At 40.2% G+C, this 144,179-nt stretch overlaps 3 protein-coding genes across 11 annotated transcripts in view; all 3 read right to left on the bottom strand.

The window, feature by feature from the left end:
• The window catches only part of smap1 (small ArfGAP 1), a 130,756-nt gene extending 74,544 nt beyond the window's left edge, over nt 1-56,212 (bottom strand). The window contains exons 1-6 of one of the 7 annotated variants that reach the window (XM_055018343.1): nt 55,919-56,212; nt 34,521-34,654; nt 32,665-32,750; nt 26,573-26,648; nt 7,118-7,186; nt 3,600-3,677 (exon numbers count right to left, since the gene is read on the bottom strand). In XM_055018343.1, coding sequence (XP_054874318.1) covers nt 3,600-3,677; nt 7,118-7,186; nt 26,573-26,648; nt 32,665-32,750; nt 34,521-34,654; nt 55,919-56,036 — 561 coding nt within the window. In that variant the 5' untranslated portion in view covers nt 56,037-56,212. The remainder of the gene's footprint in view (nt 1-3,599; nt 3,678-7,117; nt 7,187-26,572; nt 26,649-32,664; nt 32,751-34,520; nt 34,655-55,918) is intronic. The other 6 variants (XM_055018341.1, XM_055018340.1, XM_055018342.1 and 3 more) reach the window with 6 other exon arrangements.
• A 1,142-nt stretch (nt 56,213-57,354) lies between these two features.
• On the bottom strand, nt 57,355-77,429 carry slc1a4 (solute carrier family 1 member 4). The gene is made up of 8 exons (XM_023279385.3): nt 76,795-77,429; nt 71,392-71,434; nt 69,557-69,622; nt 63,022-63,188; nt 62,568-62,801; nt 61,682-61,876; nt 61,454-61,588; nt 57,355-60,890 (listed from the first exon to the last, which is right to left on the bottom strand). The coding sequence occupies exons 1-8, from the start codon at nt 77,307-77,309 to the stop codon at nt 60,659-60,661; spliced, it is 1,587 nt and encodes a 528-aa protein (XP_023135153.1). The 5' UTR covers nt 77,310-77,429; the 3' UTR covers nt 57,355-60,658.
• A 6,225-nt stretch (nt 77,430-83,654) lies between these two features.
• sertad2b (SERTA domain containing 2b) lies at nt 83,655-137,888 on the bottom strand. Of its 3 annotated transcripts, none has more exons than XM_023279404.3 (2): nt 137,693-137,888; nt 83,655-87,929 (listed from the first exon to the last, which is right to left on the bottom strand). In XM_023279404.3, the coding sequence occupies exon 2, from the start codon at nt 87,923-87,925 to the stop codon at nt 86,648-86,650; it is 1,278 nt and encodes a 425-aa protein (XP_023135172.2). In that variant the 5' UTR covers nt 87,926-87,929; nt 137,693-137,888; the 3' UTR covers nt 83,655-86,647. The 3 variants fall into 3 exon arrangements, with proteins under 3 accessions (XP_023135172.2, XP_054874677.1, XP_023135171.2); XM_055018702.1 differs by lacking the exon at nt 137,693-137,888 and adding an exon at nt 104,419-104,505; XM_023279403.3 differs by lacking the exon at nt 137,693-137,888 and adding an exon at nt 98,528-98,686.
• Nucleotides 137,889-144,179: the final 6,291 nt, after the last annotated feature.

Here is a 144,179-nt window from a genome sequence, read left to right as displayed (position 1 = left end):
TACCAAACAATGTGCATACAGCATGACCATTTTCATTGGACTGTAAGTTCACTTACAGGTCAGTTTTTATAGTTAACCGAATTTAAGGGACATTAAAGACAAAAACACAAGCCAATGCTGAAAACTGTATACAACCATAAATGTGACTCTTGTGTGCTTACCTCTATTCAGGTAAGCACACAACAGTGGGCTCAACAGAAAAGCATGTTTGTGACTAAAACACTCCCATTTCTGCTTAATAATTTCAATATATATTTTAACTCTCTATGGCATGAAAACTGAAATCTAATCTCAGTGCTTTAAATTCTGGCACCAAAGAAAAACGAGAAAAAAAATTAATAACAAGTTGGCTGGATTTCTGGTACTGGAGTCTAAGCATTAGTGTAAGCTTGGGGCAGTTTCTATCGTTCGTTAAAAAAGAATTGATCAAAGACATGACAGTCACATCAGCAGGCACACAACATTTGACACTTGTAGTACACAGCTGACTTTTTACCCCTCACCAGAACAATCCTGAAATACATAATCTCATTATCAGAAGACAGCATAGCCGTATGTGTGCATCAGATCAAAACACAATAACTGCCAACCTCATCTACCATGAGAAATGTGTCAAACTGCATATGTCTGTGCAAAATTTCTGTCATATTTACTGCTTCTGACCCTGTTAAACATTTGCTAAAATGAAAAATATTATCTACAGGATTGATTCATATGACATGATGCTTCAGGGAATTGAAAATTAAATTGGATTACTGCAGGTCTTTGTATGTATTAACACAGGTGCTAAATAAATCAAACAGATTTAGCATGTGGGGTGTTACCAAAAAGCTGTGTAATTAACTGCTGTGAAAAAGTCCTCAGTTAGAAATATTGTTGCTATTGCAATAGTTGCATATAGCTTCATTTTGTTGTGTGCAGTGTTTACTGGAGCCAAAGTAGCCCACACAACTGACACAGCTTCTTTTTCTGGACCAGCTCTTCCTTCTGTGCACCCACAGCTACTTCTCTGTCTCAGCTGGCTCACCTTCATTGTCCTCATTGTCCCTCATAGTTGAGTTACATTGGTTAAAAATGCTAGCTGCCAGCTAGGAAGGAGGATGCCAACTGCATCCCTGTGCAGGACCATATAGACAACATGCTAACAACAGGCTAACTGACAATGATTGGTTGTTTGTCGATTAGGCCTTACTTACTAGTTGGTGAGATTCATTGAGCATTCATTGGCCATATGAACCTGGATCAGTGAAAATAGTCACACTGTGGATTAATCCATTTATTTAAAGTCCACTGTACAGTATGTATGACCTGGTTGATTGTCAAATCAGTATTTTTCTGATTATGGCAATTGTTATTGTTTAAAAAAGATCCCACTAAAATTAAAATGTGCTATTTTGAATCTGATAGAATTGCCTCTCAATCTCTCAAGCAATGTCCCGCCCACAGTGCTATCTGACTGGCCACACATTACAAGTAATAGCCTATCATCACTACAGGATACATCTTGAAAAGTTCTTTTTCAATTAAACATAAATTAAAACAAAAATACAGAAATTCATTTAAACTGTGTCAAAATTTAGAATAACATAAAGTTAATGATTTATAGTTTTACTGCAAATGCATATCTGTTCCAAACATCCGTTATCATCCTCCTTCAACACTATTGATGGTATTGTCTTAGAAAAAAAAAACCTATTGATTGATCCCTAAATTAAACCCGCAACTACCTGACTTCAGGGTGATGTGGCAGCACACAGCGCTGCGTACTACAATCGCTGTACAGTTTGTGTATGCAGTAGAGGCCTTCACAGGTCCACTGATTTCCAAAGGCAGACTGGGTCCCAGTAATACTCGTTTTAATTGAACTAGATAAGGTCTCGTTTTACTGCTTTGGGCCTCAGGTCTGTGTGTCAGTATTTCTAATCCTCAAATGACTCCAGATGGATCCACAAGTACTCACTATCAGCTCTGATTACACGTGTTGCAAAAGCAGCGTAGCTACTTTACATCTTGCCCAGGAGAGACGAAGTAACAGTATGGCTGAGCTTGGACCAGGTATGTGCTGATGATAGGAGCAGAGCATAGTTAGCAGTAAAACTGTGTATGTAGCAGTGAATGAACAGTTTGAGCTACATATTGACAGTAAATACTTGTAACAGCTCCCCAGCCAAGTTCTGTATCTTGCTTGCCAAGTGGTGAGCAGTGCAGTGCAGTGCAGAGGGTTGACCCCACTGTTAGCAACAAATTCAGCCCCAGAGCAAAAAACAAAGTCCCCTCAGTGCTTTTGGAAGCTAACACATATATCAGAAGCCTGGCAAGAGAAAACATTTTTGGAAATCAGTATCTATACTACAAATGTATGCTATTAAATGATAAATACTTACCCAAATTTTGCTAATTTATGAGAAAATAAATTAGTCTTTGATGCATTTCTAGAATTATTTTCTATGTTGTAATTTGTTAGTATAAAACTTCTGTTGATCTTTTCACAGACTTGTTAACTGATGGTACATCACAGCACTGCAGCACTGCAGCTCAGTGTTCTAGTCGGTGCGTGAGTCTGTTCAGGTTGAATGCATTCAGATCGGGATTACCTGAGATCTATTTGGGTCGTGTCTCACTGCTCTCAAGTCTCCTCCGGACTGAGTCTCTCTTTTTTTATTAAATAAATTCATTCATGTCAACCTCAGGTATGTTCTCCACAGGTCTGTTTTGGATCATGTAGTTGGACATGGCTGTCTATCTCTCTATGTTGGTCCTGCGATGAACTGGAAGCCTGTCCAGAGTTTACCCACTTCTTGTCATGTCTGCTACAGTAGGCTCCAGCCTGTTGTGACCCTCTACAAGATGAAGTGAGTATAGCTAATGGATGGATGATTTAATCAGGTCCAACATTATGGGCCTGTGACTGTATGGGATATTTGTAGTGCGAGAGCTGCATCACCTATGGAAGCTGAAAAGGCCAATATGTTATCAAACACACATCAAGTTCAAGTTTGGTTTTAGCATCTTTGAGCATTCTGTTTTGATTGAACAAAGTGTGTTTTTGCTTAAAAAAATACTGCAGATGGTGAAAGAAAGGCAAAAGAGCAGGTTCAAACATGCTAAATAAGAGTTGCGTAACAGTACAGTGTAGTGATAGTGAATTAAGCTCTTCCACCTGCAGCTTTAACTAATTTCATTTATCTTAAGATGACAGTAATTCTGAGTTTTACTATGTTTCACTCACAAATCAAACCTACAGTATACCAGTTTAACAGCATCCATCCATTATCAATACACTGCTCACTCCTCAATAGGGTCATGGGGGGTCTGGAGTCTATCCCAGCTGACTTAGGGTGAAGACAGGGGACAACCTGGACAGGTCACCAGTCTGTCACAGGGCTACACATAGAGACAAGCAATCACACTACATTCACATCTACAGACAATTTAGAATTACCAATTATCCTCAGCATTTTTTTTGGACTGTGGGAGGAAGCCGGAGCACTACAGCACTCACCACTGAGCCACTGTGCAGCTCAGTTAAAAATCAACATCAATAAATGAGTTGTCTTTCAGGTTACAGGTAATCCATTATTGATGAGTGCTGTTTGTACCTTTGTGTTGTTGTGTCTGTCCACTTTGTCGGAGTCCTTCTCTTTCTTCTTCTCCTCTTTCTTCTTTTCACGCTCCTTCTGTAGACAAATAAAGAGGAGATGGTGTAAGACAGTGGCAGGTTTGTTTGAGCTTAAACTTATCCACTAAAGTCACATTCGCACAATAAATACCCCTCCTGGAGTTGGGGCCCTTTTTTAAGGCTTGGATAGGTATGATATTCTCCTGGGTAAATTATCAGTACAAAATACTAGGAAGCTAAAGATTATGCTGAAAAAGTTTAAATATTATAATTTGGGGTCAGTTTTGGTGGATTTGAGTAACAGTTCTGATTGACAGTTCTGGCTGGATTCTCCTCCACAGAAAGGCAGCTGAGGCTAATGGGTACTACAGGATTTAGACAAGTGATTTCTCAGAAACAAACTTAGTGAAACTGCTGTTGCTAACATGTAACTATAGTATATGGTTAGAATTAGTTTCAATTCAAAGCAGAATATTGCTGATAAAAATAAATGAAATGGGAACACAGTATTATAGTGTACAGTAGAGAAACCCACTTACACAGTCAACTGTCCTTCACCTACAAATTCTGTCCATGACTCTCACAGTGTACATTTTACTACACATGAAAATTGATTTTAAGAAATTAATTTTTTTACTCCTGAATGTTCTGTGCTCAGCAGGGTGGAGAGCCTCCGATACATTATTTACATCAATAGAATTAAAAACCTTCTCAAAAATTAAGGGTAACATCACCAATGAAAATGCATATTCATACACAGCGGACTCGACTAAATTTGAACATGACATGCATTATTTTTTAATGTATTTTTGTCTCTACAGTCAACTATATAAATGCTACTCTATAAGTCACCTCTGAAACGGAATATCAGACTGATACATTGAACTGACACATTTGCTGTCATGTCATAGTGTAAACTGCATAAGACAAGAAGAAAGAAGGCACTTTTCTTCATTAAACCACCATTTAGTGCCCATTATATCCTTATTTAGGAGGAAGCATGAGTCCTAGTGGTAAAGATTTGCAGCACCTCATAGTAGGTTGAAGACAATTAGATCCCTTTCCTTAATGTGATTTTAATGCACTTACAATGCAGATTTAATGTGCAGACATTATTAGTGTGCAGAGAGTTGATGTAGTGTTTTCAGGTTAATGCTTCTGTCTTGCTTTGTTATATGTAAATGAGGCGGCGCTGATGCCAAAAGGCTTTAGCTAATGACTGTCAGGATGCCAAAGAGAAAAGCTTTAGAACAGCGAGTGAAGCCTACATTCCTGCCAATATGGTACCAATAATAGTCTGTTTCTCTGTGTCTCTACTCTCAATGCAGTTCTCTTACTGGCTGTTCATCTGTGTATGCGCTGAAGGACATTTGTCTTGAGAATGTGACAAAAAGTTGCACATAATCATCGATATTTACAATGATGCAAATCAGAATGAACATTGAGGGCATCCACTGTTATTCTACAGTTGGTATTGTTTTGACTTTAGACTGGTGGAAAGAAATATTAAAAAAGAAAATACAGCACATTATGAAAACTGTGACACAGACCAGGCCTGGGTCAAAGGTCAACCTTGTCATAGAGGAAGAATTTTTCATTTTTATTTTTTTTACTTGAATTTGAATTTCTGATGATTTCTCAGGGGGACATTATTAACAATGTCTGCTGTTTACATATTAACAGTACAACAGAAGCTGGCCTCTGTTCTGTATAAATTGACTAATAATCTTGGCCGTTCATTTTACAGCACATATGCTTCATTTTGCATGCATTTTTGTTGACATATCCATCAGCAAGTTAGACCATGTTATCTCTGAGGCTCTGGCAGGCGCCAACTCTCTGACTCTATTAACTATGAGCTAATGAGGCTAGCATTGCCCAATTTGCTTCAGCAGCATTAGCAGGTTATCATACTCCCATCTGATCGTCACTAATGAAACACAGCAAATTACAGCTGGGATCCTCCTCCACGTATTACGTTGGCTATGGTTCCAGCTTGGATTATTTAATCAGTTCCTGTCTGGTTGGCCAGTGGAACTCAAAGGAACACTGACCCTGCGTACAGGTGCAAAGAATTATGGTTGGTGGAGCTTGTCTGAAATGACTCCCTATCCAAACTCCAAGCGTGAAACTTGTGCTCTGGATAGAAAAAAACCTCAACAATGGAACAATAAAACTAGTAACAATATTAGATCACTACTCACTATAGAGTAAACTAGTGCGTGTTCGGAATAGAGAATAAGTAAAAGAGGGAGTGATTTCTGTCTGCATTCAAACACAAGGAAATATATCTGCTCTGGCATCTGTTAGCTTACCTTGAGACAATACCAATATGAATGGAAGAATTATTCATAATACAAAGTTGCAATCTAAAAATGATAAATGTTAACATTTGGTTATTCTCTGCATCATGCATGAAACCAAATGGTAAGCAAATAGCTCTTCAATTATTTGAGAAAGTCCAGTGTCATGATTCCTTAGACATCTTAGATTGTCGAAATGCTCACCAGAACATTATGTGTTTTCATGGCAAGTCTAAATAAAGGCTTGAAACAGCGGGTTAAGCTGAGCCCTTAGGCAGCTTGGTTTCCATCCAAAAGTGGAAGAAATTTTAGTCAAATTTTGAGAAAATGGGCAAAAGAAAAAGTGAATTAATATTTGTTAGCGTTGCAAATATTGGAGTTGGTTGATTGAAATAAACAGCTTGTGGTGCCAGTTTTCCAGCGTTTTTGTTTGCTTCATGGATAAAGTCAAGAAAATTTCCTCCTTGCTCCACTCAGACATTATGTTTTGCTCTGCCACTATTTCATGTCTCTCCAGTAGAGAGGAAGCTGCAGTGGATGCTGAAGTTGCACGCTTCGTGTACGTCATCCTTTAATCACTACATCTGTCTCCATGGCACCGTGTTTCATTTTGCTTTAATTGATAGAGCAGCTTTTCCACCTCAGGCAAGAGTAAAAATAGATTTGCAATATTGTGAATTTTGGGGGGATTTTCAGCATTTCCATTAAGGGAGTTTTATCTGAAAAATGCAAAAATAGGTGGACAGAGAAGCACCCAGTGCCGGGAGGGGATCTCTTGATTTCTTTTTGATTTCTGTTTCACTATTAACCCCTGTGTAATTCTGTATATTCCACTAAGCTTTGTTTATTGTATTGTACTCTGGCAAAACAATTTCCTCCTGGATTAATGAAGTTGATCTTATCTTATTTTATCTCAAAGTGTAAAACATGTCTGACATAATTTATATGGTCAAATAATCTGAGGCCACACTGAAAAAATGGTCAGGCATTGTCCCAATTGGTGTTTGCTAATTATCATGCAAAGAAATGTATAAGCTTAGTCAGTCTATTGTTGCCTGAATCAGCCGTCCCAACAAAACACTGACAGAGGACAAGATGACAACACCACACTGAATCTACAAGACTACAAGGCAAGAGAACAAGCATAGCACAGCAGCAGCAGCACCACACCACAGAGCATAGAGGAGACCCACACCTCATGTCTAGTCCTGTCAGCCTGGGAGGACGGCGAGCTGGAGGGAGGAGCAGCTTCACATGACTTCTGCTGGAAGACAGAGGATTTCAGGCCGAGGGTTAGACATGGAGACGAGGAGCAGGAAAATGAAGAGAGACAGAGAGAACCATGAGAGCACAGTATGAAGAGAGAGCATGGCAGGAGGAGAAAAGTGAAGCGGAGAGAGAACTGAGTTAATTAGTGGGAATGAAGGAGGATTTTCTCTGCTACAGCAGAGTACTCTTCGCTTCAGTAGATGCTGTGTAGTCCAAGGTTATATTCAGCCCCACAGCTGCACACAGTGAATGGTGTCTAAACAGGGTCGCACATTCCCACAAACACACAATAATAGAGTGTAGGCATGACCTCTATTAACCTGCTGTTGACCTTTGAGACAGACTAAGAGCAGGGCTTGAATTGAACTCTGCAGTCTCCCAGCAACAGTGTCTGGTTGTTTTCACAAGCCTTTTTTTAAAAAAAATTTCTCAGTTCACCAGTATTTTGTAGAGAAGGAAACAACGGATCAGATAGCCTGACAGCAACCGTACGGCTGTCTGACCCTACGACTGTGGAAAAGTTAAAAGAAGGGTTATTTCGATTGTCCACGATCAGCTGTCCCACAGAAATGATCACAGACAACAGACTCTCATGAGCATCATTATGTCTTGAGTTTATTTTTCTAGTTTGTAAATGCAATGAAAACCTATTATCTCAATAGGATTTTTGTTAAAATTGATAAACAACAACACAAAAAAAGCAACTAAAAAAGTAATTTCAAAATTCTACTATTTATCAACGCCTAAGGAAGAAAGAATCATTGGATTTTCAACTTTCAACGATGCTTGAACAACTCATCTGTGGCGTTGCATTGAAAACTTTATAGCTTATAATTGCGATATTAATCAAAATTACTACATTCTATATATCTCATTTCAAAAATTAAAAAAAAAAGAACTGTGTTTGCACCAGATTAAAATAACAAAAATTCTGCACTACTTGGCTCAACCAGGAAGTTATTAGTGACTAAAGTTTAGAGACTTTTTAGGCTGAACTGTGTTGAACAGATAAGAGACAATGGAAACAAATGGAAAATGAAAGAAGTAAAATATCTTTTTTTCAGAACTGGTAACACCTGTGGGCACTGTACAAATTGATTCAAAATTCTTTTAGTTCTTATAAAATAAATACTCAAAGAAATTATATTTTTGTTGTTTCTTTTTTTTATGATTTATGGCATTACAACTTTATGATACTGCAGAAAAGACTGTTTCCATAGAGGTTCAGGACTGTCATGGGTAAAAAAGTGACAGTAGCAAAAAATGCCCACAGATCAATATAAAAAGCAACAATAGGCCTTACAGATAAACAACAACTAGGGTTGTTATTCATACTTTATTTTTAAATGCTGCTTATTCAGTCAATAGAAATTACTATTACAGAAAAAGATAGATTATAAGCACATTTTAGGCACATTAAAGATCCCATATCATTACAAAACCATTTGTATTGTGGCGTGGGTTGTTAAAAACTTGGATGTGCAACATAAAGGCTGTTTAAGATACAAGTGCACTTAAAATAGTTCTTGGCCTCACCCTGAGAAAAGGGTTGTAACTTCCATTCTAGAGAATAGCTGTATACCACACAAAGCCTTGTATCACCATCCACAAACACTTAAATGTTTGAAGTGATCACAGAGACAAAGAGAGGAAAGCTTTTAGTTGGTTGTCGATGCTTGAAAATGTGCCCGTCCCTACAGCACAGGGGACAAAAAGAGCAAAATGTGGCTTTGAACTGCAGTCCCATGCACCTTACTCACCCAAGACTGATTTGAAACCAGTAAACAGGAACTGTGTGGGCTACTGTGTTTTCTTGTTGCTTGTTGTGCTTCAATGCAGCCTAAACTGAATGGTTGCTTACATTTGTTTGCATCTCCTTTGCTCTCTGTGCATACATGAACCACATTTTATTATAGTTGAATTCCCAATAAAGCTGTTCTCATTAACATATTTTTCAGTTTCTTTTGGAACAACTATAAAACAGTGACTGACATGCAGCTCATTAACACTACAGCAGTCACTTCAGAGTCATTTTTAAGCTGCTCTGCACTGCTAAACTACTGATTAGATGAACTTTGCATCATCTGACAAACTCACTATAAATAAAAACAAAGTGCTGCGAATTCTGTGATATTTTGCTGTATAATGACTGCTCAGAGAAAGTGTTAGAAGTGGTAGAAAGACTAAGTGTCAGTAGTTGGGCAGTCAACTTGTTTGCTTCAGGCTTTCAATTACAGATGGAGAAAGTTTTCTTCCTGAAGGGAGCGTGGACAGCAGCTCATTGGTTTTCAGGGCAAAACAGCCTGTTTAGAACAGCCCTATAGCCAGGGTTTATTCAGTCATGGTACAACCCTCTTTGCAGTATTTTAAGATGAAAGACACACTCGTTACTTTTCTGAACAGAAGTACAATAAGGAACATTTAAAGCTGAAGTTTTTTGAATAGTTTCTTTTGTTTTTAGTAACTTGGAGGTGGCATAAGAGGCTCCAAAGTTCATATGGTGAACATGTTAGCTAAAAGCTACCTGCTCACACATCCACAGAACAACATCAGCATTTAGCTTTCCCGGTCACACACATTTAAAAGAATCACATCTTTCCACTCTGAACTATTTTTATAACTACAACCAGGTGGCATTAAAATAAGCTTAAAGACTGGAAGGAAAAGGAAAACACTAACTTGGTTTTGTCTACATTTCAAAAACACCTTGTTAGTTATATGGACCTCATATGTTAAATAGAAATAATTCTTGATTTTATTCTGCCTGAACCTGCAACTTGTCTCTTCACACTGTACTGGTCAATCTACCAGCCACCATGTGGAGCTCACAAGGAACATAAGCCTGAAGCCCTTTGTCAACTTTTCTGGTAGCAAGTCCAATAATGTTTATTCAAGCATGAAGGCTGGTAACAAAAAGAGGAAAAGGCAGCAATACTTTGTCAACTCTACAAGCTGAAATTGTATTGGTGGCAAAAGTAATGGTTAATTTTAATCTACTGTAGGAAAAAATGACCAAACAGTGTTGAAAACCAAAATGCGCATCAAAATAACACTGATGAGTCCAACAGCATGTCCGTCTGTGCATCAAGTGCACAGAAATGTAAGGCAGTCAATCTCACTATGTAGTTCTCCACAAATAGAAATTATGGCAATGCCAGGCAGACAAAGAAATACAGAGGAATGGATGGAGAATGAAGAGAAAGTCAAGAAAGGTTCAATTCCATTAGTACATTTGCATGCATGGCCTTTCATGTTCAGGACACTCAAGAGAATTCAAATGAAGTAAGGGAAAAGCTTTGCCTTCCACTGCTTGGTGCACACAAAATCCAGCATGAATGCAGGCAAGCACCAAGAAATGAAAACGTGATTTCTACAGTAATTACTGCCATTTTCAATTTGTCTTCAAAGTCCATACCAGTCCAATTCCATCAGCCACTTCAACACAGAACTTCCTAAAGCTTTTCAGTCTGTAATAAGACACGTCAGTTAACAGATTTAACTAAGCAGTTCTGAAGCTACCTTGCCCTCATCTTTATCCCTTCCTTGTTTATTCTTTGCCATCTGGCTGTTCACTGCCTTCTACATGCACTACAGCTTCAGCTACCTCCCTGAAGATCTGTGCCTTGTCTCCACGTACTGCCTCGCCACACAACAGCTGAACAGATTAATTATTCCAAAAGGAAGGGAAAGTAATCAGGTCATTAAAACACTAAAAATATATATGTTTTTTGCAGTCTATTGAGGGGGTAAAAAGGACAGAGTGCATCCACAGAGCACTGAGCCATATGAAGCAACAGTGAGGCGTTAAATAAGATTATTCTCTGAATCAGAATGAAGGAAAATTGGAAAAAAAAAGAACTCTAAAATGATTGGAATATACTTTCATGACAAAACTGAATTCACACACTGGTGGAATGTGGAAAATTCAACTATCTAATCCAGTGGTTCAAGACAACAAACCAGCAATCTTATTTTCATCCGTTGCAAAAACTATAGAAATATGTAAATTTTTTTTTTTTTTACTCAGATGACAAGAAGCAACTTTTGCTGAAGGCCTGAATGTGTGAATTTGAGGTTCATCTTATGCTACACTGCTTGTCTAAATGGCTACACGCCGTCTTGAGAAGTCTATCTGTATACTGCCTTTACTCACACCTCGCTGTTCACTCACCTGCTGATTCTACAGCAAACCTCACTCAGTACTTTATTGTTTTTTGGTATCCCATCACTATAGAACTTATGATCAAGCCTATAGCAGTAGCATGGGGAGCAGCCTTGGATGGAACAAACTGCAAAGCATTCTGGTTGTAGTTTATAGGGAGTGCTTTCTGTTTTCTGTGATCAAAGACCACCAATTTCAGAAAAAAAATCGCACGTTTCCACCAAATACATGACCTAGTTTTGTGACATAATTCGTCTCCTTTATTAAGTCAGGACACCTTTACCGACCAACATGGCTGTAATGACACAAAAAGCATCCTTCCAGCCTAAAGGAAAACTATAATGTAACACAACATGAGTTTTTTTTGTTGTCAATATAGCTGCAAAAAGTTCCAAAGGCAGGAAAAACGCGCAAAGCCAAATGTTCAGACAGAAAACATTACATGTCCACAGGTACAGCAAGTGTGGCAGGTCAAAGCTGAACCAGTCAGTTTACAACAGTTTGTATTGTAAATGTGCAGTGTGTTTCCATTTCCAAACAGCAGCAGGTGTGTGGTACAGACAAGGTACAGGTACGTAAGCAAGCAGGGCAGTCCAAAGCATCCCATTCATCAAGAGAGACAGAGTAGGACACAGCAAGAAGAACTTCATCATTTGTTCTGATAAGAATGCATCATTTTCAGATTCTGAGCATCGAAACTCAGGATGGACACGTGACAGAATCTCACAGTTCAAGTATTTTCTCTACCTCAACCAGCACGGTAGGCATGAATAGCATTTGCAAGGTCACACTTCTAATAAAACTTATATTTGTAAGAATTGACACATTTTTTTGGGAAGGTTTTACTTAGTGTCCAAGTTACGCAAGCCTCCAGTACAGAAAGACCCTTAAAATATGTTTTAATAAAGGTTAAGGCCCCTACTTTCCTCAAGGATTATGTTGAGGACTATACCATCTTATCAGTATAGTATCAAGAATCACGCTGACTTGCATCAGGTATAGTGTAATGTTTAGCTAAGTTCTGCTATTTGTGATCCACGTTTAGCTCATATAATTAATTATTTCTTAGCTCTTGGTCTAAGTTCTTCAGTAATGGGGGCTTATTATCGAACATGGGGCTTCAAATGCTTTTACTGACTCATAAAGAATGAGCCACACTAACTAATACAAGTGGTTAAGTTTAACTCAGCTCCTGGTTTGAGCGTACTTTAACGAGCTGAAGGTAAACACATTAAAAACTGATGCTTGTGAAACTAACAACTTTACAGAAAAATGTCAAATTATATCCTTTTGTCAGGTGGATCAGAGACACAATTACCAATCACACAGAGGAGAGGAGGAAATGTTGGAGATTCTTCCACAGATAGCAGAGTAGCCTACTACGAGAGAGACAAAGCCATCTCAAGCAATCAACTGAGATGGGAAAAACAGCAGATGTGTCCATAAGACGACAGCGTGATTAGCACATTAGGTGAGGGATTTTTGAAGGGGCACTGTGCATTTCAATAAAGATATATTGGATTAGTTGGTAATTATTAATATCAGTGAAAACCTTCCATTTTAATATAGACACCTGTATTAAGAGGGGTTTGTTTTTAATCATTTCATTGATGTGAGAAGCCTAGAAGATGAGACAACTGACAGCTTTGTTGTTGCCACCAAGAGACGTTACGAATTCAGGACAGATGTGCAGCAGTGATGATGTTGTGAGCTTATTGTTCAATCTGGTAGATTGTGTGAAACGTCCACTGTCAGCCGTTACTTAACACCAGCCAGGTCAAGCTTCTTTGTACAGTCCCGACCAACAGTTACAGACTCAACAGGTTTTATAGGCCCACATTTAACAAAGGAAACAGAATTATACCTACAGATATATGTGTCAGATATATGGCTACCTTCAGGCAGTTACTTCAGACTAAATAAATAGGAATCTTTCAATGTTGAACACCCCAACAAATGAATCCTTCCCAGGACACAAAGTTACAGTTCTGCCGGAGTGGACCTCTTACAGGCTGCACATACTATCATGATCACTTGAGGATGATAAATTGCCCGATTTATAATAAACTGAATTCTGTCCCATATGTCCTAGTTAATCTCTGAAGGACAATGCATAAGCTCAGATCATGCAGCTGCTGGTTGGTGAAAATGAGGAGTAGGCAGAAATATACATAAATCCTTGTCTTATTGCCTACAGTATTAAATGATAATTCTGGTTTATGTTAATCTGATGTATTTCTTATTAATGTGGTAACTGTGGCTAAGTTCCATGCTAACTTTGTACTCTTCACCTCTGTTGCAGATATTTGAGAAACAGCATTTAGCAGGTAATTAGCCTGAACTTCTGCAACCTTTCAAAGAATGTGAGTTTTAACATCACTCATTTTAAACATCTGTTGTCAAGTCTGACTGAAAGTAAACTGTTTGTTTGGAACAGGTGTTTTAGTAACTGCATTCACTTTTATGGACCATATGGAGAGCTGAGTGTTCAGTCAGGCTGGTCTGGGTCTTTCCTTCCAGCTAATTTTTGGGAGATGAAACATCATATCCAGGACAGCAATGTTTTTCAAATCAGCAGATTCATTAGTTGTAGTTCTCATCCATGGACACATGGACAATTTCTCAGTCTGGCATCAAATGGTCTGACTCTTTGCTGCAACACTTTTCTTCTGTGAAAGTCAACCTTCCACACATGAATAAACCATCATGTGCCGCTGTATATGCTGGTGATTTGGTCAGTCAGTAAGTCTTCCCGGATTGAGTGAGATCCCTAATGCAGTTAGTAAATTTCCATTCCCAGTGGCAATTTTTGTTTAACTTCGGTCAGACTCAAAAATAAACTTTTAAAATGATTCATGTAAAAATTGCAGGAAACTCATGCCAACTGCCCCTCTGTACACCATTCACAAGCTGTTTTGTGCAGCTTTAACAAATATGATACTTTGTTGGGAAATACATCACACTGAAATAACCAGAATTGCCATTTAACTGCATAAGGCATTTTTCAATTTTTTAAAAAATTATTTCAGCAAAGATAATCTAAAGCCAACTCTCTGGTTTCACTCTGTTTCTAATGTCAGCTCTGAATGTAAGGGGAGCACCTGGTTGCATCTTCATGAATATCAATAAATGGACCAGTACCGCAGACATTCCTATATGACAGATGCTCAGGTTCTTCTTTGAAAAACGTAGAAAGACTAAGTGCTATACAGAATGATGATCAAACTGAATTAAATATTTTGTAAGTGCCATTATGTCCAGGCAAAACAGAGGTGTGGATTTCAATCAAAAGCTATATAAGCAAGCTACAAAGTTCTAGCAGTTGAGTATGTTATGCCTCCACACACACCGCTGCAGCTAGAAAGGCTGTGAATTTGAAATAGGATGGTATGCAAGTCCTGCTCAGGACTGCTGAAAGGATACACCAAGCACCGCTTACCATTTTACTAGTAAAAGCAGCCATGAATTTGCAGAAAGCGATTACATCATGACCATCAACCCACCTCTTTTCCTTCCTCACTGCCATCATCTCCCCCTCCTTTGCTCTCTAAACCACCTTGGGGTGGAAACTAACGCTGACTACAGTATGTCTTTCTAAGGGCAGAACAGAGAAATGTTTTCTCCATTTTTCATCTTTTCCCATTTCTATCCTTCTCCCTCCCCCTTCAGCTGCTCCTGTTGCCTGTGGTGGTGAAACGAGTGCAGCTGAGATGTGAATTTAGAGCATTTTCTACCCCGCTACTTATTCTGTTGATGTCTTTTAAGGGTTTTTTTTCTCTCTCTCTCAAAACTTCCTCCTCTTTCGACTTTGATGCTGCTGGAGATGTCGACACAGCACTAAACAGGCACAGATGGGCTGATGATGAAGATAAAGAGAAAGGAGGCTGGAGGGTAAGGTGGGGGGAGCGAAAGGGATACAGAGGGACGGGAGGGGGGATAAAAAGAGGATAGATAACAAGAGGAGTGGTGAGAGCCGGGTGAAAGAGGATGAGCAGAGGTTGAATGGATATTAGGACTTGGAGATAGAAGCGTATGGCTCTCTGCTGTGGCGAGTGCTGATAGTGTGAAAGAGGGACGGTTAACATCTTAACTGAAATTTGTCTGCTGGGTAGGCCTTTAACAGCTTCATTTGTACTCTTACAGAGGACACTCGCTGAGGCAAAGTGGAATAGTTATACAGAGACTAATAAAAAAAGAATTATGGAGGGTGGGAGATGGTTTTAGATGTTTGAGCTGTAATATAATCCCACTGCGATCTCACAGAGTATTGAGTCATGGTCAACTGAATGACCTTGAGCTATGTGTTGTGGCTCAGTTGTGGTGATGAATCATGAATTAGGGAGGACTTCTCATAAAGCTGAATACACTTGGGAAGAAAGAAAAGATATACACAACATTAGAGCCAAACCTTTACAGTCTGATAAGGTCATCTTTGGCTCCATTCCAGCTTGTGGTAGCATCAAACAGATGTTGCAGGCTCAAATAACTGATGGCATTCCTTGTCTATGCTCAGAAGGTGCACATATTGAATCACATATTTATAGGAGGGATACATGGAGACTGAAACATCTTGCTAAATTTGACACAAAGGTAACACCAGCAGCATCTGAAATCCCGTCTGTTGGTGGATACGCTTGCAGAGACGATGTGAATCTGAATTGATCGTTTACTTACAGAGAAAGCAACAAAAAACAACAACATTCAGAAGTGTCTAATGGTCCATAATGATTAGTTAGCACATTTAAATGCTGCATATTGTCAATAAGAGAGCTAAAATAGTCGATTAAGACAAGTAGATCATATTCATAAAATGCTTACATGAACCATTTAAGTCATCGGTGCAGTTTCAGCTTGAGAACTGCACAAAGTAATCAAATAAGACACAGGGGTCTTATTTGAATAAGCTTCACTGAAATTGTCACTGGAGAAAGTGAGCTGGGGCTACATTCAGCATGAGCTCTACATGACAATCCGTTAATTGACTCATACAGCGTGAGCAGAAACTTAAACAGAGCTGATTAAAAGGCGTAGGGTGAGTTAAGACATCCTGCAAGATTCACAAAAATCAATCAGCGCCAACCAGGTTTAAAGGCTAAGCCAAAGAGAATACCATAGCTGATCACATTTTGGCAGTGGTCCAGTGACACTTTTGTTCCTGAAGAGTGAATGGACTTCAGACAGAAACAGTTTGGACCACAGAGCACCGATCTGAAATTCTATACCAAAACAAATATCCTGTACCAATTCGTGTAGGATGAAGTCATGTCTTTGCCCAAGAAAGAGAGATCGATTTAAGTAGTGAAGAGTAAGAAAGCAAACTGAGGAAAACAACTGCTTACTAACCTCCGTCCAAAGGAAGGAGAGGTCCACTCACACAATTTAACAATGACTTAAACTCTGCAGGTGTTTAAATTGAAGGCAGTCAGCCAGGAATGTAGCTTAGAGCATATTTGCCTTGCATAACATGAATTAATCAGAATCATAAATTAATTAGCATCATAACTCCAATGTCATATGACATTATATCTACAGAATCATGTAGCAAAGCTTACCATCATCAAACACATGGACCTCAGCTTCAGAAACAGCCACAGTAAAGAAAAGCAGCTCACTCATTCATCACTGAGGACATAAGACAAGGTGAGCTCATTAAGTGGATACTAAAAGTTAATACAAGCAGTTATTTGACATTGACGTGTTGCAGAGCTCACAGTAAAGACAGCTCAAATCTGGGGTGATATTTAGCAGTGTGTGCAGTAAACTACTGTGGCATGTTTAGTATCGACATATTCATTGCATTCTCAAGATTCATATGCTAACACACTGGCTTGACTAACTTAAAAAGTAAGCTCACAACGGACTTCAAAAGGCAGTCGTGTTAATTCCAGATGATACAGCATCATTCAGAGGGTTAAAAGTATGTCAAGTAAACCAAGAACTGAAGAGGAGAATAATTGCAGTTTTGAGATCATGGTCATCAGTGAGGCAGAGTCTAAAATATAAGCCATGGTCCTATTTCAGTGTTTAAATCATGCTAAAAATAGGCCTGTTGGAGGGCTGCTATTCAAACAAGACATTTTCCAATGAAGGACACCAGCTTCCCTTTGACCTTTCACTTGTCTTTAGTTACACAATAAACATTTTCTCAATGAGGAAAAACTAAGATGGTACTTTGTAGCTTAGTCTTATTCACTGAATATGATAAATACTGGTAGAAAATCATTTTGTTAGTTGATCAGTGACTACCATACTACCGCTATAGACTCATGTGTACAGTTGTTTGCTGAATTATTTGTAAAACATTTTCAAAAGATTTGTGAGACATAGATCAAGAGAGAACGGGGGCCCACAGCGACTGCTTATGTATGGGGGCCAGAATTAGGAGCTACACCCCTGAGAGTAAGGGACTGATGCAACAATCGCTGCAAATTTTCAAAAGAAAGAGCTTCAGAAAGATGATCCAACCCTCCACACAGCTGGCCAACCACTGCTTGGAGAGGCTGCGATCATGAATTGTCGGTTTCAAAAAACTGCCTCCTGTTTGTCAGCATGCTAAAGCATACAGCCATCTACAATCATCAAGCCTCTTCAAATAAAAAACAACTGACAAATGAAAAATGAAATCAGTAATAATGTGAAGGTCAATTTGTGTCAGTCATGGTCTCCAATGTAACTTAACCATTCAGTTCCACTAAAACTGACAAAGAAATCTGTGCTGTTCTGCTCAACCAAACAACAAACGTGACCTCAGCCAGATTCTCTCTGTAGCTCTTCTACCATCTACTGACGTCACAAGACAATATGTCAGGGGATGGCAGAAGTTAAGTGGGTAGCCACAGCTGGCTACAGGAACACACACAACACTGGTAAGTGTTTTGGACATAGCAGACAGAACATCCCTATGACTAACACTGGCAAATTAGGTTGAAAATCAGCAAAGTCTCCCTGCAGGGCGACTGTGCTGTTCTCTTGTGACATTTTTAGGCCAATCACTGGGCTCATCACAGAGTGTTTGCAAGATGCACTCTGATGTCTTGTTGATTCAAGTAACATTGAAATAATTTGCAGTGCATATACACGCACAGACACACACCTACTAATTCACTCATGATAGAACAATGAGCTCAGGCTGGATGGGCAGTCGAAAGAGAGAGCACTCAAGCACTTAAGTAAAAAAAGATCACCGCTCTCTATCACGACCTTTCTCTTCATCGGTCTCAAACATGTACACAAATACAATCCAGCAATTCAAATTCTTAGAAACACTAGAACTTTCAGTCCATATCTACACCAGCAAAGATTTTTGAATGCCATTTATTTGGTTTCACGACACAAACATATGTTCCTAAATTTCAGAAGCGAAATGCTAAGAAATACGTGGAAGAGGACTGTGGGTATCACTTGAAATTTTTCAATATCAGTGCCAATAAAACACCTGAGTATTGATACCAAACAAGTACTTTTTTCACACTTCTGAGTGTAAACCTCTCATTTTCAGTTACTGTACTGGATCAATTTGATGACTTTATGACTCTTCACATTTTGGCACATAATTAGGCTACTATAATTGTTCCATTTAAGCAAACCAAGTCACCTAAGTCGATTTTGGACACATACCTTCGCTAATGTCTCATGAGTTAGTCTTGTATTCTAAAACTAATCCAAAAGCACACTGTGCAGTTATATTGAGGTGAAGACAGTATCAGCCTATAAATATAGCCTTAGCATAATGAAAATGGAACTGTTTGGGTCCCAGAACATGATGTCAGTAGCATTATACACATGGAATAACTAGTGCACTAGCTAATGGTAGACTGCATGGAATTAACCCAACAGTTCTGTGATCTACTTTGATGTCAAAACACTGAATTTCAAATGGCAAGGAATTTGCATGTCTGATCACAGCACTGACACATCTCAGAACAGGTGTGTGGCAGCACTTCAAGTTCTACACCTTAGACTGAAGAAATGACCTTTGCTAATTTTTTTTGAAAAGACAGCATACCTCGCAAAAAATGTGAAAACTCACGTGCTTTGTTACTAGTCAAATGAGGCAGCAGAGGCACCAGAAAAAAACTGCAACAACATCAGCTACGTTTAGCTCTGCTTAGCTTCAAGACCTCTGCCAAAGATGAACTTAGATTTGTCTGGAGGAAAACAACAGGAATTTGTACTTTGTCTTTACAGCTCGCCGCACAGCCCATGTCCACGACCAAAAGATAATTTCAAGAGATTGCTTGCAAGTAAAACTCAATGTGTCAATCATTTTTGTTCAAAGTTACAAAAGTTGAGTAATTTCACTTAATTGACCCAAAACTTTTTGCCATGTTAGTCAAACTTCTTATAGGTCTTGGTAGGTCTACGTGATGAAAACAATAGCAATATGTACCAGCAATAGATACTCCATCAACAGCCATAAGAAAATTACTTCATAGAATGTTTACTAGTTCCACTTAAATACATTTCATGCAAACTGTCATGAAATTACATAATAAAAACACAAGGTTTGGTTGCATGAACAAACCCCCAAGTGTTCTCCCTGAATCATAAAGAGGCCGTTCCATCTGTTGATATTGTAGCCTCTATGCCTTCTGTCTCCCTCCCTGTGGTTTCCATACAGGTCTCCCGAGGCATGCTAGTCAGTGGACCTTCCTCTGTGGAGGTCGTAAATGGTGGGAACCAATAAGACAGGCTTCGCCATCTGAAAACCTTCACCCAAGCAACACCCTCCCAGTGGCTTGCTCCAAGGGCTGATGGACTTGATGTTGGGTGCAGGCGGAGGCCAGCACAGTTTCCATGTCAACTTGTACTCAGTCCAGGTTAGCCACCACAATCGAAAATTCAGTGCAGCATGGCTGCTTCATTCTGGTCACCATTTACATGCCTCCAGGTTTTACTTGTGTACCAAGGTGAGATGACTCCTTTGACTTTATTTACTCACATTGTTTTCAATGAGACAATGATCAATGGCCTGAAGTGGTTCAATTCAAAGTGAAGTTGTAAAATCAACTTAAACCTGTTTTCTCTATGCCTCTATTAAAAATTGTTCATCACAAATTATTAATACTTATACACAAGAATCAGACCTAACAGGTGCCATCTTGCAGTGTTAGTCAATTTTGATGTTTACTGTAAAACGTCTCATTAAATTGTTATTCAGAACAATCATGGTGAAATGTGGAATACAAAATTATGTCTCATTATCATCAATTCAGAGTAAATGCCTTTTCCTTGAACAACCAGAATAGAAATGACATTTCTCCAAGACATACTGTAGCATCCATCATCTCACAATATGAATACTGACCCTTTCCAGTTCTCAGATAACTGCAAATACCATCCAAACATGCTGGTAAACAACTACAATCCAGTATGATGTAACTGCAGTGAGGCATGCAGAGACACAAACAGTTTCTTTTTTGTAAGTGTTCAACAAATAAATCAAGCCAGCATATTCCACACTCTCATTCCAGCACACACACACACACACACACACACACACACACACACTCGTGCATACACAAACTATAGCTCAGGGTTACTGTAGACCGCCCTCTCCTCTTCTTTCTCCATCTGCGTGAAACTGCTTAAAGTGATAATGAGTTGTTTTTAATAATTAATTTGCATATAAAAGCCAAGCCGTCTGTGTGGGTGGCAGAAACAGATCCTAGATCACAGTCTGGCTGCTGGCAATGCTTCAGAGAAAGCCAGAAAAAAACAGAGAGAGAGAGGCAGGAGAGGAGAGCAAAAAATAAAAAGACAAGCAGAGAAACAGAGAGAAGAAGAAAATGAGGGAAACTAAAAGATAGTGAAGTGAAATAAAGACGCACCCGAGAAAGACTGCTGTGGACAAGACAGTTCGCATCAATGTAACAGTGTTTGGTGTTTTTGTTTGAGAGTGTTTCCATTTCCCTGAAACTTTATGCTGTTCAGTTCACCTTCCAGTCAGTTTGGATGTAAGGATGGGATTTGGCATGCTGTTATTAGTTTTCAGTAATGTCTGAAAGTCTTTGACAGCAGCTGTGTTATACAGAACTCTGATACCTTACATCGAGAATTTCTAAGAGTGTAATTATTAGGGATGTCCCAAACGAGGTATTTTGCTTCCGATCCCTAAAAACTTGGCATCTGTCGATAACCAACACCATTCTCATAGATTACATACACTACAAGTATACAAGTATTGTAGATGAGCTATAGTGCCTGGTTGCACAACCAGGTGAAGCCTCTTAATGATTCATACTATAGTGAGCCGAGGAGGTGGGCAGGTCTGGCAAGCAGAGACCATTGCGGTGGGTTTAGCTAGTAATGGGACACCATGAAAAAGTCTTTTGTGAGGCTTACTGACCTCCAACAAGTGCACATGTGTAAAATCCTGTATCCTGGTGGCATATGTGATAGCCACCTTTTATATCATGTGTCTGTGATTTAAAATAACAATATCAGCAAAGCACAAATGTCCAGCATGTTCAAGCTGTATAAATAAATCAATTATAGATTGATAATGATGCATTTATCAAGAAAATTATTCAAATTACGACACCTTGGTGAAAGCAGACATGAACAAAGTATTGGGCTCAGGTTAATGCCAATACTGATTAGTTAAAAAGTGCCTTGATCAGCCTCAGGACACCCCTAGTGATTTTTGATCAAATTATAAGAGCACCAGCTTATACTCAGATATAACTCTCTCTTTAGCTGTAAATGGTGAGAAATGTTAGAATGACTGTCACTGCAACATTAACTATAGCTAATTTTTCATTAATTAGTCAGCAAAACTATGCAAACATTACTTGGTTGAGAAAAAACCCACTCCGATCATTCAGATTTTTGAGAGAGTAGGTAGAAAAAAATCCTGTGTGATGTGTCTTTCTCTATATAACAATCTTGCTGATAATTTTTAGACAAGTTGTGCCAAATTTATTTACACACATTGTCTCATGTTTAACGTGTTGCAAATTTGCCAAAAACTTGCCAACTTGATGATGTCATGATGTTCCCATCTGTACTGAAGACCCTCTCTAAAGAGACACTTGAGGGGGGGTTAATAGGTATTTCCTCACAAATCATTTAGTTTTGGGAAGTTGGTTTCATGCAGTTTCCACTACTGAAGTGTGTCTGTGTCTGGGTCTGTGTCAGGGGACAAGGACGCTAACAGTTCAGCTCTGATTTTGTCTTCCTCAGAAGTCTGGAAGGCAGCTGTCACAGACTTCTTGAAGAAGCTCTCTAGTGTTTTCATCCTCTTTGTCACTGGCTCAGCGTATCTAAGACATCTTTTCCAGAGACTCACACTGAACATCAGGATCCTCTTGATGTACACTCACAGCTGTGCATGGCTCAGGGGGACACATGACAGCCATCAGGAACAGCAGTAACAGGCCAGTCTTGTACTTTCTGCATCAGAAAGTACCCAAAGGTAACCCAGAGTCCGCTAGGGTGCATGTGACGTAAATTTCGTCTGTTTTCTCGCCAGATCTGTGAGAGTCCACACATTGCCCTCTGCAGACATCTATGTGTAGCCTAAGATTTGTTTCTGTGTGGCAACTACACTGCAAGGGAAGTGTTGACATCTGTATTGACAGTAGTGTGCATGCAAGGAACATGTAGATATGACCTACTGTGGAACAGAGTCTTCCAAGTGGTTGAGAAAGTAGCAACAATAATATACAACCACAAGTCCATGGTGTTGACCTAGTGAAGTATCATCAAGATTACAGCTTCTTCCATACATCTGTCCACCTTGTCATGTACTTTGTAAGCTGTCTGGAATTGGGGATCGAAGCAATTGAACCAGGACTTAAACTGTAGCAGGATCGCTATTTTTGTGTTTAGACACTCCAGTATGTTGCTTTTAATTTTCTTTGTGAGCTCAGAGTAACCTTCATCAGGGTTCAGGAGACTGTTTGAACAGGTGGAACATTGGTTTGAGTACAGAGATGCTTGCGTATATTTCACCAGATAATGTATCTGTGAAGTCGTTCAGAAGCTTTATGGTACTGTTCACTTATTCCAGCACATTATTGTCTTGCAGGTGAGTACCAAGTGGCATATTTTTTTTTGAGCCTAACACTCGTTCAGTGGCTTCCTTTTCATGTATCCGTTCAACTAACTGTTGTCCTGAACTCCACCCAATTGGACAGAGATAAGCTGATGTGCAGGTAGACCAAGATCAGTTAGTTCCAGCACCATATGTCTTTAAAGGAGAAAGCAGGGTCGTGGTCTCTGGAAAGGACAATGGCAAATTCTATCTGAATGTCGTCCACAGAATTCTCCAGTATTAATATCTATTAATGTCTATCTAAGTCTTTAATCCCTTGAGCTATTACGTCCCCAATACAGTTTTTGAAAAAGCAGGACGTCTAGGGACAGACGCTGTTCAGTCCCCAGTCCTTGTCAATGAAATGATCAGTCAGGCTCATAAAGCTGCATGGTTCTGCTAGTTCAGAGACTTGTTGTTGGAGAGTCAAATTACACTTTCTACAACTGCACCGCAACCTCCTCTCATGTGTTGTTGTACAAATGTGACAACGCTAGTTCCACAAAATATTTGCAGGTCATTGTTTAATGCTTGGAATTCACTTTGTTCAACATCGAGACAAACCCAGGATTATGGATCATGTAAACGTAAGCATTTACAGGATGAAATGCCAACACTTCTGTAAATCCCCCCTCTAGCACCCTGTCTTGTCAGACAGGGTGACACTAAGAAATGAAGCAGCTATAAGCAAGTAAGTTCGGGTTTTGGAACAGCATCAGGATCGTGAAAAGACAGTCATTACTGCTTTTGCACTGCATACTTTTGTTCCAGGTGCTGGAACATGTTTGGCATGCTGCTACTTTTCAGTTTAACAGACTTTTTTCCTAAATTTACATCAAGTCGGACCTTGCAAGGCAAAATCATCTTCATATCGCAAATGTAGTATTGGTATTAGTCCGCCATCTTAAGCAACTGTGGCTGCCATTAATCAAGCTTGTTGTTCACAGCAAAGCCCAGACATGCAGGTATCTTTAAGAAAACAATGCGTTGATCACAGGCGAATGCCGTCTTTCACAACATGTGTGCTGTCATTGATAAGGGACCAAGCTCCAGAAACATCCATCCATCCATTATCCATATACTGCTTAATCCTCATTAGAGCTGCGGGGGGAAGGGGACACCCTGGACAGGTCGCCAGTCTGTCGCAAGGCTACATACACAGACAAACTATCACACTCGCATTCACACCTACGGGAAATTTAGAATAATCAATTACCCTCAGCATATTTTTGGACTGTGGGAGGAAGCTGGAGTACCCAGAGAAAGCCCACGCATGCACAGAGAGAACATGCAAACTCCATGCAGAAAGAACCCGGGAAGGCCGGGACATGAACCGGAGATCTTCTAGCTGCACGGCAAAAGTGCTAACCACCAAGCCAATGTGCAGCCCGCTCCAGAAACAAAAACTGAAAAAAACAGTCCTATAAAAAAAAGTGCCATAAAAAATCTGAACTTTTTCATACATGGAAGCATACAAGTTAGTTTTTTTTTATACGACAGTTCATTGATAGTTTTTATTTCCCACATCATCCAAACACAGCAGCAGATGTGACACGCAACAAAGTTCTGATCACATTCAACTTCTTCACATTCACACTGTAGTAGAAGCTTGGATGGAGTAACTTTTTGGGGCTGAATGGATCGAAAGACCATTGTTCTGACCACATGACAAGTCACAGCCATAGCAAGAGAAAATGGGGTGTTTCTGAGTGGAAATAGTGCTTTTAATAATTTGTGTGTAAACAAATTATTTTGGTGTTATGACAACTATTATTATGATCATCTGTTGCCAAATATGTCACAACTGGGTAAAAATTGAGTAAATTTGCTTATTCTTTTTTTGAAAAAGGTGCAATAAAACCGTGTTTTACATATTTCAGTGCACATACACATACAGACTACATCACACATGTTTTGCAGAAGTTTCACACCATCCTGTTTAGCTCCCAAAAGAGTCAACCCACTCACTGAAACACACAGAAACACACACCTCTCACACAGATAATCTCTCTGGAAACAAGACAAGGAGATGTGCACCCACCCACCCACAAACACACCTACACAATCATGTTCTTTCTCTTCCTTCACCCACGCAGCAAAGAGCAAGGAGCTTTAGTCTTGACACAAACACATACACAGACATCGCTACTTACAGATAAAGACCTGTATCAGAAGATAACAGGGTTTTTGAAAGGTTATTCTCTAACGGTGTGCAGCAACTCTGGTATCAGATCCAATAAGACAGTTGTTTGGGCTGCAGTCAGGGTTGAAAGGGATTTCACTGCCTGTCCACACATTTGAGCTTAGCTCTCATCACCAGTGTGATAGATTAAAGTGCAGAAAAGGTCAGCTACAGTAAAAAATACTGATTTTACAGGGTTGTTGAGTGAAAGACAATGATACTGGAAGCCAACAAGGCTTTGGCACAGGAAAATCAGTACTGGAACTCATTCAAAAAACCCTGTGCAAAGAGAAGATGCCAAATATAATAAGTAGCACATTTCAACTTTTAGCACAACAGCTGCCAAATCCATGCAAACTCTCTTTGTTGCAGTTTGTGGTCTTTCAGCATTCAGTTCCAGTTTCTTATCAAAAGGTGAGTGATGGGAAATCATTCACATTTGATTAATAATGAGAAGTTTCATTTTCAAAGATGAGTCAGACAGACTTTGACATATTTATAGATGCTAAGACGCGAAAGCTGAAGGAGCAGAAAAACTTTTACATTGATGGTGTTTTCTGTTTTAAAGGTGGAGTCTGGGATTCTGGAAAAAAGATTACTGATATTTGGCTAGTTGGTAAATTTAGTTAGTTAGCATGTATAAGATTTACCATCCTTTATGCTCCCGCTTCCCCTCATCTTCCCTTCCTTCCCTGTTGTTCAGTGTATGAGCACCAATGTGCACAGGACACACTGGAATAGTTTAGATCGGTCAAGGACACTTTGTTTCTCCATTTTAGGCACACACAAAATAGGCAGCTAGCCAACTGTGGTGACATCGTTGCTCAATTCACATTGTCGAGGCCACCTTGAAGCACAAGTTGACATGAAACAGTTAACAAGCAACCACTGGCACGCAGGTTACATAAAAAGGCCTCCAATCACGGCAGCTCTGTACACAATAACAACAATAAAATAAACTGACAAAATGCAAAATACAAGATGTGTTGGTGATACTCACTGGAGCTGTGGCAGCAGCCTCTTTGTCGTAGTACTTTTTCCTCTCGTATTTGTCCCGGATGAAGACTTCCACTGCTCTGAAGGTTAGCGATAAGGACTGAAAGCATGTACAAAGTCATCCAAATACACAACATCTACACACACAACATTAAAGTCACCAACATACTGTAGTTCTCAGGCAGGAAAATTTGTCTTTCCAATCTGAATTCCTGGATATTAGAAATGTAAGTGGAAATAATATGTGAGAAAATTGACTGTTCAAAAGCATGTTATCGTTAAAAGACAAATACCTCTAGAGGCTGCTACAATTACTGATCTGCCAGAAGCAAAGGCAGAGGCAACATGATGCTGATTTAGAGCCTTGAAAAAAGATTGAGTGGATGGAGGGTCAAAGTGAGCAGTTAAAAATGATTTTCTATACAAGAAAAAAGAAAAGACTTAGGCCTATCTTATCTCATTTCCTATCTCATGTGATCCCCAAGCAGGATTGGGACCTAAACTGGCCAAACATTAAGCATAGTGGCAAAGATTGGGAAATCGTTAGATGAATAAGGTGAAAAACAACTTTTCTTTTTTTTGCTTCTTTTGTAATTAAGATTTAATGTTATTGTTTTATGTTTTAGATAATATAAAATGTTCTGTTATATTTACATGTAAACCTGGAAATGATCTGAAAAGTTTGAGGATTCAAAGACATTTAAAAATTTACGAAATTGTGACAGAAAATAAAGAAGAAATATTTCAATCTCTGCTCTACTTGTAGATCAGCAGTCAAATCAAAGCAGATTAGTGGCTGTGACCATGTCAGCTTTATACAAACTCAGACTGCCTTGCGTTGTATCCTTTCATTCAGCCAGCATCTGGATGACACTCAGGTTTGTGTTAATCAGCTCATCAGAAGCTTGTTCAACCAGAACAAACTGCAGCCGTTGTTCACTTGTTTCAAATTTCCATAGCTCATTGGTCACTCTGGAGCATTGCTATAGTGGGAAACAGAACAGAAGTGAAATTGCTATTCTAAGCAAAGAGGAGCTTTCTCAGAGTCAAATCACTCTAAAGCTCTTTGAGGAAACTGGATCAGTTGTATCCAAAGAAGGATCAGGATCAGAAGATCAATACGTCAAGCTTTTTTCACTGAGAGATAGAAAAGCAACTTCATCACAGATTAAAAATTCACTAAGTTGTGTGTTCTCACACAAGACTTCAATCAGCAAAAGTTCTGTCAAAAGAAGGTTGTCTAGTGTCTCCAAACCACCTCTCTGGAGGGGAAGCAAGGTTAAACACTTGGGGTTGGCAAAGATACCGCAGCACTTCACAGTGGACGATGAAGGGAAAAAAAAGCAGCACTGCATTCCTTAGAATGCTCCACCTACTGGTTTGTATCTTTGTGGGAAAGGATTCATACTGCAGCAGGATGATAAACACACCTTAAAGTTTCGACTTGTAGACTAAAGAGGATCAAGGAGTGCTGAATGCCATGTCCTGTCCTCCAGTCACTTGTCCTAAACCCCACTGAACATTTATGGACACTTGAAGACTGAAAATAACAAACATTCCTGACACGGCAAGAAGCTCTTTGGAACATTGTCAAATCATGCTGAGAGAACAAGGATTATCAAGGTTGGACAACTTTCTGAAGTCCATGCAGTTTGAGGGCTGCTGTCAATAAAGCAAACCTCAGACAAACACTGAGATATTCAACTTCTCAGTCCAACTGTTAAACTCAAAACGTCAGATTGCATCACTTGCTAAACTGTGAGTCACTGATAAATTCATTGATGTTTAAGCCTATGATTTTGGGGTTTAATTGTAGAACTGTTAACTTTCCCAATTCAATTCAACAACATGGCAACAGATTTAGTTCAAATGCTGAAACCCATGTGAAAATGTTAAGAAACAAAAATATGAGACATTCTTTTCAGTTTCTTGACATTCTTGGAGATCAATCAAACTCTACGATGTTTCTTGCATGCAATGCTTCTCTCCACAGTTCATGATTAGTGAGGTTCCTCATAAAAGACATTAGATCAAGACATGGATGTTGTCTCTCAGTAAAATAACTCATACTGTTCAGTCAAAGTGATGGACCAGTAAACTTTTACAGTTATTTTTAAAAGATGGTGTATGAGGGACCATGATGTTTACATTAGAAAACCTGCCTTTGTCAGAATACCATAACAGATATGCAAGCACATGCACACTCTCAACCTCACACTCTTCCAAACATGCGGCACTATCACAACCAGTCACTACATCAGGCCAAATCCCGACGCTCTTATCTCCCCATTTCAGCAGCGACGCTTCTGTCGGATCGAGTAATAGACTTCAAAAGATTGAAAAATGATGACCACCCGCACGAGTGGAGCTTGGAGATAGGCTAGAAGCGGCAGGATGCTGGAGCTGCATCTCAAACATGCAGCTTATTTATTACTGTTGACGAGAAACCGCAGAGCAGATAGGAGGCTACACTAAGATACACAGCTCCAAGCCTGTGGTGGGTAAATGTGAGTTAAATGACAGTGGTGATGTATGCATGCCCACAAAGGAGTGTTAGATGAAGACGGATGCTACAGCGACTAAGGAACCAGGAAGACCTTTGACATGAGCCATATGTGGTCCAGGCAGAGTTGTCCAGCTTTGATGAGATGTCTTACAGCTGAACTGATTTCAAACTGATGAACATTTTCTGAGTATGAACAGAAAGACCCAAACCAATTAAACTAATCTGAAAATACATGTGCTTAATTTTTCCTATTGTGGTTCTGCTCCTCAGCTGCCATGTCACTGAGAAGAGAATAAACTATTCTTGGTTCTGCAAACATGTACATAGATCACAGTCAGTACAGCAATGTGGACTACACTGACAATCGGTGATCAGTCATTTAAAATCTGCCACTACCTGTGCACCTGAAAGCCTATTTTACACATCACCATCCTATTATAAGACTATTGAATGTATATTTAAAGCCTCACGCAACACACAAAATTACTACAGATTACACTAATATTTGCTGTATTCTGCTCTCATCTGAAAATGCAACTTTTCAATGGGACATGCAACACCAAGAGTAGGTTCACCCAAAGTAGGTAGAATTCCAAAAACTCAATTTGTTTGGGACCATGTGGTATTTCACCATCTCCTACAGTCAGATTATATATGGCAATGGATGTTTGCCATCTTGCACTGTACTTTTCTAGACATCCTCTGAGTGACATCTACTTATTTGATGTTGGAATTGAAAGTGTAACTTCTAAACATATACTGGTAAAATTTCTTTTTTATTATTTCATTATATATTATCAATCTATCTATTTATTTATCTCTATTTATTTATTTATTTATTCATGCAGAAAATCAGAAGAGTTTGATCAGACATGCAAGAAAATTATTTCCCAGATGTTTTTTCATCTTCAGATGTTAGAAGACATAAGCTGTGATGTGGTTGTGCTGAAGACTATCATTGTTGTATTACATTCTGTGTTGAATATACTGTATATAGTTGGGTATCGCATTACTGGAATTACTTAAATTTCATCTGCACTCTTGGAATTACACAAAAAAGTTAACTTGTGTGAAACATGCATGTATGTATTTATAAGTATGAAAACATTCAATAGTACATACCGATTTTGGAGTTGAAAACAAATTAGCAATTACAGCAGAGGAGTTAAACTCCTTTTTGTCATTTCCATACATAAGTAGAGTAAAGCGCAGCCAAAATGATGTGTGAGTGTGAACACAGACGTTCACATAGAAACACACTTATTAAGGCGGCAGCACTCCTAATCCTGGATCTGTTATCTGCTGCTTTCAGCCAGCGGCGCTGCTGTCAGAACAACTAATGGACTTCAAAAGAGTGAAGAATGATGACCACCCGCACAAATGGGTCTGCCAGATACAAGATAGGGTATTAGAGCAGCATTTCAAACAAGGAGATTATTTATTTCAGTGTGCTGGTGGAAATATGAACATATGCTGCTGTGTTAACCACACAGCTGTCTGGTGTTGTATCATGGAAAAGGGCAAACTGGAGACTGTTGTTATCCCACTGTACACATAGACACTGCTGGTTAAATGTGTGGAAAGACGCTGAAGCAGCAAGCCTGTCACTTCTTATTTGGTGCTCGAAATGATTAAGGGCGTGCCGATGAAGCTGAAGCTTGATATCAACACTGATTTGATACTGTAATTTCTCTACATCAACACAGAAAACAGCCTGTTGCAGAAGTGATTTAAAATTAGGTTAAGTGGATCAGTATGGTGATTTGCCATGCACAGTAAGTACTGGATATCTGTCTCATTCACCACCATTTAAACAAAAAAAATAAACATTTAAAAGAACATTCTGTATTTTTATCACACAGGGAAAACATAATTAAAGTCTACCAACTTCAAATTGTACGTCAACTGAGATTTTAAGAATAAACTATTCTTTATTATGGAAATTCTCAGTCATGATCAATATAAAAATTACTAACATTTGTAGGCAGTTTTTGTAAATTAAAAATTTAAGTGTCCTTACTGTCCTTATGTCCAGCAGTGAGGTCTGCAAACTTTATAATATACAGTAATCTTTTTTTGTGTTATAACAACACAATAATGCCATAACTTTGTATTCATTTGTTGATTTATTTTTTAAAGAGCTCATATTATTTACATTTAGAGATTAATAATTTTATGTTGAAAGTCTACTATATTATGTCTACATGCTTCAATGTCCAATTAGCACATTATTTTTCTCATACTGTACAATGCAGTCACACATGTTCGCATATTCTGTCCTTTCTGTGGACTTTGGGCCTTGTAAGTTTGCACAACTTTTACATGCACAAAAAAAACAGCTACTAATAACTAAGTATTGCAAACCAAATTTAAATGGATTTTGAAACAAAAAATGCTGTAAAAATGTGTGCACTGACAACATCTGTGATCTAAACTTATCGTCCACACCAGTTTTATTATCATTCCGTGATTATTTATTGTTTATATAACCTATTTTTTTTTTTTTTTAATTTTTTAGCACAGACAGATTGCATCCAGAATTTTTTATAATACAATCTTGCATTGCAGAAATTCTTCCTTCTTAAATCAAGGCCCATCTCTAGGCTCTGTAAGGGCTGTGTGACCAAGAAGCACACTGACGTGGCGCTTCATCCGTTGACCTGGACTCCACTATTAGCCGTGATCAATCGAACCGATATGTTTTGGGATGAGTTGGAATACAGGGTGAAAGAAAAGCAGCCAACAAGTGCACAGCATGCGATGGAACTACTTCAAATCTGCTGGAAAAGCTGCAGGTGACGGCTTCATGAAGCTAGTTGGAGAATGTTGGTGTATAAACCTGAATCTTAAGAATCTTACATTAAAAACATATTTTCTCTTTATAAACTCTTTGCTTACTGCATAAACCACATATTGTTTTTTTATTTTATAATTCAGGTGTTTTCAGTTTTGTTCTACACTGTAAAATAGCAAGAAAACAAAAACAGTGTGTCCAAATTCTTAACTGACAATGTCCATGTGGTACGGTAGATGGTCTGCATAACACTTCTACCTTAGCAGCACAATTCCCATTCACACACATTTACACAATAATAGCAACAGAGCTGCTATATAAGGTCCTCACCAGCCATCTGGAGGCACTGGGGGCTCAGTATCTTGCCCAAGGACACTGTGACATGTGGAGGGGACAGAGATTGAACCGCCAACCTTATGTTTAGTGGACAACCTGCTCTACCTGCTCAGCCATTTTCATGCATATTTATGGTGACACTGGGAGTTAATATGCAAATATGGAGCGATTTAGGAAGCTTTTAGAGTTGCATGTAAATATAGGCTGACATATATAGTGATACAGGGACTTTTAATGCAAATCAGTACTGACATGTACGGTGCCATACAGTGTTATATGTCTGTGAGTTTTCATGCACATCTAGTCTAACGGAAGTAGTTTATATGCAACTGTGCAGTGACAGGAAAGTCTTCACTCTAATATATGGTGACAAACAAAGGTTTTATGAAAATGAGGGTGGGGTGAAATGACGGCTAAAGCCAATAAATAAACAGAAAGAGGGAAAACAGGAGGAGGATACTGGTCTGTCTGTGGTCGTCTGAAGCTCTCCGGTAGGTGGGCTTCATACAGCTGCCTGGCCCTGGTGTTACCCATGTCCACCATGCTCTGAAGGAGAGAAGAAACAACGAAGGAGGCAGAAAAGCAGAAAAAAATTAGCATTAATACTAAGAGGGCAACTGGTAAAACTCTTTTAAGCACTTGTCAAAAACACACAGCGAGTTCTTTCATACAACACATTTGCATTCAACTCAATTTGCCTGCTGACTCTTTTCCACGCACACACTCGCACACAAACACACACTCAGAGTAAAAGACACTGTGGACGTATGTGTCAGGGCTAAATTAAGAGGAGGGTGATGAATGGGGTGATGATAGGAGAAGTGGAGGAGACGGAGTCGGAATAATCAGCCATCCAGAATTAATTAGTCATTGAAAACAGTGATTAACATTCAGAGTGAGACCCTTTCTAGTCACACTCAGCTGATGGATAGGCACTGCCTTGAAGAAACACACAAACACACACCTTTTCTGTACTGCACACACATGCACCAAACAATTGGATGTAATAACAACAAGATGATTAAATAAATTACTGTCATGCTCATGTGACTTTCACAAACACACACATCCCTGATTTATTGTGTGATGCAATCAACACTTGTTATCAACAAAACACAGTTATACACAAACTAATTACATTTCTCCATGCTCTCTTTGCATGTTGCTCAGCATGTACATGTAAGTCAACAATACACAGTGTGTGGACAGAGCCCTGAAATGTAAACTAACTAAACGCTGCATTTCTGTGACAGACATCAGTGTCACGTTCATCACAACATGCCACATCTCTGGATTCTGTCTATTGATACTTTCAGCTGAATTATCCTGGAATGTCACCAGTTTAAATGCTAGTGGTATCATATATATTTATGATGAAAGAGTTTTGATTTGCACTTTTATTAATTAGATGCTTTTGTGTGTATGTATGGAAAGAAAACTGTACACATCTGTAAAACAAAAGCAGCTGGATTTGATCAAATCTGTCATTCCTCTTCATTTCTTTATCTTATTTTCATTCAGGATGAATATGTTTTACAATTTTGCCCCAACATTTCCCCATCATTCAATTTATGATATTAATCTTCATGTAAACCATATTTAAATAGTTTTATGTCTGTATCCTGTTAATCTGTGCTGCTGCCTGTCTTGGCCTCTCAATGAACCCTGTCCTGGATAAATAAAAACAGAATTAAATAAATGTTTAGGTTATGTAAAAGCTTAATACAATCTTAACCATAAAAGCATCATGCGGCATCAGCCACTAGCGGCTCCTGTTCTCACTTTAACCATGGATCACCCGGATTACTTTGATTCTAAAGGAAAAGCAGATAGATTTATAGACATGAGTAGGGAATATCAAAAATATTCCTGTCGCTAGAAATAGTTACAGTGATTCCAGCATGTCTGTGTGTGAGAGGAAACAGCGTGAATTCCCTTCAAAAACAGCTCATTTCAGTACAACAAGGTAAAGGAAATGTCCACCGTTATGGTCAGAATACACTGTGCTGTTCTAGTAATTTTAACAGCAAACCCTTTTAAACTAACAAATTTCATTGTTTCTACCGCATGGTACGTTCCAATTCTTCCAATTTCAAAAGTAAATCATGTTTGAAATCAGCCTCGTGAGAACATTTGATTTCAACTGCATAGGGGAGTAACTATCAATGGAACATTTATTGCTTTTTTATGGAGGCCAGAAATTGCTGAAAAGCAGCGGTACTATGTGGATTACCATTTATGGCAGATATTTCCTGCTTGTATGCATTGGGTTTGTGTGTTTAGGGTGTGTGCATGGTTCTGTTTATGTGTACATGCCTGGATCTGCTCAGGTGTCCACTGGTCCAGATTGACCGATTTGACTCTGGATATGTGGACACCCAGGTTACGGTGGATGCCGGCACAGCGGATGCACATGAACACACCGAGGTTCCATGATGCCCATCGAGGACCTGAAAAAGGAATGAACAGAAAGAGAAACAAACAGAAGTGGTTAGCATTTTTATGTAACACGGTTTTACTAAGTTGTACGCCTGCGGTAAAGAGTATTCCTCCCCAACCATTTAATACAGTCTATGACTTCCTTTGAAATACATTTTAATTTGTGGAGTTAATAGATACAGCAATCAGTGATGAATGAATAAGTTGCAGTTGTGAGATGAAGGAGCAAGCACGTGACCACTCTTCTCTTTAAAACCTCCTTACTTCAACGCTATTCTTCAAAACTTTTTTTAAGGTAACTCTCACTGTCATCTCGCTACACAAGCACCAAGTTGGCAAGCCCAGTTCTCAATTACCAGGTGTGTCACCAAAGAACAAAAGCTTTTCTAGGTTCTAGTAAAGGCCCCTTTTCCACAGTACTGTCCACAACTATTAACATGCACATACTTTCTGCTGTAGTGAGAGCTGTTCAAGTCTCACTGACATTTTCACACTGACTGGTTTGAGTATGTTTCAAACTGCCTATGTCCTGAGATACTCATACAGAACAATATGTTCTGTAGCTCAGAAAACCACTCTTTACAACCGTGGAGTGCAGAGCTGCACCTTGTTCAGTGATTTTCAACCATGTTGCATGGTGGTTGAAAATCTGGTGTGCCCTGAGAGATCCTCAAGTGCACCGCAGGAAAATGTCCTATTTCTTAATTAGTCCAAAAACGTATTATTTAGTTGCAGCAAGTAATTTCCCACTGTTGTATGTCTGTGCCTGAAATGCAGTTACTGGCAGAGTAATTAAATATTCTTCCATGTTAGTGGGTGGCAGCTGGTAGCTGATGACCTTGTCAATTTAAGACCACAAAATTAGACTAGTGATGTGCAAGAGGTAGTGGTGACAGCGATGGATAAATACTTGAAAAGGGAAAAACACAAACTCCGAACTGGGCCCTGGACACAGTTCTGACCCAGATGAAGGCTCTAGTATGAGTGCTGGTGGAAAAAACAAAAGCAAAAACGGTAAACTCGAGGCAATACAGCAAAAGTTGTCTTTCATTTGGATTCACTTTCACCAGTGATCCTACTGCACCAACTCCATTATGTTTGGTGTGTAGAGAAAAGCTACCCAACAGTGTCCTGGTCCCAAGTAAGCTAAACGGCATCTCCAAACAAAACATCCGTCATTTCAAAACAAGGACACGGACCATTTTGTTCACCTGCGTGAACACACTGAAATACAAACAACTTTAAGAAGAAAAACCACAAAGGTGAGTGAGCTCTCAAAGCTAGCTACCAAGGAGCTGAACTCGTAAAGGCAGACAGTGTGGCAGAGACATTAATACTACCTGCCTGCAGAACCTTTGTAAAGGAGATGCTTGACCTGACGCATCTAAAGAAATAGCTCAAGTCCCTCCCTTTGACAACACAATTGCGAGACGAAGTGATGACATGTCTACAGATTTTTTTTATATAAAAAAAATCTGCTGTGCCTCAAAAAAGGTTGAGAAACACTGATCTAGAAAGCACAACGCAGGAAACCTTGAGGAGGACCAAGGTGATGGAATGAATGTTCTTCTGGTCTTCAAAAATCTAGTGGCTATGTAAATATCAGCGTGCTTCGGAGGGAGTTTGTTAGAAAATAAAGATTAGGAGAGTCCAATCCACAGAAACTCAAGCTCAGAAGTAGCAGTTTGAGCAAACTATTTGACTGACAAGGGATTTCTCAAAAGTTCTGTAACAGGCAGTTACAGTACACTATCAGGGTTGAGCAGAAACTCAAGAAGTTAATATGAAGAGATAAAATCCAAGCAGCACAAACATTCAGAGCCATTCATTACTTTGGTGAAACTGTCTCACTCAGTTTACTATTTCAGAAGGTACACACTCACACTTTAGGTTATCCTGACACATTTTGAAGACATCCTTATCAAAATTGCTCAGGAAGTATAATCCTAAATCCCTTCAATACATCTTAATGGGATTTTAAAGGAATGTAGCATGTTCTATCACTTATGGATATCATTTGATTACAGTTCATGGGATTCACAAAATATAAAAAACCCTACATATGAACAGCTATATTGAAGCAAAAGAAAATGTGCAGACACATCTTGTTTATGTATTAAATGCTGCATTTAATCGATTTCAAACTAAATGCTACAGATTTCTATACTGTTTTAACTTTAGTCTTTGAAGTCAGAAAAAAGATTACTCTTGTACTTTATTGTGTGCACTTGTACTTTCATTCAGTGAATAATAGCTTTAATTCAATGTCGATATGATTAAAAACCCATTTCAAAATATGAAAGGTGTCATAAAAAGACTACAACTCAATCAAAGCAGCTGTGAATTTATTAAACTGGTATTAAAAAGCATTCCGGGGTCATAGAACTTTTTAACCTATAAACCTAATCCTTAAAAATTTGAAATAAAACAAGAAAATTGCCACTAAATCCACTATAGGCTGAACCACAGATCTTAACTTATTCTTTCTGAAAGCAGTACAAATGGCACAGAAGTGCCTGATTTGGAAAAAGTCCAAGTCAGATTTTGTATTTTTGCTTGCTAGACAGAGGGCACTGCAAAAATAACCAACATAGGGTTATATAAAAGCCCTGGCAGAGAAGAAGAAAGAAGGCCATGAGTGTGCTGCACAGAGCTATGAGAAGTGAAGAAGCTCCCAGCAGACAAAGACAAGACTTTGATTCTTGCTGACACACAATTGTGCAAAGTCTGCTGAGAGGATGGACAGAAATTTTGAATTTTCTCACAAGCAACTGCACTATACGGGCCAGTCTGAAACACAGTCTTCCTGATTTGCTTCTCAGACAACATTCAGTATCCTCAGAATACTCTCTGACATTCAGTATTGCAAACTAACAGACCAACCTAAGAAGTGACCATTAACTCATACCCAAGCATAGCTTAGAAACCAGATCTGTCTGAATGTCATGTGTTTTTAATCCTTTCAAAACCATAAAAACATTAAAAGATAAAACGTAATGTCGGTCAGCTCTAACATAACACGGAATCCTTAGCATGTCCAGGTAACTAGGTTGCTACCTACAACACTAACCAATAGTTACTTCCATGGCCATGGAGCAGATCATTCATGGAGTTTCAGGATTCTAACATGCATATTGCAGTATTTCATATAGAATTAGCTGCTCTGTGTTTACTGAACTTAAGACCTGAGACAGTCTACAAAACACACGTTTTGTCTTCATTCTAAGTATAATGTTAACCGTAAACGCATTTTTGACAATTATGCTTGCTAAGCAGCCAAACAAAATGAAATGAATGAAATAATTGTCATACATAGAATGTTACAACTAACCACATCAATCACCCACAACATTAAAACCAAAGACAGGTAAAGTGTGAATTTGAACATATTATTCTGCCAGCAGTTGCAAACAATGCTGATGGTAAATCCGCCACTGGAGTCATTTAACACTGCAGAACAGATATCACAGCAAGACTTAGGAAAGGATCAAGTCAAATTCAGGCTGAATTTAACAAGCGTAATAGAAATGAATACTGGACACCATGGGTGTCCTCTGCATGCCTCAAACAACGTTGCATGCAATGTGCGTCTCCAACTGTGCCTTAAGGTCAAAAACTTTACATTCAGTGGTGAGAAAAGATTGCCATCAGAGCCTCTCTGCAGTCTTGCAGTAATGATTTCTAAAAATTGGAATAATCACACACCCCTTTAGACAGTCTTTCCTTGAAGAAATGTAATAAAAGAAGTGCTTTTACACCGCTGCAAACCAAAGTGGGCATAATAGTTGCATTTTCTGACTCAGAAAACTACAAAACTGTCAGATGTAGTTTCACCCAAACCCACAAATGAAAAGTGGGTTTTAGATACTGTTAGAAAATGCAACAAGCGATTTGTCAGAGGCACAGTAAGGACATTTAACTTAGTGAAATACAGAATAATTAACACACTCATGCATACTTGTCGAAATATCATTAAAATATGTTCTTTGAGTGAACTCAGGTCAAGAGCCTCACATAGAAATATGTCATCCAAATGCATCATCCATCACGTAGAAAATGGCACAAAACAAACCAAGCTCAGCCAAATCTCTGTGGGGATGAATAGGAGATGGCATGGAAATGACAGGCAAATTATTTTAATGGGCTAGTGGCTACAGTCCCTGCGCGTCATCTTTGGCTCTATCCCTCTCTAGACCGTGAAGCTTACTATCTGTCAATAGGAGAACTGAAAGCTCCTTTGAACACAGCAAGTGCAAAGGCTCGACTTTTATGGATCCAGGCTACATGATGGTGGTGCAGCAGTGTCAGTTGGAAGCTAGTGGGAACGCACGCAGTCCAGTGGGCTTGCCGGTCTCGGGTAAGAGCATCAGTGTGTTAATGCAGTGGCACTAATGCGCTAGATGGCCTAAAGGAGCATTAAGGCAGGGATGACTGAGTGTTAAGCCTAAATCAAGCAGCTCAGCCATTGTAAGCTGGACTCGATCTGCTGGATATCTATCAGTATCTACTGGACTTCAATTCGGTCTGCTCTCAGATAACCTCTTTCAGAAAATATTCCAGAACAAATGTATGTGACAGTCTCCGCACAGGTATTACTTAGATACAGTGGCATACAGAGTGCACACTGTATGAGCATATCCATGTATTGCTTATATACGCATGTTCCTTCTGAAAACCAATTTCTGGTGCACTGTAGAGCTTCCAGATATGCTAATATCTTCTTGAGAGCAGCTTTTCATAATCAACACTTCTCATCTTCTGCTTCTGAGTATTTCCATCCATCCATCCATTATCTATACACCGCTTAATCCTCACTAGGGTCGCTGGGGATGCTGGAGCCTATCCCAGCTGACTCGGGCGAAGGCAGGGGACACCCTGGACAGGTCGCCAGTCTCTTCTGAGTATTTCTATTAAGAAAATCAATGGAGCAGTAGGGTCTGGTTGTATTTAGACACAAATTATACTCTAAATACTAAACTGTGCTGTACTATTTTAAGCAGCCAATCACATTTATCTGCTCTGATGCTCTTTGATTCTCTGATGGGTGAGCACCAGTGTCTGCAGATGATGACCAGCTGCCCTCTGAGTCACTTAGTGTAATCTGATCATCCCCTATTTTAAGCAATATTATTTTAAAAAGCTCATGTGAATGGGCATTTGGGTTTTCTTTATCGGACTTAAGAATAACCCAGTTAACATGAGCAGATTGCTCTTAGCAAATTAGAATTACTTTGCCATTCTGTGGGTTTCTGATCATTTTATAATTATTGCTTTGGCAGCAGTATAATAACATAAAAGCAGTTTCCTTACCTTGTGCCAGTGTTCTGTTGTATCCAGACAACATCTGTCCAAAGTTAAAGCTAACATTAGCACAGCTATACACCAATGGACCAAAGCGTTACGACCACCCCTGACTACTATGCTGTGCTGTGGATCTGCTTTGTTCAAGTAGCTCCAACAGCTGCTGACTGAAGTACCCCAACAGGAGTTTTAACTAAGAAAATCAACTGTTAATTTGGTCATAGGGTTGGACGATATTGCTGATAAATGGATCAAATGTTACTGAAGTCACTGGGGAGACCTGCTGTGAGTGAAGGGTTATGCTTGGAGTTTGTTCATGCAACTAAATTTTGCATTTTTATAATGTGCTTGCATGGCAATTTGCATTAACTAATGCAGTTTGCATTAGGTGACACTAATATTTTATCAAACATGTTTTTCTGTTATTGATGAGATGTCAGCACCAGTACTAGTATATATTTCTACCAGTTAATGGCCGAGGTCCAGCTTGATAATCAGTGCGACTCCATTCTTCTGCGGTTGGTTCATAAAGTTTAGGCTCATGGGTGTACAACCCCCACGATTTGTGCCATCAATCTATGTCTTCCGACGAGAGTTAATTCACTGAAAAATTTTTTTACTGTACCTTACAGTAATATGCCAGTCTTAGAGGACAGTACCTACATAATGTGAGAAATAAAGGGGTCCTGGTACATGAATTTAGTTTTCCCAGTTCAGCCAGTTGATTCCAAGTTACATTTAAGCTAAAGGTAATGGAAAGCCTACGGATTCTTCTGTTTATACAGAAAATCCCTTTCATTTATATAGCGTCCTCATCTTTTCAAAATCACAACCTCACACCAAGTGAGTGTGACTTCATTTGCTTTCCTTGCTCAATGAATGTGTGGTGAGAATCTTGCTGCTGACACCATATCAACCTTTTTCAAGAATTTCTTCAGGATTAATAAAATTCTATCTTATGTTATCCAGAGGACGCAGTTACGCTACTACAACGTTACACAGCAGAAAGCTATTCACTGCTATATTAATGGTGTCAAATCTTGCAGCTCCATCACATCACTAAGATTTTAGAAGGTAACAGCAGGTAACCTTATCCTAAACTTTATTATTCATCACAGGTTTGGGAAATGTAACATGGCTAGAATACATGAAATTGTGTCTACACCATGCGTTTCAATAAAACACTAAAACAGCCAGCTGCTACTACTGGGCATGTGCATGGGCATGTGTGAATGCACTGTTAATTGTTGATTACTACAATTTCAGTGAGAAAAGTGGACTGTCCGTGAAGCAATGTTGCTATTAAGAAGGTTATTGATTATCAGTTAATCGATTAGTTACCATTAATAACTTAAACAATTAAAAATATATTAACTGATAAGGTAGAAGACAAATTTCACGTGTCAGAAAATGTGTTGTACATTAGCTGTAGTACCTGGTTGTCTGTAGACAGCAACTGGAGGAATGTCGACTGTATTTCATTCACATTAATGATTAATCGATTATTGATTGACAACACTGCTGACGATCGGGTGCGAAAATTGTGTAAAGGTTGCATTCATAGCTGTTCTTCTTCTTCCTCAGGGTTTGGTTGGAGAAAACAATGAAAGACTGTGTAACCGGTATGACATCTTTTCAACAAATTTACATCCTGCGGAGCCTGCTTTGGAAAAGCTCAGTTTTTTGAGGAGAAAATAAATGCAGTTTTTGTCTAGACAGATGCCCAAAACTGAGCAGAAAAAGCAGCATTTAGGAATTTACCCAGCTTAGTATGGACACAGTGGTTGCCACCAAAACAGAGCCTGCCAAAATCAACTAAGCTGATAACATTTCAGTGTCATCTTCACAAATTCCTCCTCTGACCTCGAGTGGATAAAAACATCAATCATTGCAATATTAACAGCAAAAAAAACAAAAAAACAAAAACGATTGCACTGGTATCATACATGAAAAAAGGGCCATTTACATGAGCTTTGGTGTAATCTTAAACTTTTGTGTCAGGTGTAATTGAACAGCAATTGTTTCAAAGCGAAGCCTGAGGTGTGCAGAGTAAAGGCCAGCCTGATTTATGAGCCCTGACCTGCTGCACTGGTCTGTTTCTATTAACCTGCTGTCTGCTGGCGGCCTGTTTATGTGCCATCCTGTACTGAATGAGATCTTTCTTTCTGTGAACTGAGCAGTACCTGGATATGCAGTAGCCTTGGTTCTGAAACATTAGTATCTGTTCATCTGTGTCTCATGCGGACAATTCATCTTTACAACTGTTCTGCATTGAAGGTTAGACAAAAATAGACAGCTGAATTGAGTTTTCTCTGTAGACGTGAGCCCTGCAGTCCCTCCACACACACACACACACACACACACACACACACACACACACACTACAAACACACCAACGCTAATTTGTAGACTGCTGACCTGATTAGACACAAATGAGCTTTTCTCTTTTACCCACACACACAGACTTTCAAGCACTTTCATGCAGGTAAATTTGAGCACATCATGCAGAGTGTTATAAAGAAGGGACTACATATGAGCATGCCTGCACAAAAGACACACACGTCAGAGTAAAACAACACTCCCACTTGCAGACACATATTCATAAACTTGACATCTCACCTACACACTATGATCAATATGTCCACTAATACACACACATATATATACATTTTCACATGCATACAGACACACAGAGACAAACAAATGGAGTTTTTTCCCGCTGAGACACACAAGCAGACACACACCCTGGAGCCCTGATGAGTGACAGCAGAACTTTCCAACTGAGGGGGGGGGTGGGCAGTCAGCAGAGCATGAAATTAAAGCCCCAACTGTCAACCTGAGGACAGTCAGGACGACGACTGACGGTTGTGTGTGTAAAAATGTGTGTGACAGTGACTGCAAGATAGAAACGGTGACCACAGATGTCAGGTGAGATACGCCACACTCTTCCACAGAGATCAACCTGTGATTTAAAACACAGTGATCTGCTGTTTGATCGTGCAGAATAAATGCCCACGACTGGCCGGTCTGGGTGTAAAAATGCTTTGAAGCAACAAATAAGTAAGAAAAGGCGAACAAGGCACATCTGAATTTAGGGGTGTGATTCCCCCTGGCTTCTTTCATCAAAATTTATGAGAGTGAACAGAAGTCTGCAGCGACAAACCCAAGCCTGGTCTTTCTTCTGGGACAGAGTGAAGATGCAAAGTTTAGAGCTTAAGGCTGAAAGAGGCAGACTTTGTGGACTTAAAGCGTGTCAGACTTGAGTCTTAGAAATCCCCCAGGACTAATAATGCTGCAGTCTCTGTCTGTTCTAAACCACAGCACCCAGAAATGCATCTCGGCCACTGTCACAACCACACTCTACCTCCCCACGTTCTTTTACTTTAATCATGTGGTCATTTCCTTTTCAGTCTGCACTACATTTTACTAATGTCCTCTAAAACACCTTGGATGCTCAAATCTCTATGTAGTATTTAACTAACAGACAGACAGACATCGATAGATAATTTTGGTCTTTGACTCATGCAAAAAATGACACCTAATAAATACATGCTCAAACAATCCGTTTATGGTTTCCTAACACAGCACAACCTCTGTAACCACTGTCAGTTTTAGGCTACTGTTGCTTTTCCTTGTTGAATGTGTTTGGCGGTCTCCTTTTTACCTCTAGGAATAAAAGCAGCTAATGCTACAGCATCAAGGTTGAATGATTCTACAGGCAAAAAAAACAGACTGTCCCTGTGCTGAAATTCAGCACTATTCTCCTTTAAAGAAGGTTAACGTCCTCCATTTCCTAATTAATAAAATGCCCTCTTAGTAAATCATCGAAAGGCTGCCAGAATCTTCAGCACACACCAGATGAGAGTGGAGAATCACAGAGTGCACCATGAGCGGGACGCTGAAGGGAGAACAAAGAAGCACTGTGCTGCTCCCTGCTGGCCCATTAGTGTGATTCAGTGTCAGCAGTGATGAGGAGGAGTGGATAGACTGGCTCCAAAAGGAGAACCATCCTCACCTCTTCGCACTGTCTCCACTTTATAAAATGAACAGGAAAACCTAATAAAACTCATCATTTGCTCTCATCGTCTGGTCTTAAACATTACGGTCCAGACAGTCCATAAACAGAACAGACGGATAATACATTAAATGCATTATCAGAAGTAATAAAGGCTGAAAGAGACAGAAGGATACACACAGGGGATGAACCAAACCAGCAGAAACACACAATCTGCCAAGTGCTTTGTCTGATTATGTCTTCTACAGAAAGCAGATAAATAAAACAGGAGCACCACAGAGCCTATAGGCCCCAGCATTCAGTAATCCTCTCACCTCCTTAAAAACAATGCATTACTGGCTGGATGGGTAAAGTGAAGACAGGATTCCACCTGCTGGTGATGAAAGGCAGTGCAGTGGATTTAACCCAAGGAGAAGGTTGTTGCTATTTCATATGGTTCATTTTCACAGAACCCAAACCAAAGGTAAACTGATCCTACAGTTTTCTCTGGGGTTTTATATCTATCCAAACCATATTAAAGCATATTTATAGTTCTATTGTTGCTCAGAAATGACTGAATACTATGGTTATCCATCATCATGAACACAAACACTGCAGTTTATTATGACGCAGTTGAAGCACCTAATATGGACTAATACACCACTGAACTGAACCATTTGCTCCATTTAACAGTGGTCTCTAAAGTAAAGGTTTATGACCCATTTAGGATTTATATCTAATGAATGGGTCTAAGGAACGTCAATGCATTCATTTAGATCACTCCTCAAAGCGTAAGACATTCTCTGGTTCAACTTTTTATGTAGTAACAAACTGAAGGTATGTCATTTTTCTAATACTTTTACAATACAAATAATTATATTATTATTTTTCACACCAAATAATTTAACATATTTGTTGTCTTTATTTGTGGGTACTGACTGAAGGATAAAGGTCCTTTTTGTACTGTGCACTGGATGGTTATTTACACTTTTTCACTTTTTTGGGGTTCCTTTTTTATAAAAAATAATAACTGCTTGGCTCTGTACCTCAATGTAATACGTGAGAGACACAAAATGATGGTATATTCTTAGCTGTTTTACAGATCAAGGCATCACAGAGGAAAATTACAACAATGGAAAACAACATGCTTCAGCCAAATTGACAGAGCAACCGAAAGCTCCAAAAAATACCTCTAGCTTGATATCTTAATGCTACTTGTTTAAATGGTCACTCTGAGGTGAAAAGATCCGACCTCCTCCAGTTCTCCAGTAACCTCAAATGCACATCACTAGGTTAGCTCAACTTGCTAAGATGAAAATTAAAACATAAAGCCAGCAGGTTTTACTGCTCGCTTTATGTTTTACTGCTACACATTTCGTATCAAACACTGGGCTTCACTGTAATAAGTGCTACCATTTTCATTAAGAATTAATATGTTTTCAAATGGGGCTGATTCTACAGTAACAAACATAGAGTGAGTCTTATTTTTGGAGTATAAACTGATGAAAGCATATCTATGAATATTTCATTCCTGCCAATAGATCACCCTAAATGTTACACATTGGATCCTAAAGAATTTCTAGCCAACAACTTTTTCCAATTAGACATGTATTTTAAACATCATCTGAATAGATACTCAAGAGGAACTTTAATCATGCAGACTACGAAGATGTCACACCAAATTCACATCTTTAAATGACATTTCTGGGTAGTCGAACAGTCCCAAGCACAGAGATAGTTATATTACTGTGGTGAAGCACAGACAGAGAATATAGAACAGCAGCAAATAATCACATTTGTGACGCTGGAATGAGAAAATTTTGGCATTTGTGCTTGAAAACCAATTTATTGACCATTTTCTAACTCTTTCCACTGCTTAATCCCACAATGAATATTTTCAGTCAAAATGAAATTGTCTTGACAGAAATGTCAGAGCAATGTCACTTATGCTGTTGCAATTTCATGGCTATTAGCTGCTGAGTGAGAGGCCCGAAGTGCACGTCTTTGTTGTGGTCTTTCATCAGCATGATTTATAGCCAGTATTAGCTGAAACTTAAACAGACACACAACAATGTGTTTGTGGAAGTCTCCTTGCATTATGCTGCCTTTAAATGCTCTAACTCAGACAACAGAATTATAGTATACCTCTAATTATTTGCATAAAATTCACGTAACAACTATGTGACACTGAAGCACTACAAATGCAGACTGAGCAGCAGCCTACAAACGTCGGTCACCTTCACAGAACACTGCAAAACTAACCTGCTCTTCATACTTCTAAAGTGCGTACAATTGCAGGTGTGTATGCAAAAGCGGGTGAAAATGAGAGTGTGAGTGTGAGTGTGTGTGTGTGTGTGTGTGTGTGTGCAGCTGAAGAGCGCTACCAAGGACAGGTCGTCAAAGTGCTGAGTGCCCCTCGGGCGCTTGCCAAGATCTGCTGTGCCAGCACAGAGGAGAGCATGTGCCAGCTCAGAGCACCCCACCACCACCACCACCACAAATCATAACACTGACACACAGCCAGGATGTGAATGTGTGCAAGAGAGCAGCGTATGAGTCACTTTGGTGAAAGGATTGCATTAAAAACGAAAGCCGAAAATCATAGTCTGGACTCTAAGTAGTGGATAGACTGAGATGCCAGAGAGGACAGGAGAATGGAAGTGCAATCAATAAGGACTCCAAATCTCTCTTCCTCTGTCACACACACACTCACACACACACATACAAAGACACACAGGAAATGTAGGGCAGTGTGTGTAGGCAGAAGGCAGGACTGAGGGTGGAATTACAGCTTAAAGGCTAAGGTGAGTCACCATACTGCAGTGGTCATAGCTGAGCTGCCCCACCCAGACACCCTGAGTGCAGCAGACATATGGAGGACAGGCAGTATCTGGTCATGCCAGACCCATAAACAAACTGATCAATCAGACCAGAGCTCTGGACTCTGAGTGGTCAACCAGCCATGGAGTGAATGCTTGTTTTAAAAATGAATAAAAGCCTCTGCTGTGTTTGCGTTGAGCTGCATCCAGCGGAGAATCCATGTTCCAGCTCAAGGAAAGAACATTTAGGAAGGTAACAAAACAATCTCAACTCCAGGTTCATTTCTGGGAAAGTTCACTTCTGAAAAATAAGTCTTATCATACTTGCATACTGCAGAGAAACAAATCTTCAATGTGTCCAAGAAAGACAATAAAACAAACACTAAAGATAATCACAAACTTTAGTGATCCCTCACAGGGGAAATTCACAAAAACAAAAAGCTTATTGGCATCAGTGGATAGTGGGAACTCAAACAGGAAAATAAGCTTTTTTTATGTAACCTTCAATTGATTAAAACTGAAATGACTGACAAAAGTCATGCCTTTTTAATTGCCGATAAAGCTCATAAGACACTTAGAATTTTAAATATAAAAGATACGCCCACATAAAACTGTTAAATCAAAAGTGTCTTTGTTCTGCTCAAGACATCACACAATGTCTGTTCAGCCTTTTCTTTCTATATTTTGCAGGTTCTGAGTCAATAATAGTGTCCAGTGGACACCACAATGAAGCTGTGGGTCAGGAGGGCCAGGTCATTAAAACAGCATTCTGACTCACAGCAGGTGGGAAAAATATTACATTATTAAAGAGGAAAATATCAATGACATTATGATGAATGTTCACCATAATTCCATTAATATTTTATTAAGCTTTAACTTTTTGTCAGGCATGAATTTGCAGACTAGACTCTCATTGCACCAATTACAATGAAATATATCCCATTGAGAAATAATGTGAATGTGTGATCAGTCTCTAAACTGGAGAAAAGAATAAGTTCTGGTTTATAGCAGATGGAAGATTTATGTGTGCATGTAGATTCAGATGAAGTCAAGCCTGATCCAAACATCACTGATGTACACCTTGTTTTGTTATTGTGGTGATATAATGTTAATTCAATGTGGAAATGGCAGTAATGACAGTGAAGATTTTCATCCCAGTCTTCCTGTACTGCTGCCTCTCATTCATTATTGGAGATACCAGGAAGACACCAGTAGAGATAAATAGCAAGACATATTAGCGCTGATTCTTCACACATCATACTACCTATCACACAAATTCTTTGATAAAAACACTGGATACCATGCAGAAGTGAACAAATTATGAACATGTTGAGTTGGACATAACCCACCTCACAGACTTAACATTTACTATCTGCAGCTGAATGGCAGCTGTAATAGCTGACAAAATCAGCAGTGACCAAAGAACTGTTGGGTTTGGAGACTGCATTCTTTCAGACTGTAATAAATGAATTTAATACGTGAGCACTCAAGATTAGTCTCTCTGAATCAGGATTCTCCCAAATGTGAAATATGGTCACAATCTCTGCTTCTGTTCCTGAGCTATGATGTTTTAAAAAAAAAAAACAGTCTGAAAAGTGTTTCTGCAGGATATTATTACACGATAATTTTATCCTATGAGATGTTTGTGTGAAGTTTTGTCATAATTAGTGCATTAAATCCAGAGTTATGGCCGAGTTATGTGAGGCTACATTGACCTTCACCTTTGACCAAATGCTAATTAGCTAATCCCTGGAGTGGACATCTGTGTCAGATTTTTAAAAATTTACTCAAGGAATTCATAAGATAGTGTGTCCACAAAAATGGGATGGACAGACAGACAACCTGAAAGCCTGTTACCTCCAGCATTGCGCATCTTCATTAATAAATTGGTGGGACTGATTTCTGCAGATGTTAAGTAGTTGGTAGCAACTTTTTCATCATTTTGCACTTTTACTTATAACTGTAATTCATTGTGTGAATGTATTTTTTTCATATAATTTTCAAATTTTGTATGGAGATCTCTAATCTCAATGGGACTTCCTGGTTAAATAAAAGGTAAATAAATAAATGTGCAAACCCAGTAATAATCAAAAGCTTTTTCAAAGCATCTTCTGTAGAGCTCAGCACAAGAAAAACGGGACTCCAGCTTTCAAACTTTGGTCTTATGAGTTTTTTCACAACATCCATTCATTGTTTGAATCAAAAATAGCTGTGACATAGTCAGTATGACTCACAGGGAACAGCTGGATGGTGCTGCTCTCTGATCAGTAAACACGCCTCAGGTTGCAGAGTCCTCGGATTGAAGCATAAAATACAAATCAGTAGATTGGGTTTATTGCAGATCAGTAAAGAATATTTACCTGATCAGCTGCTATGATTGCTTATGGTCTGAATAAGCAGTAATCAGCAGTGACAGGATGTATATAAGATGAAACTATCTCAGAGAAGAACATGCAGTGGAATTGGAGGGACGGGCACTGGAGCTGAGTCACGCTTGAGCTGGAAATAAAGTGACATTTAGCCTGATGTACACCCGTTAATATTGACTCTGAACAATAAAGCCTTTGAAAGACGCACCAGCTGCTTGTTGAGTTTTACAGCTCCAGTCAAGCACCTCTCTTAGGAGCTACAAATATACATTTATTGCATATCTAAATTGTGAAACTGTCATACATGACAGCTCGTGAGTTTACAACAGCCTCCTAATTAATGAACACCACAGGCGCTGATTGGATTCACTGACTCAAATTTAACTCATAAGACACCAGATTGGCAGTTATCTTTTCATTAAGTGTTTTGTGTGTTACACATCATTTAACAACGAAGGACAAGAGGGAGATTCAAGGTATGACAAAGCGAACAACTGAGATTTGTTATGTGATCAAACTTTTCATTATGTGCTTTAATGGCAGGTTGCATCTGGTGCATTTAAATGCAACTATCAAGACTCTATTGAACAATTATCATATTGCTATTGATTAGTTTATAATCACACAGGCCTAGTTTAGGTCTGCTTTTGATTGATATTTTCAAGCAAACTTTAGATTTTATTGTTGTCGGACACCTTAGCTTTGAATATTAGTTTGTCCATTTGAAATTTCAAACACAGTCACTATAACTTTCATCTCATGGGGATTTCCAAAGATGGCCAGAGCAGTTCCGATATTTTCAGCAATTAATACCTGAATGAAATTCACAGCATTGCACCAAAAAGAGACACGGATGTCAATTCACGGTTATAAAACTGCAAATAAGAAAATCGAACTTGTGCATCATCCTGTTGCTACGTGTATCTAGACTTCTCTATTCATAAGCAATAAAATGAAAGATTTAAAAATCCAAAGGACAATATAGAAGGAAGGCGAAGTCTGATGGCAAAGACAAAAAGAAAAAAGTTATGGTTTACATGCTGAAATAAGAAACACCTACACCACGCGCACACACACGCGCATGCACACACACACACGCGCACACACACACACTACTTGAGCTGGATATAGAGGAACAGTGAAATAAGTCGACTCACATGGAGAACATTAACACCACTGTTTCTGTTTTAAACAAGCTGACAGGAAACAATGCAGGAAGCACATACAAACACACTGTGACCCTGCAGAGACCACAGAATGTTTGTTTATTCCAGCTTTGGTGACTGAATTACCCTTCCTCTTATTAAACTCATGTTGAAAGAACAGTTTAATTGTGTTGTGTCAAGCAAAACACCAGTAACAAAAGAAAGCCAGAGTTCACTGAAGAATGGTGTTGTTTTGTCGCTGAACCACAGCCAATTCAAATTTAGGTCATTTATGCTCCATTAATATGTAAATTTTAACCATTTATCACTTGACACTTTTAATAATGAACAATAAAATAAAATCCAAAATAACAATACACCACCTAAAGCAAGTGGGCCGTGAATTGGAGAAGATTATAACCCTGACAAGTGTGAACAAAAATGATCTATATTTCAGCATCATGGTCTTAGAAACAGATGTAAGTTTAGAAATAAAAGATCCTGTGTCAGCTTCTTTCAGGGCTTTCTTCAATAGATGAAGTCTGCTCAAACACAACCCAGACATACAGCTCTCGACACAAGGTTTGCCTTCACTTGTTGTTCCCAGAGCTCTCAAGCACATCTCCTGGGAGGTGTAAAGGTAATATACTGTACACCAGAGTACTTAGAGATCCTGATAGTATCATTTTCAGTAAAGTAAAGTTACAGACGTTCCTCTTTCTGCTACACTGTTGCAGAGAAGCTTTAATGTGTTGCTGTATTGCAGTTGGACAGCGAGCATCAATGCTGAACTAATGGTGGAAAAGTTGCACGTTGGGGGCAACGTTACAGGACTAGCTAAGATGGAAACAACATGGAGACTGTCCATTAGTGGTGCAGGGCTTTAACAATACCTACACCAACCTGATTTGTTAGTATGTCTTAACCATATTTCTAATACATCTAATGAAATCTGCTTCTTTTCCAACTGCAATTGTTTTTTTTTGTTTTTTTTATAGGTGTATTAAGATAAGAAGTAAACACCTTCTGAAGTTTTCATTTCCTCAGTCACAATGCCTGCTCCACTCACAGGCCACACCAAACAGCCATCCATCCATTATCTATACACCACTTAATCCTCATTAGGGTCATGGGGGGCTGCAGTCTATCCCAGCTGACTTAAGGTGAAGACGGGGGACACCCTGGACAGGTCACCAATCTATCACAGGACTACACATAGAGACAAACAATCACACTCACATTTACATCTACAGATAATTTAGAATTACCAATTAACCTCAGCATGTTTTTGGACAGTGGGAGGAAGCTGGAGTACCATGGAGAAAACCCACACATGCACTGGGAGAACATGGAAACTCCATGCAGAAAGATCCCAGGAAGGCCGGGACACGAACCGAGGATCTTCTAGCTGTAAGACGAATGTGATAACCACCACCACCATGCAGCCCCCACACCAAACATCTAGAATAAAAACTGGATCTGCAGGTTACTTTATAGTCAGATGGTGCAGATTACGGACAGTCATACGAAGATCCTGCAACCTCCAATGTGTGTGTATTTGAGAGAGCGATAGACAGGGCAAAGAAGGTGGATGACGAGCCTTTTGCACGTTTCTGTAACTTATATATAACTGAGTCAGAACGCTGCTTTTTGACCTGATCGTCCCAAACCTGTAATAGCTTCTATTAAGCTTACCCATATCATACCTGTTCATATCAATATGTAAGTTCATCATGGCTTGTACATTGTCTTTATTATATCTTTATTTTTAGCCTTATCGTACTTTTGGAATTCTTGCCCTGCTTCTTTCATGCCTCATCTGTATCTAGCGGCTGTAACATACAAATTTTCCCCCTGAGGGTTGAGTAAAGTTTATGGTATCTCACCGGAACCAGCAGGTTACTGATCAACTCAAAAAAGGATGCAATAAGTAACACAGTAAAACATGTTCCTTCATCTTGGTTGATTTTTGTACTCACTACAAAAACAACATATTTCTACTTAAGGCTGGGCAAGCTGACGATTGTATGCTGTGGCAAACAATGCTTTTAATAGGAATAGTACAGATCGGGTCATGGAATAAAGAAATGACAAACTGTCCAAACTTTTCTTCTCAATGTGAGCTCAGAACTCAGAAGTCTGATTGGTTGTGACACTCTCAGGACAATGTCCACTGGAGGCACTCTGGATCTTAGACAGAAGACAGCTTAACCCTGGTGCTGAAAAAGGTTGTGTTTGTGTAGTTTCAGATGTTCAGGAATTGAATATTATCTGCCAGTTTGCAGAAGAACTGTTGGGACATGACACATCATCTTCAACTATCTCAGACTGAAACATCCCAAAGACACATCCACAGTGGATATTTGCAGAAGGTGTTTCAGGACTACTAGTTTCTGCTTTAATTGGTAGTTATAACAGTTGATGAATACCACCTTGTTTATTTCTCATTTGAGTGACAAAACATACACACCTGATTCATGTGTGGACTGAACGTCACATTTTAAGGTTATACTCCTACAAGCGCAGCTGAAAAGAGGCCAGAAACAAGTAGCTCCAGCTGTAAATTTATCTTCTGAATATTTGGATTTTCATTTCAGAACTTCACTTAGACCTGATATGTTTTTGCTTTTTTAATCTTATAAGAATACTAGTAGCAATACTGTGTCACCTTGAACCACTTTGTCACATTTTGGAGGTGAGAGAGAAAATAATACGAAACAGTGAGAATGATCTCTACCATGGTAATGGGATGAATAAACCAAGAAGAGCTAAGAAATGTTCAAAACAGTCAACAGAATAGTTGTAAGTAGGAAAAACTTATTCAGAATGGTGCTTGTGATTCTATCTAAAAAGATGGTCATACAGTCTCTACACCAGACTGCCCACCTCTATTTGTCCTGCAAAACAGCTTGGTCCTAAAAGGTGACAGCACTGGCAGCTACAGCGAATCAGAATCATGAAGTTTTGTTTAGATTAACATTAAGAGTGAGGATAGAACCAAAAAACTGGAGCAGCAGAGGCTGACAGCAGCAGCAGCAGCACCAGCAGGCTGCTACTACAGACTACTGCTGTGAGAGGGCAGCATCGGCGCGGTGATGACGCAAAAGGCTTTTAATCTCAGTCATAGGTAGCCCCGATACGAGCCGTTCAAGCTCCATCACCAGACTGGGAAATTCATGCTTCCACACAGACCGGCAAACATACATTTAACATACACAGACGCTTTGGCAGCAGCGTACATCATGTGGCAGTTTGGGCTGATCTATTGTGCAAAACCTTTTTACATTAAAATGCTTCCTATCGTTAACTGAATAAAGGAATACAAATATCAAAATGTACATGTTGCTGAAATACATGGTTTTAAATGTACTGAATGTATGCCGAATTGAGGGAAGGTTCTTAAGGTATCATGAAACCTTTGTAATAAAACTGCATCTTAGATTCTGCGCAGGGGAATATTAAATTTTAAATTTTTTGAATGGAGTTTGGCGGTGGTTTAGCTCAGCACGAAGGCAGTCGGCGTCAGAGGGGAGGTGTTGGCTGCAGCTTCATCAGACCTGCAGTCTGTGACGCTGACGGCTTCTTCAGCAAACTACACCTGAACTGAATGCAGCCTACACACGACACACGCGTTTTCCGCTCATAAATAAACCAGTCAAGGACATGACATCGATACTGTCGGCCGACAGGTGCGTCAAGTTGCACAGTTACACAACAGCGCGCCTCATACCGGAACTACAGGACATTCAATTTCAAAATAAAACCTCAAACATGAACGGCGAGAGCACACCCTGATTGAATGACATTCAAGCTTTTACGCAAGAAATAAAAATAAAAAGACAACATCGAAACCTCATAAATCAAAGAAAGCCCTGACATTCATAATGGCAAATCTCACTAATTGCATTTAGTTTGTCAGTACGTAGAGGGTATAATTACAGGGGGTTGATCAATATGTTTTTTTAGAGGTGATACAAACTATTACTAATCAAAATAGCAATTACTACACTGCTTTGGAATTATTAGACCAATGTGACCACAGTTTTATGCCTCTTCTTGGTGGAGTCATGCTGCATTTTCCTCTTAAGATTGTAATAAATTTTGTTTTATTGATCCAAGCAAGTGAGCAATGACTCTCTGACTGTATTCATCTTAATTAAGCACCAAGGTGGCAGTTTGAGTGACCATTGTTTATTGATAATTTAGTCTGTATTATCCATTGGCATTACATATACAACCTATGCATAAAATAATGGCAACTCAAAAGAATGTTTCAGATCATCTAGTGTGAATCTGCAGTAAAAATGAAAATGATTTCCATGATTGATTTCAAAATTTAGACAGGACTGACTAACATGAAACTCTGCTGAACAGTCTTAATGTTTTTTGTTGTTATTGAATGCTTAATTAAAAAATATACTTTCAACATATATCCTTTAGAGTTGAAAGGCTATTACTCATGTCATGAAAGTCTTCATATAGTTGGTGGATGAAACACTGTTTGAGACCACAGAATGACTACAGGTAGAGACAGGCGGCTGCACCAGATCCAGAGTAGCACATTTTAAAATGTACTTATTTAATTAGAAGTGGGTAAAAAGAAAAAACGTAGAAAATCGAATCCAAAACTCGCTGCTACTCAATTGCCAACAGTCAAGTCATTATTATTTATGTAGCACATTTAAAGCAGCGGTTGCGCCAAAGTGCTTTCCAGTAAAAAAATAAAAATAAAAAATGAGAGCAGTATTACGAACTAAACTAACAAGCTTAGATACTGAGGTTAAGGCCCTCAAGATGTTTATAGTGTGAATTTATCTGGGTAATTTAAATATAAAGGATTACAACGATACAAAAATATAACTCTGTAAAGAACTATTTTATATGACTGTAACTCATTCAAAGGCTAAGATCCTATAGTAAATTCATTTATATGGAGGAACATAATTAAGAACTAAATTTGTGAACCTACAAAAATATATATCAAATACAAGAATTCTGTTTATGTATTTACACAGTCAGACTTTTACCAGACTTAATAACCTGACTGATACTAAATAAATGTATAACAAAAATATCCAAGTCCTTATATGAATAATCAACTTTTCTTAGAATATTATTTCTTCACATGATTCCTGTTTAATATGTTTCATTATTTGCATACATATAATTATATTATATTATATTATATTATATTATATTATATTATATTATATTATATTATATTATATGTTAATAATGGTAACACTTTTGCTTTAATTCAAAATACCCAAATAATAGAGGAGCTGAATGAGGACTTTACTTTGAAAAGGCTGAGCGTTAGCAGTATATTTTTGTGGCTGCTCGACAAATGTCGCTCAATACTGGTAATTTTGACAAAATTCTATGTGAATAAATAATAACCTAGAGTGCTTGCACAGTAGGACATAAACATGCTCGATAAAAGACACATTTTAAACTCATACTTTGTATTTAGCCGCTATGCTAACAGAAGGATGTGAGCATAGCTGCACATCAGCGAGCCCATCAGAATAACGTTACAGTCTGCTGCTAGCCTTAGCCAGCTGTTAGCTGCCAAGTTCCCTCATCATGACATCTTCCCACACACACGTGAGTCTGTGCTGTCTATGACCAACACTGTCAGACTCACCTTTAGCCTCACAGTCAGCACAGTACTTGTTGTCTTCTTCTCTCAGCAGTTTGGTCAGAATGGCCTGATGCTGCTCATTCAGTTTCTGGGCTTTTTCTCTCTCCGACCGCGTCGTCATGTCGCACAAAGTCTGGAGGTGAGTCCTGAATGTGTCGAGCCGCTGAAAGCCTCGGAGTCCTGAGCCTGTGTTAGAAAGGGTGGGACATCCCCGAGAAGCCGCACTGCACTGCCTCTGTTCAGTTAGCCTGCAACCTGCTAGCAAGGTAATATAGATCTAAGGCAGCATCATCCCTGCTGCCTTCAGGACTGTGGGAATTTCTACAGTTCACGTGATTCACAATCAAACGTAGTTTAAAGGCAGAGGGAATTTCACTCTCGCTTCCAGTGGCTCTGATAGAACTTACATACCAATCTACAGTAAGATACAGATGTGAACATCTATTATGAACAGGCAGGTAGGTGAAAAATGAAGTCAAAGTAGTGATTATAACAGTATACAACACCAGTGACTGTGCAATATCACATCAAGTCCCGTCACCTCTCATTAATCATGCTATTTAATTTTTTTTCAAGAATAGTGTATTTGTTTTAATGAACAATCAGAAAAAAAGGATGTCAAAAGACTATACTGAACATTCAGGCCTCTAAGTAGAGACTCAATGCAACAAAAGTGAATACAAGTGTGATCACTGACACAAAACTGAAACTCTGTTATCACTATTGAGTCCAAAAGCAGAGTCCATAAAGGCATGTGGGTAAATGATCCGACAGTGAGTGAATGACAGGACAGAGCTTAAATAGGTGGAGGTGAGGTGGAGAACAGGTGAATGGAGTGAACTGATTACTGCAGCTGAAACTCATAGTAATCAACAGGAAGCAGAATGCAGGCAGGTGAAGCAGGGGGAGCAGGAGGACAAGAGACAGGAAGAGAGAGAGAGAGAGAGACATGAGGAAGAGGTGACAGACAGAGGGAGCCAAAGAGACAGGTAAAAGTAGAAACAGATCAGGACCCAAGGGAGAAAGGAGGGAAAAGAGGAAGAAGGGGAAAAAAGGGCAGGGGCTGGAGCAGGATCATAACAAAAAGGTAGTAATCAAAATAAAGGATTTTTCATTGGGAGGACTGAGCTGCCAGATGCGGTAAAGTGTAAGTCAGAATCACACTGATCAACAGGCCTATCAACCCCTCACTAGCATAAAAATGTCAAAATGCATCATGAAAAGGATTACCCCGTACAATAGCTTTATCTTTTTCTGCGTTTGCCTCTACAGGGCAGTGTGGTCTCAGTTTGCAGGATTCTTTTTTCTCCTCTAAAGCAGACAAAGCTGCCTTTTTTTATTTAGGTGCAATCAGATAAAAATCCTGAGTTCACACAGACCTCCTGACTAACAATATCACCAAACAATGAAGCACAAAAACAGAAGTCTTCTCATTTGGGTTGCATGAAAAAATCAGCTTTATTGTTGACAGACAGCAGGACCAACAGCAAAGAGACAGTGTTAGACATCGACATGGCACAAGCAGGGGAGCAGCTTTTCTAAGGAACAAAAAAAAAAAAAAGCAGCCCAAATTAAAGTACTTCTAATAACAGGTTAACAGGAACACTAGCAGAAGAATTTATTTTTAAAAAACGTGTATTGTAATAAAAACTCTGACACTGCAGGAAAGTGTTAGGAGGAGAAAGTCCAAATAATACAAAAATAAAATGAATTACAATAAATTAATATCAAATATGTTTGTGTGTGTGTGTGCGTGCGTGCGTGCATGTGTGTGTGTGTGTGTGTGTGTGTGTGTGTGTGTGTGTGTGTGTGTGTGCCTCATTATATGTGATTATGTGATTGTACCATATACAGTATATTTAACAGACCTAGTCATAAACCTTAGGTAAACAGAGCAGTTAGAAAAGTCATCTGAGAAATATTTAATGAAACTGTTAAACATACTACTTTATTAAAGCAGACAGATTCCTAACTGCGATCGGCAGACAAGGCTGCACCACCCCATCATGATGAAACACAAGGGGACAATGACACGAATGAGCTCCTTTCACACACGGTAAAGATCTCCAACCTATTAGTGGTCTTGACTTTAAAACACAAAATAATATCACAAGAAAAAACAGCCTCATCACCAGCTGCTGGCCACAAATGTTAAATAACAGATCAAATAAATAGGAAATATTACTACTGATATGCCAGGTGTTCCAGCCAAACACAGGAAGGAAAGCGGTTATGCTCAGTTTAGCAATTTCGCATTAATGCCACTAGAGAGCAGCACAGGCTCATCCTGTCAGCCTGCAGCTAAACCATGGCTGACTTGGCAGTGTCCATCATGTCAAACCACACATGGCACTGTGTGGACACCAGCGGTAGCAGGTGCTTTTTCCTAGATCAAGGAAAAGCACTACTCAGTAATTTAGAGAACTATCTACACTTTACAAAAAATCTTTAAAAATGACCTGTGATAATGGCAATGATCCATGTTCCCTTTAAAATGATCTCATAACCACAATCATTGATCACACTGATGGAAAAAAAATATGCTTTGAGTGTGAGTCAGTGAGCTCATGATGACCAGTAAGTGAGAAAAACAAGATTCAGATGATGTGACAGAACTTTGGATGTACTGAAGGGTCACCTCTACTCTCACAAGCTATTTAGATATGAAGATAAATAAACTTCATATAACTTCCACTGTAGGTTCATGCCAAACCTCGGAGACACCAATGAAAACAATCACCCCGAAATCATTGGATGGATTCACAAAATAGTGACATTCAATATGATGTGAACTCATCATGCATTTTGGTCCAGTATTTGAGTGTAAACATTAGATTTTTGAGTGAATTTCCCATGGATTTGCTGTGATTTCTCAAACAAAACACTGTGAACTATTGACTTTATTTGCTGACATCTGTAAGTCAGATATCGCTTCTTTGATAAAAAGGGAGACTGGAGTGTTTTCATGATGTCAAGCAACTGTGTACAGTACTTGCAAGCTAATGTTAAATTAACTGTTATTACACACCGTAAGTGTGTTTTCAATAGTGTCAACAACTCATCCAGAAGCCTTGTGGTCACGTTGGAGGTCTTCAACTTCAGGGCGACACTATAGGGTTGCTCTTTAGCAGCTCCTACTTTGCAGTTTCTAGTTAGTTTAGTGCCTGTTTTTGACTGGGAACTAACCTTTGTACTATAAGTTAATGTTTTCACACCTTATTATACCTCATTACTTTGTTACAATTGCTATTGAACTAACACATCAAATTAGCTAGCCATGACTGTTGTCTAAACACCTGAACATTAGCTATGCACACATCATGTTAGCACAGCTTTAGCTGGCTAATTAGCTAGCAAGAAAACCCAAACCAAACTAGCTACTTTTAAGACAGACTTCTCAACAGCAACTAGTAATAACTATTTTAACCAGTAAAGAGAAGCATTAATTGAATGTTTTAAAGTAGAAGTTTTTAAAAAATGCTAAGAAATCTATCAAAAAAATTTCTCCAGATTCAAAAAGAGCTGATGCATTAATGCAGTTGTGGGAGCTAACTGGCATGGCAGGTGTACAGATGTTTTCTAAAATTACAGCAACAAGCTTTGAAAATGTTTGGGAACAGCCTGAAAACAGGAAGCTAATATTAGACATGTTTGTAGTTGGCTATTTTTTTCCATGGTATTGGTGATTTAGAGACCCATGGTTACGTAAATAACCCAATTCTGTGTTTACTCAAGGTTAAATAGTCAGGGGGTATAAGTTGTATCAGTGGGTTTTCCCAAGAGAACTTACTGTAATACTTATGTTGCAATGTCCAAATTGCTTTACCATATTGGGCCAACGGGTCCCTAATAAGTTACAAGAGAATGGTCCAGAAAATAGGCCAAATACTTAACCTGTGATTTGAAGAGTTAATGTTTGACATTATCTGTTGACAGTCAGCAAACACAAGTCTGCACATGCCTTCTAAACATCTCTCTGGATTACAGCAAACAACTGTTTGAAAATTTGGAACAAGTAGTTCACATATCAATCTAAGGTGACTTTGCAATAGATAATTTTTTTTTCCATCCAGATTTTCAAAGAAAGAACAGCAAATAGGCTTAACAAGTAAAACGTGAATACAAACTATCCTACCAGCTGACACGAAGTGATCCACTCCGTCATTAGGTTTTGACAGACACTGTCAAGCTTTTGTTAGACAATATGTTTGGCATGTTGTTAGTGTTCTACAGTTATGTTGGTCATGATATTTGCTGTCTGAAGATAAAAACAAAGAAATGCACATGATGATACTCTAATGTACAAACTTATGGCCATGAGTGTATCATACAGCACACGAGAAAAACTGAACTATGATATTTATAGGAATGTTTTAGGCCTATTTTAGTATGTTTCCAGCACTGCTTATGGCAAAATCCTTCAATGAAAATTTTTCAAAAATACCTAAAAATTTGACTTAAATAATTGAGGAAATATGATGAATATAAACAATTCTGAAGTTCATTAAAACCTAATTTGAGTTAAAATATTTTGATGGAAACATAACTGAAAAACAACAGCAGCACCAGGTGCACTGTGGACTGTCTCCGCTGTAGACAGACTGTACTTATGGCACAAGTGAAATCATCAGTGACCTTGTTTTTCTTTTTTCTTTTTTTTTTAAAGGACACAGAGTCACAATAGTGCCCCATCAGCAGCAATGTCAGAGATGTCAAAAGGTCAAGGAGCAAGAAAGTCTGAGTTCACAGGACAGACTCGATGGCTTCCGGCGTGGCTTCTAAGGCTTTGGTTTGGTGTGTGACGAGTGGCGATGTCTCCTCCTCTGCCTGGGCGTTGGCCACCGCCTCCACCCGGACCTCCGCCAGCTCCTCCTCCTGATGATGCCGCTTCTTCATCTCCTGCTGGTTGATGTGGTGGAGGATTCCTGCACCCAGAGCATCACCCTCCACATTCACAACCGTAGTGGTACGGTCCCTGTATGAGACAAGGTTCTTCTCAGTAAACGTGGCAAAATTATATTTTGTGACTATAATTAGTACTGACTGGAAGAGTTATCATCTTTCATGGGTCATCATTTGACGTCAACAGCCACTTCCACAGACTATCTTTCTTTTTCCTTAGCTATGTGTATTGACAGGCCTATTATTAAATACTACATATATAATCTGGAGTTAAATGTCCACTATTTCTTCATCAAAAATTTAAAGAATTCATCATCATCCTTATCCTTGCAAATTACAGCCTTACGTTTCGTCTTCAAACAAAAACCAGGAACATGACTACTTGCAGAAGCCCTGGAGTGATTTTTGAAAGTCAGGCCTTTTCAGCATGTGTGCCCTGACTCATGAAGTAGGACTGCTCTTTCAGATGTGACCCATTTCTGCTTGTTTACGTTTAACTTGCTGCTGCGTATGCGTGTTTTCTCTGATACCGCAAAGCGCTCTAAGAAAATACAGCAGAACATAAGCATTTCCTTCTCTATGGTGGTCCACAGGTTCAGGGCCTTATACGTCAGTGGCTTTCGAAGCTTTACTCACACAATCCAGTCAACAGCCAGCATGAGGGACAGGTCATTGGTCGGCAGGCCGATGGCCTCCAGGATGATGGCGATGGTGATGATGCCACCGGCAGGGATACCCGCAGCACCGACACTGGAGGCTGTGGCTGTCACCCTAGAAATAACAATAATGTAATAATTAATTAATTACATTCATGGATGAAAAATGTAGGTTTCTGTTATTATCTTTGACTGAAACTTAACTCACAGAATGGTGAAGATTTGTCCAGCATTCAGCTCAGCATTGTTGAGCTGAGCGATGAAAACTGCGGCAATGCACTGGAAAATGGCTGCTCCATCCATGTTAACTGTGGCCCCAATGGGTAGGATGAAGCGGCTGATGCGTTTGTCTATACCATTGTTCTCCTCCACGCACTTTATCATGGAGGGAAGAGTTGCTGAACTGGTGAGACAAACAGTGCTGTCTTTACTCTCCTTACTCCTTACTCTTTACTCTCAACCTTTACCCCTTTAGGCCCTTAAAATGTCCACATTGTCCTACCTGGATTAAGAAATTACAGCAAGATGCTAAGGTGCACGCTTGTAAATGCAAAACATGATTCAGAATGTTAGGATTAGCTGATCAGGACAGACCATTTTTCAAAAAGTTGAACCTATTACTTATCTATTTGGCTAAAACCTTACCAGTTTTGAGGCTAAAAATGTAATGTTTGTCTTGGGGATGTTGCTACAGTAAAGATTACTCTAGAGGGGTTTACCTTTTAATGAATGTGCTGAACAAAGTTATGGCAATTTGTGTGTTAGATTATATGACACCCTGCAGGCAAAGATAACATTGTGTCCGAGTGCGGCACATGATAGATGTATGTTTCATGGCAGTCTGCCAGAGTTTAGTCTTTTATGTGTGCAAACTGGGCAGATAGTGGAGCGAGAGGAAGTTCAGGTGGCAAGACTAAATCCAAGTAAACTGTGTGCATTACTACTGCTCTACAGTGTAGCTACTCCATGACAACTTTTCTTTTAATTCTGGATCTGATAGTTTAATCAATGTGACTTTTAACTGTCACAGATTTCTATCACTGGTGCAGACCGCTGTTATCAGTTCATCGGAGACATGTGATGTGACAGAATACCTGGAGCAGGTGGCGAAGGCTGTGGTGAAGGGTGTGATGAGGCCTGACAGGAAACTGAAGGGGTTCTTGCGTGTGAAGCCAAAGTAGATAAGAGGGAGGACAATGCCTCCATGGATGATGTGGCCCAGGATCGAAGCAAAGATGTATTTTCCCAGACTGGTGACCAGAAGAACCACATCTTCCATCTCCACAATCTTACTACCCACCAAGAACATGATGCCAATGGGGACATACCTGAGAGACAAAAGAGGTAAGCAATAACCAGGAAAGAAATGGTAGAAGGAAAGCTGTTGGAGGAAGGTGAGGACAGCATCCAATGGTTCTCACTGACAATAAGTGCCTGCTCAGTTCTGAGCATTAACATGTTGAAAAGCATCACAATAAATAACCAGTTTAAATTCAAATATAAAACCTTCATTAATAGGAACCTTTAAATGCATCCAGCTCCACTCACCACATGATCCAGGACACCAGCACCATAGTGGCCTCATTGAAAGCATTGAAGAAACGAATGAGTTCCTCTCCCTCTTCTCCCAGTTTCCGCAGCGCCACACCAAACACCATGGCAAATAATACCAGACCAAGAATGTTCATGCCATCTGTGTCTGTGCCAATAGGGACCTAAAACAGCCAGCACAGTCACACAGTGAGAGACTGAACATAGTGAAGAGACTGTGGGAAGGAGAGCTGTCAAAATCCTTCCAGTTAGTTCCAATAAAAACGGCGAAACCAGTCATGCAAATTGTTTGACAATTTCATCGTGACAATACAATCTACTTTCTTTTGTTTTTAGTTTAACATGGACATATCTCTCAAAATACCATCAAGCATCTGCAGAAGGAAAAACATTCTTTTCAAACGGTGTCGTTAGCAGCTAAGCTTGGCTACTTGGACAGAAGTTGATTGTGTGACAAAGATTTTACTCAATCGCTTTTCTAAAAATGTCTAATTTTTTTGTCTTATGAAAGCTTTCAAAACTAAGTTGACTTGACACATAAAAAGGCTAGGAATGATCCACATTTGGCTGTGTGAGGTTGTTCTTGGCCACAAAAGAATTTACTGTTTTCTTATTCTTATTTGTCAGCATGACAACATTGGAATGCTTTCCGCTGCCAAAACTTGCGAGCATTTTTAGTGCAATCCAAACCTTTGTGCATGTTCTGATTCCAAGAACCACTTCTGTCAAACTTCTTAAAGGGTAAGTACTTCTGAGCTTATCTTATAAACTGCTGCGTGAGTAGTACATCACAAATTTCAATGATAAATTCACCACATAAAACAAGAATTTCCCCTGGGTTACATAAAGTTCTATGTTATATTTTCTATAACAAACCCTATATTGTTGTGGTTCCTATATGCTCATAGAACTGCTAATTATCATAGTTTTGGCACACTTGGACTTAATGTTTCACAGTTGAAGCTGCTGGATCCTACAGCACAATGAAACAGAAAGGCTGAAAGGGCCAATTTAGGGGGGCATTCATGTCAATAGCTGTACCTTGCGCCTACGAAACAGATGGAGTTCCTATACAGGCTATAATAGGGGACAACGACTTGAGAAAACATTTTAGAGAAGGGACAAACCCATGGTTGGATGTATCATTGAAGATTTGGTTTGAATTAATTGTGAAAAATGACTTGAGAATACAAAGTAGACTATTAAGATGGATTGGGTTTGACTCCAAATTCATACCAAATAGAACAGATAAGAGTTTTAAAAAGTAGGACAGGGGACCTATGATACTCTGGGAGCTCTTAAGAAAGAAGGAGATTAAAAACCTTCAAGAGTTAAAAGACCAATATAGTCTAACGAATCTGGATCAATACAGGTACGTGCGATTAAGGCATTATTTAGAGCAAACAATAAGGGGAACCATTGGGGGGAAGGGGTTAGAACTCATTAAGATGTTTACTACAGCATATGGATCAAAACTGGGGAATAAATTGATTTCAAAATTATATAAGGGAGTGGAAGACTTAAAGGGAAATGACACGGTGTATATAAAAAAGAGGTGAAAGAGGGAGGCAAATATGGTCATATAATAATAAGAATAATAATACATTTTATTTGTATAGCACTTTTGAAAACACTCAAAGATGCTTTACATAAAAATCATCAAACATTAAAAATAAAACAAGTCATAAAATACATCATAAAAAAAATAAATTCATATCATATTATATCAGTGGATGAACGAGAAGAGACAAATGAACAGCAGTGGAGAAGAACTTGCTCCTTATCATGGAGAGAACACGGGTGGAGGAAAGTCATAAGACTCTTTAGAACACCAGCACAGACAAAGCATCATGACACAAAGTGTTGGAGATTATGTGGAGCTGATAAAGCGGACCATTTCCACATATTCTGGGGTTGTCCCTCCATTGGTAGCTACTGGCAGGAGCTTAAGAATTGTATGGATAAAATACTGAAGGTAGACCTTCCATGTACATTTGAGGTACTACATTTGGGGAAACTGGACACAAACTTTACTAGATTTGGGGACAAACATATTTATAGAATAATTCTGATTGCAAGCAAAAAAGCAATCACCAGAAAATGGATGAAGAATGAGGTACCTAAGGCTGAGGACTGGGTTGAGGTAATACACAATATATATGTGATGGAAAAACTGACTTTTTCTCTGAGACTGGAGGTGGATAGATTTAAAGGAATTTGGGAAAACTGGATAGAGTACATAAAATCAATTAGGTCTGATTTTATCTGAGATGTACATTGTGGGGAAAAAACCCTAGTTCATAGCTACAGAAGTTGGAATGTTTGTTCCTGTCTATTTTATTTGTTTATTTACTTTGTTTTACTATATTTGCTGCACTGGTAACATAGTAAAACTCTGTTAGTTTAACCAGGTAAAATGTATGGTGGAATGCAAAGAACCATGAAGTCCTGGGAAGAATTTCATTTGTGTACTTGGAAAAGAACGGTCATTCTTTCATTTGATTTAAAGTAGAAGAATGAGGAGGTCTTTACCTTTCTTTTGTTTTTTATTCATTTATATTTTCTTCTGTTTTTTGAATGTCATGTTTAATTTAAAGATATTGCATTTGGAGAAGAGAAGGGGAGAAAAAAGAAAAGAACTCAGCCATTATGTACCAGCTGTATGGTAGAATGTATTTTATAATGTTCAATAAAAAGAAAATTAAAGGCATCATTAATCTTGTTCAGAATTAGTTCCTGGTTTGAACATGTATGACTGAATTAGAGAGAGTCGTTAGTGAGCTGGTGTGCTCGAGCTGCATGGAGTGACAAGCCATTTTTTGGCAGGAAGGGATTATTTTGATTGAAAAAAACAACTTCTAAATATATAACTTTGACACATAGAGATCAGTTTTTGCGGGTTTAATCAATGACCAGAGAGGGACTTTAGACAGGACAAGTTTTCTTAGGTCATGAAACACTTTCACACAATAGCAGTTGCTCACTGATGGTCACACAGTGTAAACTTTGACTTGTGTACCCTGTCATTATGGAAAGGTAAGCTTGTTGAACAATAGAGCTGATACAGTCTGCGGTAGTTTATACGACACCTCTTTCTTCAGAGTGTGCGTGTGTGGGTGCGTAGGCCTGTAGAGTTGAAGAATTCAATGAACTGGATGATGGATAACGAATAAGGACAAGGACAAATCCTGAGCTCAATCCCCTCCCATTGTACTGAGCTCTCCCACAGCTCCACCAGCTTCACCCCCTGGCACTGGAGGGACTTTCCACCATGACCCATGATAGACAAATACCATGGACAGATGCCAAGTTCAGATCCCCCCAACCGTTCCCCCATACTGGGTCAATGGGGCCAAGCTGTGGCCACTGGGGCAAAGTAGAGGGACTTAAAAGATTGTTCAAATTATGTTAAAAATCTTGCAAATCATATTATTCACTTTTTTGTGTGTCATAAAAGTTCTTAAGAATCTCAGCATTTTTTTAATATCCTTCAGTACAAACTGTATAGCAACCATCTGAGTGCAATGCCTTGGATGAGCTAACAGGATGCTGCTGTGGTACAAGCCTAAAAAGACTTTTGTACTACTATGCTGCATGCTTTTGTTCAACAGTCTCTGTGCTCCCAACCATCTGTTACTCTGCTTCCGATCTTCTGTCTCTCCAGCTGACAAGGGAACAAATTCATCATAAATTTGTGTATGATGCAACATCACGACGTGGAAGAGGACCAGCAGTAATCTGGAAGCCTGCTGCTTGTTCCCGGTATAGAGCGACACATTGTTTTCCTCACAGGCTCAGTGGATATGCATGTGCTGTGTCAATATGACCTGTATCACTGTGGCTAGCACTTTGACTTACTCATTTGAACACAAAAAAGAACAGTATTTGTTTTGGCTGTACTTCTGACCTCCGTTGCTGAACTACAGACCACTGTCACTTATTGTTAAACCCAACACCCCAACATAACTGTAATTGTAATTATTACAAATTTTCATGTTTTGGGACAGTTACTGGAGAGAGACTTCCCCACAGGAAGTCACAGATAGAATGTTAGAGCAAGTGTTTCCATACAGTCAATGGCTAGTCGGTCTCTAAGATTACTGAAGCAGCTTTACAAACATGTATTCTAAAGACTTCAGTATGCTTCAAAAGTGGACTGCACAGTGATTCGGTGGTTAGCACTGTTGCCTTACAGCTAGAACATCTCTGGTTCACGTCCTGGACCTGGGACTGGGATCTTTCTGCATGGAGTTTCCATGTTCTCCCTGTGCATGCATGGATTTTCTCCAGGTACTCCAGCTTCCTCCCACAGTCCAAAAACATGCTGAGGTTAATTGATGATTCTAAATTGTCTGTACGTGTGAATGTGAGTGTGATTGTTTGTCTCTATGTGTAGCCCTGTGATAGACTGCTGACCTGCCCAGGGTGTCCCCTGCCTTCACCTTAAGTCAGCTGGGGTAGATTCCAGCCTCCCCACGACCCTAATGAGGATTAAGCGGTGTATAGATAATGGATGGACGCTTCAAAAGTTGTTCAATCACGTCTGAAGGCAAAAGTTGGTATCTGTTCACCAAAATTAAAAACAGTAAAGATAAGATGACATCCAGGCCATCAAAGCCCCACAAACTGAGCAGCAGAGAGGTGTGGATTGATACCCTCCAACAATCTCCAATCTCCACACTGAAATTCATTTGAAGTATACTTTTACACCTTAAGAGCCAAATGATCCTGTTTCTACTGTGTTCCAGCTGTGAATCCAGAAAAAAACTTATAACACCACAAAGTTGAAACGCTGCATGATCAAAACATTCATATGGATGGTACCACATAAAAAAATGGAAGATGATGAAGTCGTTGTGAGGCTAATTGCTGTTGCATGTAAAGAAGCGCAGCACCTGGCTAAACCCCTTAACAGGATTTGGAAAGTGGAACAGTACTGATAGAGCAGAAGGTAAAAAGATGCTGGGCTATCCAGATCTAGTGGGCATCTTATAAAGTTACAGTCAGTAGAAGTACGTTACAGTCTATGCAGTATATAATTCAGTTTTGTGTTGTGCTGGACAGTGTTGCACGGAAAAGCTGCCAGGTTAAGGATACTGATTTTATTTCACTAATTCAAACTTGCTGAGGCATCATATTAGTTTTGAATTTTGGAATTTTTGCACAGACGATGCCTGTGGCTTTTATATCCCATTTTTACAGTGTAACTACACTGTGACGGGACTCTTTAAGGTAAAGTAAGCAGAGGAGAAATAATTACAGCACCCAGGATGTGTTTCAATACACGGTGCATGGCATGTAAGTATTGTGCTAAGATAACTGTATTGAAAGCCTAATATGCTTTTTGGTACTAAACGTTAAACGCAAACAAAAGTGTGTTTGAGCTCTGCAGACTACATGAGATGTCATCTAACAGTATTTGTTTTTCACGTGTTTGCATTTGTCTACAGCAGCAGAGTGGATAAAAGCCTGTATCAAAGAGCGGCTTATCTTTTCTTTTTGAAAGGCCTATTGATCTATTTAACATCAGATTGTGCCATCATGAAATTCTAACAGTTTTTTAAAGTTACTGTAAATGTTGTTCTTTAAGGTCTAAGTTCATGTCATAAATAATTTTGTACGGTTATAATTTAATGTAATAAATAGTATTTCATGGGATATAATTTAACAAATTGAATAAGTTAATAAATAATTCATGGAATAGTACAATAATTTAAAAACAGTAAAACCAGTTAAGTTTCTATGGAGAAACTAAGGTTGCATGTTTTTGGTTCCGGTGGTGGACAGCATAGACGGGAGAACAGTTTGCCTCCTGGACTGGCTTGGACATGTTTGAGAGACTTTTCATGGACTTTAAAGGACTTTAAGACGGAAACTCTTTCATGACAGGCAGTGCAACGAGGTATCGTTTATTTGTGTATATTTTTCTTTCACGTCTGAACAGTTATTGTTATTGTAAATTCTGTTCTTAAAATACTCCTATGGTTCATGCACATTGCAGGTCTCCCGGTGTGAGCCTGGCGTATCTTTAAGGATGAAGTCGCCCCAAAGGTTGTTAAGAATAAACGGCTGCTTTAACCCTTTGATGCACAGTGTGGGTCAGGAGATGCCCATTTTCCATTGGGTTTGGGTCACTTTTTTATCCATGTTGTGTATCACAGGGTTAAAAGAGCTGCCTGCGTCTGTGGTCATAAGGGAGTTACAGTTACTGGCACTAGTACTTACACATCAACTGGTACTAGTAATGGTGAATACATAAAACAAAGCTTACTGTGCTTGAAATATCAGCATTTCCCCATCAACCTTGAACCCACTGTCCCAAAACCAAGTTTTCCATTAGTCTCACAAAGAGTGCTTACTCAGTGAGTTTGGACCCATGGGTGACTCACATATTCCCAAAGCACATAAAGCAAACATGTGCTCCAGGGATGGACAGGAGCTTAACCTCCAGTATTCAATTTAACTGAGACAACTGTTTAACTTTTGTAAATACAGTACATGCTTGCATCCATGGGATGCTACCCTTTCTTACCTTTTGGTAGAGGATGGTCCCATTAGTGTCGTTTCCTACAGCGACCATCTTATAGTCAGTGGCATACTGCAAAATAAAGGAAAAAAAACACATTTACTAATTCAGCTTTGTTTAGTCCATTCTACTACTGAAACAGTGGCTACAGTGTCAACATGCAAATATTTGAAAGTGTGTAAGCTGTATCCTGATATGTTTCATTTTAAGTCTCTGTTTATGTAAAGTGGAAGTAAATTAGTGTATTTATATGCATACTAGTGCACCAACACAAGGGATTTGTGACATATAAACATATTATCTAGGTTTGTCTCACTTACTGCCCATGTACGTATACAACTCGCAGTAGCAGTATACAGGGACAAGGTGATGAATGATGATATGATGCTGTTGCTCTTGTTTTACTTGTAATCAAAAGGAAAAATCAGTCTAGCATAGTGCAGCAGTGACTTGTTGACAAGAAGCCAAGCTGGGTACAAGTGAGATAAGTGACTTAGCAGAGACCAATAAAACCCTCACTGATGCTGACAGAAGCCTGGACATGTTCAAATAATGTCAAAAGAGAGCTGAATAAACCAGGTTTCTTTCTGTTTCATGTAAGGATCTTATCCTAACTATGGATAAAGATGCCAGAATTGAATGTCTGTTTACATGGGAAGCTACTAGAAGAAATGAGTTATATTTTGAATACAGTCGTTTACTTTTTTGACAGGAGTTACATGAGACGATTATGATTATTGTCGTGTATAACTGAATCTTATTGAGCACAGAGTTATAGCATTTAGCTTAGCATGAACACTAGAAGCAAGCTGGGCACTGTGCATTAAAGTCCAACCATCTTTTCAGTAACCAGCACTGCAACAAAGCTCTCTTTCTCTGCACTTCTTCTAAATAGCCCAATAGGACAAAGGTTTCCAACATCTACACAGACCTATAGGCCTTATATAAGGCTTGATTCTGAAATGTTATTTGACATGCAGAGCTGTACAGTGCATGATTCATGTCTCAAAGCTAAAATGTCAGCTATCCCCATGATCTAAATCTCACACTTCGTTTGTTTAAATGTCTGTTTAAACATCTAGCTGCCTGTCATTTTGTGTAAACCTCTCCTCTCCTCTGCTTTCTTGGTTTAATCCACAGTTGGACCCATTCCACAGGGGCTCTACCACAGTATAGACTGAGTCGGGGGTGACTGGTGGGGTATATTAAACTCTGTGACCCAACCACACTTTGAAGCTCCACTACTCTCTCTGGGAGAAGTAACTGACTTGTTTGTGAGTGTATAATTTACAGGCCTGCTTTCAGTAAAGTTTAAGGCCACTGGTTCGATTATGTGAGTGCGTGACTTAAGTGTGTGTACGTGCTTTCCTTTGTGTGTGCATAGCCATTTTGTATCACTGCATCCCCAAATATTGAACTTTCCTGGTTCCTATTTTAGCTTAAACAGACAGCGATCATAATTCTAGGAAGTGGAGCGGGTCATGTTCAGGAGTAGCGAGGCGAGGTGGGTTGCTAGGCTGGCTGGAATGGAATGGTCTCGCCATGGTAACGGCTGGTAAGGGACAAGGAAAAGAGGCGTTCGGGTGCGCGGGGGAGAGCAGTGGTCTCCGTTTTGGACGTCTCCTCGTTAAGAGGCATTATGAGGCTCTCAGTGCTGCAGTCAGAATTTACAGCTGCTGTAAATGAACGTAGAGTGGCATCCGCGTGGTGGGTGAAATAAATTCTGATGAGCGAACTAAATGAGGAACATGTGCTGAGGTAAAACAGACACAAAGCGGGGAGGTTGATTAAAGAAATGAAATGAAGACAATGTAGGGTGGTGGGGAGGCACTGGCACTCACAGAACGGAAAGCAGCAGCCACCAAGTTTGCCGGAAATAAATTCCTGTGGAAAGAAGAGGAAAACAAGTTAGAGCCACAGAAAATTAAAACCATCTGACTGCTGTTTCTCTGGTGTGAACTATTGTAATGGACACAATTTGTTTATAAAAAAAAAAAAAAAAGTCAAACATTTGCATCAGAACTGAGCAAATCTTTCAAAATCACTTGACCATATCATCTTAACTAATCTAAACAGTAAATTGTTCACTGAATTGGTTTGTCATCAAACACTCACTGCACTTTGGCTCCTTTCCCAGGACCCTCCATAAACTCCACTGGGTCCTAAATTCCCTGACAGAGCAGTTGTTGAGACACTGATCTACTGTCGACTTCATGTTTTATTGAAACAAATCAGCAAGCTCTTTGCTGGGATTAGCCATTAACCCTGAGGATTTCATTGTGTTCATTTATGCTTCAGCTTACCTTTAGTTGATCCATAAAAGTATTTACTAGCGCTGGTGAAGCTTATCGCTAAGCTCACAATAAGACTGTAAGACAACATAGATGATACTCATCTATGTTTTTTTTTAACAACTCAGAAATACAAAATTACACCCATGACACGAAAACAGTGTTGGCAGGGTGTGAGGATACAACTACCAGACCAGACCGTGTATTCCCAAAGGTCAGGGTTAATAAACGGTGAAGATCAGCAAAGTAGGCTACATGAATGAAACATTCATCTGGACCCCTGTTGCTTGCAGACACCAAAACATTCCTGCATGCTGCAGCACTCTTTAATTTCATGAGCCAACCTTTAGGTAATAAGTCCTCACCTGTCCGTGTGTGTTCTTGTACTTACGGAATGTAATTTCTCTTTAAGCCCTAGGCTATTTTTTGAAACTTCTACCAAAATCGCATCCCTAGTTTTAGTCACTAACAGCTGCAAAACTGAGGGCAAATTGAACAGCATTGGTCTCTGTGGATAAGCAATCAGGAGATTTTTAAAATACCGTAAAGCTCCTGGACCTTATGCATTTTATCACCAGGACAGAAAATGATTTGGCAACCTTCAAAATAAAAAGAGTGCTGATTGTACTACTACAACAGATATGGCCTGATCTCAGGACAGGAACCTCGACAGTGGAAGAGGTTCATTATTATCAATAAAACATGTACAAACAGCCATTCCCATGCATGTGATATACAACACTTAGTTAGTCAAGTGATGGCCTACAGCCAGAGTGAACACTCCAAAGTTATAAACAACTAGTTTATAACTTTTGGACTGGAAAGCGTCCAGCTGACTGTTTTACCTCATTTCAACTACATGAACTACAATCAGGGCGCAACATTTACTTATGCAATTTTGCTATAACAACAAACAGATGCGACTGAAACAAACTCAAGGCAGTAGATTCAGTCTACAAATTTAGACAAACGTTATTTTAACACATCAGTTTATTTGCAAGTAAACCAACGTGGACCAACATGGTGAACCAAACAACCAGCAACCATGCTGCTAACAAAGCAATTATTATTTTGTCAAGTCTTTATTTTGGTAAAAAATTTTGTCTCATGTCACCTTTGTCTTGTTTGATTTTGCGCTTTTGCTGTTTGTGTTTACTCATCACTTGTATAATTTGCATTTATCCACAGCATCACAGACCACAGCAATACCAGCAGATGTCAATGCATATGGAACAGCAGGTATCAGATAAATGCAAATACTGACTACTAATGGACATAGTACAATCCACAGTTAATATTCAACACCAGTATTTTGCACCTACATAAAATTCTGAAGTAAATATCAATTCTGATGGGGAAAAAAGATGTTTTGTTCTGTATTCACAACAGCCACAATAATGAAGAGGATGGTAATATCCAGGTTTATCAGGTTTTCATCTTCACTCGGTTTGCTTCATCATGCATTTTGTCTCTAGTATAAATCCACAATCAAAACATTTTCCTTATCAGAGTGTCTGTATAGGCACCATGCTGAGTTTATTTTCACTACTGTAAGATAATCATACAGGGATTACTGGAAGCCTGCAGGCCTTTTCCATGTATTAGTGTGTTTGTGGTAACTTTATCCTCTAGGGTCACACTGTATTGTGCAAAGAAATACAGACTTTGCTCACATTTATTCCCATGGCCAGACCACAGCCAAGCAATTCAGATCATAACCTCATGACCCCTGTCAACTTTGCCTTCAGTCCAAAGCCAAACGCTGCTTCAGCTGTTTAATATGTCAGCTCCACTGGACACACTAGCAGGTAGCCACTACATCTTCACTTAGTCATTTCTTTTTCCTCCTAATGATACGAACAAATGTAATTATTTAGTTAAATTCCTGCAGTCACACAAGGCTTCTTAAACTTCTTTTCCCTCCATAAAGGCAGTTGAGTTTCTTCCTATCACATGACTGAGGCAATGGTCTGGATTAACCCTGGGAAACCAGAGCAGAGAGCTGGCATGCCTGTCGCATAGACCCTCCTCGAGTCCCACTGCCTGCTCTCTGTGGACAGATTTTTAATACTCTGTTACATAACAGCTTGACTTCCTAATTAGTAAAAGCCAAAAATCATGCATGATTATTTTAATTCAAGACAGCAGAAATAAGGGTCATTCAGCTACTGTCATGTGGTCTGAAGTGGTTCTGTCTATTTGCTGGCTCTTAACCCTTTTCAGTTGCACTTGGGGCTATAGTTTGCAAGTTCTCTCTTCCAGTTGGACGTTAATTTTCAAAATAATATTCACTGTACACATACAAATACAACAGCTTTAGTGTTGCCTTCACTGATCAAACTTATGATAATTAAAGAGACCCATCTCTGCCTGTGTCTATTAACATAACTCCAGACGGTAAGATGAACGGGACTTTGAACGTCTCCAGACAGCAACTGACATTTCCATCAATCCAGCGTGCTGTTAGCACACTGAAAACATTAACAAAACTCTTCTCCTGCTGGAGACCTGACAGCAACAGGCCTTGTCTTTTTCTGCTTCTCATGTGTGAGTGATACTCTGAGCTGCTCTGACATGTAATCAGAGTGTGATAGACAGAGAAATTATCCCCTAATGGAACAGAGGAGATAGTTATTAAGACAGTATTTAACTTGAACATTGAACATGTCATAAAATCAAAGGTTCTGCCAAAGGTCAACACTTTAATGCCTTGACTGGTATAAATGTCCACTTATTGCTTGTATAGTCTATCTGAATAGAAATTGTTTAATTTCAGACAACTAAAACTGTCACCGTCAGTCCAAATGTATAAGCTAAGAATTATAAACACACAAAAAAAACTGTCTCCATCAGAACTTTCTTTCAAATCCTGTCCTGGTCTGAACCTTCTTGGGGTTTAGAGCAGCTGGTCACCACTACAGCCTATAAAGCTTGGCTCTGAAGAGTCTGTCTGAGAAATAAAAGCAGTGTCCACCTGTGATTGTGATAACGGAGAAGTGCTGACTGCAGCAGACAGCGTTCAGTTTGTTCTGCACTGTGCTGCAGGCGTTTATCCCTCCACCTCTTTGCCTTCCTCAGAATACACTCAACTCTTTCAACAGCTGTGAGCTTTCCCTCACACTGTGGGAATTTATTCTTAGGGCCACTGCTGGCCAGTAGGCATGCCGGTATTTATAGACTGCAGCTATCGATAGAGCTTTCATAAACAACTGTCAACTCAAAAAAGCCTTTTTGGCTTTAGTGAGCAAAATTGTACCACAAAACCTCCACCTACATAGTAAAGAGTTTTCTAGATAGACAATGACTATTTGCCAGTTTAGAGCCAGAGATTAGTACATTTTGCACTTGTGCTTACTGACTCCTTAGAGTGCCGTCAGGGATCCACTGATGTGTACTATGACATAGTGAGCACGGTGTATAACTTATTTGGACATGGGTGTGTGGGTAACATTTGCTTTAACAAAAAGGCATTAATGGGGTTTGACATTTCATTTACCCTGCTTCTACAATGCTGCAAAATACTTTGAACACTGTTAACATTTTTTTTTTTTTAAAAACTGGAAACCAAACTATGAAAAACAGACATAATCCCAAATCTTTTTGGTGCAAAATCAGCCAGATCTTGACATGCCTCTGCAAAGGTCCACTACGCAAGTCTACCTTTCCCTTTCCCACGCAAAGCACAAAGCAAGAAGAAAGACATAACTACTGTAAGTGGCGCTTGATCATTGCCTTTCACTGCATGCTGAGCTCAGTGGTCAAAGAAGCATTCAGAGCTCTAGTCTGTTAAGAGTGCTGCTCTCAGAGACTTACTAACTCAAAAGCACAGAAAAGAAAAATGTAATTAAAGTATTCATTATGTGGATGTGTTGTAGTATTACAGATTGCATCTATTGATTAGTTTGAGGCATTAAGCAGCACTTTTCTGTTGCAGTTGGTGAAAGTGGAGCTACTTTTAATTACTTCATTCACATTTGCATAATTAACACTTTAACTAAGCATAACGTTTTGTTTGATTGTGATGTGTTTTGCATGTAATATCTTAATAGTTTGCCAATTAAGTGCAGTGTGGCTTAAGCTAAAGTATTTGTGGTATAGCAAAAGTGTCAAGTAGAATAACATGGAAGTTTTACTCAAAAAAAGTGGGAGTACTTCAAGACTGTACTGAAGTGAATGCACTGAATAATGCAAGTAGCTTTAAGTTTAAACAAAGGCAATTCAGTGCATAATTAATACTGACATAAGTCTATAACAACAGTGTCTGACCCATGCAAAAATAACTACTTAGTTATTTTATAAACTTGCTGAAACAAGCAGTAACTTCTTGTATTGAGGACATGTGCAATGCAGTGTGTCCAATGCCAATTTTAATTGCAGATCAAAGCAGTTTTAGGAGTTACACAACACTTGAGGTTAATTTCTAAATAAATATAACTTAAGAACTGGCTTCCACAGCACCATGGTTGTGTATAAATAGTCTACTGAAGAGGGTATGTTACATTGTCTATGGTACACCTTACCTAAACAAACAGTGGTGTTGACAGATAGAGTGCAGGATACACTGACCTGCTCTACAGGGTCAGTCAGACTGTTGAAATAGCTCATTATGACATTGATTTTAGTCCACAAACTTTGGCTTCTCTTTAATTCTCCTGCAGAGACAGTGACACCAGTACAGAACTACTGCCGCTGCATTCATTTCCATACAGACCCAGTGTCTGATGGTAACAGAGGATACCTTGGGTGCTTCAGTCAGGACATGCTGAGTGTGTGCACGCATGCTTTGGATGACTTCGCGCGTCGAGGCGCTCATGTGTGTAACTAACCAGTGTTCTCAGTGCCTGAGGCGCACCGTGGCACAACTCCACTTAGAGCTACTACAAAACGAACCAAACTGCTCCTTCTGGCTATCATGCATCCCAGAACAGAATGTTAAGAAAGATGAATGAGTACCTGGCCAGATCTAAGAAGGAGTCTGTGGTCTCCTTGTTGCTGCTGACGCTCTCCAGTCCCAGGTTGTTGGTGTTCAGGGCTCCTGCGCCCACTCCGGGTTTGATGATGAAGGCCAGAGTCACCCCAATCCCTGAGGCGATCAACGTGGTAACCAGAAAGTAGGCGACAGCGATGCCCCCCAGCTTTCCCAGGGAGCGGGTGTCCAGGCTGGCGGCGCCCGATATGAGGCTGCAGACGACCAGGGGCAGGATGATCATCTTCAGCATCCGGAGGAGCATCTCTCCGGGGAAGGCGAAGTAGGTCATCTGCGCCTTGGTCAGACTCATGTTACGGACCATCATCCCGAGCCCGACGCCCACCAGCACGCCGGAGACCGTCATGATCACCAGCAGGTTCTTCCTCAGAAACTCTAGCAGCTTCTCTCTGAAGCTCTTCTGCGCGCTTTTCTCCACGATCCGGTCGGTGGACGCAGAGCCGGCCATGGCGTGGCCGTTGATCTCGCTCTTTTTCTCCATCTTTTTTTCCTCTTTAGAGCAAAAGCCGAGTCCTGTTGCAGGCAGCGTGGGTCGGATGCTCACTCACACACGTTTGGCGCACGCACTCTGGCGTGTGAAGGCTGGTCTGGGGTAAAAGCGGAGCGCAGAGCGCGAGGAGAGCCAATAGAGAGGGAGCGACGACACAAAAAGCCAGTGGAACATGCGCACAAAAGCCGGCACTTCATACTAAGAGCAAATGATGCAAGAGCAGGGGAGATTGCCAGGGTCTCTGGCAGTGTGGCACATTTTCCTGGGCTGAATGAGAAGCAGATGATTTTTACGATTAAAACAACAAGCGAAAATAAAAAAATAAAAAAAACAGCCGTCTCAGATGCAGTATGATCTTCTTTCATTCTCCTCTCTAACACACACACGATCTGTACTCTATGAGAAACCCTGTTATCACTTCAGTCCAATGGAGCTTTACTAATATTCCAATGAAACAATAATGCCTCCGCATCAAAATGCAATTTATCCAAATACTTGAACAGAGCCCAGTAATAGTAATATAAAGAAGAACACTGCAGTCAGACTGATAATCATTTAACAGTTTGCATGCTACTGGCTGGTTTAGCTCTGTCTTAACATGGAAGCATCAGTTACATAATGCATATGATTTATTTGTTTTGTTTTCTGAAGAAAAAAAAGCCAGGATCAGGATATTCAGTGACTTCTTATCAGTATGGTCTGACAATGAGATTAAACTCGATGCTTTCACAGATCTTTCGTCCTATTTATTGCAGCTACCCAACCCCAGTAATTTCTATACTGGCTGTATTGCAACAATAGCAGATGATTTTAAAAAATCATCATTTGCTATTTTACTTTTGGCAAAATTATGATCCTGCACAGAACATTTATGAGATCATGAATTCTTTTTTAAAAAAAATTATGTTTTAACAACCGTTTATGATCACCATTCCTCAAGCAAGTGACCCACCATGCTCAGGGTGAGACGGTGATGGAAAAAGCAGAGGCGTGTCAGCACCACGGTCAGCGCTGCGCCTCCTGGGGGGCGCTGCAGTCCGCTGCCTTTCATATTCTCTTTTTTACGGCAGTTCCCTTGAATGAAACGGCAGCAGATAAAGAAAGACAAATGGATATTGTTCATTTAAAAAGGAGTTATTGTAGAAAACAGAAGGCTCAAATAGACAGTTTACTGTTCTGAGTTGAGGACAGATGAATTGTACATAATGTCCATATTTGTCCTCGTGTGAATCCCGCGGCTGCACTGCTGCTGTCTAACCACGTGATGGCACCAGAGTGAAGCGATTGGACAGCTGGCCTGAGATGACACAACCTTTATGTGAATCTGATGGCATTGTGAGTGCAGTGCCAAATCATCTGAATACTGTTCTAACAGGAAATTATTATTATTTTAATAATTTTTGCACCTCATTCCAATGATTGAGCTGGCTATTATTTACTGATTTTTATGTTACAGTTGTGATGTTGGATAACAATAGCTCTTTCCCATTTTCTGAGATTTTAGTGTAAACATACCAAACAATATTACATAGAAAATAAGGTATATCATATATAAGTAAAATAAGCTGTGCATCTTTATAAAAAAGAATACTGAAAACACTGCCATGGTTTAGTGATCCTGCTATGAAAGTGGACATATTAATACATCCAAATGAGACAGAAGTGACATCCAGACAGAGACAGAGGCAGCCTTCTGTCTCACTGCCTCTGTTCCTGACTGCCGTCTGTGCTGTCCTCACTGACCTCAGTTCTGCTGTTGCTAAGTTGAGTTAAACTTTGCCTCCCTCCAGCAATAGAGACAGACTGTCCCCCTTCCCCTCACAGCTGTGTGGCCTGAATGCTGGAAATAACCACCGGCCTGCGGATCAGGAGCCATGGCTGTTTAACAGTGGCTAAGGTTGGCTCTGTGCCGTTGTAAACTGGAGGAAAAAAATGAAAACAAGACACAGGCTTAGCTTTGTCATGGAGACTGTTAAACTGTTGCCCAGAGACATGTGGTATCCAGAAAAGAAACAGCAATGAGGTGCTGTAAAGGTCCAAAACAGGCCAAAAGCACGAAAGGTTTTGCTCATACATTCATGAATATTATTGGACTTACCCATTAGTTTAATGGTCATTGTACCATTGTTCGTCTTTGGTGCTGTTTTATATTTCTTGTCGAGTTTTATGTTGTCTTGTTTTGTATCTATTATCCTGTTGATCTCTGTGAATCTGAAAGGCCCTAAAATGCTGTGAAATGCTGCAGTATGTGGCATTGATCCAACACACATTTATAGATAACATAAGAATTAACTGAAGATATTGGAAGTACATATATTATTAATATTAATGTAAGAATATCAGACAAGCCAAAAAACAATAGCTTGAGAAAAATTTTGTGAGCAATTACAAAGGAGAGGAGAAATAAAAATATATCTTTACACTTTTCCTTTAACTGTATTGAATTAGTAGTTTTAGTTCTGTTTGTTAAACTATTACGAAGGAAAACTGGCAACAAATTCTGCTAAACACTGAGCACAAGACCTACTGTATTTCCACTGTGGTCCTTGATAAAGGCACAGGGTGCAAATCTTTTCATGGACATGATAGTAACACTTAAGCATCTGAATTTCAGCTAGTAAACTAGCACAAAACACTGGTGTGTTTAGCTATCAGCTGAACAGCCAAACCGTTTTTTCACAGGTGTAATTTAAAAACTAAAACCGCTGAGTTCCATTTAGTTCAGCTAGTTCCAGTTCCAGGTTCTTGCATTGTGCATGTTAGCTCTCTTTCATTGTTTACTAGCACACTACCTGGACCAAGCCATCATTCACCAGTGTTTTGTTTTGTCCTGCTATCACAAGTCAGAATGTCTGGCGTGATGAAGATTTATTGAGAGGGGTACAGCTGGGGACCTCACACCTGAGGACTGCAGGGTCTGAAGCAGGGAACAGCTGTGAGCAGCACTGACTCCCTTTTCTGTCGCAAAATATAGAAGCAACTTCACACTGCTTTTACTTTTAGTTTTACTCTTTTAGGCTCAGAATGGAAGACCCATAGTATCCTCTCTGTTAAAAAAAAAGCAACAAAAAGACAAGAGATCTGCACCAAAAGTGAAAGGCTCAAGTATTACTGGGCAGGTATGATTTTATCTTTAGCTGTTTACAAAATAGCTTCAGACATTAGCATTTTAACATTAGCAAGATGTGACAACAAGGACATTAGTGTCCAACTTACACAATATAAAACCACAGACTGTATGTAAAAGATGGATGTTGTAACCGTGGTGTCATCCACCAGTAAACTACCATTTCTAAGTGTCAAGTTTGGAATTCGGCCGTCCTGATCTTTTAAAACTGGATGCAACAGCAAGACGCGGATGAGATTGATAAGGTCAGAGACTCTATACACAGCAACACAACAGTATCAAGCTGTCAGTAATTTGTAGCCTCACTTTAAAGCATATCCTGCTTTATTGTCGATTTTAGGCTAAACGAAACCTAATTTACAAAATATATATCACCCAGGATTCATGGAGACTTGAAAGTAGCATGTGAGACCATGAAGTCATGAGGGAAAGTGTTTACTGAGGTAATAAACCGAGGGAGAATTAGGGTAATTTTCTCATAGAATTCTGTACAGTCACACTTCTTTTTGCAAACAGATTGGTTGCCACTGGGCTGCACAGTGACTTGGTGGTTAGCACTTTGGCCTTGCAGCTACAAGGTCCCCGGTTTGTGTGGGTTTTCTCCAGATACGCCGGCGTCCTCCAACAGTCTAAAAGCACGGTGAGTCTAAAATGTCCTTAGGTGTGAATGTGCGCGTGATTGTTTGTCTGTATATGTAGCCCTGTGATAGACTGGTGACCTGTCCACCGTGTGCCCTGCCTTGACCCCGGCTGGGATAGACTCCAGCCCCCGTCATGACCCCAATGAGGATTAAGCAGTAAATAGATAGTTGATGGACGTATGCTGGACACTAGTGGACTATGTTGTATTCTTTGTGACCTTCTGGTAACAGCGTTGTCTCAGTGTTTCAATGAATACACCCAGACATAATGATAGCTGATTGCCACAGTAGTATGATAGTGATACTGCGGGTTTGAATTAGTTCAGGGAAGTATTTTCGTTGACTGGATGGTTTTCAAGACTACCGCTCATGCTTTGCATAATATTCACACTGCAATAGGTAAAAGAGGGTAACTGCAGCTAAGGCACTTAGTGTTGGCTTCACTTTTTAGACTCAGATCCTAGGTTTTTCTATCTTTTGTATAGTCTATTCATAACACGAAAGCTAATGTGCTGTTAAAAATTAATTTGCTTACTGTATATGATCGTGTTGTGTTTTTTAATCCTGAGCAATAATCCTTGTGTCAATAGATTTGCTTCAGGAAGAATTTAGTGGACTGCAAAAACACCAGTTTGAAGAAGTTCCTTATATATCCTTAAACAAACATGGAACCATTAACTGAATTGGATGTTTTCATACATTTCCAATATAAATCAATTTGATACAAGAAATTCCTCCTCTGTGTGTGGTGACAGAAATGAAGGAAAACACTTTTAAATGGCATTTAGGTAGAATTACACTACGCTACTCATTCTTTTATCGTTTATGTGACCACTAAAGGTCCCACTCCAGTGTGTCTTCAACAGGTTGTATTCAAGTGTTAGTGGTTTTCTGATATTTATACAGGGGTTTCATAAAATTAATCTTCTCCATAAAGGCTGAATGAATACAACAGCTATGTTGTTGAGATTCAACATGTGGATCATCTCCTTATAATCACCCATCAGTCATGAAAGTCATGTACATTTGCAGAGTCTAGGGAACCTAAACCACATGCAGAAAAGTGTGTCAGTATGGCAAAAGAACTAGTTGGGACGACAGTCTCATCATTGTGTGTCTCTGCCAAACAGTCCAGTTGCAGCCTACATTCATGTCTGTCCAGACTTGATCTTCGACTTTTTGAAGAGAAATGACATATTAATGTCATCAGTACACATCGTATTCATGTTTAAGTTATGGCAATAAAAACTTGTCTTGTGAGGCCAAAGTGATATAATCAGTTCATCCTTGAGTCCTAGTGGACATTTGTTTCAAAATCAAAGAAACTTCAGTTGCTCCAGAGATATCCAGCTCATTTGAATGAAACAGAAGGATGGACAGAGAAACCAAAAACATAATGCTTTTGGCCTCAGCTGTTATTAACATGGAGGCATAAAAATCAAGATTATCCTCGAGGTGATGAACATTTGAAAAAAAAGAATCTGACTATAAAAAAATAAACATATTCGATTTTCCGATTTGATGCCTTAGTAATCATTTTTCTGAATGAATAAATGTATTACAAGCCCTTCTTAAAAACAGTATTCCTAACTTTATAAACTTCATACAACTGCACCATAATACACAATTTTAAATGTATAGCTAAGTTTGTTAAGTTTGAAGTTCCCTTTCAGCTTTCAGCCACATTTTATGGCCATCCTCACCACAGACTGTACATAACCTTATGAGCCGAATTCCACACACCGTCCATCCATCCATCCATCCATCCATCCATCCATCCATCCATCATCCATCCATCCATGATCTATACACTGTTTAATCCTTACTAGGGTCGCAGGGGGGCTGGAGTCTGTCCCAGCTGACTTAAGGTGAAGGCAAGGGACACCCTGGCAGGTCACTAGTCTATCACAGGGCATAAACTGACCTTGTGTCAAGATTTTTTCTTCACCCATATGCTGCTCCCAGGATCTTCAATTTGAAAGCCCCATTCCACACATGCACAGACACACACAGGAGTAATCGAGTGGTTGCATTCCCCTTCTTCTCATCATCCTTCGGGCTTTCATGCATCATGAGACAACAGAATATAGATACAATCACTGAACAGTTGGAATTTTCTGGCATGAAAAGGAGGGTTAAGCACAACTCAGGAATTCGTTCACGTGACAGGGTTCAATGGTAAGAAGGGGCTGAAAGCTCTGGAAAAGTGGACATGAGGTAAAATCACTTTGTCAGATGCTGGATGTTGTTGAGCATCATTCATGAAAAGCACAAACTGGAGTTATTAGAAATAGTTCTCATACAAATATGAAGGTTAATACATATGCACGTCAAGAAGCAAGACTAAACCATATGATAAAATGAAAGACACAAAACAGACATCTGCTCTTTTTACAGTTTATTATTTTTATATATATATATATATATATATATATATATATATATATATATATATATAAAAAACTACAAAAGTAAGACTGTTTCAAATTCATAGACAGCTGTCCATTTATTTATATATTTTTTTAATATATATATATATATATATATATATATATATATATATATATATTCTACAGTCCACATTTTGGATCCCAATACAGTGATCAGTTGATAGTTTCTCTCTCTGTGTTTGTGTTCTATTGCATAGAAAAAGGCACAGCTCTGAGGTCTGTGTAAAATACAGCCTTCGTAGAGGGAATCAGCCTCAACTGCGGTCAGTCCATGTCTGCAGTTCAAATCACCGCACACTCGGTCAGCGCTAAAACCGATTCGGTGGCAAACACTGATCCAAAAAGTGTCAGGAGCTCGAATGTTGTTCATACTATGTACATTACATTTGGCATTGAAGCGTCTATGACAGGCTTTGGAGTCTTGACATCTGAAGGTTGGAGACAGGGCTTTTGAGTATTGCTGCATGAACTGTTCGCCTTCAACTGGAAAATGATAAACAAAAGAGTACAAAAGATGTAAAAAGTTGTGGCCGCCACCCCACAAAAAAAAAATCAATAACAAAGCAACAAACAGACAAATAAACAAGATAATATAACTACCTATGTATATAAAAAATGGCTTCCACCCATAATTCCACACTCAGATACATTCCTATCTGAAGTACATTCCTACCACACATTCTGTACACACATTTACAATCCAAATGTTCACTTCACATCAAAAATAAATATATTTACACAGAAAAGAAAAAAACAAGATGAATAAATAACTTCATTGACAAATAACAAGCACTCCAAAATTCAAACATAGTGAAAGAAAAAAGACACAGTTGTCTACAAACAGTTTTAGTTGGTGCTGCTATGTGCTCGGCTCACACTGCTTTGAATTCAGTTAAAAAGCAGGTCTTTTACATACTAGCTGAAGTCAAATGCACACCGGGAAGCTAATGATCTGCCACTGGAACAAGTTTTAAATTCACCCTGTCCTTGCTGCTGTTGGCTAACACAGTAAGCTGACTCTGACTGGATTTCAGATAACGCATTCTGTCCTATTAACAACTACCAAGTTCCACCAGCTGGGACGCTGCTAGAAATACCATTAACATACCATTTTACACCACTACAAAACTGTGTTGGCAAACACACAAGGGTTTAGGGTTTCTTAATGACTTTGATGGAAAAAATCTACCATCAACAGCCAGCAGTGATGTACCCTGCGATATATCTGCAGAAATGTATTTCTGTGAATAGCTAGTGAAATGTAGAAGATATGTGTCATTATCGGATAAAGCGCACAACAGTTACAACAGTGTCTAAGATGTCAACGTTAAAGCTGCACTCATCAATACTTTTTATATTACTGTATCAAATGGTTAAGCGCCCTGTGTTGTGTGTAGTGATGAATCCGAAGATAATTAACACCAAACTGCACATCAAATTGCCATCAAATTTCACTTTTTGTGCGAAAAATGGTGCACAGTGGCAACTGCAAGGGGGGTTAGTGTTTTGAAACAACATAGTCTTTTGCATGGTTTCAGTATCAGGTCAACACTGTGGTTTGGGTTTCCTCCTTCAGTGGAAATCCGTGTTCAAATTATTTACGAGACAGATTCAGCCCTCCTGTTCTCGCATGTGTTTAAAACATACATGAGCTGTTGGGTCAACCTCAAAACTGCACTGCACAATGTACAGAAGTGAGCAGAACCCTGAGATCCTGTTCTAAACACAAGTAAACAAACTCAAAATGTTATGCAAATACAGGGTTTGTGCAATACTGTATGCCCTACTGCAATTTGTCTGTCACCCAAGTTGCTGAGAAATGTATGGAGTCACACTGATGCCACAATGACATTCCCTGCAATCAGTGACAGCTGTTTTGTTTTGAGGCCTGTATGGTTAAATTAAATATGTGTGTGGAGCCCTAAACCTCTGCTTAGGTTGCATTTTTCAGATCATCTACATCCAACTAGGACCCATGAGTCGGTGACAGTGCTGCTGTTGCTTCCAATGTAAACACGTCAAGCTTTCCCGTGGGTGTAGCTCATTTGAATTCTGCTGTAACTGAATCATGATAACTAGCTCATATGACCGAGCTCATGTAAAATAACATCCAGCACAGTTACTTGTGCCTGCCAATAAGGAAGGGAAAGAAAAAGTCCCAAAGTGAATTAATAGACTTGAAGTACACAAGAACAGACATCTCCTTCTACCAAAAGAGTTTAACAAACAATCTGGCGATGTGTTTTAGAGCTACTCCCAAAGCGCAATTATATAGCCAAGCTTACATGTAATCTAGCACACTGGTAAAACAATGTATTCCTCGTAAAAGCCTTTTTAGGCTTGCTTTACAATAAAACATAGCATCTGTAATAAGATAAAGATTAAATAATTATTATTTGATCATGAGCAATTACCTTACTTAACAATAGGCTTAATACAATACAATAAATTAAAAAAAATAACAATGAAGAGTGACCTCTCTAGGCTGCTAAAATGAAAAGAATTAGAAAAAAATACTGTAAAAACAGGAATTGAATAAGTGGTCATTTTGAAAGGCACTCATCTGCTGAAAGCCATGAATACAGTGTGTGTGTGTCATGTTTATCGGTGTTCACTTGTATCTCTGTACCTGTGAGGAGTATGTGTCCCGACAAAGATAGAATGATTGAAAAAACCGTCCAGAATGAGGACAAATTTATTTCTTGTATTTACAGTTACTCTTCAGGGTTAAGGCTTAGGTTCAGGTTCAGGTTAAACATTAGAATAAAGATTAGGTTTACCTTTATGGTAAGGAAATGATGGGAGTTAATGAAGGTCCTCACAAGTATAGAAATACAAATGTAAGTGTGTCTTTGTTTCCCGGTTACTTCATTTCCATATTTGGAAAGGCGAGCACAGTGCATGCACAGTGTTGTGTAGTAGTAGTAGTTGTCATAGTAGTACTAACTGACATCACCATCGATGTTTACAATTACCGACCTTTGAAAAGATTTTTAAAAAATTTAAGCAAGATAAAAACAACGACCAGGAAAATCAATCCCAAATTTTCATTCCAGTCTGTTCTCTGGAGTTAACCGTCTCTGCTTCTGAGGTGGTGGTGGTGTCCTCGAGTCACGAACCCACCAATACCTCCATGATGTGGTCCAGTTCTGTCAGATCAATTTTGAAAGGCTGATTGGCTGAAACTTGGGGCGTGGGGCCGCTGTATGGGGACGCCAGCGATTTGAGCAGGTCATCTGCCGTCACAACCTGTGGCAGTTTGGCAAGGCCACCACCTGCCGTCATGCCCACAGCCCCCGCTGTCGTACAGGGGTCAAAGTCATACATGGACGTGTCGATATCGGCGAACAGGACATCGTCCAGTGCCAAGTCTGAGAGAAACCCCGAGGGCGAAGAAGAGGAGGGAGGAGAGGAGGAAATGTCTACTAGGCCACCAGGGGGCAGTGTGGGTAGAGTGTCCATTGACCGGAGCTCAGCACAGCGGCCTTCCACTAGGAAAACACCTGCTGCCTCTGGTTTAGCACCCATGGTCCTGCAGTCTCTGGGTGAGCCTGTGGGTGATGGGGAGAGGGGTGCTAAGAGTGGGGGCTGGGTGGTTGGTGTGGGAGCTGGGGAGGTAGTCATGGTCGTAGTATTAGCTGCTGCTGTCCTTGTTATGGCTGTGGGAGGACCCAACTCCATGTCACTCAGCGTGGAGGGGAAATCGTCATTGGATAAGACAGGCACAGGGACACTGGGGGACGCCTGGCTCAGAAGTGCTGACAAGGGAGGCTGCGCTGGGGGTGGTGACAGAGGAGGAGTGGGTGGGGAGGGAGCACAAAAGGCTGAATCTCCACCATCTTCCTCGAGTAAAGAGGCTGGAGTGAGACAGGCTTCCATAGGGGCGAGACAGGCCTCCACACGGTTGGGGCAGGCCTGGGATGCCTGGCAGTTGGGAGGCACCATTGGGTGGGGTGAAGGTGGCGGAGCGATCACCGGCATCAACAGCGCAGAAGGCTGGGATACCTGTGCAGTCGCAGCTGCTGACAAAACACCAAAAGACGGTGGTGCCTCACGGAAACCCTCATCCATAGGGTCGTCGGGTGGCGGTGAGGGCGGAAGGAGCAGCGGCCGCAGGGAGCCTTCCTGCTTGAGTTCGTCCTGGATGCGTCGGAGCATGTTGTTGATGAGGACGCGGCGCTCGAGGCTGGGCTCGCCAAGCGGCCGCTGGCTGTACAACTTCATGAGGGAGATGTTGAAGATGGTCTGCCGCTGCAGGGTGTAGGACACCTTGGAAAGACCTTCTGGAGAAACGCCTAGTCCCCCTCCCGCCACCGACGCCTCCAGCGTTTTGCCTTCCAGCCCCTCTTCATCCTCGTCCAGCTTCCGTTTCGCACCTTTACCGAACATATATCTGAAAAATACAAAACCAGGGGACAAGAGATCATAAGAAATGAATAATATACAACAGCAATAATTATGTAGGGTTGCATCTGTTTATTGTTGGACGATTATTTTAGTCAGCTTGGTTAGGCTCTAGCCCCTTCACAGCCCTAATGAGGATTAATGTATAGATAATGGATGGATGGATGGATTATTGTACTGATTATTCTTTTTGTCTATAAAAAATCATAGTAGAAATCCCCTCCAAAAAATTTATTTTATTAAAATGTAAGACAAGTTTTTAGAAGAAGAATGCAGCAAAATGTTTGACGTTATTAACTGAGAAACCATTTAAATTCTTGCCCGTCATTTCATTTCCGATCCACTACCCAATCGATACATCAACAAATTTTTTCAGTTTGATGTCTTCCAAAATTAACTATAGTCCTCATGTGGCCCACTCAACAATTACATCACCTTCCACTCATTTGTCATGGTGGCACTACGCTTCAGCAAATCTCATTCAGGTTGTGGGTGTTCATGTACCCCCTTTGGGTATATCAAAAAATGCCAGAAGGCAGCGGTTAGAGTTTTATGACAATTCAAATTCAACTCTCTCCAAAATGTTGTTAGTAAACTAATATCCTTCCACAGCTAGTCACGGTTTAAAGACAGTGTTTCCTCTCAGCAGCAGACCTTTCATGCCTTTCCATAACCAAATCAGAACACTTCCATGACCAAAAACTGTTCTGTCTTCCTGATTTGTTAAAGGAGTTTCTAAATTAGTGAAACTTGATATATGCTCTTTTCTTCTTTGCCTGGAATAAAGCTCAAACTATTTTGATTTTCCAAAGACTTCCCACCTGACATTTTTATTTATTTTTTAACATTGAATCCACGAGCCCTTCTGGATCTCAGCCAAAAATGATCACCGTCAAACCATCACTAAAACACTGCAATAATCACCGGTGAAGTTTTCAGCCTGAAACCCTGCATCTTAACCATGGTGATTCAAGGAGCTCCTTAAACACAACAAGCTTACTGCAACAGGGGATTTGAAGAAAAAAAAAAAAACATTCATTGAAACCATACGCAGCTGCAATGGGAGCTTCACTGCTGCACACTGTAGTCCAGCACACACACAGACACACACATACTAAGTTATGTAATAGCAGCGTTCCCTGCTGTACCACAGGATCATAGGCCAGATTTAAAGCCCAACCCCCCTTCACTCTCCCTCCTCCTGCCATATTAGAATAGCACACTGAGTTACTTAGTGGAAGGGGGGGCAAGAAACATACAGTAGTACAGAAAAGAGAGAGATAACATATATATTCCAATAGTTTAGCAGGTCTCTGCGTCTAATAAAATGATCTAATAGTGTATTTTTTGGATTTGCAGAAACAAGAGAGGCAGAATGTAGAGCAGAAAAATGAAACAGAAAGAAAGAAAGAAAGAAAGAAAGAAAGAAAGAAAGAAAGAAAGCATTGCTGCAGTGTGTTTGACTTTAATCCAGGCTGACAGGCTCATGCAGCCAGTCGCTGTCTACACACACACACACACACACACACACACACACACACACACACACACACACACACACACACACACACATACTGCGCATGCGTCTCCTCACACACACACACATCCACACACACAGGAAGTGTGAGCTGCAGGCCCAGTCACCACGACTGGTTGGTTGCCATGACAAACAGAGTCAGCTGGGAATTCACCCAAAGAGATGACAAAGAACGGGATGGGGGAGAGGAGGAGGAGGTGGGAGGGGGGTGGTGCTGGGGGCAGGAAGGAAGAGGAGGAAGACGAGGAGGAGGAGGAGAAGTGAGAAGAGGAAGTAGAGGAGTAGGTTAGAGACTGGTCTGGAGACTAGTGGGAGGGAAATGAGCAGCATTCTTTACTCCCTTTAGTAAAACTACTGCTGAGCTGCCTCTGAGCAAGGCATTTAAACCCTAATTACGTCTTTAATGCTGCTGGTTGGTTCACTGGCTGCACATACACAGTTTCAAATTAACACTTTACTGTTGTTAGGGGACGTAAAAAAAAAAGTCCTTGACCGTTTGATTTTGTTGCCTTATACATAATGAAAGTAACTTACCATTCTTTCATGATAAAACATCAGCTGTTGAATGAAGTGATTATGTAGAAAATGGTGCCATCTATGAGGTTCTCAGTAAAAGTGAATAGAATGAAAAGACAGATTAGCTTCCTATTGTAGCTTACTATAACAATAAATACATTAAAAAAAACAGCAGAAAGACAGACAAAATGAGGTGGGAAAAAACATGGAAAAGGATAAATGAAGCTTATAGGGAATTCTTGGATTTATTGGATTGTTGTGTAGATTTCTGTATGGTTGAAACTTCAGATGTAAATTTGTTTAGCTTGTAAGAAGCTGCTAGGTGTATTTTTAACTCTACCTTAGCACAGAGCTACATTAGCAGTGTCTCTAAGCTAACACATACAAATAACAATATTGATCTTCTCACACCAGCTCCTGCAAAGAGGCTTATTTGTCATAATGTTGAATTGTGGCTTTAATCATATACCCAACAGGCCCATTTAGCAAAATAAGAGCTGCTGAACATGCAACTACAAGACATAATCAACCTAATTAGCTTTTATTAGCCCTTAAAACTCACTTGTTAGAATTGCATGGGCTGCCACCCTGGCTCACCAGTCAAAATAAAGAGTGGCACCTACAAAACTTACATGGTGTTAATTACATGTAAAGCTGGAACTAGCCTGACAAATAGTAGTTTGTCATTAAAGTGCTTATGACATATCCTGCAGTATAATATACTGCCTGCTGTTAGCTTCTCTAAGCTACATATCCATATATTTCTGTCAATCAGAAATGAGGAAATCAGAGGACAGAAATGGCAATAATACGTTTAAAATAAACTGTCTGCCAGAGCACTGCCAGGTTTATTTTTTTACTGTAAAATGTTGAAATGTAAAAATTTAAATTTCAAGAATCCTTCTCAAAGCCATCTTATGTTGAAAGACTCTTTATGTCCAATAGATTTCTGTGTCAGTTCACTGGCAGGACCTCACCTAAATAAAAGGTAATACAGGCGATGGAAAAGGTAGATATAATCACCTGGTAGACAATATATACCCCTGAGTCAAAGAGTTCTTGTCATAGATCATAAATGTTTTAGTTATATCATTTCTTACTTCTTCTTTAATTAAAATAGGCAGTGTGAAGGCTACAATTCAACATAAAAACACTCTTTGCAGCAAGAAAACAATCTGGAGCCCAGCCACGGATTTCTCTTTTCCTGCTAACAGTGAATGTAATAATTTCCACACTCGATACCTGATTGAAAGCATCCTCGTAGTAACATACACGCTTGGATCAACTAGAACTTCTACTTAAGCCTGGTACATTAGCATAACTTTTAAATATGTCCTGTTTTCATCAGTTCTTACTGAAGAGTTAGAGGTTATGAAGGCTGGCCTGACATCAGACTAAGGTGTGTGTGATTTAAATTGATTTGGGTTCATGTCTAAATAAAGGGGGTGTATATTCTGTCTAAACTGCCTGTTTGATGATTAGATATCTTTCGAAACTCTCTACCCCCAACGCCTCTGATTTTGGGACTACAGGGGTGTGTGTGTTCAGTCCTTTATGACGACATTATCTGACATTCATGCCCACTTCATGGCGTGATTGAGAAGCTGTACATAGGTGAGAAAATTCACTCAATTTGAACTTCTTTGTCCAGTTCATCTTTCAAATTTGCTAACTTTTCATATGAACGATGAGTGTAATGCTATGAATGCCCTTTTCGACAAACTGTGTCCCAATTTCCCCATTTTAAGACAATATTGCATCTACCCTATCTTTACAAAAGCCAGCTTTTCACTCTACCTTTAAGTGTGGCAGCGTGGAACCACTATAACATGCTGCTACAAACTAGCCCTGGCCTAAGCATCATGACACAAGCGATATCTAGTACTGACTGCATATCTGAGGAACAATTGCCAGCATCACCAAATGTTTGACTGGCAAACGATCTCTGGGACATGCAGAACAGAGACACTACAGCAATAAACACAGAGGAACTAAGACAGGGTCAAAATCAGCAAGCACAGAACAGCAGTAAAAAGGTTCTGGAGGTTTAAAAAATGGATTTCTTTAGGAGGTACAGTGCTGACTTACATATAGAATTATATTTCTAATTCTATAATTAATTATAGCTATACAATAAGTTCTTGTTTCGATTTTGTTTCATCATGTTGGAGTTTTCAGTTTAAGTACAGTTTGGCATTTCAATATGTATACCTTTGCCTGCATTTTATACTGCACTCCATGACAAACACTTTATCAAAATATAATTAGCTTTAACAAAATGATCATTTTGCCTTTTTGATGGAAAATTGTTTAAATGAATCAACTAATGAGTAAAATGCTCAAGAGATGAAACGATAGAAAAACAGCTCTTAAAACACACACGAGTCTCTACATTTACTGCAGCTGCTTATGGATGTTCCAGGAAAATGGCGAATCAGACAGTGTCAGAGAGAGACAGAAACACAGAATCAAACAGAGAGCAACAGAGATAGTTTCAAAGCAGTTTGCGGGTGTGTGATTGAGAGCTGAAGCAGCTGCGCATGTCTGACTCACTGAGTCATGGCGGGTGTTTAGACACACACACACACGCGCACACACACACACACACACACACACACACACACACACACACACACACACACACACACACACACACACACACAGCGCAGGGCTGACATACCAGAGGTGCCCCACCCCTTACATTCCACTTCATTATCCTTCCCTTCTCCTCCACCTCTTCTATTCTGCACTCACACTTTATTTTGCCTCTTTTCCATCTTTCTTCTTCATCCTCCTTCCAGTCTCTACCTCACACCCTCCCCCCTCCTTCCACTGACTGTCAAAGTTTACAGGCCCAGAACCATCCTACACTCTATGAGCCATGTCTAGATATGAGCACACCAGAGGAAGAAAAACAGATCATAAATGAGTGGAGGAGATAAAGCACAGCAGTGGAGGAGTTCTGCACTCCAAAATGGAGCCATGGTTTTTGCTCAAGGTCACTGTGACTTAACGCTGATCACTGTAAACGGTCTCGCAAAGCGGGCTCTTAAAACTACCTTTTCCGCAAGATTTTCCATGTGATTAATACAGTTGAAGCTCCCTTCAGGCATTAAAAGCAAAGGAGTGACCAGCTGTGACTAGAAACAACCAAGCTGCAGTTCTGAAGGTCAGCACTTTAACTAATTTTGTTTTCCCAAAGGTCATAACTTTTAAATCTGACAAAAAGTGGCATGGATTGAAGAGCATTCAATGTGTGTAGCAAAAAAAGTGCTTACAGTGGCAGTAACAGTAATCTATGACAGATTCAGCGTCTCTAATAGTGAGATCAATTTCAAAATAAGTGTGTATCAATCAGACGGGATCATGTCCATCAAATCAGGGGCTGATAATGCTAACTGGACAAGACTTCACTTCAATACAAGTCCAATATCCAACCATTACTTCATCAATAAATGTAATCAATAAGACTTGTCGTGCAAAGCGTCCCATTTGCAGTTTCCTCCTTTTTTCGTGCCCTAAAAAACATCTTGAAAATTGTGGAGAAGACACCAAAGAAATGAAAATCAATGCGTAAATTGTTGTTTCCAGCAGTGATCTAATCCATGAAAAGGAACATTTCTGAAAATAAACACTTCTCTGGTTTTGCCTGCAGCCTAAAATATCAACAGAGATGCTGATAGAAAACCAAGAACCAACCGCAGCTGGCTCTGCCTCGATAAATGTCAATACAACCAGGCCCACACAGCTTAGCCCCTTTATGAAGAAGTGATGAAGATCAACTGCAACTGATAAGGAAAAAGTACAATAAAGCTGCATCAGAAAGTGAAATTTAACATGACATAGACAGGCATACTTGTGGCTATGTGTATGGTAAAATAAGATTACATGAAACCCTGACGATGCCTTTAAGGAAGTGGGCTTTTTGAGTAAAAGAGTGGCATAAACAGCTTCAATAACAAGTAGGGCTAATTTAATGTGAATGAATGAAAAGCACAGAGTAAATCTAACCACAAAATGGTGGTTAAAAAACAAAAGGACAAGTGTTTTACGCATTCTGAGGTGAGGTCAGGTGTGTGCAAGCATGGGAGTATGTATTAGCCTGCCAACTGTGCCTGCAAACACACATTAGAAATGTGGGCTGAGTATTCCAGTAGCTGGCTGTAGTGAGTATGTGTGTGTGTGTGTGTGTGTGTGTGTGTGTGTGTGTGTGTGTGTGTGTTGTGCAGTAGTGCAGTACTAGTGGATGGACTCTGCAGTGATATTATGATCCTGTAACCGGATACGCTGGTTTCCATGCCTGAGCGGCACATCCACCCCTCCCCCTCGCCTCCACGTCGGGCTATTTCAGGTTCTCTAGATGCACAAAGTATGGACACACACTCCACTGCTGCAGGTAGATGAACGCAGCACTGTGCTGTGCTGGTAGCACAACGTGCATTAATCTTAGCATGTGCTCACATGCGAGCAGCAGCGCACTTGCAGCTTTCAGTGGTAACTGTGCTGCCACTGTTCCTCCTCACTGTAATGCACCCCGCTCTGCACATGAGGACGACACTGTCCAACTCACTGTGTGTGTGTGTGTGTGTGTGTGTGTGTGTGTGTCTCTCCCTCACACACACACATACACACAATGTCGAACCAGTAAACACATTCCAGACAAAACCCAGAGGAAGTGACAGTGCGTTGTAGTGCTCGCTTGACCAGACCCACGACACTCAATAGCAGCTACGCTTTCACACACAACTTAAGATACAGTTACACCATGACGATAGCTGCTACTACTACTACTGTTGTTTCTACCACTGCAAGAACTACAGCTGTTACTACTACAGCTCTGTCTACTCATGTAGTAATACTGGTCTTATGACACGTCTGAGGCCTTGCACACATTCATTAAGACGCGCCCACAATTATTACACTTAATCGTCAAGAATCCTCATCAACACACCACGGCCGGTTTTTCCACTAGAACTTTCTCTTTTGCATTGGCCTGCAGTAAAACAGGCAAATGTCCCAAACCAGAAAAATACAGTATGCGTGTCGTTCCCATACAGCTGCTCTCAAACAGACTCTGAAAAACCTGCAACATGGAAGTGATGCCATCACATTGCTTAATTAAAACAATTTTAAAAAATAAAGATTTGTTTCACGTGTTATTTAAAAGGTGAAATACTGAAAGGAAATCTGGAGATAGTGAATAAAGGTCAGTTACATACTGAAGGTCATTTAATTTGCTTTTTAATCTCAAGTGGTTTTAAGTGTGGTCTGACAGTCAGCTTTAAATATTATATTATTAGCAGGAATTTGAGCCAGAATGTGGCTTAGAGTGTGACTACTTTGGGCTTCAGTAAATTGTCAAAATGTCAATTAAGAAAGAGCTGAAATTCTATAAATTTGACCCCAAACAATATGACTAATTTAGAAAACACAATTATTTTAAAACTGCTCAAAACATGTTCTTATGGGTTTACGTGGAACAACGAGAACAGAGGACAGATGGTAGAGGAGAGTCCAAACCAAAATAAATAAGCCAGTTGTGCGGCTGCAAACAACGTGCGTATGTACGTACGTGTGCCACAAACGTGTGTGAGTGGTTTCCCTCATAGTGATCATAAACGCTCACATGACAGAGGTCAGCTGGGTATCAGACAGGGAATTCACTACGATCTCTTACATAATGACAGAACTGGTTACGAAACACTACAGCTCCTACTGCGCAACGTGCAGCGTCCCATTAATAAAGAGGCTCTGGTGTAAACGCCAGCATGGCAAGCTCAGGTTGGCTTTCACCACTTGGATGAGTGACGCCGCTTCAATTAATACAAATCTAAAGGCCCTCTTGATGCTTGAAATATCTTATTATTTCAAAGTTTTTAATGCATTACTATTCTTTTTTTTTTTTTTTTTTTTTTACTTAAATGAATGGTCTTCTGAAGCCGACTTGCTGTATTTGAGGTTCAAGATGCACGGTCTCAAGTTACTGAGGAGATTCCCTATACGTGATAGTTCATATCACTAACATCACGAGCAGTGTAAAGAAAAACTCAGCAAGAAAGGAGTGCAAAGTTCAGGACAAACAACAGTCACTGACTTCAAAGCTTTTTCCCTGGCCCATTATAAAACTACACACAGCTGCCAGTTTATTAGGTACATATAGCTTCTAGAGGGGTTATGGTTTCTAATGTATACCCAACCTATACTGACAGAACTGCACAGGGCTGCACAAAATATCACAAACATCTCTCAGTATGAGGAAAGACAAGTCAACAGCAGGGAGGATTTACATGTTTGTTATTCAGCTAGGTGTAACCAGCAGTTGGGAATATCTGTAGAATCAGGGAGCAAACTTCAGCACAGAAAGTACAGCGAACACTTTGAGTCGATCATAGCAGAGACCTGGCAGGTGCCTTATTCTCTGGGATTAAATGTACTCTGCAAATTAAAGGGCCAGTACACTTTTAGATATTTCAGTTTACATGTGTCCATCGCACAGAACAGTGTAGTAACCCGTAATGACGCACATACGCACAAAAGGTGTGTCTATGTGCATCTCAAATATCTGGTCATTAATGTATTCACACACAAACTCACTGACTCCCTCTAACACACACTCACACTGAAGTCTATAAATAAAAGGCAGAAGAAGAGAGCAGATTTAGGTCAGCAGACGTGTCTACATGCCGTGGAGCACCACTCTTTCCACCGAGCCATCGAGGGAGAAAACAGCTTGACACTTTCAGTGACAAAGCCTCAGAAGCTACAGAAATGTACAGCGTCAATACGTCTGGTCACTGGGTGTACAGTAGAATCCACCTTATTACTGCAGTATCTGCCTTATTACTGCAGCATGCACTATATCACAGCAGAATCGGCCTTATTACCACAGTGCCCACCTTGTTACAGCAGCACCAGCTTTAGTGCTGCAAGTGTCATCATTTCTACTGCAGGCAGCTCCCTTATTACTTGACTATAATCCTTATCATTGCAAAATAAGCCTCACTACTGCATGTGAAGCCATACTGCTGCAGTGTGCACTTCATCGCAATTAATGCTTGTAGATATCCAGCTGTTGACTGTAACATATAATAACCTGCTGTATCCATCTGTCATAGGGTAGGTGTTACAACAAAGTTGCTTATTATCATAGGTTCAAGCCTTACAGGTTGACAATAAAAAGCCTGCTGCTGTCATCTCCTCTGCAATATCTAAAATGTTTTCATAAAAAGGCTCTCTACAAATGAAGTGTTTCGCCACAGCACCTCTAAATCCAAAGTTTTCCTCCCAGCTCGCTGCAGCGGTAAACCGTGAGAGCTGCTGGGTGCTAGAACCAGATCAGCCAAATCAGTTCATCTTAACACTAAAGGCCCAATAAGTGGAAGATGACTTTAGCAAAATTTCACCAGTGTCTCACTTCTTATTTGAAATGTTCTAAGAAACCAAAGAGTGACATTTAAAATCAGTGCTTTAATGCACCCTGGAGTTTAGGGACCTCTTGAGGGGTTCCCCGCTCAGCAAAACCTCGGCTTCCCTCTTCCCTCTGTGGTTATCTGCTGACTTACAGTTGTATAACTCTGCATCACATCTGTCTGCTCCTGAGCCCTGATCAAACAGCTCTCTGTGGTCTGACGTGAGTCTATATTGTGGCTGTTGGTCCAAAGTCAGACCCTCTGACTTACCGTGCAGCGTGTCGGTCGCAGCACAGGAACGACAGAGTATGAAGAGGTGCTGTCAGCGTAGAAGCTGGCTGCTGTGTTGTGGTGCATGTTACGAAACAGAGGCCCCTCCACTCACCACAACAGCTACACTCACTTACACAGTCCCAAACACTGGAAGCCAAATCATGTAAACTGCAACAGCACTTTCACCACTTCACAGCAGCTGCACAGGTGTCCAGCACCATGCTTCACTCGCTATTAGAGGAAAGGTGCAGTCTATGTGATTGTAGAAGGCATTCAGGAGAGTGAAGTCCATCTTCTCTACGGGCTGCTGTAGTCCACACATATGTTCACCGAGTCACTATATCAGGCCCCAGTGCATTTTAAATGACGCTGTTAAAGTTTTTATGCTAATTTATGTCGTTTAATGAAGCCTAATTTATCAATTATTTTTTAGATCCAGAGTATCCGGAGCGTAATTCTGGGTTTATTTCAGGTGCTGGCCGTGTGTGCCAGTAGCTCGGTGTATTCTGGGAGCCCTCTGTGTATTTTGGGTAATGAAAAGTTTATCACAGACTTTTCTCGGTAGTAATAAAGAGGAAAGCGGCGGCTGCTGCCTCGGCTCTGGGCGCTGGAATGAGTTTTAGTCAGGTAAACACCGAGGGTCAGTGGAAGTACAAGCGGGGACACGTAATGGCGAATATTATCCATTAAATAAGAAAAGTTTTCCGAGCAGCCCCGCTGCCCCACAGCTACTGAAACAGCAGCCGTCCCCGTCTCTATTATTCAAGAGAAATAGGTTCCACTGCCGAGCCTCAGCTGCCTCTCCGGCGTCTTTCACTTCGCTCTCAGAAAGATACAAAAACTGCGTCTTACCACATCCAGGTCCGCCGGAGGTTTAAAGAGAAACATGGAGGGGGTATTTAAACAGTCCCGTCGCCTACAGAAAAACAGCCCGTCCTCGCTCCCGGAGACTCTGTCACACAATGGCGCTGACAGGAGGAGAAGCTGCCTCCGCTCACAGGAACGCTGCTGCCTTCACGGACCGTCGGAGCTCCGAGAGACGCAAGCCGAGCTGCACGTGCGCCTCTGTCCTCGATATTATCCAGTCAGCCCTAACCTACAGAGAACGTTTCCTGAAAGTTACCTACAGGCTCCATGAAGATTACAAAAAGCATCCTTAGGTCATGAAGTAATCTACAGGTAATGTTCCCTAAATGTTCCCTGAAGACAAAAATTAATATTCACTCATAACGTAAACTTTCAGGGAATGTTCAGAGAATGCTCCCTAAAGGTTACATAAAAGTGAACTTCTGTCTTAAACATTCCTGGAAGGTTATAGGAATGTTCAGGTAACTTTTAAGGAACGTTCCTTAGGTTCCCTGGATTTAACCTTCAGGGAGGCTTGTGGCCTCCAGAACATTCCCAGAACGTTGTGAGACTCTTCAGGGAATTTTCCGCAAGGTTCCCTGAAAGTTACCATTGTGTAATCTTCAAGGAACCTTAGGGAACCTTCAATGAATTTCTGACAATGGCCTGCTAACCCCCAGGGAATGTGCCCTAAAGGTTTCATGAATTTGTCCTTTAAAGAACATTTAGGGATGCTTTAACTTTCACAGAATGTTCCCACAACATTCAGGAAACCTTTAGTGATTTTTTTCCTGAATGTTACCTACAGGTTCCATGAAGACTACAAAAAGCATTCTTAGGTCATAAAGTAACAATCAGGTAATGTTGTTCCCTAAATGTTCCCTGAAGACAAAAATTAACAGTCATAACGTAAACCTTCAGGGGATGTTCCCAGAATGTTCCCAAAGATTACATAAAGTAAACTTCTGTCGTAAAGTAACCTTCATGGAAGCTCAGTGAATTTTCCAGAATGTTCCCAGAAAGGGACCATTTTGTAATCTTCAAGGGACCTTCAGGGAATGTTCTGGCAATGTTCTGACAACCTTCAGGGAATGTGCCCTAAAGGTTTGATGAATTTAACCTTTAAGGCACATATAGGGAGGCTTGTAACTTTCACAGAATGCTCCCACAACATTAAGGGAACCTTTAGTGAATTTTTCCTGACAGTTGCCTACAGGTTCCATGAAGATCACAAAAAGCATCCTTATGTCATAAAGCAACAATCAGGTAATGTTCCATAAATGTTCCCTGAAGAAAAAGAGTCATAACTAAAAGGTTGTCACAGGGTTTCAAAAAGTAACCTTTAGGGAACCTTTTAGGGCCTGTTGCTTTGGCTCCCTGGGTCATTACAGCTACATACAGTGGAATCTGGTGTTAGATGCTTCACATATTAGATTTTTTCCTTGAACATAATCAATATTTTAGATTTGACATCAGTTATAAAATTTTTGCTGATTTAAAAAATAAATAAATAAATAACAAACTTCAAATTCCGAACATTTGTTGATGCAAAAACCTCCTTACAATTTCTGCTCTTCAGTACTTGGAAACAAGCTCTGCAGATAGCATTTAGTCTCAAAATAATGAATTTGTACATATTTCTCAGACATACCCGAATTTTTCACACTCTCCTGTAAGCATCAGCAACGGGGGGTCATTATTAATGTAACAACTGCATCATTACTGCCAGGGCTCGATCAATTCATCCACGGTTGGCAAGTTTACGAGGCGCACCTGAAGGCAGCACGAGAAGCTGAAACCGAGCAGCTGCCCGAAGAAGCGGCGTCAACTTTGCTCCACCCACCACCCACCCACACACCCACACGCACACACACGCACACACACGCACACACACACACACACACACACACACGCACACGCACACGCACACGCACACACACACAACACACAACACAGACAGACAGACAGACAGACACACACACACACACACACACACACACACACACACACACACACACAACACACAACACACACACAACACAGACAGACACACACCTACACACACACAACACAGACAGACAGACAGACACACACAGACACACACACACACTCACACACACACGGTATGCTCTGTAACATTGTACCTCTTTTCTGTCTGTCTCAGCAGAACGCTGGTTCATTAACAACATTTTAAAAGTGTAAACTGGTTTCAGGCTTCATGTTGTCTACACCTCATTCAATCCACACACTTATATCGGTCTGTGCTGTTCCTTTTCTCATTCATCTGTTTTGCCTTTTCCTCTTTTACATGCACTGAAAACTTGGAATCATTGATTAACTCCTTAATTAACGCAGGTCTGGTCAGTGTTTGCGGAAAAGAGCAGTGGACTGAACCCTGCAGCAGATGGCAGGATGATGTCCGGTAAACTCAAACAAAACCCAGCAGAGACAAAAACAGCGGCTCACCAGAGCATCCCGGGGCACAACATGGGCATCTAAGACCGTTTGTGGCCCTCATGCCCCCTGCTGCACGCTCGCCTAGATGTGCACTGATACATTCACAGCACAAGGCTCTCTGTTTTCCAGACAGGCGGCCTGTTCTGTGTGGCCTTTGATCAACCTGCTGTCACAAGTATTTCCATCTATTGCAGTCAAATGTTTACAGCACGCAGTTGTTGCCAAGAAATCATTCAGTTTCTCCTCTTTTGAAAAACAACATTTAGACCCTCAAGGTGTACTAAAATCAGTCCACAGTAGCAGTGTTTCCATAACGTATTTCTATGGGTATTTTGTAGTATCACATTATAAAGGTTGATAGAAATGGCTCTTTTTTTCTTTGTTTTTTCTAAGTGTCTCCAAGTTTTCGTGCTGCTTTAAGGTGGCTTTTTCGAAAAGATTTACACACGTGGACAAAATTGTTGGTACCCCTCGGTTAATGAAAGAAAAACCTACAATGGTCACAGAAATAATTTGAATCTGACAAAAGTCGTAATAAATAAAAATTCTATGAAAATTAACTAATGAAAATCAGACATTGCTTTTGAACAGTGGTTTAACAGAATTATTTTAAAAAATAAACTCATGAAACAGGCCTGGACAAAAATGATGGTACCCTTAACTTAATATTTCATTGCACAACCTTTTGAGGCAATCACTGCAATCAAACCATTTGTGTAACTGTCAGTGAGACTTCTGCACCTCTCAGCAGGTATTCTGGTCCACTCCTCATGAGCAGACCTCTCCAGTTGTCTCAGGTTTGAAGGGTTCCTTCTCCAGACGGCATGTTTCAGCTCCTTCCACAGATGTTCAATAGGATTTAGATCAGGGCTCATAGAAGGCCACTTCAGAATAGTCCAATGTTTTCCTCTTAGCCATTCTTGGCTGTTTTTAGCTGTGTGTTTTGTGTCATTATCCTGTTGTAAGACCCATGACCTGCGACTGAGACCAAGCTTTGTGACACTGGGCAGCACATTTCTCTCTAGAATACCTTGATAGTCATGAGATTTCATTGTACCCTGCACAGATTCAAGACACCCTGTGATGCAGCAAAGCAGCCCCAGAACATAACAGAGCCTCCTCCATGTTTCACAGTAGGGACAGTGTTCTTTTCTTGATATGCTTCATTTTTGCATCTGTGAACATAGAGCTGATGTGCCAAAAAGTTCCAGTTTTGTCTCGTCTGTCCATAGGACATTCTCCCAGAAGCTTTGTGGCTTGTCAACATGCAGTTTTTCAAATTCCAGTCTGGCTTTTTAGGATTTGTTTTCAACAATGGTGTCCTCCTTGGTCGTCTTCCATGAAGTCCACGTTGGCTCAAACAACGACGGATGGTACGATCTGACTCTGATGTACCTTGACCTTGGAGTTCACCTTTAATGTCTTTAGAGGTTGTTCTGGGCTCTTTTGTTACCATTCGTATTATCCGTCTCTTCCATTTGTCATCAGTTTTCCTCCTGCGGCCACGTCTAGGGAGGTTGGCTACAGTCCCATGGATCTTAAATTTCTGAATAATATGTGCAACTGTAGTCACAGGAACATCAAGATGCTTGGAGATGGTCTTCTAGCCTTTACCTTTAACATGCTTGTCTATAATTTTCTTTCTAATCTCCTGAGACAACTCTCTCCTTGGCTTCCTCTGGTCCATGTTTAGTGTGGTACACACCATGTCACCAAACAGCACAGTGACTATTTGTAACCCTATAAATAGGCCGACTGACTGATTACAAGTTTGTAGACACCTGTGATGCTAATTAGAGGACACACCTTGATTGAACATGTCCCTATGGTCACATTATTTTCAGTCTTTTCTAGGGGTACCATCATTTTTGTCCAGGCCTGTTTCATGCGTTTATTTTTTTAAATAATTCTGCTAAACCACGGTTCAAAAGCAATGTCTGATTTTCATTGGTTAATTTTCATAGAATTTTTATTTATTATTACTTTTGTCAAACATTTCAAAAGTTCACTTCAAATTCTACAGACATTTTATATGGAAACATGACTAATGAAGGCCTGGTCACACCAAAAAGCAGTAAGACAAAAATCATCCACGTAATTTTATGAAATATTCGGTTCTAGAACATCAATTAAAAGTTTGACCAAAGTTAAAATTAAGTTCATCAAAGCAAAGTTTGAGTTTGGTCACTAAGAGCTAATGAATCGCATAAAGCCATGTATAAATATAATTTTCAAGCTAATTTGTAGCAAATTTTTGAAATGTCACAAGCAAAAGTAATAGTTTTCAATATGAAAAGTCTGTAATGATTCATGATTCATTTATGTTGTCAGAACAAAAGTTAAATGTTTCCTATATCAGAACACAGTTCTCAAAATTTGTGTTTTTCTATCCAACTGTGTGTTTAGGGGTTCCCCGCTCAGCAAAACCTCGGCTTCCCTCTTCCCTCTGTGGTTATCTGCTGACTTACAGTTGTATAACTCTGCATCACATCTGTCTGCTCCTGAGCCCTGATCAAACAGCTCTCTGTGGTCTGACGTGAGTCTATATTGTGGCTGTTGGTCCAAAGTCAGACCCTCTGACTTACCGTGCAGCGTGTCGGTCGCAGCACAGGAACGACAGAGTATGAAGAGGTGCTGTCAGCGTAGAAGCTGGCTGCTGTGTTGTGGTGCATGTTACGAAACAGAGGCCCCTCCACTCACCACAACAGCTACACTCACTTACACAGTCCCAAACACTGGAAGCCAAATCACTGTAAACTGCAACAGCACTTTCACCACTTCACAGCAGCTGCACAGGTGTCCAGCACCATGCTTCACTCGCTATTAGAGGAAAGGTGCAGTCTATGTGATTGTAGAAGGCATTCAGGAGAGTGAAGTCCATCTTCTCTACGGGCTGCTGTAGTCCACACATATGTTCACCGAGTCACTATATCAGGCCCCAGTGCATTTTAAATGACGCTGTTAAAGTTTTTATGCTAATTTATGTCGTTTAATGAAGCCTAATTTATCAATTATTTTTTAGATCCAGAGTATCCGGAGCGTAATTCTGGGTTTATTTCAGGTGCTGGCCGTGTGTGCCAGTAGCTCGGTGTATTCTGGGAGCCCTCTGTGTATTTTGGGTAATGAAAAGTTTATCACAGACTTTTCTCGGTAGTAATAAAGAGGAAAGCGGCGGCTGCTGCCTCGGCTCTGGGCGCTGGAATGAGTTTTAGTCAGATAAACACCGAGGGTCAGTGGAAGTACAAGCGGGGACACGTAATGGCGAATATTATCCATTAAATAAGAAAAGTTTTCCGAGCAGCCCGCTGCCCCACAGCTACTGAAACAGCAGCCGTCCCCGTCTCTATTATTCAAGAGAAATAGGTTCCACTGCCGAGCCTCAGCTGCCTCTCCGGCGTCTTTCACTTCGCTCTCAGAAAGATACAAAAACTGCGTCTTACCACATCCAGGTCCGCCGGAGGTTTAAAGAGAAACATGGAGGGGGTATTTAAACAGTCCCGTCGCCTACAGAAAAACGGCCCGTCCTCGCTCCCGGAGACTCTGTCACACAATGGCGCTGACAGGAGGAGAAGCTGCCTCCGCTCACAGGAACGCTGCTGCCTTCACGGACCGTCGGAGCTCCGAGAGACGCAAGCCGAGCTGCACGTGCGCCTCTGTCCTCGATATTATCCAGTCAGCCCTAACCTACAGAGAACGTTTCCTGAAAGTTACCTACAGGCTCCATGAAGATTACAAAAAGCATCCTTAGGTCATGAAGTAATCTACAGGTAATGTTCCCTAAATGTTCCCTGAAGACAAAAATTAATATTCACTCATAACGTAAACTTTCAGGGAATGTTCCCAGAATGCTCCCTAAAGGTTACATAAAAGTGAACTTCTGTCTTAAACATTCCTGGAAGGTTATAGGAATGTTCAGGTAACTTTTAAGGAATGTTCCTTAGGTTCCCTGGATTTAACCTTCAGGGAGGCTTGCGGCCTCCAGAACATTCCCAGAACATTGTGAGACTCTTCAGGGAATTTTCCGCAAGGTTCCCTGAAAGCTACCATTGTGTAATCTTCAAGGAACCTTCGGGAACCTTCAATGAATTTCTAACAATGGCCTGCTAACCCTCAGGGAATGTGCCCTAAAGGTTTCATGAATTTGTCCTTTAAAGAACATTTAGGGATGCTTTAACTTTCACAGAATGTTCCCACAACATTCAGGAAACCTTTAGTGATTTTTTTTCCTGAATGTTACCTACAGGTTCCATGAAGACTACAAAAAGCATTCTTAGGTCATAACGTAACAATCAGGTAAAGTTGTTCCCTAAATGTTCCCTGAAGACAAAAATTAACAGTCATAATGTAAACCTTCAGGGGATGTTCCCAGAATGTTCCCAAAGATTACATAAAGTAAACTTCTGTCGTAAAGTAACCTTCATGGAAGCTCAGTGAATTTTCCAGAATGTTCCCTGAAAGGGACCATTTTGGAATCTTCAAGGGACCTTCAGGGAATGTTCTGGCAATGTTCTGACAACCTTCAGGGAATGTGCCCTAAAGGTTTGATGAATTTAACCTTTAAGGCACATATAGGGAGGCTTGTAACTTTCACAGAATGCTCCCACAACATTAAGGGAACCTTTAGTGAATTTTTCCTGACAGTTGCCTACAGGTTCCATGAAGATCACAAAAAGCATCCTTATGTCATAAAGCAACAATCAGGTAATGTTCCATAAATGTTCTCTGAAGAAAAAGAGTCATAACTAAAAGGTTGTCAAAAGGTTTCAAAAAGTAACCTTTAGGGAACCTTTCAGGGCCTGTTGCTTTGGCTCCCTGGGTCATTACAGCTACATACAGTGGAATCTGGTGTTAGATGCTTCACATATTAGATTTTTTCCTTGAACATAATCAATATTTTAGATTTGACATCAGTTATAAAATGTTTGCTGATTTAAAAAAAAAAATCAATAACAAACTTCAAATTCCGAACATTTGTTGATGCAAAAACCTCCTTACAATTTCTGCTCTTCAGTACTTGGAAACAAGCTCTGCAGATAGCATTTAGTCTCAAAATAATGAATTTGTACATATTTCTCAGACATACCCGAATTTTTCACACTCTCCTGTAAGCATCAGCAACGGGGGGTCATTATTAATGTAACAACTGCATCATTACTGCCAGGGCTCGATCAATTCATCCACGGTTGGCAAGTTTACGAGGCGCACCTGAAGGCAGCAGGAGAAGCTGAAACCGAGCAGCTGCCCTGAGAAGCGGCGTCAACTTTGCTCCACCCACCACCCACCCACCCACACACACGCACACACAACACACACACACGCACACACACACACACACACACACAAACACACACAACACACACACACACAACACAGACAGACAGACAGACAGACACACACACACACACACACACACACACATGGTATGCTCTGTAACATTGTACCTCTTTTCTGTGTCTCAGCAGAACGCTGGTTCATTAACAACATTTTAAAAGTGTAAACTGGTTTCAGGCTTCATGTTGTCTACACCTCATTCAATCCACACACTTATATCGGTCTGTGCTGTTCCTTTTCTCATTCATCTGTTTTGCCTTTTCCTCTTTTACATGCACTGAAAACTTGGAATCATTGATTAACTCCTTAATTAACGCAGGTCTGGTCAGTGTTTGCGGAAAAGAGCAGTGGACTGAACCCTGCAGCAGATGGCAGGATGATGTCTGGTAAACTCAAACAAAACCCAGCAGAGACAAAAACAGCGGTTCACCAGAGCATCCCGGGGCACAACATGGGCATCTAAGACCGTTTGTGGCCCTCATGCCCCCTGCTGCACGCTCGCCTAGATGTGCACTGATACATTCACAGCACAAGGCTCTCTGTTTTCCAGACAGGCGGCCTGTTCTCAGCGTGGCCTTTGATCAACCTGCTGTCACAAGTATTTCCATCTATTGCAGCCAAATGTTTACAGCACGCAGTTGTTGCCACAAAATCATTCAGTTTCTCCTCTTTTGAAAAACAACATTTAGACCCTCAAGGTGTACTAAAAATCAGTCCACAGTAGCAGTGTTTCCATAACGTATTTCTATGGGTATGTTGTAGTATCACATTATAAAGGTTGATAGAAATGGCTCTTTTTTTCTTTGTTTTTTCTAAATGTCTCCAAGTTTTCGTGCTGCTCTAAGGTGGCTTTTTCGAAAAGATTTACACACGTGGACAAAATAGTTGGTACCCCTCGGTTAATGAAAGAAAAACCTACAATGGTCACAGAAATAATTTGAATCTGACAAAAGTTGTAATAAATAAAAATTCTATGAAAATTAACCAGTGAAAATCAGACATTGCTTTTGAACTGTGGTTTAACAGAATTATTTTAAAAAATAAACTCATGAAACAAGCCTGGACAAAAATGATGGTACCCTTAACTTAATATTTTGTTGCACAACCTTTTGAGGCAATCACTGCAATCAAACCATTTGTGTAACTGTCAATGAGACTTCTGCACCTCTCAGCAGGTATTCTGGTCCACTCCTCATGAACAGACTGCTCCAGTTGTCTCAGGTTTGAAGGTTCCTTCTCCAGACGCCATGTTTCAGCTCCTTCCACAGATGTTCAATAGGATTTAGATCAGGGCTCATAGAAGGCCACTTCAGAATAGTCCAATGTTTTCCTCTTAGCCATTCTTGGCTGTTTTTAGCTGTGTGTTTTGTGTCATTATCCTGTTGCAAGACCCATGACCTGCGACTGAGACCAAGCTTTCTGACACTGGGCAGCACATTTCTCTCTAGAATACCTTGATAGTCATGAGATTTCATTGTACCTGCACAGATTCAAGACACTCTGTACCAGATGCAGCAAAGCAGCCCCAGAACATAACAGAACCTCCTCCATGTTCCACAGTAGGGACAGTGTTTTCTTGATATGCTTCATTTTTGCAACTGTGAACATAGAGCTGATGTGCCTTGCCAAAAAGTTCCAGTTTTGTCTCGTCTGTCCATAGGACATTCTCCCAGAAGCTTTGTGGCTTGTCAACATGCAGTTTGGCAAATTCCAGTCTGGCTTTTTTAGGATTTGTTTTCAACAATGGTGTCCTCCTTGGTCATCTCCCATGAAGTCCACTTTGGCTCAAACAATGACGGATGGTGTGATCTGACACTGATGTATCTTGACCTTGGAGTTCACCTTTAATGTCTTTAGAGGTTGTTCTGGGCTCTTTTGTTACCATTCATATTATCCGTCTCTTCCATTTATCATCAGTTTTCCTCCTGCGGCCACGTCCAGGGAGGGTGACTACAGTCCCATGGATCTTAAATTTCTGAATAATATGTGCAACTGTAGTCACAGGAACATCAAGCTGCTTGGAGATGGTCTTATAGCCTTTACCTTTAACATGCTTGTCTATAATTTTCAAACATTTCAAAAGTTTGCTTCAAATTCTACAGACATTTTATATGGAAACATGACTAATGAAGGCCTGGTCACACCAAAAAGCAGTAAGACAAAAATCATCCACGTAACTTTATGAAATATTCGGTTCTAGAACCTTAATAAAAAGTTTGACCAAAGTTATAATTAAGTTTTATCAAAGCAAAGTTTGAGTTTGGTCACTAAGAGCTAATGAATCGCATAAAGCCATATATAAATATAATTGTCAAGCTAATTTGTAGCAAACTTTTGAAATGTCACAAGCAAAAGCAATTGTTTTCAATATGAAAAGTCTGTAATGATTCATGATTCATTTATGCTGTCACAACAAAAGTTAAATGTTTCTGTGTGCACTATTTTTTAAATTAATTAAATTTTGATTTATTTATTTATTTCAAAAGTCAAAACCCACCTTAAGTGAATATAAAACTTTTTGAGCTGAACTTGAGAGTGAACCAGATTGGGAAGGTTTCTTATCCATCCATCCATTATCTACACCACCTAATCCTCATTATGGTCGCGGAGGGCTGGAGTTTATCCCAGCTGACTTAGGGTGAAGGCAGGGGACATCCTGGACAGGTCACCAGTCTATCACAGGGCTACATATACAGGCAAACAATCACACTCACATTCACACGTATGGACAATTTAGAATAATCAATTAACCTCAGCATGTTTGTGACTGTGAGAGGAAGCCGGAGAAAACCCACGCATGCACAGGAAGAACATGCAAACTCCATGCAGAAAGATCCTGGGAAAGCCGGGACACGAACCAAGGATCTTCTAGCTGCAAGGCAGAAGTGCTAACCACTACGCCACTGTGCAGCCCGGAGGGTTTTTTATTTTTTATTTTTTAGAATTTTGCAAAAATGCACATAGAAACACAGCTAACGACTGACATACTTTATTCAAAGACATACTTATATCAACAGATGCCTCCAAACTTTCTGCAAACCATTCCTCTTTTGTGGAGATTGCAGTTCACTTACTTTAAGTGGCAAGTTAAATAAACGTGAACACAGAAGCCATAATAGGCTCCTCTATTGTGGGCTGTCAGGTGAGCGCTGACAACACAGCTGACTACTGCAAATTAATTCGTTGGTCAAAGGTCACTGATGTCCAAAACACAGATACTAATGCAGACACTTTATCAACTAGTCCATTGATTTTCTCATGACAGTTCACCTGATGCACCACTGCTTCGACTCGGCTTTAAGTTGTGATCAGATGAAAGTTGAGAGATGCAAAAACGTTAGCAGTACGGTGTATGAGATTTTTATAGCAGGCTAAACTGACTCAGTATTACAGCCCAATTAGTGCAGACTGCAGAGCAGCAGGAAACTGCTGGCCAAACAATAAAAACAGAAGCATAATGTTATTCTTAGCAACAGGGATGTATCCCAATGTATCAGGATTATGCAAACACTTTAGCCTGAATGAATGCTCAGCTGCACTGCATGGCTAGCAGGCGGGTAGTTCTGAGCGTGTACGCATACGTAGCTCCTGTGGTGAATGGAGATCTGATTTTAGTCCTGTGTTCATCTCTCTGGACTCTGAGTTGACTCATGAATGCCGAGCAGCGAGGAGGGATGGCTCTAAATAAAGATTTCAGGTCAAAAACAGGAAATGGCTCAGTGAACAGGGAGGGCCGGGCCATAGCAACACCAACTGGATAGCAGCACCCACAACATTTCTCCCTTCCTCCTGCCCTCCCTCCTTCTATCTCTATTTATTTCTCCCTTGCTCTTCTTTTATTTCCCTCTCTGTGTTAATTCTGCTTGTTCCACGTTTTTCTTGCCTTCTGCCTTGACCACATTTTTATTCTTCTGCCTCTCTGATTCTGTTTTTCTCTTCGTTTTTGTCCATTTTTTCTCAGGTTCAGATGTCAATTCAAACACGTACCGAATACTTTTCCATAACCATCATCAACATCAAAGAGAACAAGTTAAAATGGCAGCAAATTCTCCGTTCTTTTGTTATCACTCTCTCTGACTGCGTTCCTCTGAACATGTCGAAGGCTGTATGTGTGTCACTGTCAGTCTGAACTTGAGTGTGAACCTGACTCACGGTGAGTTCACTGGTCCCACTCATCAGCCAGCGCATGAGGCCAAATGCTGCTTCCATCCATCACAGTGTTGCACCTTTGGGTGGTAATGTGGGGAGATTACAACTGCCACCAGAATTAGATCAACCACCATCATGTTCCGTTTATAGTCGCTGTGACAACACGCAGTGAGGTTTTATATTATCGGGGCCTATAAATTCGGATAGATACATGAGCAGAAAAATGCCGACAACCAGAGCAGATGATTCATGCTCTGCTTTGTGTTACTCATTAGTTCTGTTTACCTGAACGACGTGTTGAACACATCTTCTATTGCGTATTTGTTTTAGTAATAAAGGAATCGCTCCACACTACTGGCAGTAGATTGATGACTGAGTGTATGAAGGGTTTAGTAAATGCACCACATAACAAGTAACAAGTACTAGTTTAGTAACCCATTACTGTGCAATACCTCTAATACTAATACTTTAACTAACCCAAAAGCTATGGGCCTTGGGCGGTTTTCCATGACAGGACCTTGCAGTCTATTTTAGGGCGACCCAAGCCTTTGTTCAGGCTCCGATCTCTACAATCAACAAGTTATAACCTCTAACAAGACACTCCTGAGCAGAGAACAAGAAGCACCATTTCTGCCCTTTTGATGTCTTTGTTGAAAGGCAGTCTTGTCCTCCTAGCATCACTATCAACAATGTAAAATTTGTCACATAGGCTAACATACTAACGTCCAGTGTTCAGGCCACCTCATGCTTGCTCCGAGTTCCCACAGTGAACTACTGTTGCACCTACTGTCTGTCTCCAACCATCAGTAATACTGTCGCTGTTTCTAGCAGAGGTGTGTAAAACAGCACTCACCCAGAGACCCCTTCTAAAACTAGGGGTTATACAGTCACAGTGAAATGAAGCATCTTTGCAGCATTTTGAGCTGAAAAGCTTAAAGACGTTTTCTGGGATCATGTGAGACGTTCATTCACTTGCTGAAAAAGGGGCACAATATTGGACCTTTAATGCTGTGGTAGGCTGGGGTATACAGAGAAAACATCAACTTCTCACAGCAAGGCTTCAGAAAGCACCTGCATGAACAGACAAACACAATATATGTTGAGTCATGATCCTTAATGTAGGTTCCTACCTCAAAATGTCCCCCAGATCTCTGGAAGAAGTGAGGAATAACCGAAAAATGTCACATAAATATCCTTGGTCTGAATGCCCCGCACATAAACTAGTCCTTAAACTCGTCCAGCTCCAGATGTGGAATATTAAGTTGTTATGAGCAGACAACCAAGATCAACAGAAACATTGGTTTTAATGTGAAGTCCAATTTTCTAATCAGCTTAGTCAGCCTGTAACATCTGTTGTAACGTGAAATTATTTTCATCACTGGGTTGTCAGTGATGAAGCTTCAAGATAATTAAAAAACAAAACTGAACAGAAATAATAAGTACTTAAGCTAAACCCACAGAGGATCTAACAAAGAGATCCCAGAGAACTGCATTATGGGGAATCATAGGATCCTGTATTTCTTGTTTAGCTTGACTCAGAGGCTAAAAGTCAGAGACTATAAAGTCAGTATATCTGTTCTTCCTCAAGTACAGATAGAGTACCTTCTTTAAATCCGTAATTATTTATGATTGATTCTTTCCTCTAATGCTCTCTGAGGCTTGTGTTTATGAAAAAGTAGGCGTTTACCCAGTAAAGATTCAGGGGTTGGACAGAATACCATGAACACCTGTACAGTGTAACAACAGTGTAGCACGACAGGAGCTCGGTTTAACCTGAATGGCTGCAGTTGATGCAGTTCAAGGCAAGTTTTAAGGTCTATCCAGATTTGCTTAAAGCGGAGAGCGGGAGAACGTTTAAGCTGCGTCACATGTGGGAACTCGCAGTGGAGAGCACAGACTGGACAATTTCCCCTTTGATAATGCAGCTTTGAAAATGTCTAAATTCAAACGTTTTGGTATTTCCAACAAGGCGTCTGTTTCAAATTTGGCTTAAAATGAAAAAGAGAAAGACAAACATCCTTATGTGCGGGCAGATTTGAGGAGGGTGCGTGAAAAGAATATTTTTAACACTATTAGACATGGGCGTGGCACACAGGCCCAACATGGAGAAAACAAGAGGGAGAGAGGGAGACAGGGAGGGAGGCGGGGAGGGGAAGGGCTCTACACCAAAAAACACCCATCTGCTTTCTTTCCCATTCTCTCTCCCTCCCTCTTTGTCTCTACCTCCTCCTATTCTCTGTCTTTGTCTCTTTACCAGTCTCTTTATTAGTGTCCATCATTCCCCCCCTCTGGCCCAGCTGTTGCCTCAGTCACAGGCACCCACACAGGCTGCTGCATCTTCCATATGACATATCCAGGATTATGGCCACAATTTACCGCGATACCATTTGGGTTGATCTAAACACCCGCACGCTCTCTTGCAAAGCTGGACGGAGCCGGCTGGAGTGCGAAGTGGAATCTCTGCCCGTCCACCTCCCCTCCTCCTCCACTGCGCATCTCATCGTCTTCCATTCTTCTCATTACATTGTGACTTCAAACACTTGTTAAGTGCCTTGACTCACAAACTTCAAAAGGGGAAGTACAAGTAAGCAAAGCGAGTCGGCCTCTTACAGTTTAGTCAAATATGCTCCCGAAATGTGGTCATGCTGCTGAGACTGACTGGCGGTTTCGTGTAATGCAGGTGATCTATGCATGTACACTCATACTGCGACAGGCAATGGCAGCGTTTGTGAGTTTATGTTCCACGGAGGTTATCAAGAGACAGAAGAAGAAATAACTGCAAAGATGAGGATTTACTTTTGCCTAGTATAAATCTACAAGCTAATGATTTATAATTTTCTGACTAATCAGCTGCTTAGAGAGTCAAATGTATCTATAATTCAGTGAAAAGCCAAAAATCCACCATATATAAGTGAGTTTGGAGCACATAAAAGAAACTAGAACACAGAGCTAGTTGATCGGTACTGTAGTAGCTGCAGGAAAATCAATGAAGTGAGTTTGGGGCATCTTGGTGGACTTGGTTTCACATCATCCCTCTTTCTCTCTCTGTTTTGCTGTCGCACTCCACTGTTTCCTTTCACAATACGACAAAACAGCACAAAGCAGCCCCTCCAGGAAGCAAAGAATTTAAATCGTATTATCACAAGATCCTGACTTCAGACTTTTATCTCATGGCCTAATTATATCATTACATGTCTGTCAAGATGACAAATGCTGCTTTTTAGTGTTTTTTAAGCCTATGACTACAGAACACTTGGATTACTGTGCTGTTGCTACATAACAAAGACTGTTGTCTAAAGATGATTCCAACTTAAATGTGTTATCTTGAGGCAGTGGGCTTCTGTACATGATCTATTCAAGCTGGTTTCGTTACTGAGTCGTTTCTATTATCCACGAGATACAAGTTTGTTATCTAAACAAAACTGGGCAATTAAGCTGCGATCCCAAGCAAACAGTTTATCTCAAGATTACGGGATAATTAATTATCTTGAGATAACTGGCGTCAGCAACCACAGCTGCTCCAGGCTTTAGCACAAAACTGACGGTTTGTGACCCAAACAGTGTCAGGCTTTATAACAACACTGTTGGCCCAACTAGTCAAAATCACTCTACAATCACGCAGCAGTGTGTACGTACAGCTGTGCTGAGTTCTTGCTCAGGTGTGGAAATCTGAACGGAACGATTTCCCAAGTTCCCTATTTGTGTCATTAAATCAACACACCTCAAGACTATTGCAAATGTCTGCTCACAATAGTTCATTTTTCCTTCCTACTGACTTCATACTGAATTGCTAAAAGTCATTAAGATTTAAGTGAGTCATGTTTTATTGTGTACTGGGACAAAAAATCTTTACCTGGACCCATCCCTGAAAGGTTGTAACCCACCTACTAGTAAATAATCAACAAAAAAAATGTGAGAAATATCTGTAGGATCTATAAATGGCAACAAGATAAAAAATCAATAAAAGTGATGTTCAACTGCATCATTACACCAGCAACAAAAGAATTTGTACACTGCAGAGTGTGTGTGAGACATAAAGGTGGCAGAATCTGGTGAGTGAGATGCAAACAAACACTCAGCAGAAACTTCACTAGAGGACCAGTTTCAGATGACGATGTTTGCACGACCCAGATCTGATGTCCTGACACACGTGGTGAAGGCTCAAGTTTTGCTTCACAGCTTCTTATCACAGAATTACTGATGGTTGTAGCACACCACCTGACTGAACTTTTACCACAGATTTGTAATATGCAATTTCATGTGTACACCCATACACCATTTAAATAGGGGGGAAATCCATATAATTTATAGACATTCTGTATATGCTGACATCTACTTTAAAAGTTAATGGTAGTTGGAAACTGGTATTTTAACAAAAGGAGCAAACATTATTCTAATATAAATAATGGTATATTTAAAGGGCAGCTCTGACAACATTCAGTATTTTTCTTTGTATCAACAGTTTACGTGAAAAGACCTAAACAAAAAAACTTAAAGCATGCTATTGACAAGGACTATATGTCTCCAGAGTCCTATTTCCCTGCAATAAAGCTGCACTGTCGTCCAAAAACTGTTAAAAACAAATTGATTATTAGTTCAGTTTATTATGATTGCGAACACCAACTCCTTATACAGATTTTACTGCACATATAGTACACTGCTCTGGTGTTCCCTCACTGAAGCACCAAATATTGCATGTGTTAATCCTCAATTGAAAATAGTTCCCAACAAATGCACTGTTGTCTCCTGTGTGAGTAACATCTGTTAATAACTGCAGTGCACAGCTGTCTCAGGAGATAATTTATTCTTTTTTTTAAACATTAGATGTTGGGCACCCTGGTAGCTCAACAAGTTGAGCGGGAAACCCATAAACAGAGAATATAGTCCCTGATGTGGCGGCTTTCCCAATTTTTCTCATCACTTTCCTGTCTCTCTCTCACTGCAGGAGTGTGAATAAAGCCAAAAAAATATTAAAAACAAACAAAAAAAAACATTTGAAACTATTGAACAATACACCAGTTAGCCACATCATTTAAACCACCTGCCTAAAATTGCATGCGTCCCCTTGTGCCACCAAACAGCTCTGACTCATTTGGAACTGAAAGCATGACTTGTGGGGTTGTTTTGTGGTGTTTGGTACTGCAACGTTGTCAGTGGATCCTTTGGGGCCTGTATGTTGCAGGGTGGACCGTCATGGATTGGGCTTATTCTGGCACATCTCATAGATGGAAGACCACATTAGGATCTGGAGACTTAGGAAGCTGGGTTAACGCTCTGGGCTCTTAGTTGTGTTCCTTGAAATGTTTCTGAGCAGTTTATGTGGAGGATTGTCTTACTGGTGGAGGCTGCTGGCATTGGGGAGTAGTTGGGGTAGGTGGATGATACATGTCACAGCAACATCTACATGAATGCAAGGACCCAAGGTTTCCCAACAGAATACTGCACTGTAACAAGATTATCAAGGTAAACAAGTGGTTTAATGTTGTAGTGGATCAGTGTAAAATTTGGAGCTATTTTTAAAGATCTTCATTTGACATGTCAACTTGGGGCTGCCAGCCAGAACAAGGAAGTGAGGATTTACTGTGAGACAAACAAGCACATAATTGGTTTGGGCCTTTTCATGACATTTGTTGGGATAATGCAAAATATAGAATGGCACCTGTCTTATCCTTTAAAAAACTGCTGAGGGATTTCTGAGTCATTCTTTTTCCAATGACAAAGAACTCTTTTCTTCTGTGCACAGACTAAAGAATTCAGGGAGATAGGTCTATAAATAGAAAATAGTTAGGCTGCTCCAAACAAAACTTTTCATCTTGCAAGACGGGCGCTTGTGCCTTGACTAAGAACATGAGTGAGAGACAGAGAGAGAGAAAAGGAGGGAGGTGTGTTTATTCATGGCTGCTGTGACGCCTCCAGTGTCAGGTGACTTACAGGAAAGAAGTTGTTGTTCTCTTCTCTCTCTCTCTCTCTCTCTCTCTCTCTCTCCCTGTCTCTCTTTCATTTTCTCATTTTTTCCTTGTTTCATAACCTCTGAGATGAATTGTTGTTCTCTCTCTAGTTAGCAACTTCACTGCCATGTTGTTTATCACATTAACTAATCAGAGTACAAATGTCAAAAACAAGCAAGAGGCAGTGCAATAGGATTATATAAGATGGCAATAAATCTGATAAAAAATAAAAGTTTTGAAGTTGAGCATGTGGTCTTAAGCCAGGCAAGACTTTATGAGACACTATAATAACATCTTAGGCACACGGCACAGTGCTCTGTTGTGTGTTTTAATGGCTTATGGCTCAGGGCTATGTGAAAAGGTTTACCCTAACCCTTTAATGTGTGTGTGAGCGTACCCATCCATAGCAAACTGGTGAGTGTGACACATTCCAGCAGAACAACTCACCATTAGTCTAGCAGTAGATGGGACACAGATACTTCTGTCCACTGGGGAAAACTCAACAAAAACACATTGATGGCGGAGGATTCATGCAGGTTAGCTCCATTCTGAATGGTGGAGTAGCGGAGGGAGTACTAGCGATGGAAGTATTACTGGAAGTGATGGTGGTGGTATTAATTGCAGTATAGCTATTACTCAATGCAGTAAGAAGAGTAGTAGTAGTAACATTGAAAAGTTCAGTGTTTTTGCTTGAGACACACTCACTCCAGTATCATTTCATGCGTGTGCATTCCTCCCCCACGCACATCTTTGATGCCTTGCCTCCAACAATAAATTCTGCAGCGTTTTTTAAAATGCACTTCAAGTCAAAGCGAACGGCAGTGAAAACTCTGTGGAGGGAGATACTGTAGCTGAAAACAGGAAGGCCATTAATCTTCGAGAGAAAGCGAGCCGACTCACAAGTCATGGCACACAAGGAAGCAGCCACGGCAGCTCTGCTTTCCAGACTAGAAGACAGCGACTACGGTTTAGCTGGTTATCCATCTTTCTTTTCTCAGTTTTCCACTCTATACCAACTTCATTTTACTACCTCTTGTCTTCCTTTCAGTCGCATCATCCACAGAGAACTATTTTCCTCCTCTAGTATTACCCTCTAGCTTACTTTTTTTGTTTGATATCACGGACAATAGGGAAGAAAACTGATGTATTGAAAAAACAAATTTCATGTCAGCTGGAAATAGAAGGTAGACATTTACCACTCCTTTGTGTCCCCTAAACAGAACAACATTCAACCATAAAACCCTAAAACCACTTTTGAGGTAAGATTTCTTTCTTTTTTGGCCTCTCATTCAGACACTACACTTTGTCCACATCCAAAAATGTTGTCATCTTTACATTTTCAGAAATGATTCACCCCAGTGGGCCCACTTGAAAATGTCATGCTTGCATTGTAGTGTTGTTTGTTCCCTTACTTTGTTGTCACACAATATTGTCATTGGAGCACAGCAGTTACTGTGACTGAGACAACAGAAGCATTAGTGACTCTTGAGTTGACCATTTTGTGGTTGTGTTATTGACAACAGCTACATTGTGTGATCAGTCATATTGAAACAGAAAGTCACAGAGAGAGTCAAAGGTAAGAAACTGGAGCTTTAGCTTGCCTCGACCACGTGGAGTCACAGCAGAGTGGAACTGTACCTTCTGGAGTACAACAGGTGAAACCAGGTACTGTTTGCTCCAGTTAGCGATGTTCTGCAAGAGTCTGCGTTTCTCACATCTTCACAGTGGAGGAGGTGAATCCAAGGTTGCCATGAGACATAGTCAGAACAGGGACAATGAGACCCAGGTACTAAAACATAGAAATGTTCCTTGAGGGTCCCGACGCTGTATACCTTCAGATGTACAATAAATTACTTCAAGTGACCAACTTTTCTTTTTTTCGTGTAATTTTGAAGATGGAAGGAAGACAATGCAGAGAGGCCAGCTAGAACGTGGTAAGTGGTGAAGCAAAAAAGAACAAAAAAAATGACTTGATCCCTCACCAGATTCCCATTTTTTGGACACTGTTGCTACGCTAGAGGCACCACTGCCAGGACTCACCTTAGGTCTTTGTTACCCAGGGCTGTAATGAATGGTTAAAATTGCTCATGGGCAATTTCCCAGAGGACTTGGATCTTACACATCTAGAAACACTTGTAAACACTTATAAAACCAACAGTGCAAAATCCAAAGATATTCAGTAATGTTGTGAAAAGAGAGAATCAGAAAATTCTCACATTTACAATGCTTGGCATGCTTTATTAAATGAATTGTTCCACTTATTGAATCAATTATCAAAACTGTTGTCAGCATAATGTAGTAATAGAAGTACCTTGAGTTTTTAAAAATGCTTGAAAAAATGCTCTCTTTCAAGACATTCGCAGAAAACAAGAAGCAGCTTTCCACTGCAGGAAGTAAGAAACGGCCCCATAATCGGCCCTTTCAGCTTCTTCCTTTTCATTGGAGTAGGATTCAAGCACTTCCACTGCACCAGTAACTACGAGTGCTCCAAACCAACGAGAGGTCATGTGTTACTGGACATAGCTCCAGTTTTCGAGCAGTGGAGGTGTTATGGTAGCCTAGCACTCATTGTCCCAATTGGTGCGCTCATCTTGACGGTGATTGGTTAACTCAGCTTTTTCAAGGCCGCTCTGAGGTACCTACCCTGGAGCAGGTGTTTTCTCCCTTGAAAACAGCCCTGATACAGGTTCTACCGGGGTGGTTCTTGCAGTCAGAATACACATTAAGGTGGAGGCTACCCTTAAACAGCCCACAAGTTCCTGCAGCAGAAAATGGCATAGTAAGGCAAAAAAACCCAGGAAAAAAAAAGAAAAGTTGACACATTAACCGTTGTAACCTTGTGTATTCTGCTACAACTAGTAGCTAAACATTACTGAGGTTAGCTAAAGTTAGCATACTTTAGAGAGATGCAGGTAATTGACAATGGGCTAATTAGCCAGCTTGCTGATTTTGTCGGATTTCCCTTTGCTAGTTGCACATAATTTACCATTATTAGTTTAAAAAAAACTGATAGAACACAACCCCGCTCAGGAATACACCTTGTAGTTTTGCAAGATGCTGATGGTTGCTAATGTTAGCTAATGTTAGCATACTTAAGACATTGACACTGATACTAAGATACCACATTTTAACTGTCATTTTCATTGTCTTTGTGACCTTATCCTACTTGTGTAGTTTACTGTGAGGTTGCGCTTTGTATTTCCATCCATTATCTATACACTGCTTAATCCTCATTAGAGGGGGCTGGAGTCTATCCCAGCTGACTTGGGGTGAAGGCAGGGGACACACTGGACAGGTCACCAGTCTATCACAGGGCTACACATAGAGACACATGCACACCTGTGGACAATTTAGAATCGCCAACTAACCTGAGCATGTTTTTGGACAGTGGGAAGAAGCTGCAGAACCCAGTGCTACCCATTCATGCACAGGGAGAACATGCGAACTCCATGCAGAAAGATCCCAGGATGCGGACACAAACTGGGGATCTTCAAGCTGTAAGGTGACAGTGCTAACCACCAAGCCACTGTGCAGTCCGCCTTTGTATTTATCTTCACTAATTTATTGTCATTACATCAACAGCATCGTCATAAAACATAGTTTCCATCATTCCATGTTATCATATCACAGACAACCAGTTCTCCAGTTTTGTTGTGATTCAGTCACCATACTATTATTTGACCATCATCTATCTTTGCTGAAACCAGATTATTCTTGCTAATGTCTTAAAGAACATATTTTTTTTTATCAGTTTATTGATATAATCCTCCTATATGCAGATGTTTCTTACATTGATGAAATAGGTAATCTGATTTTTGGAACCCGTTTCCATTCACAGTAATCTATTACTTCTTCCCCTGCTGCTGCCCTCCCACACCACACCAGACCAGACTGGCTGAGTCAGCTCCGCTGCTCTATCACGATTCAGCCTGACACACTTTTCCTCCCTTCACTCCCTCCCCCCAACTTTCCTTCATGAATCTCTTCATTCACTCGGAGCTGCGTTCAAAACTTCCTCATTTCTCTACTCTTGCCGTCAGCCTCTTTCTGTTCTGTCTGATTGCACTCGCTGCTTTTTTATCTCTTTGCGATGACACACAAACAGGCCCCCTCAGTATATTCCACGCTTTTTTCCTCTTTTCCATTCTTTCGACCCCCTCTCTTCCTCTCTCTCCTTTCCTCCCTCCCTGCTGGCTGCCTTCAGGGTAGCAGAAGGGAAGTGAATGGCTTCAGCCCTCCCAGCTGGTCCCATCACCCAGCAACCCAGAGCAAAACAAAAGAACACACACACACACACTCACACACAAGCCTACAAACAGGCAGCGATGCACACACACACACACACACACACACACACACACACACACACACACACACACACACACACACACACACACGCACACTGACGGCTCACCAGCAGATGAGTATATGCATGTTCTTAGACACAGGCAGACAGATATGCAGATGTATGCACACACATTCACACACACACACACACACACACACACACACACACACATGCACACACACACACACACACACACCCATACCCCCACCTTTGCCCTCCCCAACTCACATCCATAAACACAGCCAGCCAGCCAGCCAGCCAGCCAGCCAGCCAGCCGTCCCCTGCAGACTCCCACCCATCATCCCTTCCTCCAGTCCCCCACCCATCATCCCCCTCTCCCTTCCCCAGCACCCACTCCAGACACCCAGTCCTTTGTCCACGCTCTGCTCTGCACGCACAAAAAAAGACATATTTGGGGGAAAAAACAGATGAACATGTGTTGGTCTAAAAAGAGAAGTCGGCACAAAGAGCAAAGTAAAGTTCATTTGTGGCCCTCACACCCACATTCACATACGCACATTAAAAGTGCATCTGAGCACAAAAACAGAGTGTAGTTGTTGTTCTTCAATACCATATGTAGCTAGTAGCAAATCACAGCTCCATAAACCTGCACAGTCGTGTGTGCACTTAAAGCCAACCCCCCACACCCGCCCTGAGCTTTCTTATATACCATCAGGGTGTATGGGACAGTGCATTCCAGCAGTTAAGTCCTCTAACTGCTGTAGCTGTTTACTTTCCTTCTAGCTGCTTCTACTGTTGTGTTTTTCAGAGTTTCAAAAGGAGTTGACAAAGCCCAGGGAAGAACTTGCTGCAGTTTTGAATCAAACTACAATAAAGGCAGGTTAGATGAAAAAGATTGTGACAACCAGAATATTCTGCCGAAATAACAGTCAATGAGAAATATGTCTTTATTATCCATGTAAAATTTATTTTTTTTACCATCCCAGTAAGTAAGCAGAGACGTCTGAGTCAGTTTATGGTAATTTCTGATCAGGGCCATTTTAATCCAACAGAGGTGTGAGGGCCACAATTGCTCCATGTTTCGTTTGTGCATTACATACAAATTGGATAAGTAATATTTAGTAGACTGCACTGTGTAAAGTCCTAAGCGACTTTGTCTGGGTCAGAGCATATAAACAAACAGCGAGGCTTGGGGCGCTTCCAGTCAGCAGTTCCAGGACGGACAGACCAAGAACCGACTACAGCAACTTGCAGCACTGAAAGGATCTGCTGCTAACATCTTCAGCCTTTAGGGGTCCTGTAGAGTCCATGTTTTGACAGCAGGCAAAGGACAAACAGCTTACTGAGCAGGGGTGTTCACAGGTTTGGCTCATCAGTGTATACTAAAAGTGTTAGTGGAGTTTGGACCTCTTATTCCCCGACTGCTTCACTAAATCCCTGCGCACTCTACCCGGGTGGTGACCCTGCCTCGAGTGTGCCTGGCTGTAAGCTTGCACCTTCATATGTGTGAGGCATTTCAGACCTAATTCAGCTTGTAAATCGGGTCAGCTGTGGCAGTATGACTTGTAATGGAAGACAAGTAGGCGGTGAATGTGACGTGCTATTACTGGTACATTTACTACTTTCAGTGACCTGGTGGACTTCTCAAACATCTTCAGTATGACTTATTTCCTGTTATGCAGCGAATGTTTTTAAAGAAAATCACTTCACTGCAATTTGAAAGTATTAACTGTATTTAATGACATTATATCTGACAAAATAAATTAAGTTCCACATTATCACCACATCTTAAATGTAATATGACCCAAGCGTGGTTGGCAATGACATGTGGATGATAAGACTCCGACTCAGGACAGACAGTGCTAACTGCCCTTTAAATATACCATTATTTATATTAGAATAATGTTTGCTCCTTTTGTTAAGTATCTCAGTAGGACTCCCATATGTGGCTGGACTGTCATAACAGTTAGCTACCATCAGAGCTTTATGTCACTAAGACTCAGCATGTACCACAAATCCTACACCACCTCAAAATCGCTACTGAGAAAACCTAAAACACAACCACCCCAAAGAGGGAGAGTGAAGAAATGAGTGACAAAAGAGGTGACATCTGTGGGTAACACTATATCAGGAGAGAGCCTGAATGAACAAAACAAACAAAATCGGCTGTCTGTGAACACCAGAGGTCTGTACTACCAAGCAGGATTTGAAGTTAGCCATGTAACATCACGTTTAACCATGGACTTTTTTAACTGTACAACTGGTTTACTTCTAATTTGGGTAACTTAAACTGCACACCTAACCTGCTCCTGAGCAGATTATATTTGAGATAGCAGAACAACACATACAAAAACACTACAACTGACCAATTTATTCTCTTGGACAATTAAACTTGTCTCTTTCTCATAGATATGACAGATATAACTCCAGTGTTCTTTGTATTTTTTTTACTGTTGACTGCAAGAAATTTCAAAGCACATTCATTGTTCTATAGGTCTTTGTAGAGCAATGCCATCCAAAAACAGAGACTAATTAAAATACTAGGCTTTGTATTTGTTGACCCTATAAGCTCTGCAGTCAGCCTACTTGCTGGTTTAAATGATGTTGTTTATTTATTCTTTACTTGCACAACAGTATAACACCACCAGTGTCGCAGTTGGAAGAATACGGTGTTGTTTGAAGATTCTAGTTACTTTTCCTTGTGAGAAATATGCAGCTCTGAATCTGTCTATGTTTGCGATTGGTCATCTGGTACGAACACTTTTATATGAGCATGTTCACAGCTACATTCAGAAACCCTGGGTTGACCTGATGATAGTCAGCTTCCTCCTCACACACAAAGCTTTGAAAGCTTGTTTTTTGATGAGCGTAAAGTTTGTTTTTGACTTTAAAAACAGCAGTTGTATGAAAAATCTTAGCTCAAGGTCCACTTACTGACTCTTCTCAGAGCTTTCATATTTCTCATAGTCTTCCACAGTGGATGGAGATTGCTCGGTCGTCATGGCGATACATGAGTTGTCATCACGCAACTAGAATATGAAACTTCATGTCACATAGTAACAGACAGTTATGTATAGACTGAGCAGTGAAAAAATAAACACGTCCTGAATGCTATGTTTGCCCAATGCATGACTTTCATTTTATCACCTCCATCTTCTTCCACCACCATCATCATCATCATCATCATCATCTTGGTCTTTCTGTCCATCACAAGCAACAAACCAGCGGCCAGCAGTCAGTGGGTTTGTCAACCATAAATGTAACACAAGTAGAACAAATACAATTTTGTTATTCTCACATGTGAGTCATCACGTCCCGAACAAAACATTAAAAATTCAATATGTTACCATTTCAAGACAGTTTAATCTTACATGTACAATACCAGTCAAAAGTTTGGACACACCTTCTCATTCAATGCTTTTTTTAAAAATATGTATTATTTTCTACATTGCAGATTAATGCTTTTTTGTTTACAGCATAATTCCATATGATTTTTTAATAGCTTTAATGTCTTCAGTATTATTTACAATTTACAAACCATTGAATGAGAAGGCGTGTCCAAACTTTTGACTGGTCGTTACTGATTCTGTATTTTGTATTTATTTATCACACTTCATTTTTCTGATGTAAAGTCCAAGGCACAGACACACACAGATCCACAGCAGCTGATTTACGTGGAAAGCTTTAGCAGAGGAACTAAAATGTGCAACAAAACAAAATTCATCTTCATAAAATCCAAGAGAAAGCAGTCAGGGCAAGGCTATGACTGGAGGGGAAAAAAACAAACTGGACTACTAAATATTTAGTTTAACTTTCTCCTTCGGCACAGCGATTGTGAGCCAAACCAAACCTGTAAGAAAAATGCTTTGCTTCCAAGCTTCTTCAGCCCAAACCGCTCAAACAAACAAATACTGGGGAAATGAAATGAAAAGAGATTTTTTTGGAAACAACACAACATGGAAAACCTGAGAATGTGAGCCGCCTCTGGAAGGTTCGGGAACATAACAGCAAATACGATGGAAAACTGGGGAAAAATGATCTGAACTGAATCCAGTCCACACACTCATCTGGTTCAATCCTGTCTGAACACACTGCTGAGACGTCGTTTACCACCAGTCAGACCCAGGCTAGATCAAGCTAACCCAGAACGGCACGGTTTGGTTCGGTTCAAAGCTACACCGGGTCCAGTTCAGCCCATTCTGAAACGGTGTGTCCCAATCTCGTCTACAACGGTCTTAACCAAATCCCTCCGAGGCAGTCTGGCCCTGTTAACTGGCCCAGCACCAGTTCCAGCACCAGTCCCAGTAAACACAAAGAAACACAATACAGCTCTGAACAAACGCAAACACCTGATCTCACACACACACACACACACACACACACACACACACACACACACACACACACACACACACACACACACACTGTCCTTATACAGCAGAGGGATGTTTGCTGTCCTCCTCATTAATTATTGAACAGAAAAATCCACCCAAGAGCCAAGAGTCATGAAAACTAGCTTCAGCTATCACACACACACACACACACACACACACACACACATACAGTATCTTACAGTGTCTGTTAAATTTATGCCACTACTACTATAACATCTATCATCAGACTCTGTATCTGTCCTGGTTGAAACCTGGTGCTGCTGCTCCCTTATGTTTACAGTCCATGTAGACCATTTCTAATGATACGTTCGCAAAATTCCTCATTGTGATTATGGTGTGTTTTCATACTACATGATACAAGATACTACATGAGGTGAAAGGGATAGGTCTACGCTTATGTTGGGCCCAATTATTAACACAGTCGGCAGATGAAGCTGCAGCATTGGCTATGACAGATGTATTTACGGGACATTAAAACTTTTAGTGTGTGAAATTATTTGTCATAACAGTCAAATCTGGAACCAGAGTCATATTACACATACACTGATCAGCCAAAATATAAATTCACTCACAGGTGAAGCGCATAACATTCACGCCTGTATGCAGTGGTCTGCTGGGAAACCTTGGGTCCTGGCATTCATGTGGATGTTACTTTGACACGTACCACCTACCTAAACATCATTACAGACCACTCCTATGTGGCATGGGCTCTTAAGTGATTGTTTTTTTCTTTTAGGGTTACAGCTTTTCAAAGGTGGACACGTTATCTATCTACTTTGTTTCAGAACGTTAGCATTTCGCCAATGACGTGATTTCCCTTCTATATCTGCTGTGACATCTAGATTTGTGCTTTTGTAACGGTTTCCAAATGTCAGTGGCTTCCCCCAACAGAACACTGCAAAAACTGCACAGGAACGGCTCGAGGAAAAAGACCAAGAGCCCAAGGTGATGGCAGAGACTCCAGCAGCATGAAGGGGCCCAACACAATATAAGGCAGGTGGTTTAAATGTTGTGGCTAGACTTGAATATTTTTATTCCGTGTGGCTTTATTATCACTGATATTAATCACAAATAAACAGAAATCCATAGGAGCTACTAATCACATATAACAACTCCAGAACCTGCCTGAAAATCAACACATTTTTAAGTTTCTCTCAGTATCACAGCACTCCAGTAACAGCTGTCTTCATATCCACGGGTATACTGGAATCAGGAATTCCTAATAGCTAATTCGGCATACCTTTGATGGTGCCAAGTTGACAAAATGTAGAAAAAAATCTGGAAATATCAGATGCTAGATGACATACCACGGCTTCACAGACTTTTGAGCTTGTGATCCTTTATTGGCACATGTCCATGAGTAGTTGGCAGCTCAGTTAGACAGGTGTTTCTTTTATTTCAATGTTTTTTAGAGGTCTGGTGAGGTAAAATCTCCTGCATTTCAAAAAGAAAACGCCAAACCACTGAGGCAGAATTTTGTGCAGAAGAAATACTTGTCTTTTTCTTTCATATCTCATGAATCCTCCAGTTGGAAATCACCATATTACACTGTGCTATGTGATACGTGCAGCAGAATAAAACCACTTTCCTACCACAGCATTAATCCGGCACGTTTCACCTGTTTCCTGCATACAGTGTGTGTGTGCAGGCATGACCAGCAGTGTGAGTTTACCACCTAAAGAGCACACTATTTGCTTCCACACAAAACCCAAATTATGGCGTTACACACATCATCATTCAGTCAGAAACCCAAACAGTAATCTCCCCAAATGCTACTCTGCACCACTGACACACATATTGGCCTCTTGAATGGCTGCCAAGCTGACACAGCACTGTATAACAAAGTATATAATCATTAGGCCATAATCATACACCGGCTGGAAGCCAAATATCCCAATATCAGGGCTGGCCTGTTAACACTCTCTCACTCATTCAGCATTCGCTGTGGCTGGATTTGTTTCGGTTTGGGCTCTGCAGTCCTAAAAGCAATACAAAGTTAGTCACAGTCCACTGTAGGAGTAAGACTTACTCTTACACAATTTTTTTTTGTTTGTTTGTTTTACCAAAAAAAACAAAAAAAAAAACAAACAACTAAAATCTTTCTGAATTGCTTATCTGATCTTAAGGTTATTTTAGTTTTTTTTTTTTTTTTTTAAAGAAAAGTTGTCTCTTCAAACAAAAATATTACTTTCATGTTTCAGCTTCTTCTGGTGGAGTCTGTGGAGCTTCCTTATGTCTGTTTTTACTTTGACCTTGCCAGGTCATCATTGTAAATGACAAATTGTTCTCAACTGAGCTTACCTGGTAAAACAAAGAATAAAAAAAAATTTAAAAAATACATTTTAAAAAAATTTACAGTATGTAGAAAGTAGACAGTTCCAGTATCAGGCAGCCAATACACTTTCAATATCTCAGAAAGCAGTTTCAACACAGAAACAGTATCTTACTACACACCTTTGTATAGGGATTGAATGATTGATGACCCCCTCCCAAGAAAATCAAGGTTTCAACCTTGCTAACATGTCCATATGTTGTTTTTTTTAATTTGCTATAAGACATAAAGTGATTGTTGTAAGTAAATCAACTCCACAGCTGAGCTTTTTCACCTCGAACCTGCAGTGTACAGATTCTTCTTTAGAATTTGTTGGAAATAAATATGGCTGAACTACTTCAGTGAAGAGTACTTTTACTGTGTTTGAACAGAGCTGTAGGTGAGCTGATGTCCTTGAGCTGCAGTGGTCACCAGGGGCGTGGGTGGAGAGAGAGGCAAGACCTGCAAATTCTAGAGGAAGCAATCAAGTAGAGTTACATCTAAGTCTTTTTTTTCCATGCCTATCAAGCATTCCAGAAGAATGGTGGTCCACGTGAATATTGCTGGATTTGTATCGATAACAATCCCTTCCTGCCTCACCTTTCATAGTAGTAGTTCAATTCCAATATCTATCAAGGAGCATGTATTCAACCGTGCTGCACTGACATATGAAAATCTAAATTCTTCTTCTTATATATTAGTGTATATATAGGAGGTTGTAATGCAGGTGTTTGGTCTGCAGCTCTCTTTGTCAGATCCCAAACAACCTCCACCATTTAATCCAAGGTGAAAAAGTCTCCATGGCACACGGAAGTTCTTTCTGTCATTGATTAAACCTTTAAATAATTGTCTCTGTGTATCACAGTTACATATTTAGATGAGTTTTCTTTTCTGAAAATAACCCCTTTCTACGTTAAAATGGCTTGGATGTAACTCCACACCATTACTTCCTTTGGAGAACAAGTTCATCTTTACCTCTCCTCAAACACTGTGAAACTGCTCTAGACTACACAATGGTAAGTTGTAACATTGGAGTAATTCATCCATATATGTTTGAAGCAGAAACTTATTCTGAAGAAGAATAAAGATACAGAAAGTTCCAGAAATTGACAAGATTGGTTCCTTAGGTTTGCTATGTAGAGAAACCTGGAAAACTGAATCTGTGTTTTTTAAGCTGTCACTGGTTGTCTGCACTTTCAACGTGGAAATGCTCAGCCATGGTGTCGACTGCTCATGTTGCTCATAATTTCAGCATACAAAAAAGTGGGATTTTTAAAAAATATTATCGTGAGCAGCAAAACTTATGTCCTGCCATCCATCATATATAAGCATATACAATACACTACATTAAAAGAACAACACAGGTAGCACCTAACATGCAAAAGTGCATCCAGAAATGTGCAAATAAATAACTGAAGTACTGAAACAGGTAAAAATGCCACAAGCAATAAATATTTCTATTTGCCAGTCTTTAGTCATTGGGACTGTAGCAGCTCGACAGCAAAATGACATAAAATGAAACTTTAAAAGAGGGAGGAAAGGAAAAGGAAGATGTAACCTTGGTAATTTTGTGGCTTCATTGAACAACATCAACAGTTTAACTGTTTTAATTTGCCCATATCTTTGCTTTATGACCATATTCCTTGTAAAAAAAATAATTGCAATCATCTCAGCCTCAGTTGTACTGTGTGTTTAGTACTGATTAGCATAAGGTAGCATCCATCCATCCCATGTCTCTACACTGCTTATTCCTCATTAGGGTTGCTTGGGGGCTGGAGTCTATCCCAGCTGACTTCTCAGGCAGGGGACACCCTGGACAGGTCAGCAGTCTATCACAGGGCTACACATAGAGACAAACAATCACACTCACATTCACACCTACGGACAATTTAGAATCACCAATTAACCTCAGCATGTTTTTGGACTGTAGGAGGAAGGCGGAGTACTCAGAGAAAACCCACATATATGCAGGGAGAACATGCTAATTCCACACAGCAAGATACCGGGAAGGAGGGATGCGAACCAGGGATCTTCTAGCTGCAAGGTGACAGTGCTAACCACCAAGCCAATGTCAAGCCCAGCATACTGACAGGAAAAGCTAAAATGTTAAACTTGGAAAACGTCAGTAGATTAGCATTGTCATTGTGAGCATATTAGCATGCAGAATTTAGCTCTGTGTCTCTATACAGTCTCTTTATGAGTGACATACTGCGAAAAGAAAGAAAGACGAAAGAAACTTCTTGGATTATCAACAGTGTCACAACGACTTCATAGTGCTCAAAGGAAAACTGATCTGACAGGGTGCAGTACATGTGATCGATTAATTGAAAAATTATCAAAAATGCAGTATGGCCAAATGCAATATCCAAATCACAGGAGCTTCAAATCTATGATAAAGGCGAAATGTGTCACAACCTAATATTCAAAATACAGCACTGTGGTGCTATACAGATGCTTCAACCCACAAAACATGCACACCAGATGTAAGGAAACACGCTTGTCTGGTACAGACCACAACAAAAATCACATTTTCATATTTTTTCAAGTGGAAAAGAAATCTAAAAATGCTGATATACACAAAAATAATGGCTTATGACTTACATTGCAATCAAACATCTGTCAAAAGTTGCAATTTGACTTTTTTACGTATTGTTTATAAATAGATCAGATAATAGTAGCCCTTCTGTACAACATTTTAATAAATTTTTTTGCACACATGCTTTGAGTTTGTGGTGCATTCAAAACACGTGATCAAAATGACTCACTTTGATGCCTTATATTGAAATGTATTATTTTATGAAGTCCACTAGACTAAAGGAACTGACTTTAAAAAGATGCTTCGCATTAAGGAGGAACTTGCTGAAAACACTCTTCCCAGATCACATTTGACAACCTCCCATCTGCTATCACAGCCAGGTAACATTTAGCATGCCAGATGTTCTTCACATCCAAAAACCAGGACTGACATTAAACCGTTGTTGAACATAAGAAACGTGCTGGCATTTATGCAGCCTGATGATTCTAATGTGAGTGACTGTAAAGCATCGTGTTGAGCACTGAGTTGCATATTCTCACAGCTGTACAGACAGGGAGGAAGAGTGTGTGGGAGGGGGTATTCCAGCACAGTGCATGATGTAACATGGACTACTATACAGGTAGCGGAGCACTGAGTCACTGTGCTGAGGGAGGAAACATGATAACATCCCAGCGACTATACATCTGTTTGGTCAGAGCTGCTCCTTTTCTCGACAGGCACAGCAACACTGATCATTTACACTCTCTCTGGCTGATAAACGGCACTTTGTAATCCCACATCTTTACAACAAAACTACAGCTACCACTTGACACTTGGCTCGACTGCTGATTAAATTGGAATGTGGTTGAAAAGGAAAGTTTAGTATCGGCCTTTGAAACAACAGTTTGGCCAAAGAAAACCTTAAGCTTAAGGTCAGCTAGTTTTTTCCCCAGGGATAGTGTTTGGATTTTGCAGTCTTCCTCAACAGGAATCATCTATCTATCTATCTATCTATCTGTCTGTCTGTCTGTCTGTCTGTCTGTCTGTCTGTCTGTCTGTCTGTCTGTCTGTCTGTCTGTCTGTCTGTCTGTCTGTCTGTCTGTCTGTCTGTCTATCTATCTATCTATCTATCTATCTATCTATCTATCTATCTATCTATCTATCTATCTATCCATCCATCCATCTATCCATCCATCCATCCATCCATCCATCCATCCATCCATCCATCCATCCATCCATCCATCCATCCATCATCCATTCATCCATCCATCCATCCATCTTCTCTGTGAGTGCAGTCTCATCCATTATTAATACTTTGTTTTTTTGGCTCCTGTTAAGAGGCCAGCTCTGCAAACGCTGCTTTTCTGACATCCGATCCCTGTGTTCATGTGTGCTTCAGTGTGTGTGTTTTGCATGTACAGAATATGTGCCTCACATCTCTGCTTGTCTCATCTTGTCTCCTTGGAATCTCTGAAAGCAGTGCAATACATCTTCAGTCATTAGATGCTAAGTGCATCATGATGTATGCATGCCCTAAACATAATGTAAGTACATCAGAAAACAACATGGGCTGCAGTGTGATGCTCTTATATTATGAGGCCTCTCCTCGGAGCTAAAATATTGGCCCGAGTCACAACGTAATATGTTTCACTGCACCAACTTCAAGACTACTTCTTGTTCGTAATATATTTGCAAATAATGTTAATTGCTAAAGTGGAAAAACTGTAAGTTAATAGCTAAGTAAAATATTATTTAAATAACAATTCAATCTCCCATCTGCTGATGAAGATCAGTATTAAAAATGCCCTGGATAAAGCTAAAAATTTCTAGAAAATTACAACCATATCATTTCATTTATTATTTTAGCCTTCAAACATTAAGCAATAGTAGAGCACATTTTAACATGCAACTATTATGAAAGCCAGTGAAATCCAACTCCAGTTTGCCTCCCAAACCATTTCCTGACTGTTACACGATCTTCAAAGATAAGACAGAGTGACGTTCGTACACTATAGCAGCATTCAGTAATCACGCAGTGTAGCATTCATCACAAACAAAATTGTTTTAGACACTCACACACCAAATATTGGCAGATCCTATCCACACACACACACACAAGGTATTACGTATAAAGTATCAAATATCTCAATAATGATGTCTCGTCTGTGTTCTCCTCATAACGCTTCGTAGTGGATCTGTGTGATTTGAAAACATTTTTTTTAAAAGCTGGATGCACATTCACCACGTGAGAGAGAAAGAAAAGGAAAGAAGCGAGAAAAAGGTAGTGCTTGTGTGAATAATGAAAAGGAGGTCAGTGCCTGAAGGGGTGGGGCGATGGTGAACGCTCTGCTCAAAGTAAAGCACAGAGAACATGGAGCTGCCTGCCACACACACTACATGTCCTACTGTGATGGTGGATTGACAAGTAATGCAGCAAAATACACTTGCATGTCCCGCCTTTGCACTTGCACCTCTTAAAATGACTGATAAGGTGTTAATGCTACAAAACATGAACTGCAAACATTTAATGTCATAGTAAACAGCTCACCTCAACTGTTTACTTTTGACTTGAGACATTTATTACACTTGATGAAAGAGACATTTAGACAAAGCTTTGGATTGTCCACGTGTCAAAGTGTATCCACAGGACTAACGAAAGAGAAACACTAGATATCTAAAGGCAAGCAGGTTGTGTCTTCTTAAGGCTTTCGAAATCAAACATACGACATTAAAAAGTGCAAGGAATGTACTAAACTGAGTGTGTTCCTGTAATTTTTAGCATGAACACTAAACACTATTTGGAAATAAAATACATTTGCTAGAAAGAATGCAGATTTACGGTTTGGCTTCTGTTTTGGCTTTTCAAACCTAAACACTATCTCCATATTTTATATACCGTCCATTCATGCAATATATATTAGTCCTTAATATCAACCAAACATTTACTTTCACCTGCTATGTTGAAGCATATATTACAACTAAATAAATCTTTTACCAAATTGTCCTCCAACTTTCTAAAGTATTCCAACTTGATGGGATATTTACAGGAATCTTCCCAGTGATGGATTCATTTTTCCAATTATTCCGACACCACATAAATGTTCTACTAACACATCATTAACTAACTGCATTAGTTTATAGCGTTACAGGTTACATTTACGCAACACCTCCATTCATGATTAGCAGTGTGTAGTACCCAGTAGTGTTACACTCAAATGAAATGCAGCCTGCTGTTTAAAGATACAATTACAATAACAATTAGTAAACTAAGGAGGAAACACAGTTAAAAGTGTCTCATCATGCTTGGCTAATAAGCGCAGTATTATGTCCAGCATTATGTCTTTTATGGGGACCATGTGCTGCCGAGGATCCTGACTTTTAGGACCTGTTATCTTCAGCCTCGCATGTTTTTCTCATGATATGTAAGTAAGTGCTACACGTGTACACCTCATTATTCTAGTTTTTAAATGGAACAACAAAAAGACATCCAGAGACATGATTATTAAGCTAGTGTTAGCTTCATGGTTTGTCATTTTTGAGTTGACAGATGTTGTGCTATAGCTGCAGAATTTATACTATTCGTAAAGAATTAAAAAGTGAACTGATAAAATCCCTGGATTAGAATATTTTTCAATTTGCAACTTGAGAGTTGTAGTTAATTTTTACCTGAAGATTTTATGTACATCAGCTTACACTATCACCTTTTATCAGAGAACCATACTGTAAAATCTAAGTGGATAGCCCAACTTAAAAAATAAATAAATAAAAATGCATTGCTTGAAAAATAGTGGAATGGGAACTGTGCGTTTTACTAAGAAATGTTTGTTAAGTACGCTACATTTACGCTTCAGTTTCAGTAACTCAAAAATAATTATGTAAAGAACTTAATTTAGATGCACTCTTCACTCAGTATAAACTCTGAATTACTATTTCAAACAACTAAACCATTTCGAGTGAAACCAACTAATGTGACATTTCCTAGACATTTGTAAGATGCATTTACATGAGCAGTAATCTGATTTTCATCATAGAACAGCACAGTTAATAATCAATCAGTGATTGAACCAGGACAGTTTCGTGGCTATCCAAGTTAACAGTGATCCAGCTGTGACTCTGCCAACCTTTTCAATAGGAAAAATGAATGGGACTTACTTCCATAACCAGTGGCGCCCAAAATAGCTCCCACTTCTTTGCAGCTCTATAGCAACAATAAGGCGGACCAGGATTAACAAACTGTCACTTCTGTAGTACCACTGCAATAACCAGCTTTGCAGGAGCATCTCCACTGATGCTTTTTAATTGAGAATTTTGCCGTTTGAGCTTACAGATAGTTTTTCCAAGTCAAGAGCAACATTTTTGAAATTGACGAGAGCCAATAATTGCTGGTGAGTGGTAGCTAATGGGAGAGTCCAGCATGACATTCAACATATGGCAGTTAAAGCTCACGACACTGCAGGAACGTGACCTGCACTTCCAACTGCCACCTAACTGACCAGCAAGCTCTGTCCACTCTACAAATTTAAAAGGATTATTATGAAGTTAGACTGTTGAGGCCAGAGCGAAACACGTTCCCTTTACCCACAGGTCCACACTAACGAGCTTAATACAGCATCTACACACAGAGACACTGAGCAGAGGGTCGGAGGCTCAGGTTCACCAGATAACCCTGCTTACTGTATAGGAGAGAGCACAGCGCGGTGGAGTAACGCCAGTTTTACTGAGGGATTATTGTGTGGTGATGCTATCATCACAACCACTCTCCCACTGTCTATTTATAGTTCACAGAGCTCTCCCTCCCTCTCCCTCCCTCTCTTTCCTTCTCTCTCTCTCTCCCTCTCTCTCTCTTTCAGTCTCTGTCAGATTCTCCATACTGAATGCCAAATGCATTAAAAGGAGAAGGTCAGAAAAAACAGAACCACTAACCAGCAGTTAGTGGTTTCAGAGTCAGAAAGAAACACCACCTGTCCTCTATCTTACACAGAGGGCTATTCTCAAGTTTCTAAACTTTAAATATGCCCCTATATGACACATAAATATCATTTTCACCACAGTGGATGACATTATTTTGCATCCGTGGATATAGTTTTAATCAGCGAGTGAGACTGAGTTCAGAGTCCTATTCAGGGACATTTTTTGCAAACACACAGCTGGAGATTTTTGACAGTCAGGTTCTTATTAATGTGTTTCATTAAGACTTCAACTTGCAGATGCACCTCATTTACTGAGTGGGATATTTGATCCCGGGACTATTAAAGTCAGTTCATTCAGTCAGGTAAGATCATCCTGTGGACCTTCTGCACAAACCGCACGTTTCAGTTCAGTGTGGCCATGCAACAATTTGCCCATTTTAGGCCAAAGTGAGTCCAGACTTGGTCATTTAGGAAGTAAATCCTCCCTAGACAGGTAATGGTTTGCACTGGATTTAGAAATTCTATTTTTAAAGTAGAGAGCGGCAGGGTCTTGAACATACGAACACGGACGGTGTGGCTGCTGATTTTGCCTGTCAGACAGCCTGCAGTGTCTGAGGCCGAGGCTGGGAACGCAGACGAGCCACGGCACCTTAATCTGGATTAGCTGCTAAATTAGAAGCCTGGTTGCTTGTATAATCCCAGTGACAAAGTTCCGCCAGCCCCCATGGCCATTTGACGGCAGCGTGTTCATTCAGGCCCGTCCAACATGCGCCAGACTGACAGTTGCAATAGCCATAAAGTACCGTCACGTTAATACAAATGTGAGATGAACTCTATCAACATGCCTGTATGAGTACACAATTAAAGCTATGAAAGAAAATCCTATGGTGGTACTCTACAATAAACGCCACATAGGACTTCTGTCAAGCATCACGAGAGTAATGGTGGTGGAAGAACTGCTCAATATCACAATAAAGAAATTAAAGTCCTGCATATAATTGCACATAAAGAATCTAAAGTAAAAGTAGTTACTATACAGAAAAATGGCTACTGTGTGCTACTGGTACACAAATGTTTATGACGTATTAAACTGTTAACACTAACACACTGACGCACATGTTGCATTAAACTTGTGCATATCTAGTCAGTGTAGCTGGTTCCAACTGTGTGATATGCAGTTCATGAGCTCAGTTCAGCTGTTTCTAACTCAGTGTCACAAGATAAATCAAAGGGGGAGGGGGGATTTTAACATGATCCAGAAAAGAAAAGAAATAAAATCTGTGTACATTTCTTTTGATTTTTTTTTTTTTTTTAAATCTTTGCTTAAACTTGAAGAAGAAGAATGTGAGAGCAAATGTGCCAAAGCACTCCTGAACTGCTACCAAAGAGAATAAAGACATTATTAAGTATGGCAAAGTATGGCAGCACACTTGAACCCCTACAGAAGCATGGACTGTTTGGACCCATGTGTGTCTTAGCTTCATATCTGTAGTAGCAATTAAATTAGAAAATACTTGCAATTACAGTGTTAAGATCAGTTATCACACATCAAAAGATATTAAACATAATTTCTCTTTTTTCTCTACAAATCCACAACAGTACAAGCGCACATGCACACATGTTGCATGGCTATCTTTGGAATGGCATTTACTGGCATAATGCTTTCTCACCCTAAAAAAGATCACAACTAAGTGCCGAACCCAACTTAAACCTCTGTATTCTAACCGTGACCCTCAATAAAAGTCTTAACCCACAAACAGTCCCTGGTGGGGGGCGAGAAAGTCAACAAGGGTTCCACTTTTCAGCGATTGAAACGCTTGAACTTGCTTTATGGCTCTTAACCAGGTTGCTTTCTTTGGACTAGATCCTTGCTTGTGCTCTATCTAGCTTTGGATTAAAGCATCTGCTAAATGAAATTGCAGAATTGTAAATGTCCTCACTCTGATGATCTAAAACTCACACTGGTTCTTGCAGTGACAGCTTCCCTGCACATATGGTGCCACAACAGCAGTGTCAGGGAAGGCTGTGCAGCAGTGGAGCAGCACATCAGGATATGTCCGTCAGTCAGTGTTGGTGTGTGTGAGCTCAAACACAACCTGGTTACATAATGCAGGCAGCAGCACAACAAATGTGCTCTGATGTCCTCAGAGTGGGAACACTACAGTCAGTTCATCCAATTCCAAAAGGTTAACAAGGTCTGACTGCCATTAAAACCTGTGTAAACTGAACTCCCTGAAAAGTCTACCAAGTTGCGCAATGGTCAACAACAGCCCGCTACCCAACACTGAAGTAAAGTGAACAGATTTTCACAACATTTTAGATTTTAAAATGGGTTCAGACTGTGTGTGTTTTTACACCAATCTCCGTCTCTCAGCAGAGCAGCATGTTGGCACATAAAACACCATCACCAAATTGTAACATTACACCGCAGCAAGTCATGTTGCGTTTGTCAGACATAAGAGCGCCATCAGTTATCATTTAAAGTCAGTCTGTATACTTTCTCCATCATGTTTCAGCTTTAAATGACGCGCAATCTCCAACAGATCGCTGTTTTCCAAGTGCACTTTTGGAGTACAGTGTCTACGTGCGATATAATCGTGCGTAACGGGAATTCCACGCTGCGCGTTTCCACTTCAGCGAGCCTTGACTGATGCCCACATCCATGGTTACTGTCCCATTCATTGGACACGTACAGATGCTGTATTTCACACAGCAAACGCTACTTTCCGGAGACAACACGGGAGCGCACAACGTTTCGCGTACAGACGAAGACACACAACTTTCAGTCACAAGCAGTGGACACCGAGTCACGGCAGCAGAGTTCAAGATGCAGTTGGAGACACTCACCCTGTGTGGCAGATCCGTCCAGCACGGAGCTAAAGTAGAAAAATAGATGTGAAAGAAGAGGCTCTCGGGCTGCGGTGATGACAGAGAGCTCAGCCCGCTGCTGCCGGTATGTCTGGTTCCGATTTCACCTAAAAAACTGAAGCGGCTCGTTCCCACTCAGTCCCACGGCTCCAATGTCACAGAACGCGGCCAATGCGAAGTCCTGTATGATCGGACTGCTGCTGCGTTTAAGTGTCAGCAGACAGATAGTAAACAAGCCAGCTGCCGCACGCGTGGGCTGTCAACACCTCATAAAACTCGGCTCACTTTACATTTTCGAGATGACAGTGAATCACAGTTTATTATCGCTTTATGGTAGTGTAACTAACATTCAAACGGATTTTAGCGCTAATGCCAGTTTCCCACTTGTTGTACTACTAGCCTAGCTTGCTAGCTTTGAGCACCGGAGCCTTAATTTAACTTTACTAAAAGAAATACATTTTAATTTGACACCTCGACGACCAAGCTTGCTGCATGCAAAACCTGTGATAAATGTACATACACGGTCTACTAACGTTCCTTGTAGTTGTTAAGCAGCAGGAGAGACTTGGCTCAGTTTGTGACTTATCTCACTGTACAGATATTAATTTGACTGGCGTAGAAAACCGGTCTGTATTCCCACCGTCCTTGAACGCCTCAGCAGGCAGCGTGTGACAGACGTGTCGTGCGGTGACTCACAGCTGAGTCACGGCCTCGTGTCCCGCCCACACTGCGGTGGCGGCCAATGGCGCTGGTGCGGAAGTGTGCACGGTGGCGGACGGTCACGCAGCCGTCCACAGCTCCTCTGGGTGCGGGTTAAAGGGACGCCAGCTCCCGGTCCACGTAGGGAAATCTGTCCCGGTGACCATGAAAGGTAGAGGGCCGGACACGTTACTCACATGTGACGGAGAGATGAGCGGACATCAGAGATAAACCGGATCACAGAGTCAATGACCCAAAAGAAGGCAAAAAGAATCTCTTTGAATTGAACAGTTGAGACTCCTGCCTGAGCAAAGATAAACAGTGTGTTCATTTCATGTACAGTCAATGGCTCTTCACATTCACATACACTTTTTAAAATGAAAGTTTTTAACTGTGATTTTCTGAACAATTTTCAGTTATTTTCAAATCTTCCCCGTTTTGTTAAATTACAGATTATTATTAATGTACTTAATTATAACTTCTTCTTTTACAACAGTTGACTGTAGCAAATTACACTTTTAAAATATTTTATATTACAGTTATAAATATATTCCATTGTTTGAAAGAAATGTGTGTATATTAAGGACTAACATATTGTAAATCATTTTTAATTGTCATGAAAGGTATTAATCTGCACATTGACTTTAAAAACAAAAGAAAAAACATTCATATAATCAATAGTCTGTATTTTTACAAATAATTTGTTTATTCACGGTGTGTAACCATAAAATCACATTTCTTCACTGTTCTCTCCCACTTACAGTCGCTTGAGCACACCAGCTCACCTATGACTGCTAAAATACGATATAACTACTTTATGCTACACAGTTGCAAGTTGTACTATTGGAGTAATTCAGCCATTCAAGTTCACAGTGGAAAAACATTCTGAAGAAGAAGAAGAATGATACAGAAAGCCTCACTCTGCATGTTGTCTCTTAGGTTTGCTATGAACACAGCTGTTTCAAGCTGGTAATGCACCGCTGCTGACTGACCAGTCGCTGCTTATTCTGCTCACGAAATATGTTTCAGTACACGAAAACATCACATGGACATGTAACAAGGAAAAAAAATAAAAATAAAAAATATTTTCAGCTACACTACCAGTCATTCAATGTTTTTTCTCTATTTTTACTACTTTCTACATTGTAGATATATACTGAAGACATCAAAACTATGAAGCAAGATACTGTATATGGAATTATGCAGCAAACCAGCAATTGTGAAATAACTCTAAATATGATTTATATTTTAGGTTCTTCAAAGGAGCCACTCTTTGATGACAGCTTTGCAAACCCTTCTGTCAATGAGCTTCATGAGGTAGTCACCTGAAATGGTTTTCATGACAGGTGTGCCTTGTCAAGGTTAATTTGTGGAATTTCTTGCCTTCTTAATGGGTTTGGGACCATCAGTTGTATTGTGCAGGTTGGTACACAGTTGACAGCTCTATTTGACAACTGTTAGAATCCACGGCAAGAATCGATCCGCTAAGTAAAGAGGAACGACAGTCCATCATTACTTCAGGAACTAAAGATCAGTCAGTCCGGAAATTGCAAAAACTTTGAATGTATCTCCAAGTGCAGTCGGAAAAACCATCAAGCGCTATGACGAAACTGGCTCACATGACGACAGCCCCTGGAAAGGAAGACCAAAAGTCACCTCTGCTGATGAGGATAAGTTCATCCACCAGCCTCAGAAATCACAAGTTAACAGCAGCTCAGATTAGAGCCCAGATAAATGCCACACAGAGTTCTAGTAGCAGACGCATCTGTACATCAATGGTTCAGAGGAGGCTACACCAATCAGGCCTTTATGGTCAAATAGCTGCTAAGGAACCACTGCTAAGGAAAAGCAACAAGCAGAAGAGATTTGTTTGGGCAAAGAAACATAAGGAATAGACATTAGAGCGGTGGAAATCTGTGCTTTGGTCTGATGAGTCCAAGTTTGAAATCTTTGGTTCCACCTGCCATGTCTTTGCGTGACACAGAAAAGGTGAATGCATGGTCTCTACATGCATGATTCCCACCGTGAATCATAGAGGAGGAGGTATGATGGTGTGGGGGTACTTTGCTGGTGACACTGTTGCAGATTTATTCAAAATTGAAGGCACACTGAACCAGCATGGCTACCACAGCATCCTGCAGTAACATGCCATCCCATCCACTTTGTGTTTAGTTGGATCATTATTTATTTTTCAACAGGACAATGATCCCAAACACACCTCCAGGCTGTTTAAGAGCTATTTGACCAAGGAGAGTGATGGAGTGCTACGTTAGATGACCTGGCCTCCACAGTCACCTGACCTAAACCCAATCAAGATGGTTTGGGATGAGATGGACCACAGAGTGAAAGCAGAAGGGTGAAAAAGTGCTCAGCATCTCTGGGAACTCTTTCAAGACTGTCGTCAAACCATTTCAGGTGATTACCTCATGAAGCTCATCGACAGAATGCCACAAGTGTGCAAAGCAGTAATCAAAGCAAAGGGTGGCTATTTTGAAGAATCTAAAATATTAAACATGTTTTGACTTATTTCACATTTTTTTTGTTGACTACATAATTTCATATGTGTTCATTAATAGTTTTGATGCCTTCAGTGAGAATCTACAATGTAAATAGCCATGAAAATAAAGAAAAAACATCAAAAGAGAAGGTGTATCCAAACTTTTGACTGGTGTATTTCTGACCACAAGTTCTGCTGGAGAAAAAACAAACTTATTAAAACACTGTGTTTATGTTCACATACAGAGCGGGTTAACAGAACTCTGTCACAAACAAAGCAAGCGGCAACTTCCAGGACTGATAAATGAAGCAAACGCTGAAATACCAAAAGCTGCCATGCTTTGAGCCGCCACTTGAGCCTGGCTCCAAAAGCGAGTCCATTTCCATAGACCCCCATAATAAAATGTCCAATTTTACAGCGGAAATAAACATGTTTACAGTGTGGTCTCAATGGCTAATTTACACATTTGACAGCAGTACATTTTTATGTAACTTGGCTGTTTAAATTGTATGAAGACCTAAAGCTATGCTAATTTGGAGGTGTGGCCGCCTTGAGAAATATCATATGACAGTTTATGGCACAGAGAACTTTTCACTGCCGGCCTCAGGTCCACTCACACTTCACCTCTTGTGGATTTGTGGATTAGTTGGGACTTAGGAGGAGTCAGGCACTGCTCAAAGGGACCCACCGGACTGAGCTTCAAAGCTCCTGCTGAGGACACCTACAGGAGGCGTCATGGTGGGTTCCTGAATCCTTATACGTAGTCTGGAAGAGAGCTTCACATACAGTATGACTATGATTTTTGCGCAGTTTATATTGGCAGTTTTGTTGGAATGAACTGTAGACGTAGACAGACACAAAACTTTCTCAATGTCTGCTGCCCTCTGTCTTCTAAACCCAACCTGAGCAGGTTGACCTGTAGAATCAACACTTTGCCACAACTGCCTCCTTCCAGTTTTCTTCCATCCCTGCACCTGCTTCATTTCACATGTCACAGCTCCACCACCACCAGAAGGAATGGGCAGTATTTGCTTTGGACCGATCTACAGCGATACATGTACAAAGAAGATTAGATAACTTCTGATTTGTATTGACCTCTAGTGGTAATCAGAGGGAGCTGCAACACAAATTCCACAGCCCTTGTTCCTCTTCAGGTACAACTGCCTCTGAGAGACATAAATAATTAACACACTAATTCACACAAGAAATCAATGAAAGCATTGATTCGACTGAAAGCATCAATGTATGTATACTGTGTGTGTATGTTTGGTTGCAGAAGGGTGCAGGTGTCTGAGCTCTGAAACAGAGTTAGCCAGTACTGAAATGCAGGAAAGGTTCTTCCTTTGCCACAGGATTTAACTTATTCAGTTACTTGCATAATACCCCAGTCAATTCACTGGCGAAGATCTGGTTAGTTCAGAAAACAGAGAAGAAAAGAACAGAAAAGTTGTGAGTAACTGAGGAATACTGCTGTTAACAGGTAAACCGTATTCAGCCACATAAAGTTTGAAGCTGTGGTATGGAGGCCTGGGACAGCTGATAAAACACATCTCCCATCATTATGCAGGACTCATGTACTAACACTGGTTAAGGAGGACAGACTGGTGCACCTTCCATCATGGCCACATTATCCTTTCATCAGGGAAAATGGTGAAGGAGTGTATGACTCTGAGTGGGCATTGCTAGAATAACCCACAGGAAGAACCAGGAAAGAAATGAGCTACTAGGACGTCTATTCATGCCGTATTTATTCTCTTCTCCATGCATTTGTACAGTACCAGAATCCTCTGCAAACAACCTGTAGCTGTTACTTTCACCTGCAGATTCCAGGAAGCAGCTGCACCCCAAGCCTCCACCTACACAGTGTCCTCTGACTCCTGCCTACAGTCTTTACCAGCAACCTGCAGCAGCAGCCTACATCTGAAGACTTTGGCAGACAACTGCAAGCTGAAAGACTTGAATCATCCTTCAGCCGAATCTGCGGTCAGATCCTGGCAAACAACTGATCAGAAGCCTCCACCTTCAGCTTCAGTCAGATTCCACCTAGCCTGATGTTGCAATCTGCTTCACAAAATTTACTTGTGTGGTAAGTGGCCAAAGGGTGGCGTTACAAACCTAACATGCAGGAGCTAGCACTACTAATAGATCAACACAGAATTGATATGGTTGCATAGCTTAACATTTTATGAAATATTTTACTTTCATTAATTGGATGCAACCCTATGCTCCATCTGCAATCTCTGGCAGCTACAACCTCCAACACTTCAGGTGCTGGTGACAAACATGACAAATGTGAAAGCTCCTGTCCTGCACTGGGCTTGTTCTAGGTCGCAACAAAGGCAAAGCCATGAAGAAATTATTGAACAGGCCATCTGGAAACGGGTTCTGGACTCAAAGGCACTTGGACCAGAGTTTGACATGTCTTCTGCTGACAAGTCTTATTGGAAAGTCAAACAAATTTCCTGCAGGGGGAGGCAAATCCTCACACAGTGACAGAAAACAATTAAAAGAGATGCAAAAGGACTACAAAGAGACAACAAATCACCACAAAGGCACAAAGAAAAACTGTTGTGTTCATGTAACCATTAATAAAAACTACTGCAGTTTCCTAGAGCTCATAGGGAGCTTTATTCTACCTGAACACAAGCAGTCCGGCTGCTAGTGATGGATGTGTTCTTGTCTAATGGTTGAACAGTACATGCAAGCTCATTTATATGGAGTTAAAACTATGTACGAAACAAATCATTTTCATGTTTTACCACTGATAAAGCCCCAGAGCCTTGGTCTTCTCTGTTGCTCTCCTCTTGCAGGTTTCTGGCTGGGCTGAGCCAATAATCATCTATCCTGGTACACCTGGTTGGTGTATCTGTTGACATTGTACCTGGTTATATAAGCCGGCCTGCTGAGCCAGAGTTCTCTCCGCTCCTCTTACACTCAGACACCCATGCTCTCTTTTGTTTTACTTTGCTTTGTTTTACATTGACAATATGCACCACACATCGACCACTGCCACCACACACCCTCACACACGACTGATGCTTACTACCACACCTCATTGTCATATTCCTCTTAATAAATAATCTTTTGCTGCAGTTAAACCTCTCTGTGCATTTCCTCTTTTGCTGTGGCCTAAGAGCCAATCGTAAAAACCATCAAGGCGGGTTTTAAACCACTAATCTACTGTCAGACGTGTCTCAGTAGTTTTGTAACTGTAAAGACTTATAGAACATCCCATTAACAACATATGCTAACAATTTCACTGTTGGTTGT

This window comes from Amphiprion ocellaris, chromosome 16, assembly GCF_022539595.1.
Source record: "Amphiprion ocellaris isolate individual 3 ecotype Okinawa chromosome 16, ASM2253959v1, whole genome shotgun sequence".
Lineage (NCBI taxonomy): Eukaryota > Metazoa > Chordata > Actinopteri > Pomacentridae > Amphiprion > Amphiprion ocellaris.
This window is presented reverse-complemented; position numbering and strand designations above follow the sequence as displayed.

Excerpts from the sequence above, each read along its gene's own strand:
- sertad2b (XM_023279404.3), bottom strand. The coding sequence starts at position 87,925 with ATGTTCGGTAAAGGTGCGAAACGGAAGCTGGACGAGGATGAAGAGGGG.
- slc1a4 (XM_023279385.3), bottom strand. The coding sequence starts at position 77,309 with ATGGAGAAAAAGAGCGAGATCAACGGCCACGCCATGGCCGGCTCTGCG. Across the intron at positions 62,802-63,021 it reads CTGGTGTCCTGGATCATGTG|GTATGTCCCCATTGGCATCA; the intron begins GTGAGTGGAGCT and ends TTTGTCTCTCAG. Across the intron at positions 60,891-61,453 it reads CTGGCTGTTGACTGGATTGT|GGACCGTACCACTACGGTTG; the intron begins GTGAGTAAAGCT and ends TGTCTCATACAG.